Raw genomic sequence first — 144,179 nt, forward strand, 5'->3', positions numbered from 1 at the left:
TGTCCCAATAGAATTCCAGAGGACAAAAAGTAGGGTACATAGGAAACCATTGCATGAGGGAAGCAGTGGACAAAGGAGGCAATTTTGGCTAGAATTTTAAATTGTTTGAGTGAGTCAAGGGTAAATTAGCCAAACCCAGCAAGGAAGTGTGCATTAGTAAGTGCTAAATGCATCAGGGGATTTACAGGCATAACATTCTTCATCAGAAAACAACAATGAATATCAGCTTGTACCCTATAAAACTAAGAATGTTGAATTAATAAGATCAATGCACTCAGATACATTAATATAAATACAAAATAACAGTTACTCATGTCTGGGGCTCAGAAGTAAGACAGCACCATGTAAGAATGATGAAGAACATTTATATTTATTAGTAACAGAGGAGGATGCTGCATAAATTCAGATCAGTCCCCTAGGAGTAAGCATATTCAACTTGGCAGGCCAAGACCACTTGTACACAACTATTCTAAGAGACTTGGCTGAAGAGATCTCTGGCCTGCTGTGATGGTCTTGTATGTATCTTGGAAATGCAGGGGAACACTGAAAGACTAGAACAGTGTCAGTATGAAGTGAATGGGATGAATGGGAGAAGCTCTGCTGATGAGCCTGATATTCCTTCTGGGCAAGAAGAATGTGAAAGCCAGGAAGGGATCCCATTCATAAAATAACTGAAGAATAAGGGTATAAATAAAGCTACATCACATAATTCTATGGAACATAAATCTTGTTAAACAGGGTATGCTAAAGCAGGCAAATGCAAAGTTGTATATTTAGGAAAAAGAATGGGAGCCAAACCTACAAATTGATGCTTGTGTTCTGAACAGTGGTGTGTCTAAAAGGAGAGGTGTGGGTCACAGTGACAAGAAGCACCATCTGAACTCCCAGTGTAATGTTCTGGAAAAAAGCAAGTAGCTGTTTAAACTGGAAACTATTAAGTGGGATTTGAGGTAGCTTAAATCTAGATTTTCGAAGGTTTTGAAAGTAGCGGTACTACTACAGGAATACTCTATACAGTCCTTTGCATGTATTTTCTAAAGGATATTTAAATGTTCCATGGGATAGAGAAAAGAAGCAGCAAAATTCCTTCTAGTTCAGAGAAAAATGTGTCACAGAGAAAGACGAAAGGAGCTCTACCTGCTTTATATACCAAAGGAAGACAGGGTGAGTTTATTACAATGCAGGAATATGCTTACAATATAAAACATGAAATATAAGAGAATTCTTTAATTTCCTGGAGGAAGGAATGATGAGAACCAATGCAGGAAGGTGAAGCCCTTTTCTGAGGGAAAGGCAACATGTGTTCTCAGCAGTGGGGTTATATCTCCTGCTGCAAACTGTGCTGAGTGCTCTAGCTTCTGAACCTTTCATATAAAGCCTACATGCTTTTCTAGAAGATACTCTTTAGGCAAATAAATAGGTGACTGAGTAAGATGCTGCTATCTGTGATACACGAAAAGGTAAAGAGACAATTTAATGGTCTCTCTGGTCCTTAAAACTCCATACAGGTAAACTGCTGTTACGTATCATCATTAGAAGGTAGGCGGGTCTCCATGGATTTTCATCAAAGCAACTACGAATGTTGCTAGGGCCAAAGACCATTCCTTGCTTCGCACAAGGATGCCATAAAGCTACAGGTATCTCAGATTATTTCATTAAGAAGAAATAACTCTTGTACTCTTTGTGCTCATTGAACTTAGATTTTTTTGTATTGAAGCACTGAAAAATGAAGAGGCTGTTGGCTTTGGATAAAGTTGATGACTTCAAGAGGGCTTCACAGCCCATTTTCTGTGTAAGTCTTTGACCCCCTTAGTATTGAAAACAAAAAAAAATAGAAGTTCAACATGTGCATTTTCCCTAATAATGTATGCTAGCAAATATCGAAACAGTGAATATCACTTTGCATTGTAAAAGAAACATATAAGCTGTTAATGTATTGGTAGAAAACAGTAAAATACTATAGCTAATCAGCATAATACGAAGAAAATCCTACAAAGGCCACTAGGAGCCATCAGTAAGTTATTCAGTCTATGCTCCTTGTGGTCTGCAGCATATTCCTGCTGCTACTGGAAAAGGTTTGATCTGCAATGTATATAAGGTACTTGTGTTCATTTGTATTAAAAGTAAAAAGCCACTACTATGAAAGAATGTTGCTCAAGCTAGAAAGCCAAAAGGTCTCTCTGAGCTTCACTCTAAGGAGGATGCAGACATTGTAAGACTGACCAGTTTTCCTCCCTATTCAGCAACTCTAAGCTTCAAAACTAGCAGGATTTTGAATCATAAATAAAGATGAAAATATCCTGAGAGGTAAAGCAACTTCCCTTTCCTCTGATGAAGATGGACCAAAATCCATGAAGTCCTTCACCTTCTCCCATCACTGGCATGAATCCAGAGGATCTCTGTTGACAGAAGTATTACCAGGAGCACAAGTCTGCACCACCTTCCATAAAAAGAGCTCTCAAATAGATGGGTGTGACAGTAAATTTGCAGCAAAGATGGCAAGAGTAATGTTAACGTTTGCACTAGGTCCTGAATTAGGTTTCTTTGCTATTCACTGTTGCATCCCAGAGCATTTACTCTTCTAGCTTATCCTATACTCTCCTCTGTAGGCTCAGAAGGAAAGAACAGAGAGAGGTATTTTTCTGCTTGCACATTTGTCATGCTTTACATCTTGCAATGTTTATGGCTTTGATGTGACTTTTTAAGGAGAAGCTTTCACTGGGCTTTGCATGGGCAAATTTGCCACATTCTCCCGCTTCATGATTTCATCCAAACCATACTCCAGAAGCTCTGGTTTTAATATCCTAATGCATTTTTTTTAGTTCAGAATCACAGAGAAATCAATACACAGGAAAGCAACACCCTCAGACTATATAGAGTTCCCCTGTTAAATTACCATCTTCAAGCTCCCTTGATCAGGTCTGATTTCCTCTTTAAACTCCTTTAAAATCTCTTATGAGCCCTGGATATTACTGTAGAGCATATCCTGCTTTCAAACATGCTTTCACAACTGCTCCCAGTTTCAAGAGACTTAATAACAAGCAGCACTTCCCCCGTCTGGGCAGCAGAAATCTCTCTAGCGTGGCAGGGTGCCTTCCTTGCCTTGACTTTCAAAGAGAGAAAAAGCTCTGGGGACACCCAAAGCCTTCTGCATTGCCAAGTTACCCCGGATGGTGAGGCCCCCTCCATATGTATGAAATAAAGCTCCTCATGGACACCCTCCTCTTGGCAGCGGGTGCTCAATGTGCAGAGAAACCATCGTGAACAGGCAACGCTACCACTTGGGTTCAGGCAGTGTTTTAAACCCTGTCCTTTGATTTGGATGATGTGCCACAGATTCACAAACAGCTGCTTTTTTGTGTAGACTGACAGGCAAGGCCCGCAAAGGACCTATCTTGAAATACTGACACCCTCCCTTCCCTACTCTGTCAGCATGTCCATCTTGCAAGCACCTTCCACTTCAGTGGTCAGTACCTTCTTCTAATGAGTAATTTCTGGTCCCTCAAATTTGCAGTTGTGCTACAAAGGGCACAGGGCACAGCTGTGCTTTGGGACCCAGAAGGGCAGAAATTTGCTATTTAAGACAGGACAAATTCAGAATGGCTAAATTTAACTCAGTGTTAGGGCAGCTATATAGAATATAAAACACAGGAAGCAAGGAAGTAGAACAAATGTAGTAAGAAGCATGAAAAGCTATATCAAGATTTGACATCTCCTCTGCCAATAAAAGGGGGTACTTGATATTGCATCTTGCAGCATTGAATTGTGTATAAAGTTCCAGCTAAAAGGAATAGAGTAACAGCCCTTAAGTTTAAATGTTAGAAAATCAACAGCTGGAAAGCCAATAGAACAGATGAACCAATTCAAACGATGCCTTTAAATGTTAAATGATTGACCAGCTTAGGTCAACAAGTTTTATAAGTAATAAAAAATAAATAATAACATGACTCTACAATTACAAGAAGCTCCTTTGCAGACCAACAATGAAAGCTGCTTGAGGTGCAATATGAGAACGGACACCATACTGCTCTTCAGGCCATCAAAAGGAAAAGAGGTGGCAGTTTTATTAGTCAAATACCTCCTTTTCATCCTAAAAGCCTGGCGTTTGAAGATGGCAGATATATTCTGATCAAAGTCCTCTAAAAGGGTAACTTGAAAGAGTGTATACTCCATACTGCTCCATCCAGGGACAAGCCTCTTTCATTTCACCTTTTTTAAAATGAAAGTGATAATAATTTTTAATAAAATTTAGAACAAGAGAGATAATTATAGCCAGTTCATGAATCCAGTCCTTAATAGACCAAAGTGATCAGGATTTGCAGATAAGGTAACTTCAAGCTAGTAACCTTGTTAGATGCTGGTAATGTCCGAAAAGTAGTAAGCTCTTAATTCAGGGATGCTATTACTGTTGTCGTCCGTGTGATGTATATACAGATACTGATGTGTTCCCTGTCACTAGTAGCTTGTTAAATCCTGTTACTTTGATCTCTCTGGATGTAATCAGTCAGTATCCTCACTCCCCATGCCTAATTTTAAAAGGCTGCAATTTAAACCAAAGTATATTGATGGCAACTGGAGGGAACCCTGCTTATAACTGAGGGCAAAACAAGCATCTATAGCTCTTTCAGAGTTACCTGAATGAAAATAGTAAGCTCACTGAGATAAGAAAATTCCATGGGATGCTTATAAGGCAAGAATAAATGGTAAAGTTACCAGTAAAGTTTTACATCTTAAAAAACTGAGAAGAAAAAGTGAAGAAAAGGGCCTGATGGAACCCTTTTAGTCTGAGATAAGCAGAAAGGTACTAACAGGTTTTGTTTAAAATGCATAAATCCACAAGGAGTGGAAGGAGTGGATTTCCTGCAAATCTGTTAAACAGAACAGGTCTGAAAATGCATAAACTGAAACATTGTATAAGTAAAAGATGGTGGACATACTTAAAAAAAAACACAGTTAATATGGCAGTTTCTTCAAAAGGGACAGCAAGGGACATCTGGTAACATGTTAAGAAGAGATGCTGGGTAATCTGAAAAGGTTTTATTGATTGCAAGTCAACTCTCCAAAAGCCAACAACTTTTAAAGTGCTTTAAGGACTTCTTTCCCGCAGAACCACAAGAAAAATACAGAATTCTTGGGTAACCCACTTAAAAGGAGGAAGTGAGTACTGTCATTGAAAGTTTGAATGCAAACAAAGCAGCAGGAACAGATGTGTTTATGACCAAATCCAATGTCTTTGACCTATTTATTAAGATCATGCAAGGAAGAAGCAGTTTCTGGTTTGAAAGAAACAAATAGACTAAAATTTTAAACCCTGGGTAGTTGCAACACTTGAAAATTCTATAGCTTGGACTTCTTGTCTCTGGATGTAGAAATGTATTTGATTCAGTAACAGGGACTAGTCATGGCACTAAAAGTATGATTTTGATGATACACTGACAAACTTGCACTTATGCTCTCTAAAGATCCTATAGCTCATCTGTTAGTGGATTGAATGTCTTCAAGGGGAAGACAGTTGACAAGGCCCTGCTGACAGCTGATAGCTGTTCATTTTGGTCAAGAGGAATTAAGTGGAGTTCTCAAAATAAAGCAACTGGGGAACAGATCACAGACGGAACCTGTGATAACTCTGTGAAAGCTTCAGCACAGAATGCCTCATAAGCAGTGAAGTTCCAAACATGCAGATACAGCTCATCAAATGATAGTCAACATAGAAAGAAGGCCTGGATTTCTGCATTTCCCCCAAAAAAGGTCAGATACAAAACTAGATTCAATGAGATACATCTAGATTTCAGGTCTTTTAATATGTCACAGTGTATTCATCTGGTCCAAAATATGAAATTCATTAAAAAAATTAAAAAGGAACTTTAAGAAACTGAGTAAGAACAGAGACTTCTGAGATGCTAAAAGAAAAAAAAATAATAATGAAAACTTATAAACTCCCTCACATTCTTTTCCTTTTTCACAACTTATGTGTGTACCAGACAGCACTTTAAAGCCTTGAAAAGCTGTTGTCATGTATTTCACTTGGAAATAGGCAGAGCCAAAACCAAAGAGCTCTGTACTACGGAGGCCTCCCACCATGGGAAATCTTACAGGGCTGAAAGAGTGGCACACTATTCCAGAGCTCAGCTGGAATAAGGAACTTGGTTGAAGGATATTTTATACATGTAGGCAAAGCCATCTTTGTTGACTGATACAGAATGAGAATGGTGTGAGGAAATTTGTGAGGTGAGTGCTGCATAAGAGAGAGATTAAGAACAACAAAAAAATTAAGCCACCTCTTTACTTGTCCTTCCTCGATATACAAAGATAAATAGGGAAAAACCTCTTTTCCCTTCATCTTTTCCCATTTACCATCCTGGTTAAAAATCAAGAATTCTTCAATCAATCTAATGTGTAGCTTTGTTTGTATTATGACAGCTGTCACCCATTTAGATTAACTCTTTTTGAGGAAGGTATCAAATCTTCTGAAAAGATCTGTGATAATAAAGTAAGAATTCCTCCCTTCAATCAGCAATAGCAACCAGCAAGTATTGCATACGAGCTCTCTGCTGACCTTTCTAGCCTTTCGAGAAACTCACATAGATGAACTCAAGGAAAAATGGAATAATTTCTAAAATAGATGTAATTTTAATTGAGAAATAGATACATCAGCATAGGGAATGAGAGGGAGAACACAAGCTACTCATCTTCTAGGCACGTTTTGCTCAAAACCAGCTTTTAACAAAAGGTAGTTCTAACTATGTCTCTATCTCAGTAGCAATTCAATGTATATTCTGTGGCAGCGACTTTTCCCACTGGAGAACCTCTTGAGATGCAAATTCCTTTTCTGTCATCCTGGCTTGTGCAGGGACCCAAATATTCTGAGCAGACCTGACCAGAGCCCAAGCCCTTGTAGCAGAAAGCAATATTCCCTCAGAACTGCTGGGCTGCCTGCTCCTCTCATGTAGATCACTTGGTGCAGGAGGAAGAGAGGACATCCCTCTTGCTGTGAGATCCTAAGTGTTAAATGATTAAATGGGGAAGATGCCAACCCTCATCCTTGAAACTGCCCTCTCCTTTCTTCCCTAAAGAGAGAGCCTGCTAATTCTGGAATTCCTTGGTAACGGATGGAGAACCATCTCCAGAAGTTAGGCAGAAGAGGAAAAAGTGTTTTTAAATCCAGATTCTGTTCTTTACTTACACAAAAGGCAGAAATCCACCACATAGTAAGCCCAAGTCATTAGCCATATGTATTTTATGAATATTATTGATTCTTTACTTATTGCACATATATTATTCCCATACTACATTTCTTTATGTTTCTTAACAGGCGTAATTCTTCTGTTGTGTGAATTATATCACATTAATATTTTTGTGAATCTCGAATATTGTATTTTGCAATTCTTGAGTGTTCTATCTGTGTTTTGGTCTGGGGTTTTGTTTTTTTTTCTCTAAACAGAAAATTGTGTTTGTTTTCTTGTTGGGTTTCTTTTTCTTCTTTAATGGAAGGTAAATATCTCAGGAAGGACCTGGCCTGATGATCATGTGCCAGACAACATCTGGAGAAAATTATCAGCAGTAATGTTGCTGTAGGCAAGATGGTCTGAGAGTATGGACATGGTGAGTTTTCTAGGGAAAAGCAAAGAGGGTTCTGAAGCAAAAAGGGGAAGGAAACTGGACAGTTGGGGAAGAGATAATAAGAAACGAGCTGAACAGAGAGTGCCTTTAAAGTAGCCAGGAATAAGCAAGAAGGAGCAGGGTTGTTGTACCCAAATAAACTTTTCATGATGGATAATTCTTCCCTATGCAGGCAGGTACATCCTTGACAGAAAAGGTGTGTCTGGCCAGGAGCATTCTTCTGGGCATCTCATCCCAATTTGCTTCTCTGAGAAATCCCAGAGTGAGGAAGATTGATCCTACAGTGTCTTAATAAACCAAGGAAGTAAAAGGCACTAGATATGCAAGATCAAATTAAAGCCTCAAACCCATGTCTCTAGCTCTTGTGGATCACTGACAGGCAGTCATGGGCACACAGAAGAGGTGCAGCCCAGCCTGACCTCATCTGTACGGCTTGCCCTGTGCAATTCTTACTTTTATTGAACAAAGGAATTTATCTCAGATTACACAGATAATGCCTATCTCACTGCTATTCTGCTCACTTGGCTACTGTGTTTGTACTTCTGTCTTTCTGGGTCAGCCTCACATAGTAACAACAAGGGAAAATTCACTCAGGTCACTGGAACTGATTTATAGCCACAAGAATGTGGGTTTTGTCTTTGTTTTCCTTTATGCTACTTCCCCTTTTCTCTACAGTAATCTTTTAAAGATTTTTGCCCCTAACGTTCTTGACTTCATGTGCCTGATACAGCAAAGGCAGATACATCTAACTTCAAAGACCAGTCCAACTGCAGTCATGACTTGCATGGTATGGGTCTGGCCTGCTGAGCTCATGAAAGAAAAGTTTCATCTGTTTTGTGGATTGGGCTCTTGACCTGCCATAAAAATAAATGCTATCTTCTACAGTTACTAAATGGGAGACTGTTTCTTGTTACTGCTGTGGTATATGTGTCTCTTCCATATGCCTGTCATTAAAAATAATAAATTGGGTTCCCTTATCTTATGGAGATCTCTTCTTTTCCCCCTCCTGTTTTGGTCTCCTGGTCATTTCCACAGTCTTGCTGACAGACTTGCACAGTTCAGATGGAAACAAAATGCAGCAGCCCTTTTCCCCCTGACAGTAGAAATGCTAGCAGTTCCCACCTTCATCTGATGTTCCACTTAACCAACTGCACTCTCCGAATGTGTAAGGGCAGAAGGCAAAAATGCTGCACAAAGCAAGAGGAAATAAAGTTTCATACAAAGATGGTATTTCCTCTCCTCTTCACCTTTGTTAAAACATCAATTTATTGTTTAATAAGCTTCTATTTTGTGTGGCTCTTCTTTTGGTTAATGCTGTATGTATTCCTCCTAGGCCATGAAACAAAATATTTGGATTGTGTGATAGCTGCGCAAGATTTTAGAGTAGTTTAGTATTGAGCATTTTAGAGATTGAACACTACCAATTAACAATACTGCTGTTTGGAAATGCCATGTTATCAATTAGCACTAACATTTTCCAATCAGTCACTTCATTGATATGCAGCTGATGTTAATAGCAGTCTTGGTCCTCCAGACTTCATTTCTAATGGTTCCTCCAGTGAGCATTACACTTCACAGCGATTGCACCACAAGAAATAGAATTGGTTTTCTGCCTACCTGTTCACCAAACAGTTGCGTAAAAATCAGCAAATCTCCGTCTACTTTTATATGTAAACTGACTACAGTAAGTTTCTTTTTTGAAGGATGGGAATTCACAGGTTTTGTTGCACCAGAGAAGATGTCCTTTGCCCTATCCCACCCCAGGCACTCAAAACACCCCATTGATTTTTCACTGTTAACATCCTTTGTAAATGAATAAGAAATAGTCCAAAGGCACTTTCTGTCTTGAGGATTTGTCCTTTCTACCCTTTTGTTACGGTTAGCTTAGTTCCTCAGTCCTAAATTCTTCTTTTGTGAAAAAGGCAATTTTTAAAGCCCTTAGTTACTCTCTGCTCAAAAAAGCACATTATGCTGTATTTCGGATTGCCAGCATAAAGCCTTACACGATACTTTTTTATCAAAGCAGCATGAAAACATGAAAAGCAAAGCTTCTCATGATATATTATTGATCACTGTGATCATCTTTTTCTTTCATACTAGTCACCACAATCTTATTTACATATCAGGAATTAACCTGTCTCTGAAGTTCTGTCAGACACATGAAACTGTGATAAGAACTTGTGCAGCTGAATATGATGAGAATTCATTTGATGTGTGTATGTGCTGAAATGCTATCCAGAAACATTTTCCAACTTATTCTGTATCACTGGCCACCTAGATCTTTTGAAAAAAAGATTCATGGACCGTGTTGCCACAATGGTTTTCCCTTGCAAACAAAAACCTCCCGAATATTTAATGTGTATTTATTACTTTAATTTGCACGTTTTGTTTTCTTGCTCACAATTGTACTTGTGTTTTTAGGGTGTTTCACGCCTGACCCGTAAATTCAGTCCCACTGCTATTAGATATAAGGACTGTTCCCTTTAACTGTAATCCTGCTACCATCAAGTGTAATATATGTTGAAGCTGGCTCAATCACAATTACATGGAAGAGTCATTGGAAAAGTGTATATTATCTGTGGGTTTAGCTCTCTTTATATTGAATTCATCTGCTAAGTGTCTCTTTACATTGCCTTTATGGCATTTCCATGCATTGTTCCACTCTCTCCCCAGTGTTCAGCTAGAAGGACAATGGGGAAAAGTAGTTCCACATTTCCATCTATCTATACACAAATGCAGTATGCCCATGCATTCTTTTTTTTCTTCTCCTTTCTTTCCCCCCCACCAGAAAGCTCCCAGAGCACAAAAGGAATGCTGGATCAGAACTGTCCATAGTCATGTGTTCCCTAGCATCCCACAGAGGGATGTTGTTGCTATTATTTTAACAGCAGATCTCTGCTGTTGTTGCTATTTTAATGGAAGATTTTAAAGCTTCCGCTGACATTGGTACAGACCCTGAAGCTCAGCTAGAGAAACAGAGGTGGTGAGCAGATGGTGATACAAAGGAGGAATGTTGTATCTATAAATATTCTAGTGAAATTCATATCCAGTATTCCACACAAGCAGCAACAAACTATGCTAAACCCTTAATATGGGGTTTAAATTAGTCTTATGTGGTAAATGGGCTCTTAATCTGGGTTTCCCTGCCAGGGAGATTCTAACTATTCTGTCAATAATCCACCACAGATGTAACTATTTAATATCAAACCACTGAAAAAAACTATAAAAGGTTAATTCTGTATTAATTAGCATTGGAAAAATGTTAATATTTACCAAATAAGGGGAAACATTTCCTTCTGAGTTGTCAGGGCTTCTAGAACAGCCCAAGGGAAGAGGCAATGGGTAAGGCACAGCGGGCTCTGGGAAAATGCTCCTGAATGGTTTGTCAGAGTCAGCATTTAGGTAACGTTACAGTACATAGGTTGAATGTGGAACAACCCAAATCTCCTTCTGGAAAAATCAAGCAGGTAAAATGACATTCATAAAACCCTGAAGTGTTTTAATAATGCAGTTTAATACACTGAACTTCTCAAAACAAGAGTTAAAACTAAGCTTTGCATTCAAATGGTAATCTTTCACCATATTTTTGTGTACCTTAGATATCACATAATGGGTCTCACATACACATAGATTTATTTATCATTCATTGAACACTCAAATACCAGCTTAAACAAAATTACCAAAACTGATAAGGCCTAAGTCTGGTTTAAGGTCAAGCAGCAGGTAAGTAGCAGGACTTGAGGCCGAGCTCGGCTTCCAATTGTCCATACTCCTCTGCCTCTGCCCTCACTGTCAGGAAGCACTATATCCTTTAAACCAAGCTGCCAAGCAAGTCTGCAAAGCACCTTACCTTGGTCTCTAAAACAATAGGTTTGTCGTTCTTTTTTCTATCTTCCAATGCTAATTTGTCCACTAATTGCTAACAATTAGCATTTTGTAAGCTATCTCTCACCTTATCACATATTGTGGGAAAGGGAAGAAGCCTGTTTAAAAGACCTATGTCTTTTAAAAAGGTACAAATAATCAGTAACTTTTAGCAACATATGCATAAGCATTACACTGCTGCATTTGCTTCCTAAAGTGGCACTCAGATCTGACAGTTGAAGAATGAAGCTACACAAAGGAAAACCCTGTGTGAAAATGTGGGACATTTTTTCATCATTCTTTCATAAACACATTAAATAACTCCAGCCTACAGTATCCCCTTTGAACACTGAGATATAAAATGTAGGCAGATAGATTGTCCATATATCAAACATTTTAGCTATTTTTCTTAGGAAATAAGGATCACAGGAGGCCATCAGCTGATCAATTTTCCCTTTCCCTTTAATATTCTGGACCCACTGATCCGGATTGACTCACTGGCCAGCTTCAGCCAACTTTGACAGAGGGATAGGTATCTCAAATGAACTACATTTCTACAGATTCTGTGAAAATCAATTGGCTAAACCAATTGGCACCCTCAACTAAGAGGCTCTCTCAGCTACTTGCTCTATGTATTCATCCAGGCAGAATACCCTGAGGTAGGAGTCAGACGGAAAAAATGCTACCTTGTGCTTGGCTAGACTTACATTGGGATGCTATGGAATATTCAGGGAAAAGTATTGGTAAACAGCAGGATACAACCATTGGGGAAGGGGCAGGAGGAATTAATGTTTCTGTGATGAGAGCATAAGGACATAATGCAAGTCATTTGTCCAGCTGCTTGCAAGAAGCTTGTTTCTTTCACAGAAATACCCTTTAAAAGGAATCAAGAATTCAAGACCAAGAACAAAACCAGGCCTTTGGAGTGGGAAATGCTTACAAAATCTTTCTGAAGTGCAGTCATTCCTATTTCATTTTATGAGATCTAAATACTAACATCTTGCCTATGCTCTGCAACTGGCCCTCAGTAGGATAGCTGCACCAGTGTGCAAGAAGACAGAACAAGAAATACAGATGGCCTCTCTTCATAACTTTCCTACAACTGAAATCCAAAAGCAGTAATAGCTAGCAAAGCACCTTTTCCCAACTCCAACTGATTGATACCCAGAAAGAACAATGATTTGTCCCTTAACAGTCTGCTATCATTCCCAGTCTTCGTGTTGGGTCTGATAGAGCTTTGTGCAGTGTCTTTGCCTAGCTCTGTAAGATGACAGCAGGTTTGCAGTCTCTGTCAACCAGATCTAGCACCAGATAAAGGTGCTAGACTAGATTTTTTAATTATGGTCACGCATGCCAGTATCATGCTTTAAATCTTCATAACATCTTTCAATTTTAAATGCAGTTTAACCTTTTAGGTTCAAGTAAATGTCTAAATTGCATCCAATGCATTTTCCAGCTCCCAGTGAATTCGGTGAGATTATTTTTTCTGAATAAGGACAAATAAGGGGTCACAGTTTCATTTTGTTTAACATTCTGTCTTCTGTTACCACCATAAAAGGTGACTTAAAAAATACTGCAAATTCTGAATGGATTTATCTGAAGTTCCATCGTGAGAACTGCTAAATATGCAGAACAAGATCACGCACAGGGAAATAAAAGCAAAGTCCCACTGGAGTTCAATAGCAAGCAACAAAAGAGCTTGACAGTTTTACTCCGGATGGAAAATGCAGAATGAAAATGAAGAACCTGATTCCTCACCTCACAACTACAATAATTTCAATACATGCTATTTTAACGGCGCTTTTGCTTAAAACTATGTATTTATAACATGAAAAATCACATTCCTTTCTGAAATGTCTGTCCCTTACTAGAGTTACACACCATATCTGGTGTTTCTATAATTGAAGTATTAAAGAAATATATTTTACTCCATATTCTCTATTGTTTTCTTTGAGCTACGGACAGAACCCTGTGCAGTTTCCATTTCCCTACAATTAGGCACTGATCCTACAAACACACAAATGTGAGCTCACCTTTCCTGCTGGGAGGGATTTTGATGGGAGTCTCACCACAAGAAAGGACACTTATATATTTTGGCAGGATCAGGGCCTCAGATAGCAAGGAGGAAACTGGCTAACAGAAACCACCTTTGCAAACACAAAGAGGGAAAGACCCCAAGAATAAAAATTGAAGTTTTATACACTTTTTAGTGCCAGGCAGGGTATTTAAAGGGAGCTGCAGGACTTCAGAACTGAGGGTGGTGGGGGTGGGTATTTACTTTAAATCCAAGTTGAGAGTGTCCCTTTAAGGATTTATGGCATGGAATAGCCCAGGGCTTGCTTATTTTGGCTTATACTAAACTATTATTTTCTTTTGCTAAGAGATTCAGCAACTGAAAGTGCAGCTTTTTCTTATTCACAGCTGTTTGCTCCTGTACTATCACATATTTTCCCTCCAGCTTTTGCCCTTGCCTTGCTCGTGGGGTGTAAATGATGCAGGAATTTCAACTGCTCTGCTTCAGTTTAGTGGAGTGATAATCTTAGGCAAACGCTTGCAATCTGTCTTTCATTAAAAGAGTTTTTTGCACTTCTGTTTAACACAGGGAACTTTTTGAATTGCCCTTCTAAAAGAGGATTTCACCTCCACTTTTGCCTAGAGGGAAACCCTTGCTGCACGAATCTATTTCCTGGATAAATGGGAATGTTACTATTGGTGAGTGGTTCTCACCAAAGACAAGCAGACAGTTCAGCTTCTGAAAGTTAAGAACTTGCTGCAGACTTAATGGGATAAACTGATGCATAAACCAGTGCTTTTCTCATTTAGAAAGCAAAGCATTTTTTGCTGCCCTATACAAGAACAGGTGTTCCATTCTAAAATGACAGTAGCTATCATTACCAAATGCCTGAAACCTTTCAGTGAGCACGATTCTCTTATTTCTAGCCATCAAATGCAACACTAGTATCTAATACCCGTTGCCATAACAAACACTAAGTGCAAAATAAGAACAGAAAATATTGGTATTTCTAAAATAGTTTAAATATGTTTAAATTCAAGGGTCTATATTAGAATAAAGAAAAAAAGATTAGACTACAGTCTTATTTAAAAAAAAAAAAAAGAAAAAAAAACCTCTCCAAAATACTATTAGTATAATATATACATGTACATAGTGTAAATCTATATAGAAAGGCTTATACATACACGAAATGTGGAGAAAGTATACAGCAAGCAAAATGGCATTTGAACCCACATTCTCCGTTGCGCAGTATTAGACAGTCACTTTTCTTGAATTAGTAAAAGCACTGGAAATTTCTTCCCTGCAAAAACTCCCCAGTTCTTAAACAAAACAAATCATAGAACAAAAACAAAAATGAGGGAGAGCTACATTCACTAAAAATCGGGAGTATCAGATACTTGGTTGAAGTCATTGTCACAGTTAAGCTTTTGTCACTTACGCAGTGACAGGATGGGCTGGAGCCCTCAGCTGCTTGCTTGAGGGTAGCCTAAAGTCAATTTAAGAAAATGTAACTATTAGATCTCCAGTTTCTCAAATCTCTTCTGTAAGGGACTCAATCACTGACTGATTCCTGTGCTTTCCTTACTAAATCAGGATGCATTTTGAGCCAACAATTTGAGCTGGAAAGCCTGTTATTTCTAATTGCTCTGCAAACTCTGCAGACTAAGCTTTCAGATTGCTCTCTGCAGCCACAAACGAGTAATGAACGATTTCTGTTCCCTTGTTTATTTTTAAAGCATGCAAGAAGAAAGGGTTTTTCTCCCAGCATCTTAGAGAGAGGAAGAGGAAACATGTCTCAGGAATTTCTGATATTTTGTCACAAAATATTCCTTTCTAAAATGGAGATTTTACCAGTAATCCATCCTGCAGTGAAACAACACAAGACCTCTGTTCTACTTCAGAAAACTCTACTTCCTTGATTTCTTTATACTTCAATTAGGGCTTCCACTGTATTGAGATGTGTGTTCCTACTCAAATATCATCAAGCGGCCCTTTCAATTTATTATCAAACTATGTCAAACTCAGACCACAAGTGAAATAATGAAAAATCCTTGTTGAAGTCCCTGTTCTTTAATGAGAGAAATACCAGGGAAGAGTTAAGAGCATTTGACATGCTGTGCTCAAATGAGCAAAGTCTGGCATATGAAATGAAGAGCACATCTTAGTATGTACATTGGAAAAAATTTAGCCAACCACAGTGTAAAAGGTTGGTGCGAATGTTGTCTTATTAAAGGAAGGTGACTAACCAGCAACACCTTCAAACTATTATTCTTTGTACAAGTGTAATGTTCCGAAATCCTGGATGTGGACTGACACTTCACCGTATTGCTAAATGTAAGCAAAACTGATCATCAGGCTGTCACAAAGAGTCAACAGTCTAAGTATGTGCAGCAGCCCAAGTGCTAACAGTGAATCACCCCTTGCTTCAGAAAGAAAGCTAGATAAGCATCCTGATTTAAAGGAGAAGAGACATAACTCAGATGAGTCAAAATTACTACAACTGTGCATCTGGAATAAAGAAAAAAAGGATGCAGAAATAGGGAAAAAAGACTGAAAAAGAAACACGCTTATTTTTCCGGAAAAAAATACAAAATAATTATTATATACTTCATTAGATGACCATGAAAATAATAAGCTTTTTCTTCCCTTCCGCACAACAAACATCACCACTGTGTAAATGCAGTGTGTATCTCAGATGCAATTCATTATACTTTCATACAGGACCATAAAACAACTTCATGAATATTCTGCAACTGTCTGAATATTCATAAATAAAATGATCACAGGTCAGTTCACAAATAACTATTCTCATTCGAGTACAAATAATTGCAATAAGAAACTATTACTACCTTAATTCATTATTTCAATGAAGAATTCTTTATTTCACCCTGGCTAAGGGTGACATTTCCAATCAATTTTGCCGCTGTGCAGAAAAGCTGCCTCCCTTTTCCCTCCATCCCCAGGAAAAACACACAAATACACAAAATAATAAGTATACATTTTGAGCAGAAGGAGACGGCTGAATTAGCTCTAGTAGTTGATCATAAGTCATGTTTAATTACTTCCTTAACAATAAGAAGTGTGCTATGTATAATTTAATTAGCAATTTGAAATTGCCTCTAGGTATACCTACATAATAAATAACTACACTCATTGCAATAATGACTAATGCGTTCTCTCAGGCACATAAATAACCTTCTGTATACTGACAATTTCAATAGTAATAATATAAAGCACTGAAATAGCCGATTTTTATCTGCAATGGAAATCAGTAATGTACAGCCAATGCAGCTGCATAGTAAAATAGACTTAAAACTACTCCATCTGTTGATTGGGAAAAGGCTGAAGACCCAAATCAAAGTGGAAAAAGTAGCAAATAGGATTTTAAATATTAATTTCTAAAAATCACTGTAGAAGAAAATATTTCATCTTAAAGAACCCTTACTTTTCTTCTGAGATTCCTGAATTTTTCGTATTAAACCATAGAGAACAAAGACCATGGAAGAATCCTTGTTCCTTTTCACAAAATCATCTACTTATTTGAGAGTTTTTCCCATTTTTCCCTCAGGCCTCCTACTTATCTAAGCTACACAAAATGATTATGTTTGTCTGGTATAGTGTACTAAGCTGCCTTCAAAAACTATTTCAAACTGTATGTTTCATTTCTAGGAACTATGCGATTCATTACTTGGGGGTTGAGGGTGGAAAGGAGGGTACCCAGCTGCAGGGGAAAAGTCTGAAAATAGCTCCCAATTCCTCTTTGTGCCACGAGCAGCCGGTGGGTAGGAAATGAAACCCTGAACCGCTCCCTTTCCTGCCTCATTCTCTTCTTCCCTTCCCAACAGTGATCCCACTTTCTGCCTGTTTCTCTTCCTGATTTCACCATCACTTCATCCCCAGGAGGATAGTGCACACACACAGAGCTCAACATTAAAGTGAAGCTAACACAACAGTGACCCTGTCCATTCACTGGTGTGTTGTGTCCCTGCCCCTGCTAAGAGAGCCCCTCAGAGCAGCACAGGGGACCCAGTCCTCATCCAGCCTGAGCTACAGCACTCCTAGTTTTGACTTGTTACACTTCTACCATTTCTTAAACCATGGATAAGTCAGGACCTACAGAAGCACAGGAACATCCTAGACCATCGGGTGCCGAGAACACAACCAGGAGCAGGGCATCTCACATGGCAAAAAGACAGAGGCAACAAATGCCCTAGATGCTTTTCATCCCCTTTTGGGGCTGAACCGCTTTTCTGTTAAAGGCTGTAAGCAGACAGGATTATTTGCCTGTGTGCCCCAGATGTACTCAGTCAAGCCTCTCTCCATTTTTTCTAAACCAATTATTCCCAAATTACCCTGGATAAATGATGCTCAGCACCTTCATGTAACTCGAGCAATCAGTCTTGAAACACTTTTAATAAACAGCCACTTCACAATTGAATCTTTCATTCCAAGAAGCAGAACAAGGGGTTGTTTTTTTCCCCTGAAGCTGCATTATATTACTATATTTTCACAAAAGCTATTAATTATTGTCCATTTCTGTAATGGCACACTGCTAGGCACTTCCACAGCAGCCCTCCCTTTCCCCAGCCCAGGTGCAATTTCCTGAGTTATGGAGTAAACAGAATTACTATGTGCAGAATAAGCCGAGCAGTCTCTAACAGGGAAGTGTAGGCTTTCTGCTGCTCTGTCAGTGTTGCAGGGACCTGCAGAACAGAACTGTGATGTTACAGTCTTATGTGGGTAACACTCCCGAGCATTGAAATGAATAACGTGACTGCCTTGCCTCTAGGCAGATGGAGACTTTGCTAGAGTTGTTTGATGGTAAATTAAGAGCTTTTTTCATTTGCTCCAAGGAGCCTGGCACAGGAAACCCCCAAATCCTACAATAATAAATCTTCTGTTTATCTTTTAAATTCTGGAGCAAAATAAAAACTATTTGGCAGCCACGGCCATATGCTGTATTCTGTATTTTCCCAGCTTCCTACAACCTTCTGGCATTGAAAAGATTAAGCTTCCTAAAGTAAAAACCAACTTCTCTGTTTAAAATAACCACCTTGTTGCCTCGTACGGAGCACTGGTTTATTGTTTGACACAATAAAAAAGCAAGAGCACTTGGAAATCTCAAAGATGGGCATAATCCAGAAACCTGTGTGTAATCCAACCTGATCGTTTTCACACCATCAGACATTTACAGCAAAACCGAAGAGCAAAGGAAAACATGATCCTTCCATAGCATAAAAGTGATCATCCAGGCATTAACCTCACTGTCGTGATTATTTTACTCGTACAGACCGACACAGAATTCCAACAGACAAAAAAGAAATCCCTGTACATAAGTCAAAATTATCCCACTCCTGACAACTGTGCTAAGGGGGGAGGCTGCTTTCTGGCTATCAGTGTCTGGTTTAGGCATTTCAGAGCAGAAATCAAGCGAGAGGTCAAGATCTCTGTGGTGACTGCACCTTCTTAACACCACTGAAAATAGGGTCACAAAAGCTGTGCCCTTGAAAATCAGCACCATGAAGTTCTTTGAAATGCCTTTTTTTTTGCCCTGAGGAAACTGCTTAAAGCACAGTAAAACTACATTTGCATTTATCTGTGCAACGTGCACTCATATGCAAAGCTGAAAAAGGGATGAGAGGGCAGCACTGGGATAATATCTTAACCAAACTGAGTTATGCTTGTAGAAATGTTAACAATATCACTAAGAAACATTTAATAACTGTCCTCTGAAAAGGATCCTCTGAGCAGAACTGAGGACAACCCAGTGTGGCATGTAGCTGGAAAAAGAAGTCTATCTGTGAACCTCTCCATCTATTCCCAAGGTCCCTTCTTCCACAGCAAATTTAGACTTACAGAATTGATCCGCAAGCATTTCAGATATAAAACATTAAGAACTCAGTTTTGAAGACTCCCTAACATACACATTGTATGCACCATACATGTCTGAATGTTATGTTGTGTTCTACTTCAATTTTCCGTCCATAAACATCCACAGAGTTAGTCGGTACTTTTGGTATCTTATTTAGGGATACTACTATTGACTGATTCAGCTTCTTAAGGAATCTACAGTGCACAGTTCTTTACTCATTAAAAGCAAGACACTCTTCAGGTGTCTTCAGTTTTCTCCTTAGTTTTGGAGTAGATTTCTGATCAGAGAGTTCTCTATTTCCTGAAGCTCCTAAAAGCAGAGGCTGGGGTTTGTTAATTCATTGGTCATGGGAAAAATGTTAACGCAAGCCAAGAGTGCATCCAGTCCTTGAGTGAAGCCGAAGAACTGTAAGTCATTCATAATTATTCTGTGTGCTCTGGCCCGCTGATTTTAAAACCATTTTTGCTGCGGCTACATCCATATAAGTATGCCGATTATTAATATGCTTTCTGTCAGGTCTTTACCAGTTACTTAAGTACTCTTCAGAAACTGTAAATCGGTTCTTTTGAGGCGGTTGGCAATAATTTCTTCACAAGCTCCTTTCCAAGAGCTACACATGGGGACATTGCAGAAAATGGACATTTAACAATACTGGAAGATTTCCTTCCTCAAAGGCAAAGCCTTAAGAGGAATGAGCAGGTGTAGACACAGTGCATTGAAACCGTCTACTATGCAGGGACTGAATTCTTCCATTCAGGAGTTTAACTGAAATTCTTTATACATATGTATATAAAGGTGACTATATACATATTGACCATATATATATTTATATGGTGAATTGACCAAGAAAATACAGCCTTAGAGAAATAAAAATTAATTTATGAAATCCTGCCGAAATTGACAAATACCTTTGCTTGTTAGAAGGAAAACTGGGAAGCAGTTTTGAATATTACAGTGCTTGGTTTCATTATTATCTAAACCAAGAATGTCTCCTTTTGCAATTGCAAATTCATGTTGCAATATAGTTTTTAAATATTTTTTTAGATATTTAAACAAGGAGGTTTGGGGATCCATTTTTTTAAATAGTTGTGTAACGTAAAAAAGTTCAGTAGTTTGACGATGCAAAAATGAATATTCAAAGGCTGGGCAAAACCTGCGTTTTCCTGTTTCTCAATAAAGTAAAAAAAACTTTTAAAAGATAGCTTTTATTCAACCTAACTTAAATGCCTCCTCATGACCTTCACCTTTTTTCTGCTCAGTCCCAAAATTAAAACCCCTCCTCCGAATTTTCCTGTTGCTTCAAACCAACTGTTGCTGGCCTAAGACACTTGCTAGGTGGAGTCTTCCTCCGAGCAGCTGTAAATTAACATTTGCAAATATAGAGCAAACACTGGACAACCCACTGTCACGGGGGATGCCTTGGACAGTCCTTTCACCATCTTTACAACACTGCCATATCAGTAGTTGAACTGAGAAAATGTCATATGGAAATCTTGTTGTAAGTAGTATTGTAACGAGTGCTTTTGCCACTTCTTGGACGGATTTACTGATTCATTGTTTTCTGATCTTGCAAAATATGCAATTAGAAGGTGCCTCCAGCATGAATATTGTTGCTAGAACTGGAATTGGCACCACATTTCCTCTCAGAGTTTTAAGATTTCCTAATCTGCTTTCAAAAATATTTTCTATTTAATCTTACTATCATACCGTGTTATCTTTCCCTAGCCCTTCTCACCAAAGCACGCTACAGCTTTTACCACAAGAAGTGCAATGACATTTTATTTTGAGGCAGCAGATGCTTCGCGTGCAGAACATGCAGGATTCGTAACCTCTCTAAACCAGTATTGGAAATAAGCAGAAGAAAAGCTACAGCATTGTTTTTTCTCTGGAAATAAAACTGGCTCAGCATTGCTGCACAGTGTACTCTACCTGTGGAAACTCTAGTTTGAATAATAAGCCAGAAAAGCCAAATCCTTCAATGCCCTGCTATGAAAAGCTGCTCTGGGAAGGACGAGGCACTTGGAACACTGGGCAGCCCACATTCACCCACCTTTCCCTGTACACCCAGGTAGAAATGCTGCTCTTCCTAATGGAGCCACACAGCTTCTGGGCTGGCAGGTACTGACCGTTTGTGTGTATACCCACCCTGCTTTTGCTATCAGGATTTAAACATCACTTCCAACCTCATTACTGCAAAGCAATTGTATTGTTCAGGAGTATGTCAGAGAGTTAAGAGCTAGCATAAAGTCCTGGGATTCTATTAACAGGCACCAGCAAGCTCAACCTCTCCAGGAAACAATATTGATCTCTGAAATGTCAGTTTTAGAAGTCTTATGCTTCTTTAATTGGACTTGATTTTACATCACCAGCATAAACTATGGACCTCAATATGGACACCCGGAGTGATTTAAATCACACCCGAATAGATTTTACTTGCAACAAGAACTGGTGTAAATGCCATTTTGAGCCAGGTCTTAATATATTCAAATCTCTCGAGCGCTCTTGAACTGATTTTAGCGCATCTTTTAAACTAATGTATGCTTATTAAACTAGATCAGAAGGCAGGGGAAAAAGGGAAAGTTAAAAACAAACAAACAAACAAATAAACAAACTACTTAGCCTTTGAAGACATAATACCGTAAGCAAAGACTCATACAGGAATACAACTAATTAAATAGGAGCAGTGATCTGTATGAATAGAGGTGACTTAAGTGGCACCCACTGTGTTGTAAAACAATGCAAATTCTCTTTCCTGAATGTAGCTCTTGGAAGACATCTTTCAACTTTTACATCTGAAAAAAGGGCATCCGTTTTCCTTAGAGACAGATACAGATAAAGCAGGGCACTTCTGCCTGAGGAGAGGCTAGCTGGGCTGATATTTGATATAAGCGCTCAGTCCCAAGTGGGAGGAGGGAGAAGTGATTGATGGTTGGTAAGGAATTGCTTGACTTTTGCTTGTAACAGAAGCTTTGTGGATCCTCCCAAAGTTCTTGTCAAAGACAAGAAACGTCTTTTGAAATGGCAGCTTTGCCTTTCCCAGAAGATGGAATAATCCTGTGTAAAAAACGCTGCAGATTTAAAATACATATAAAAGAAAGGAAGAGGTTGTTTGACAAGCTGACCTTTTTCTAGCACTCTGCTGCTCTGTAAGGTTTGTCTCTATTATTCTGTTACCTGCCCCCTTAATACAGAGTGAGTAATTTACCTCTCTGCAGGAAGAGTTTCACAAACCCAGCAGCAGGAGTTCGCCCATTCAGGAAGACGCATATTACCGCAGAGACAAATCCTTCTCGCTCTCTGTCTCCTCCGGCTCCAAGGTCAGAGTTGCATGAACTTGACTAAGGCAACCCCTTCCCGAGCCCCCACCGGGCTCCCCTGGCTCTCATCTGGACAGCTCCATCTGCCTCCTCTGGGAAGGGCAAGAGCGCTAGCTCTGCGGCCAGAGTACGGGGGAGCTGAGGCATTATGAGGGTCAGATTTTCGCGTTTCCTCCCATCCTATACACAAGGGAGCAATGGATCTGAGCTCGGCAGCCCCTCTTTAGGAGGCAAACTGATGATCCAACAGGTGGAATGAATTCATGCAATCCCAGTCACACACACATTTGTTAGAAAGACATCGCACCAGTAAATCCCATTCCCAAGGACTTCTGCTACAGGCAAAGCTGATGCTGTCTGCCTTACATCTGGTTGTTATGGAGCGCTGCTCACCCGCAAATCCTTAGGACAGTGCAAAGGACGGTGTACACCAGTGCACCCTACCTCAGGAAAGAGACGAGGAAAAGTTTTCTGCCAGCTCTCGAAATCCTAGTCCCATCCACCGAGCACTCAAACAAAAACTGAAGTGAGAAACTATGTCTGGAACTAAATTAAATCACTCCTTATTCACGCCTTTAGCAGGCACTGCTCAAAGAGTGGGTCTTCACCAATATGAGCATTCAGAAGCAGTGATATTAACAAAAATCACGTATTACCAATCCCGTTTCTCCCGCTTTTACAACCAGTTCCGCCTGCGGCGGTGCAGGGTGGGGAGGAGGAGCAGGTACCCCGCTGCGGAGCGGGGTTGGGGTGGGCACTGCTGCACTCTCCCGGACCGGGCACGACAACAGCGGGCCGAGGTAAAAGAAATGGTTTTACTCTTCTTCAAGCCATCGGATCCTAATCTGAGAGATAAGCGTCTGTAATAAACACGATGTAAGTTTGAAAACGTATGAAGTGTTGTTTTCTCTCGTTGCAAAGCCTCGTAGCAGCTCGCTAATATAGCTTCAGAAAAACATACGGAACAAAAGACAATTCGTAACGCAATGTCTTCGTGGCTTGACAAAAACAAAACCCTCTCAACATGTCTTGTCTTTTGTTTTGGTTTGTTGTTTATTGCTTTGCTGTTGTGGGTTTTGTTGGGGTTGGGGGGGTTGTTTGTTTGTTCGTTCTAACGGATGCGTGCGTTTTTGATACATGCAATGAAAAATACCGGTGGGATGTGCGACACGAAGACTGCACAGGCGAAATTCGTTTACAAATTCCCCGGCGTGTTTCTTGGAGAGGAACGGGACCGCCCGAAAGCCGAGAAATCGCACGTTTTGAGCCGCACTGTTTCGCTCTGCCCACGAAGCGCTCATACAGAGCGTCTCACCGGGTACCGACCGCGGCCGCCCAAGGGGGCAGCCGTGTGGGGGGAACGCGTCCGCGGGGAGAAGTGTAGCAGAAAAAAACCGTCTGAAACTTTCGATGGGGAAAGGGCTCTGCTCGGCTCTGCCCCGGTCTGTCCCTGCACCCCTGGAGTGGCAGAGGAAAGGGCCGGCGAAAGCCACCTCTGTAAACGATGATAAATAATATATACATCAAGGGAGGCAACGCCTGGGCACCCCGTGACCTTTCCGCTACTCAGGTTTAATCTATAAATACCCAGAAGTCATCCGAGCCCATTGTTTTGCTGCCCTCTGAAACCAAACCCGCCAAGGGGACAGAGAGGCGACCGCCGTCGCCAGCGCCCAGCTACCCTCCTCCTCATCATCATCATCCTCCTTCTCGTTTGTATCTCAGGGACGGGAGAGCCGAGGGCCGGCAGAGAATACGGGGTGGCCGGGCCCGGCTGCAGGCAGCAGCATGGGGAGGCTCCAGCGAGCCCCGAGGCGGTCCCTGCCCCTCAGCCCGGCCGCGGCCCCAAGTGGACCGCGAAGGGAAGAGGAGCAGAACCGTTGTAATCTCTAATTCCTTTTCACAACTCCGTGATTAAAATCCGCAGGCGATTAAAATCCGGGTTTATTTCTCTCCCCCTCCTCCCCCCCCCCCCCCCATTTAAATGAGTCTCGTAAAACAGCACATTAACTCTGGCTGCAAGATTCATGGTTGAGACATAAATAACTTGGATGCTCGAGAGATGGTTTTTTACAAACCTGTTTGATTTATCCGCTCGCTTTTCTCACCTTTCCCAACGCTACCCCGCCCCGGGCCCGGCACCCCCCAGCCTGCCCACATCGCCTCAAACGGAAAGACGCGGTGGTGGGGGGGTGGGAATCTCTCTTGCCCTCGGAATCGCCAGTATCGTCACCAAAAGGTTTGGGCAAAGCTGGAAAACCTCACGCTAGGGGTGAGGGATTTCGCCAAAACGGGGCAACGAGGGACCGCTGCCTCCCACCCCACCCCAAGGCCGTGCTTTGTACATGCCCAGCACCGGCGGCGATAAGTCCCTAAGCCGGAGGGGAGCGGGGCCGCCCCACCTATACCCCGCAACCCTCCACGGGCCGCCGAGTGTCACTCGCGGTGCGGACGGAGAGGAAAATCCTACATGGGAAAGAGCCGCGAGAAGGAGAGCGGAGCCTTACTGTTCCCTTGGCGGCATTTGATTCCCAGCGACGAACGGTTTCCAGCCATTCAGACCCTCCTGAGCTGAAATTGAGGGGATTTACGCGAAAACATCGATAAATGGGGCTAAAACGATTTCCGACGCGAAAACATCGATAAATGGGGCTACAGCGATTTCCGTTATCACACGAAAACCAGCACCTAATTCCCCAGCGCCCCGTGTAACCTTTGGGCCTCTCCGTGAGCACACCCGCACCAGTAATGCCTCCGGCAGAAGGAAAAGCCCCGCGATCCTCGGGAGCAGCGACTTGGAGTTTTGAACCTTTGGGACGCTATAAAAACTCCCCTTTTTTTCTTCGCTAGATGGCTGGAGATTTGGCAAGTTCAAAATACTTTAGGTGTAAAGTTTGTTCTTAATTGGGTCTTGTAAAGCTGGAATTTGGTGGCCATTATAGAGCCGCTAATCAATTTTCACCCAGCAGCAAAGGTACACCGCGGAGGATTTAGCTTTAATGAAGTGACTGCGCAAATTACAGTGGCGGACTTTATTTAAAGTCTATCAACCTTCTAAAAATGATTTCTCAAACTGTTCTTGATTTCCTTTGCTTTATGAAAAACATCACGTTTGCTTTCTAAGGTTTCAGGCATCAGCAGCCATCCTCTCCCGCTCTCCCGTTTAGCGCAGGGGGGAGTTTTCCAGGTTTTTTTTTTCTTTCGAATTCGTAGAGAAGAGGGAAAATTAAATATATATCCTACTGTGGCTAAAAATTAAAGAGAGACGGTTCTTAAAAAAGACTGGTGCAAATATCTTCTCTATTACTGGAAAACAGATATATTTTTTTTTTTGTCGTTTCATTCGCGTATTTATCATTTTGAACAGGGAAGACTTGGAAGCCGCGAGCTGTAATTTTTAGTGCTGGCTCTTCTGACCGCTCCTGTCCGCTCTCCTTGGAGCCCTTTGAGAGGGAGGTCCCATGCACCAGATTTTACCTCCTTCTCCTTAGGCTCCGCACCGGGAACGGCTGCTGCTCTTAATAAGCAAATTTGAAATGCGGCTCCTTGAGAGCGGAGCGGGGCGAGGTCTCCACAGTTCCCAGTCCTTCCCTCCCTTCAAAAACACTCAGTAGATTTCTTTTTACACCTCAAAATCAATTCTTTCTCCATTTTTTTGTGGGCTTTTTGTTGTTGTTGTTGTTGTGTTTTGGGGTTTTTTAATTATGATTTTTTTTTTCTTTTGTTGCCTTTGTTTAGTTGTTGGGGTTTTTTTAGGGGGGGTTATGGTGCGCTTTGGGCAGTTGATGTTCATTGATAGCGCAGGGAACGTCACGGCAATAGAAAGAAATCAATTAAAATATTTAAAAGTCGTTTTCTTCTCCAAGTGCCTCGGACTGGAGTTGATGCGAGTGGGGGAAATCTCTGCCCTTTCTCTGTCTGGGTCGCGCACGGAAATGGCTTCACCTTTGCTCCCCACCCCTCCCAATATGAAAGAAAAAAAAGAAAGAAGTAAAGAGAAATTCTCTAAACTTCTCCTTCTCCGCAAGCTGTGACTGTGAGAGCGGGACCGCTCCCTCTGTCCCATTCCAACGCGCTGGAGAGCGGGGCGGGAGGCAGCGCGGGCGCGGAGGGCAGCGCTCTTTCACCCTTTGGGGTCACTACTTTTTCGGGACCGTCGTTTTAGGCCGGAGAGAAGCGGCCTACGGGGGACACAGGAGCGGCCCTGGGGTTTCGTTTGAGCCAAATAACGGCTCCAAGAGACCGGCTCCCTTTAAATAAAAACGAACAAACAGAAAAACGTTTAAAATTAAACACGCGAATACCACGAGGGGCGTCCCATGCTCTCTCTCTCCAAATACGACGCAGCCAAGCAAGGGCCAGGGGCCCGGCGCTGCTCCCTAGGCACCGGTTTCCGGCAAGACCCGGACGCCTCGGAGATCCCCTCGCCCGCTGTTCCCACTCCCTTTGCGGCCCTTTACCCCGTCGGGAGCAGTGTCCCTGTGATAGGGAGAGACCTCCCTCCCCGGGCCGCTCCCCGCGCCTGCACTGTTGCGGGCGCGGAGCGAGGCCGCTCCGCTGAGCCCCGGTGTGCCCTATCCCGGGGCAAGTATATGGCCCCCCAGCTACTCGCTGCCGGGCTGAGCCCGGTCCGTGGAGGTCTTGGGTGTGAGCTCGCCGCAGGGTGCGGGTATGTGTGCGGGAGCTGGCGGTCGCCTTAGAGTGAGGCTGATCTGGGTCGCCCGCCTCCTCCACCGAAACGCCCGGTTAGGGCGGCACGGTCCCCGCGGGGCAGACTCGAGGTGGTGGCCGGTGTGTCGGAAAGGCGCACCGAAGAGGAGAGTGTTGATCCCTCCCGCGGGTGGACGTGAGTGTCGTGTCCCACTCTTTTGCCCCCGAAGCAGACGGCTTCCGGGGAAGCTCCGGAGCAAGACGAAACGCGTGTCCCGGGACACCCGGGAAGGACAATCGCAACCGGCAGTCACAGATTGGGAGGAGAGAGGGAGAAGAAGGAAGCGAAGGGGACGCGCCGTTCCCTCCCGGGAGATCGTGGAGTTACGGAGGGGCGGGGGGGGGGGGGGGGGGGGGGGGGGAATTGGGAGCGTATGGGGGGAAGAATTAGTAGGAGAAAAGTTTTCGAGAACCGAAAAAGGGGAAAAAACTCAATCTAAGGTATCCCCGCAAAATCCGCCTCCCCTTTCCTTCTACCCGCAGCCCCGGATGTTTCCCCGGACTCGCTGTCCGCCCTGCCCGGTGCCGCCCTCCCGGCGGGCAGCTCCCGGCAGGGCTTCGCTGCAAACGGGGCTGGGGCAGGGGGGTTCCGAAGAGAAAGTTGTTGCACTAACCGGGGTTGAGGTCCAGGCACTGAGTCGGGTCTTCATTGTCCCCTAGCTGGCCACTGGGGCTGAGGCTTTCCATGGACAAATCCAGCCCCTTGTCCTCCCAGTCTCGCAGTTTCCTCTTTTTATTTGTCCCGATCAAGGCTTCCACCGAGAAAGCGTGCGCTCGGGAGCTGAGGGCCACCGCCGATCTTCGCCTCTCACTCATCTTATCCCCCAGCCCGGACCCTTGGGCGGACGAGCGACCAGTGGCTGGGAGCGCAGAGCTCGGGGACCAGACGTAGAGCCTCTCGCCTCTGTCTCCCCCCACCCGTCCCCAGCTGCACCCCTAGAAGAACCAGCCCTCAGTAGACTCCTGAAGGCACTACATGAGGCTGCGATACTCCGTCGGCGGAGCCGGGAGGGTGTGCTCAGCGCAGGTCCCCAGCACTTGCTCAGAGGGGCTGCAGGCTGGATTATTTTTTCCCTCCTTCTCCCCTTTCCTTCTGTCTCTCTCTGATTGATCCAAACTTCTGGGATTTTTTTTTTTTTTTAATTTTTTTTTCCCTGCAGGAGCCGGGCAGCCTGCGTGCGCCTGTCAAGGGGAAAAAAAAAAGAGAGAGGAAAAAAAAACCCTCTCCGTGGCCAATAGGAAGCAACGATCGGGAGAGACCCAAAAGCTGCGACCCAATGGGGAGGGGAGGGAGACTCGGGCTTAAGGGAGAGGAATTTTGGCCATCTGAGTCCTGGAGCACCGGCCGGGAGAATTAACTGTTTGAAGATCGGGGAGCCAGTAGGAAAGCCATAGTTCTAAATGCAGAGAGGTAACAACTCCCGCACTTCGCTCCCCGCACCCAGGGGCTGCAGGCACCTAATCCCCAAGCAAAGCAACCCCCAGGGGCTTTACCACGCGGGGGTGCGGGTGAGGGGCTGGTTTTCAAACGTCACTCATGCCATGTATTCCTTGAGCTTTCCGGCGGCATCGGTGTTTAGCCCCACAACAACAACGTGTTGGGGGGGGAACTGCACTTCAAAGCGATGTAGGCTGAGTGGGGCAGCGGGGCAGATGGACCGGACCCCTCCCGCCCCACCCCCCCACCCCCCCCCCCCCCCCCGGCAGGGACAGCGACTTCTCTTTGGGAAGGGAGGGTTATTTTTCATAAATACATGTATATTATTTCTTTCGCTTTCCCTGCTCACTCTACGCCGAAACCCTCCCGTCTGAGGACGGTCTGCAGCAGCTCCCACTCTCCTTGTGGGGGGCTCTCAAGAAAAAGGAACAAGGGCCGAGTCGGAGAAGGTGAAGGAAAGAATCATCATGTGTTTTCAGTAGCTGATGGGGCAGCCGAAAAATAGGTGAAGTCAAACGAAACACCGCCCAGGGAAAATACGGCAGAGAAAGCCGACGGGGCTAATCTGATCTAGAGGATCGAATACAGGTTCAAAATAAACAATAAATAATTATAAAGTAAGGGAGAGAACTACTATAAATCGAGCCACGGTGGAAAAGCGGGCGAGGATACACACCGACTGTCAGGAAGGGATTATTTTGGGCTGGTGTTTCTCCGATGCTCCCCGAAGGCGCAGAGCTGCTTCCAACAGCGCAGGGGAGATCGACGTTTTTCTTAGGCGAGGGGTTTTTTCGACGGGGCTGAAAAGAAGTGAAGGGGGCAGGGGATGGAACACAAATACTTCTTTTAGCTCCCAGAGTCATCCCTACGGTGCCCACATCTGCATGGCCAGGCGGAGCCCTTCAGCCCGCTATTCCGGCCTAAAGCACTGGCTCTAACCCGGGTGGCAGCAGCCCGCCGGCGTTGCAGACGCACGGACGGGGATTTGGGATGAAAAGCGAGAAAAAAGCCGCTTCTTCGGGAAATCCCAGGAAAGCTAAGCCCTGCTATCTAGGCCTAGAAACAGGTTTTGTGCGTCCCCGTCACTCGCTCTACACCCCCTCCCCGCTGATCCTTTCCCCTCCCCTCTTGTTCATTGCCTTTGACAGGTCACACGCCGAGGGCTCAGAGCCGGGCACAGCGGCGCTGCCACACGGGGTGTCGTGTGTGTGTGTCCTTGTCCCTTCCCGTCAGCAGCTGGAGGAAGCGAGTGGCAGAGGTGGGAGCCGGCGGCGGGACTGACGGAGGAGCGGGGACCCATAGCGGGCACAAGCGTTTCCAGCCGGTGCCCAGGCTGTGTGTCCTTGCCCCGGCGAAGGGATGTCTCACAAGCAAACAAACAAATTCCGTTTCCCTGTTTCTGAAAGCCTCGGGAACACTCCTCTGGAAGACAGGCAGCAAGGAAGGCTTTTGAAGAAGCTGGAGGAGATTTTAGAAAGAGAGCCCAAGAAAACAAAGGATTATCTATAGAATTTTAGCGAGAGGAAACGGTGTTGGAAAGGCAGGGCGATTTAAACGAAATTTGGGGGCTGATGTAAGAGCTCAGAAATACGTTTTCCAGCACGTTAAGCGCGGTTTTACGGGTCGACAGTTTAAAGCAGCACTCCCCGTCCCCCGACCCTTTTCAGGTCTCTTACCTAGGGGCTCTCCGCGCTGCTGCTCGGGGTCTGCGAGCGTGTCAGAGCCCTGGCAGTGGGACCCGGGCAGCCTCCCCGGCAGCAAGCTGGAGTTCCTGTGCCAACACGGCCCCTAATTGTCAGACCCCGGGGAGCAGGGACGGGAGAGCAGCTCCCCGCGGTGCCGGCAGCGGGGTCTGGGAACGCGGGGAGCCACAGCCGCCACCGGCCGCTCCGCTCCCTCCTGCCTGCCGCTGAGCCGATGCTCGGGAGAATTAGGGCAGCTCGTACTCCCTCTGCCCGTCCGCGCCCGGCAGTGCAAAGGCGATAAACACAAAGGCATCGCTGCTCCTCAGCCCGAGCGGAGGGAAAGGGCAACCCCCGCAGCTGCCTTGCGGCCCCGCCACACGGGGATGTGCCGGGGGAAGAGGGGAGGGATGGGGATGGGGGGAGGGAGCCCACGCTGGCCCCTCAAAGGGATCTCTGCCCCCTGCGCTGAGAGTACTCTCCTGGAGAAACCCGTACTCCTCAAGCCGCGGGATGGGGGGTTCCATCCAGCCTTTGCACCAACATCTCGCTGAACAAAATGCAGCCGCGCTGCGCCGCCGACACCCAGTCGGTTCCCGGGGCTCTTCGCAGCCGGAGAGGTGATAGGGACCGGGTCCCCGATCCCTGCGGCAAACGGTCTAAATCTGAAGCCGGCCTGGGCTTAATCTGGATTTAAATCCGATTCTGGCCCCCAGCCGCCAGAGATGAATGCTTCCCTTTGCCTGGTCTTTATTCCAGACCCTCACTCGCAGGGGTTGCTCCCATTAAATCCAGGAAACTGCTCCCTGGAATAAAGTGGCAGGAGCAAGGGTCGCAGGGCCAGGCCCCGGGGTTTATAAAGAAATCATTCACTCCCGCTTTCCAGTTGTTGTAGAGCGAGCCTGAAAATATTTGTTTAGATATGGAAATATTTGGGGGGGAAAAAGGGAAATAAGGGGAGCCGGCTGCGGAGCGGGAGTGCTGTCCAGATGTGCTGCTTGCAGGGGCTGAGCCCAGCCAGTTTCAAACTCTGCTCCACCGCAAGGAAAACGTTACCGAGGGTCCTTTAGCCAGACCTAGCCCAGGAATTTATTCTTTAATATTCTTTTTTCTTTTTCTTTATTTTGTAAGTTCGTAATTGAAAACAATGTTAAAACTAGTCAGGGGGTGGGGGCTGAAGGCTGCCCGATAACGCGAGCGCGTGATTTACTGGACTTTAATGCAACGTCGATTTGCTTTTAAAACGGACCAGAGGCTTTCGAGGCTGGTGAGTTTAAGGGGCGAGTTTCAAGCGAAGCCCGGTCGCCGCTTGGCAACTCGAGAGAGGTGACGTTCCCGAGCTGCGCGGGGTCAGTTATTGTGATTGCGGGGGGAAAAAAAGTACGCCTGCAATTTATTTTTATGGTCTGCACAAACGGTATTGTTGCGTATTATTAAGTAATTCATAATTATACCCCTATTATGCCCTCGATTCGTCGTCCCCCGTCCCTCTCCCTTTCCCCGGTTTTCTCAGGCTTTGAGAATTGAACCACCGCAAAATATTTACAGTCTCAAGTGTTTTTAAATGGGCTTTGTTTGTGTTTTACAGAATAAAAATCTCTATTAGTGTTTAAACAAACACCATGCCAGTCTCTTAAGCCTTCCAGATGTTTGCAATAAAATGTCAGGTTTTGCCTTTGGGACTCAAAATAAAATTTAACTACCTTCACCCTGTAATTATTCTCTTAGCTCTCCCTTCCTAAATTTATCTGCTTTCTATCAGGAGAGGGGGAAAAAAAAAATCCGATTACACACTTGGACTATAAAAACCAGCCACTACTTTCCCTCCATTTTACCAGGACTTCTCTCCCTCTTGTTTTGGCACCGCGGACCAAGGCGCACACATTATTTCTGTCACTCCTATTTTCAGGGTGGCAGAAGGAGACCAGGTAGAGCAAAGTTTTCTGGGCTTAAGGCCCCAAAACGCCCAGTGTCCCCAGGCCCGTATGCCCCTGCTCAGCCCCATCCTGGCCCCAGTGTTCCCGGGAGGGGGAAGGGGCGGGGGGGGGGGAGACGAATCGGGAACTTAAATTGTCCCTGAACTTCCTCCAGCTCCGGGCGTTGCTTTTTCGCAGGCACTAATCAGACCTGACTGCATTTCGGAGCCTCCCCGTGGAGCTGTTTGGAAATAAGCAATTATGATGAATAATTCAAACAAAGCAGGTTCCCCCCGCAAACAAAGACCAAAATCCCAGCTAGGGACCCTTCTGCCTTCCCAGCTAACTCACTCGGAGCGCCACAGGCAGGGTTAAAAGCCATGCATTTTGTATTTACCGCGCCAAACTTCACAACAACCCGGAACGATAAGCGGGGCTCTTTCTTCGTTTGCCGCTTACAAACCCACCTCGCCCGGCTGTCAGCAGGCTCGCAGATTCTCCTCAGCTTTCAGCTTTCGCTGCTTGCATGAACCTCACAGATACACACGGGCGCGCTTGCTCTGCTCCCGGCCCCCTGCGCGCTGCAGTCCCCGGGCACAGCCTGGGGGCGCGCCGGCCCGGACACCCCCCTTCATCCCCTCGCACACCTCGGGACACCCCGCTTAGTACCCACGGGCACATCGGGACACCCCGCCTCATACCCTTCAGCACCTCGGGACGCCCCGTTCGTACCCGGGAGTGTCTCGGAACGCCGCGGTGTATATCCACGGGCACCGCGGGCCCCACTCCTGGCCGCTCCTGCCGCATTTCTATACTGTATTTGCTTCCCCCCTTCCTCCTCCTGGAGAACTCTTCCTCCACAGACGTTGTCCTCGCCCTGTGCTGAGGTGTCCCCAGACAGGTGAATCCGCACGGCTGCAGCTCTCGGGTGGTGAGGGCCAGGAGGACGAAGCTGCTCTCCGCTCGGCTCCTTTAGACCTTTAGGTGTCTAAATCAGCCATGGCAGCCTGTCCACAGCTTGCCACCGGTCACGTTACCTTCCTGACAGCCGTATGTCTGTCTCCTCCTGCCCCCCGAGAAGAGATGGCAAAGCCGGACGAGGTCGCTGGTGCCAAAGGGAAGGGGGGCTCTCCCTGGGCTCAGCTGCCCCCTGCGCTCCCCCCTGGCCCCATCTGCAGTGGGTCGATGGGGTTTCCTCGGGCCCTCCTTTTCCATGTCTCTGGCCCCGTTTACAGGTGGACTCGGAGTGTGATGTTGGCCAGAGAGAAGGAATTGAGAGAAGTCTCAAAGCGGTTCTTGTGTCTGGTGTGTTTTGGGGTTGCTTTGATCTAGTTTAGTTTGTTGGGTTTATTTTTTTTTTCCCCCAAGACATAAACCATCCTTACGGGATTTCGGAGGACATCCAGGGGGTTAGGGGACCTTGGAAACAGCGCGGAGAAGCCAGAAGCCGGGCTCTATCTAGCAATCTCTAGGACAGGAGCTTTGGCCAGATTCTCTGTGTCATAGCCAGGGCGCATCGGGAATGTTGCCCACCAGGCGACAAGCACCTCCCGGAGGCCGAGGGACTTAGCCACGGTGCTCTTGGGCTCAGCGCCGCTGCTGCTACGAGTCCGGGCCAGGCCGCGGCTGCCTTCTCCAGGGCCTCACGGAGCGGCCGGAGGGACGCGAAAAGCACCGGGAAAGACGGGCCAGGGCCAGGCAGCGAGTGGGGCAGAGAGTCGTGGCCGGGAGATTTCAGGCTGAAAAGGTGGCTGTTCTCAGCCGGGCGTTAATTTTCAGTCAGCTCCACACTCATAACGAACAGCATTTACACTGCGGCGCGTTGAAGAGGTACTTCAGGTTATTGCCGCTGTTACAATTTGGGGTAGATTGAAGATGTTTGAGGTTTTGTAGTTTAAGGAGACCTTTTGTTGATCTGCACCTAAGCCCCAGTGTAATTCTTGACTCCCAAACCCGCAGGATTGAATGTGACGAGGGGGGAGATGTGGGGCTTCCCCGGCTCACGGGGCCCCCAGTACATTGCTGCCGGAGCTGCCGGGCTGGGAGGAGGATCGGGAGCTGCCACCTCCTCCGGTACAGGCCAGACCCACCTGGCAGCCACGGTCCCCCCTAATTCCCCCTCCTTGTCCCCACACCTCGCACGGCCGAAAAAGCGGCGTCCCCCAGAAAACGCTGCAGGTCTCGCACACAATGGTTCTCGTATGGGGCGCTGCAGGCGGACAACCGGCCCCTTGTTACCGAAACGGAATCCCAAGCCCGCTTTTTCAGGGAAGAAAGCCGAGCTGCGCAGAACATTTCAATGTGTGTTCAGTCAAATAAATAAATATAAGGGGATTTTTTTCCTCCCCTCTTCAAGGCACAGCTCTTTGAACCAAGAGAGGTCTGTGTGCTCTCCTACCTCATACATGATGTGTTATACTGTAAACAATCCCGGTTAGGGCCGACCCTAAAACGCACCAGACTTTAATGTGACTATTCAAGAGCGGTGACTCTGGGATGTGCTTATCCTGCTATCGCCAACTGGGATTTACCCTGCCAGTCACCACGCAGCAGCAGGACAACGATCCCGGGCAATGTACAGCCCCCTGAACTTCCAATTCGGCTTATTTCTCCCCACGTGAAGCTCGGCTGCGGTGTAAAGCTGGAGTGCCAGAACTTGGCTCCCGTCCCCACAAACCGGCCACGATCCGCCGGGCTCCGACCTGTGCTCCCTTTCCGCCCTGCAAGCCTCACTGCTTTTTGCTCCACGCCCGGATTTTACCCAGATTTAGTATTACGCGAGCTTTTATTAGTTTCTAATGCTGCTTTTATTAGTTTCTAGTAACGAAAAAGCTGTCGGGGACTGAGCTATCCCAGGTCGAAATTTCGGGCTGTTGCGGGAGGATTTGCTCCTGGTTTCTCGTTTGCCGTGCGCCCTGCCCACCTCTCAGGGATTTTTCCCTACTGGAAGATAGAAACCTTGGAAGCGAACGGATGCGTGTCATACGGGGCCACCTCCCTCGGCACAGCCTTGGAGTCTATAGCCCACCCCGGTCATTGCCAGCAAAGGCGCGGAAACCTGCAAAGATCCCCCCGCTCCCTCCTCGCTGCTGGCCGGTTTCCTGTCGGGGTCACTTTCTGTCACGATATTGGTACTAGGAGTGAATTTATCTCTTCCCTTCATGCCGCGGAGGAGACGTGGCCACACGATCCCTCGACTCCGCAGCGTGTGCGGTGCTCCCCACGCCGCAAGGCCTCTCCCTGCCCCCGTGCCCTCCCCCTGAGCGTCCCTGCCGGGAGGGGGGCAAGGAGTCTCCCAGGGTCAAGCGAGTGGCGTGTGGCATTCCCGGAGGAGGAGCCCGAGGGCCGAGAGCACAGCCCACCCCCGGGGAGCAGGGAGCCCACTCCCCAGCGCTTTCGGGGCTGGGGCTGCGAGGCCGGGCACTGGCTTGGCAGCCGCGGTGAAGCCAGACCGGGATAGGGGGCCGGCGGGGGGCCAGAGCTGCAGGGCCGGCCACGCCAGGGCCTCCCCCCTTGGCCTCTTCTGCAGTGCCGCCTCTCCCAGAGCAATGTTTTGCGGGCGGTGGTGATGCAGCAGCCAGCTCCTGCCCGCAAGGGCCGAATGTCGGGGACATCCCTGCGGCTGGGGGGAGCGGAGCCCCCCGGCCCGTGTGTAGCCAGGCAGCCCGGCAGCGCTTCCCGAGGCTGCTCGGGATGGGCGCAGCAACCGGGAAGTTTCGTTTGAAACCGGTCTGGCTTTGGGAAAAGCAGCGGCGGCTTCATCTCCTCAGGGTGCGCAGCCAGCGAGGGCGGAGGGGAAGGACGAGGGAAGGAGTGAGACCCGCTGCAGGGCTCGGACCTGCCGCCCGTGCAGGGGATGTTCAGCCGCCGGCATCCAGCGGTCCCTCCGTGCCTGAGGGGCTCAGCTGGTTCTCTTCCTGACCTGGGGTTTCGGTCAGGCGGGACCGGCGTGACGAGCGCGGCCGCAACAGCAACCAGACAGAGCCAGCGTGTGCCACACTGCAGCCGCGCTCAGGGAATAGGGGCTCTGCCTCTGGAAAACAAAAACACAATGGCAATTAAGAGCTCATCTGAGCGTGACTGCTTGTTTGGCACAGGCTGACCGGAACCTGGAGGCTTTCCCCTCGCCAGCAAACACATATTTGCCCCCGTTTCCCTCCTTCCCCGTCGGTGCGGAGACCGGGACGAGCCTCAGGCTGTGGGTGCCCTCAAATCCCATCCCCCCTCTCGGGGGGGGGGGGGAGGGGGGGGAGGAAGGGCAATGCACAAAAGGGACAAGTGTGGCCTCTTTTAAAAGAGCAAGGCCGAGCAATAGCCTGAGTCAAAAATGCCCCCGTAGCAATCCCGACTGGAAGTTTTCTTCTTCACAGATATCTCGTTGCAGATCAGTCCGTTTGTTAAAATCCCCCTGTGCCTCGATAATCCTGCCCTGCCGCATTTGCTGGCTCTGCGCTTATGTGGTTTCTCCTCTTGCCCTTCAGGATTATAAAAATCTCTTCCTCTCCCTTCCTCTCTTTTCCCTCTAAAGCCGGGTTTCAGAGGAATGTTGGCTAAACCTCCTCATCTGCTGCTTTCTTTCCCCTGTGATGGCAAATTCGGCGTCATTTGTGGACTTGCCCAATGCAAACATTGCATTAAGAAGTATTTCAAGGCATATTATTGTTGCTCTGCAGTCCTTTGGTGTGGTCTATAGGCACCAATTGTTGATGTCTCCCTGCGACTCCCCAGTGTCAGCATCCCATTTCTGTCGCTCTTTCTCCCCCCTCTCCCGGCCATTTCTCCCCTTTTAAAAACAGGGGTTTGGAACGGTCGCGGCAGACCCGCCGCCTCACCCGCGGGTCACTGCGGTCCCATTTCCCAGGGGAAGGCCGCTTTCAGGGGCACCGATCTGCCCCCTCCCCTAGAGACCACAGATTTCCCCTACCGCAGCTCCCGAGGCTGCGGTGAGAGGCGGCCGTGTGCTAGCCCGTGCTGCGGGGGGGTGTCTGCCCTGCGCTGCCTGGGAGCTTTCGCCAGCCACGGGAGCCAGGTTTTCGTGGTGCCAATGGCTCGCGTGGGTCCAGGCGGCCCCACACCGAAATGCTGTCCACGGACGGGTTTGTCCCAGCAGCGCAGAGACAGAAGTGCGCATCCTCCGCATCCAGGCACGGCAGAAGCAGGGTCAGGGCCAGGCATCCCTCCAGATCGGACACCCAGGAGGGACAGGCTCTGGAAACATCCCCAGGGTAGCACGACGGGCTCCCCTTCACGCTGGGATGTAGGGACAGAGGGTTGACCCGAGGGTCTACCTTGGAGATGGAAAAGCCATGCAGCAGCGGTGATTGCTTGGTAAGAAAATGACCCGCATTCAAAGCCGGGTTCAACACAACCCACGCTGGACAAACGGCGCTGTTTGTTTTTCAGTGGGAGATTGATGGGGTCCGTGTCTCTCGAATCCGCCCCTCTCTTCCCTTGCTTTTGACTCCGACCTGCGCACGGGAGGATCTCTCCCAGAGTCGAGCCCTTGGGCAGGTGGTTGTGCCTCGGTCAGGCAGGGGGCAGCCCGAGAAACGCCCCGGGCTCCCCGAGTGGAGGGTAGCTGGCCTCCTGCTGCTCCCGTCCGCGCACTCTGCGGTTCCACAGGGCCCGGCGGCCGCCGCGGCCGAGACCGTAGGGGCCAGGATGCCGGTTCATTTGCCTCGGGGCAGGAGGGATCAGACAGGAGAGAACTTCTCCCACCCCAGCGGCTCAGGCACCGGGTCGGGTTGGCTTTGGTAACGCCGCCCCACGCATCCCTGCTCAGGCAGCTTTGTAAGAGGGGTTTTGTCTGGGGCTCTCATTTTTGAGGAAGGCTCAAAGAGGGTTGATCACGCACCAGCGAAAGCAGAGTACTACCCCACATCTCCCGGCTGCTCTGACGAAGGTCGGGACCCTTTGCTACTCCAGGTCCCGGCCCTTGCTATGTCCCCAGACGCGTTTTTAACAGCCCCTGGGCCCCCCGCAACCCGTCCCTGTGTGCACGCCTCTCCGTGGCATTGTTCCCCTCCGCCAGGAAAGGTCCCCCGCAAGCTCTGTGCGCTGGCAGAGGCTTTTCCCTTGTGAAGGAGCAGGGACGTAAAATTAGCGTCGTGCAGATGTTCCGGCAAGCCGGCCCGTTTGGCGAGCAAGCCCCGTCCTTCCCCGTCGCCTCATGCCTGCTCTGGCGGCCCTGGCTCCCTGCTCCGGACTGCCCGGTGACCCCATTGCCGGCGTGTTTGCCATTACGCTCCGAGTTACTCAACCAGTATTTTAAAAAAGGGGGGAAAAATTAAATATAAATTGCTGCTTTGTGAGATCAAAGTAACGATTTCTGGTGCATCTGGAAACTGGAGAAAAAAATTGGAGCAGCAACAGTTGCACAACTTCAAAGTGGTTTTTAACAATGATTTTTCTCCTTCCTCTCCTCCCCAATCTTTCAAGCATCAGATAAGGACAATGGGCTCCGTGGCTGTTTTCCAAAGAAATAACCTGCCTAAAGGTCCGCACAAACTCTCGAGTAGACAGGAAACACCTTACACGGCTTTCTTTTTCCGATCAAATAGAAATAATACGAGACTCATCTTTCTACTGGCCCTAATGCTGTCGCTACTAAACGGCGTCTGCGGACTGTGTTATAACGTGTAGGGAAACGAGTTTCAGGCTCGGGCTGCCATTAAGTCTTTATTCTTTTATAGAGGCTTCTAACAACCCAGCACATGCCCCTTATAACACAGCAGCCGAGTGTAACCCAATAACTTCTATTGAAGGAGGGTAGGGCGGCGGCGAGCAAAGATTTCACCAGCAGATGCCTTCGGGCTGACAGGGGATGCAGGGGACAGAGAGAGGCAGGTCCCGGGAGCGGCAGAGAAATGTTTGTTCCGTTTATTGGGAGGGATATGCTTTCCTCACTATCCTTAAGATCCGTCCCAACAAGGGAGAAGAGAACGGGTGGGGAAACCGTGCTCTCCTCTAGCCCCGCTCCCTGACAGGGTCACCGCTTCGGGAGCTCGGTGGTCCTCAGTGCCAGCTCTTCATCAGAGAAATACCGTGCCATTTCCCTCCCGCCGTGCCCCTCAAGCTCTTGAATCCTAAGGACGGGGCAATGCCCGCAGGGACACGAAGAGGCCGAAAAGGGCGATCCCGCAGAGGCGGCGGCTCTGATGGTTTCGCCCTGCACTCCTGACCCCGTGCCCCCCGCACTTCTCCCTTTTGCCCCCTTAACGACTTCAGGACCGTGCCTTTGAACTTGGAGCAGAAGAGAAGAAACCCCCAAGAGCTGGGCGGTTTCCTGCGGGAGGCAAAAAGCCGATCACGACTCTTCAGTGTGAAGAGAACAGAAAACCTTCGCAAAGTTTTTAAAGTCAATGGTCAAGCGTATGAAAGCAGAGAGCGAGAATCACCAGAGAGCAGAGGAGGAGAAACAGCAGCGCTTAGCGAACAAGAGCAGCCCCTAGCCTCGGCTCCAGTACAGAAAATGGCCCAGCTGGGTCACTAGGAGCGAGCAAGAAGCTCACAGCCCTGCAGGGGCTCTGGGCCTTTAGCTGCAGCTCTGCCCCCAAGGCGACCCTTTCCCTTCCCAGCTCTTCTCGCACGGGCGATGGAGCTGCGCGACCCTCAGCCCCGCTTCGTGGCCGTGGCCTCGCCCGTCACCACCCCTGCCGGCCCGGGGGCCCCAGCGAGGGCCCCACGCCTGGGTCACACCTTCCTCCCTCCGCCCCGACACCGGCGGGCAGGCCTGCGCTGTGCGGGTTTGACGTGACCCGCGGTTATTGTACCCCATCTTCTCTGGTTTTGGCATCGGGGTTTCCCCTCAGTTTTGATTTCTAAACCCACGGCTCGGGCTGCCGCCGTCTAGGCGTTGTTATGTGATTAATCCTCTTTGCTGCCTCAAACATTTCCAGACTCCTCATCCCCTCTTTAGGTTTCACGACCGATCCCCGGCGACTTGGTTTCCAGGTTTGCGCGGCACGTCTCATATGAGGTATTTCAAAGGCCGCCTTTTCGTTCTAACCTCGGCTTTGGGAGCCAGCTCGGCAAACACCCACCCCGTCCCAAGAGCCCAACACGGCTCACAAGCCCCGAAGCCTGGCTGGGGAGAAGACACTTCTGTTGCACGCCACGAAGCGTGGAGACCCGGCATTCCACCGGGTCCCGGGGTTGCTCACGGCTTTACAGCACAGTCCCCAACGGGTCCCGCCCGTGAACACGAGCAAAGCTTCGATAAGAGCTTGTCCCTCACTCAGTACAAATCGTCATCGTAAAGAGCTACAGAGCAAATGTTTCGGGGTCTGGATTTCCGCAGCTGCAGAGCTTCCCGGTTCCACGGCTTCACGGCTAAACGCCGTGCGGGCTCGCCCTTTCAGAGAGCACCTTCCCGTCAGCCTGTTGGCATTTCCCAAACTCTGGCTAGAAACAGAGCTGGGGTGGCGGCATTAACTTCCCGTCCTCTAGCGCTGACCCGAGATCTCGAAATCGATCATTTTCTCCTTGCTGCATCACGGAAAAGGAGAAATGCCGGGGGGGGGGGGGGGACGGGGGGACGGGGACGGGACACGACACGGGACACGACACAGACGGCTATTTCAGAAATCAGCTCATGCTTATTTCTGGAGAAAAAAAAACCCACAACAACAAACCAACGATAAACCGGTAACCTATTTCAAATGCCCCTACCAGAAGACGAATGTTATTTCTTTCTCGCACAATAGAGAGGTTGACACCTCGTTTACACGCTGGCGCGGCTCGGCAGCTTTTTACGGGTCTGTGTTCGTGTGTATAAATATAAATAAATACATTTCTTTCAAAAGACGCCTTCTGAATGTTGACTGCTGTGACTGGGTTTCGGGTTGAGGGCTTTAGCTGCTCAGGAAGGAGACGGGACTTTCTTTGTCTCATTACTCAAATAAGAACGAATTCGGGACGGCTGGTGGGGAAAACAAACTGGGACAGGATTGGACATATACTTGAGCACTCACTGGTTTGACCTAGGTTGCCTTTCCTAGAAAGCCCACCCCAAAGGTAGATAGACAGACGAATGGACAGACCGGCGAGCAGGACACGGGCAGATTTTGCACGTTAGAAAAGGAGCTTGAGTTCAGCCTGGAAGGAGGTGGCCCATTTCAGAGAGCGGAGTTCACCCGGATTTATTGATTTGAATGGAAGCACATACCACTTTTGCAGGCACGAAATAAACCCGCACTGACACTTCTGTACCAAACTCAGAGGCAGAAGGAGAACGCGGAATAAACTTTTCCTTGAGCAGCTGAACACAAATATCACACTCCAGACAAGATGGCCTGGCAGCTCAGGCACAGCACAAAGAAGGGTCACAACCAAGGGCTGCATCACTCATACTCACCCCTCTGCCTTGCCAGCGGGTCGTGTGGAGACCAGAGACAACACTTGTAGATGCCTTCAAACAGAAACCAGGCACGGACACGGCAGCATACACACACACACACACACACAGAGGACGTTCCTCCACACACACTCACACAGCGACACATGCGGTTGAGAGGCAGGCGAGCCCCTGGGTGCAGGCTCCGAGCTAGGATGAGTTTCGGGAGCCCTCGCAGCCCCCCTGATCTCCCAGCGTGATTTTGTGTCTGTTGCGCTGTTCCCCGGCGAGAAGCCCCCGGTTCTACCAGGAAAGGCAGTGGGGACCGGACTGCTGGCTCCGGTGTGGCTCTACCTGAGCGCGGCCAGGGGCTGGACACCCCACACCTTTCCCCCGCTTGCCCCTGCCTTCACCCCGCCGCGTTACCGACCCTGCCTGCACCCATTCCCCGCAGCTCCCCCGGCTTCGCACAGACCCTCTCCTGTAAGCGGCTTCACACGGACCTTCCGTCGGTCTCTCTTACTTTTTTTCCCATTCTCGATCTATTTGCTATGACAATTTGCTCCTCAGCATATTTTCAGCAACAGCAGTAACCATTTTCCAGAGCATTTTTAGCTCTGTCTTAAGGTTAGAGCCGTTTCCTCAGAATTTGCTTTAAAGTGCATCCGGCCCACCCTTAGTTTAATCTCTTTGCCCAAACCATCCTATACCACTGCAGCGCCTTAGAATGTGAAAGGAGACAAATATGTATAAATATGCCTTTCCTGGCTGAAAGCTGCTCAGCTCACAAGAATTAAGGGGGGAAAAAAACTAAACCATATGTGTACAACGCCACATTCAGTATTGCACTATAAGATAAAGAGCTTTGCAGCATTGATTCAATGGAAGTCATTAAAAAGAAAGCCCGGGAAGGTTATATTTGGGAATCAAACGCTGTTTAAAACGTTTCGGACACGGCCAGGCTCAGTGGAGGTTAGTGAGGCACAACGCAAATAGCTGGTGCAGGCACCGCAGCCTCCTGAAGTAAAAGAGGCAGAAAAGACACTCGGCGGGGCTGACCCCCGCAATCCCAGGAGAAGCTGGGACCGGGAACCTCCCGTTCGGCGTGAGCACCGGCTAGGGGGGGACAAGACGGGAGAGAACGGCTGCTCCGAGTGATGTGATGCTCTGCGGCTTCACCACCCGTAGCCTCTGCTGAACGCACAGGGCGATCGGCGGTACCCGCCTGGCTTTGCCGAGAGAAGAGTGGAAACGATCAGCGGGGTTTAGCCAAGGCTGCACCCCGCACTGAACGGTGCCGGCCGCTCAAGGCTTCATTTCTCGAAACGTACCAGCTCACTAATTGTTTTCTGGTTTCTTTTCTCTCCTAAATTGGTTTTCGTCGTAGGGAAGTTGCTGCAATTTTCCCCACTGAGATGCTTGAGAAGAAAGAGCACTGCAATCCTTTCCTGTCCCCCGCACGGCGTGTCCGGGCTATTTTCATGTGAACCTGGAGTTTAACCTCTCGCTCATCCGAAAGGGCGCAAAACTGCGGGGAATGTGACATGACGGAGTGCTCGACAGCTCCGAGATTTATTCCCTGACTCAGCACAACACGCTCGCTTTAGCCGAAATCGGGCGAGGGCAATCATTGCCTTACTCTAAGCCTCCCCCGAAAGCGCCTGGATGGGGAGGCAGGAGCGCTCAGTTCTGCGCACCCGAGTGCGGGGCCCGAGAAGGCGGCCGAGGAGAAGGGCCACGCACCAAGCCCCTCTTCCCCGTCGCTTCTGCTGGGCTCGGAGACTTGCAACGCTCCGACCCGGTGGAGGCGAGGAAGTAGGTGCAGGGCCACACGTGCCTCTTGCACGTCTGAAAGAGGCTCAGGGTTGGGACACATGGCCAGGGTCGGACTTGCTTTTCCAAACCCCGCGTCTCTGCTTTTGTTTCGAAGGGATATTTAGCTAAGCCCCAGCAAGAAGCAGCAGGAAAAGAATAAAGCCGAGAGGAGAAAAATAAAAAGGTCGTGTCTCGGAGCTCGTCCTGCAACTACAGAAAACGGGCGTCTTTATCTGATGATGGATTCATCCTGTCCTCTCTGCATTTAGCATGATCAGGTGTACTTAGTCCTGCCCGGTCTCGAAAACAAAGTGTAGCACGCTTCTCCCTCGTTCCGCACGTTACAGAGGAGACGGCTCGGGGCCAGTCTTTGGCTCGCCTCGTATTTTTCATGTTTAGCGAAGCTGGGAGGGCTTAGCAAATAACTCGCTATAAACAGATCTGATCGCTGCCCTCCCGTATGATTTCAAGCCACTGAAATCATCCCCAGCCTCGTGCTCACATTAAGGAAAGCGCTGGAGGGATAATCGTCGGGAGAGGGAAAGGCCGAGAATCACCCTCGTCTCCCCCGCAGAGCTTCAGTACCCCGAAGGAGGAGCAGGGTCTGCTCCGTTTCCTGCTCTCAAGTTTAAGGGAAGGCGAGGAAAGAGCCCTTCAGGATGCCGAGCTCTGGGGATGGCTTTGAGTGCTGGGCTCTGCACCATGCAGTGAGCAAGCATCGTCACGGGGAAAGAAGGGAGGGACGGAGAGGACGCGGGACTCGGAGAGGCGAAGAGTCAAGGCGCCTCCTGTTCGGTTTCTGCGGCTGGGAGGGCTCGGTGAGTGCCTAGTGTCCACGGGAACACAGCCCACCGCAGAGCTGACGGGAGACCTCCTGTATGGACCCCGCAAAGAGGGGCCAAGCAGGGCTCCCTCCCCGTGGAGAATCTCGGTGCGCCCGGGGCCCTCGGAGCCCTTCGGAGCAGCGGTACACGCAGAGCGGAGCTCCCCCCGCCCAGGGCCCGCGGCTGCCCCCTAGCGCCCACCGCAGCACACTGCGCTCTCCGCCCTCCGGGCAGCGGCTCCCTCCTCGGAGGACAAGCGCTTTCCCCTTCGGGGAGCGTGAGCCGCGCTCGCCGCTGCTTCTGAGCTCCGTTGAGCTTCCCGTCAAACCTGTATGCTCCGCTGGCTGCTGTGCGCGACGTGGTGAGGGGGGAGAGGAGCATCCATCCTAGAGACACCAGCCGGCAGAGAGAAGGTCAGAAGAGGAAGGGGACCAGCTCCTTATAAAGCTCCACCAAACCAAACCAAACCAAACCAAACCGCTTGCTATCCAGGAAACTGGACAGTATTTCCCCCCTCACTGCAGTGGCATTACCCTTCTTTTGACATTAGACCCTTGCCTTTAATTTGCAGGGAGGAGGCAAAGATTCAGGAGCTGCAGTAGGACCGCAGCAGAAGTTTGTTTTGGGACACTTTCAGGCATTTTTTTTTCCAGCAGAACAAAAAGTATTGAGTTATTAAGCAATAGCCTACAGGTTTCTGCGGAGCAGACAGCTTTGATGTTTTCACTGGATCCATTATTTATTACTCTGGATTGAACCATCTGCCCTCAAGCACATTTCACTCTGTTTATTTATGCCACAAGCACCACTAATGGAGCATCTCAGGAAGAAATACTGTAACTCAGCACGGAGTGAGGGTATCTTCAACTTGAAGGCTCAAAATGCATAGCAAATATTAGTTTAGCCTCCCAACACGTGTGCAATGTAGTCTCCTATGTCTTGTTTCATAGCAAAGGAAACTGAGGCAAAGCAGAGTTCTGCAACTTGCTGAAAGGTGTCAAAGAAACAGAAAGTAAAAAACGTTTTTAGATTTCCTTTGATTAACCAACGAGCAAAACTCTTCCTGCAGGAACAATACCAAAGGAACAGACAATAATGACTCAAACCAGATGAAAAATGGACCAAAATGGCCTTGCTGATGCATACTTTGTTGTTTTCTATGAAGCTGTAGCAAAACAGTCCAGGAAATAGGAAATCCTCTCTATTTGTTTTAATTCTCAGCTGCAGACACATTGCACTTGATTATTTTTTTTAACTAAAGAGAACTAAAACACCTTCTGCCCCCCCAACCTTCCAGCGTCCATTAAACCTCCCCAGGCCACCCAGAGATCTCCCTTGACAACCCACTCATCATCTACCGCAACGTCCTCATAAACCACAAAGATGACATTCACACTTCAGCTAATCCATCTCCCCCCAAGGCAAGCAGAGAGTAGAGTGAAGCCCTTTGAGTCAGGACTTTGCCGGTTTAAAGAAGGAAAAAAAGCAGTTTCTCTTCCTGCCAGCATGTGATGCTGGTAAGCAAAATCATTAAACCAATGGTGATGCTCACCACCTCAATTGTGCTGTTACTCTATGGACATATATTTTAACCCTGAAGTCCAGTTTAACCACACTGTTTCTCTGTAGGAATTAAGCCCCATAGAAATAAGCCCCTGCAAAAGCATGTATCACCTTTAGTGGAGTCAGAACAACTGGCTCCCACACAGAAGTCAGCAACACACCTGCATCCAAGATCTTCAGAAATCCAGCACATCCCTGAGCCACTTCTGCAACAGTTATTAAACACCAAAATGATGCTTTCCCAACACCAATAATATGCAACCTGCAGCCTTCATGCAGCCCATACAGTAAATTCAGCCACTTCACTTTTCCTTCTAGCAGGGTTCATGTTGCTGAACACAAACCAGGAGTGCCACAGCTTGGATCGGTTGTCTCAACAGCAGCAGTAATCCTTTCCCAACCAACGTTTTCCCAGAGCCCTTCTGCCTTGCATGCCAACATGCAGGAATGCACTAACTCCGAGAGAGAGATGGGTTTAGTTGTTCACATCCAGTGCATACATAGACAGTAACCCCTGAGCTTCTTGAGAAATGTTCTTGGTATGATGGGGAGGAGCTTTCTGTGCATCAAAACTAGAGTTAAACCATGGCCCTTTGAGGTGCCTTGTCCACGTGGATTCCACATATGCCCCAGGAATGTATGACTGGATTCTTTGAAGAGACAAAGCCATTGAAGCTCAGCATTAACTTTTGCATACCTTCCTTCCTGTTGCAAGAAAAAAGTATAACCTATATTTAAGAGCAGTAATATCAGGACTAACTTCCTGATCAGAACAGATGGAAGGCAGGACACACAGCACATATGGATAACAAGTCCTGAAGAACCACAGCTACTATAAGGTAAATACCCACCTTCCCCCCCCCCCCGATATCCACACAAGTTCAGTTTGGGGGTTTGCAAGCACTTATGTCAGTGACAGAAAGCTGATGAAGGTTGCCTAAAAAGAATGGATTCCATACTGCCACTCATCATTTACATTTGGCCCAAAACCCTAAGACAAAATTGCTCCTTCCCACCCCCCCATTCTTGCTGTAGGAACATCTGCCAGGCAGGCAGTGAAGAAATAAGTGTGGGCAGAGCATAAGTGTGGGCAGAGCATAAGTGTGGGCAGAGCAAGCCCCAGCCCACTCAGAAACATCTTTCTTGGCTTGAGCTCTCAAGAGGCACTTAGTGAGATATTTATTATCCAGCAAACCCCATGAAGAGTCTTGAAATGCATTTGAACAACTGTTTCCAGTCACAATAAAAACTCAGTCTCACAGCATTCAACATACAAGATATGGACTACTGGAGTACTGCGTCCAGCTCTGGGGCCCCCAACAGAAGAAGGATGTGGACCTGTTGGAGCAAGTCCAGAGGGGGCCATGAAGATGATTCATAGGAGAGGTCTGGAGCAGCTCTGCTCTGGAGTTGGGCTGAGAGAGCTGGGCTTATCCAGCCTGCAGAAGAGAAGGCTCTGGGGAGACCTTATTGAGGCCTTTCTAAACCTTAAGGCTGTCTACAGGAGAGCTGCTGAGGGACTTTTTAGAAGAGCCTGTAGGGACAGGACAAGGAGGAATGGCTTTAACCTGCCAGAGGGGAGATGTAGATCGGATATAAGAAGCTCTTCCCTGTGAGGGTGCTGAGGCGCTGGCACAGGTTGGCCAGAGAAGATGTGGCTGCCCCATCCTCGGCAGTGTTCAAGGCCAGGCTGAATGGCACTTGGAGCAACTTGCTCTAGTGGAAGGTGTCCCTGCCCATGGCAGGAGGTTGAAACTGGATGAGCTTTAAGGTCCCTTCCAACCCAAACCATTCTATGAGTCTAAGATTTTACTTTACTCAGAGAGGGATGTGGTTTAGGGAAGGAAACATGAAGGTGATTGAAGCCAGAAAGCACCTACACCAGAAATGCTGGGTAATGCCAGAGAGTAGCCTAATTTTGGTAAGTTTTGTCTGTACTAAGCTTAACAATATGTTTCTATAAATCCTGGGGCATCAGGAAAGAAGTTTTGACCAAAGGTAGTAGAGAACATACATTCAATGTTTTTAACAGAAGTTTCATTATTTCACATCAATGGATGACAATGAAGACACACAACAATGAAGACATGCCTCAGAAATCAGACCCATCAGAGAGTCATAAATCCAACAGCATGTGGGATGAGTTACACTGTCCATGCAGGATCCTGCCTACGCTTTGTATGACCTGAAGTCTCTTCCTGAACTGCAAGCATCTGCTTTCAGAATGGTTTAAAACCAAGAGAGATCTGGTACCACCTTGCTCTGCCCACAAGCTGTTGCTTCCCACCTATAAGGGTTGACCCATTATCCCTTCAGATTAGGCTCATACTATCTTTCCATTTGTTGTATTGAGGCTTACTTAGGTGAGATGGCTCGCTTAGCTCCACCATCACATATATTATTCTTGCAGCTATTACTGACAAGTTTATGGAAATTAGACAGTCCAGTATAGTTTTCCTGGCAAGAACAGACATCATCTTTCCTGAACAGAAAACCTTTTCCACTAGACTCTCTGTGCCAGCTTGATAGACTATTTCTCTCTGCAAAGCAATCAATCAGTCGTAAGCAAACAGGTAGGCAGCATCTCATTTGAGTGAACTCAAATGCAGAGATATTAGTAAAGGTGAAAGGCCCATCTGTTGTTTTGAACCTACCTGGACTACTGAAAGAGCATGCTCATTAGATTCAAGACTCAGACCCACATGGGTCCATACTGTTGCTATTACCAGAACCACACACAGGCCCTTTCTGAGCTTTGTCATGATCCTTGAGCCATACGAAATAGAATGTGCATTACAGCAGTAATGAAAAAAATAAATGAGTCATTCAGAATGGATCTCTGCCTCTTACTGATCCTTACTTCTTTTACAGCAGCTACTGAAATTGGTGGTGTAGTGAATCAAAATAAGGTGGTTTGGGAAATGCCCATTTTGGAAAAAACATCCAAAGGCTTTGGATCTGAGGATTCGGTTTGGCTTTGGCTAATGGTTTTTAGACAGATTTCTGCTGACACAAACACCTAGCAAACTGTAGAGACCAGAAAAGTTAGACTCCTGTTTTAGTACAGTCATAGAATCACAGAATGGTTTGGATTGGAAAAGACCTTAAGATATCCAGTTCCAACCCCCTGCCATGGGCAGGGACATCTCACACTAGACCATGTCGCCCAAGGCTTTGTCCAACCTGGCCTTGCCAGGGGTGGAGCGTTTACCAGTTTTCTGGGCAACCTGTGACAGCACCTCACTGCCCTCACAGTCAAGAACTTCTTTCTTACATCTAATCTGAACTTCCCCTGCTTAAGTTTGAACCCTCACCCGTTTTACAATCACAACAGTTCCTGATGAAAAGTCCCTCTCCAGCATCCTTGTAGACCCCATTCAGCTACTGGAAGCTGCTATGAGGTCTCCACACAGTTTCTCTTCTCCAGGCTGAACAGCCCCAACTTTCTCAGCCTATGTCCATACAGGAGGTGCTCCAGCCCCTGATCAGCCTCGTGGCCTCTCTGGACTTGCTCCAACAGCTCCATGTTCTTCTTATGTTGAGGACACCAGAACTGCACACAGTGCTGCAAGTGGATCTCATGAGAGCAGCGCAGATGGGCAGGATAACCTCCTTCGACCTGCTGGTCATGCTTCTTTTGATGCAATCTAGGATATGGTTGTCATCAACAAATCTGATACAGAGTTCCTACAGAAGCTGACATAAAGGCTTTTGCCAGCAGTATTTACTGCTGTACTGTTGTCAGGATCATGAGGACCCCCACCAAGGATAAGAAAATATTTGCTTTGATAACCTATAGTCCCATTTCAGACAGTCCCCAAGGGCTCCATTTCACTGTCCTTCCTTAGATTTTCAGCTCACCCACATGAACTCCCTTAACCTTGAATGGAGATAACCATAATCCTGCCAAGGAGTTTTGCTCAAACTCTTTGTAGATAAACACACACTGAATCAGAAGTATGCACAAGGCCTTCTGGAGACTCTAAGAGCCCAGATCATCATGTTTGAAAACTAAGGATACTTAAACCACACCTTTAAAAGTTACGAATTCCATTATAATGTACAACATACACTCCAGTTACTTGAGGTAGGGATGTATGCTGGAGCAGTGCCAGAGTTAATTTATAATGTCAATTATCATCTCTGCTGAAGAAAACATTGTTCCTGTATCTAAAATTCGTAGTAAATTCTGTACTCTAAAGAGGGAGCACAGAAGTGAGACTATCGCCATCTTCCAGTAAGTGATGACTTCCTACAAACCATGAGCCACTAAGATAAATGTCTCAAGTGTATACATGTTCTAGTGAGATCTTAAAAAGTCATTCATTGCAGAGCTGACGTTTATCTCTCGAGGTAAGTGGATCTCTTCAGTTACCTGGAGATGCTAGATCTGATACTGCAGATCCCAATGACTGTATATGTACTTCAGATGCATGAAACATACAAGAATGGGAAAAGGAAGAGATTTCAAGACTAAGACACAAATTACTGCACATATTCAAGGAAAAGTATCACTGAAGAAAAGGAACCTGAGACAAGAGAGCAACGCATCAAGGGGTAAGGTTACCTTCCCAGCTTCCAATGCTTCTTTCGTCAACTCAGAAAGATGTGATTGGATCTGTTTCCCACCCAGTCCTTCAAGAACACTTTACAATGACTTCCACAGCGCCACAGGGCATGTCTGCACTAGCATTGCCACTGGGATCAGGAGTGTGCTTTTGCAGAAACTTCCCACCGTCCCCACTAACTGCGTTTCAGCAGGCCTCACACGTTGCATCATTCAGCAATGGAACATGAACATGCATTTCAGAAGTGCACCTACTTCACTCCAAATGTAAACAAACAGTAAATCACTAGCACACTGGACTAGAATTAGTGTGAAACAAATCCTTCTGAGATACACAGCATCAAGCCTTCTCAACAACTGTTCTCTAATGATCATGGTTGTTAGCAGAATAGGACTATTTTACCGGGCAGATGCAGCTTTCATTTTGAGAATTCCTCTGCAAGAGCTACTAAAATAAAAAGCTATGTCAACAGTCAGTAGGTGAATATATTCATTTTTCACACGTTTAACTGTCCTGAGAAGGAAAACCAGGAATGTTTCCTTACTTGAAGGAAACAGGTTAGGCAAGTAAGAGCTGTTTGACTGACAGGGGAAAGGGAAACCCCTACTGTATTACTGAATTTAAAAGAGATAAATTAGTAAATTTGGCTGAAACACTGATCAATATGCAATGTATGAAACGCCTACCTTAAAAAAGGGCTTTTTTGAAGTTTTTCTTCCTGCTTCACCTACATGATTCCCTGGAAAAATCTAACAGTTTTGAAAAGTCTGCTCAGAACAGTTTGGGTAACAAGTCAGAAATACCTGTTGATGTCATCCTCCCCTCCTTCCTTTTATAAAATATTGTACTGAAGACACACAAATACTCCTATTCCATTTTTACTGCAAAGAAGGTGTTGAACATCAACCCTGTGCATTAGGTGGGAGTATCAGAAGTATAAAGACACCTTGAAAGTATGATTTGTCTTTTGAGTATATGCTCCTATCTTTTTCACTAACAAAGAAGAACAGGTAGAAATTGGATACTCATGTTAAAGATTTGCAGTACCTCCATGAGCACCATGTTAGCTTCTCTTAAGGAACCTATTGTGAGACCTTTGCAGAAATCAATCCATGTTAAAGAAAGAATGTCACAGCAAACCCTTTATGCCAAGTCAGTAAGCAGCAGTAACCACGTGCCTGAAGTTTTGTCGTAGTTTCCATGCAGACTATTACAGCTGTTAAAACAGTGACAAAAGTGTTGTAAAACTACCTAAATATGCAGTTACAACTGTGTCGTTTCCTAATCTGCTGCAGTTAATGTGAACCCAGGGCCTGTTCTTGAATATACTTATTCTTTCTAAAGGATATTACTTTGGGCTTGCCTATACCAAGTTTGGTTTCCCATCATTCTGTCTCCACCCATTCTGCTCCTCTAGTCTTTAACTTTAAAAACTGCGTCATCAGCAAGTTCTTGCATGGCAATTGTCTCCTTCAGAGAGAACTAACAAATAAATACAGGGTCTCAGTACAGACCTGCAGACACTCAGCCCACAACTTCTTGTTTTGCAACATTAAGTAGTTCTGTCTGAATCACCTCACAATGATAAGTGACTTTTAAGTGAATTTTAAAACTACATAGCTTATCTGTTTTTTAAACAAACAACTGCATTACACAGACACATCCTCCCACCCCCAGTTTTACTGAGTCATATAAGACTGAAATCCTTCATGACAAACGTCATAGGCATACAATGGTTATGAGATGCCAGAGTACAGGATTAGCTCAATTTACACTACAGTACAGCAATTTCAGACACAGCACCATTAAGAACAATGACACACTTAAATATGCTGGCACAGGACCAGTAGGACTTTAGTTACCTTTTAACATGTACTACTACCCCCTCTTTGGAAGAGGCTGTCTCCTTTTGACAATTTCCCTTTGCCACATATTCCCCAACAAATGCCATGATCCGTGGGTCCTGGTCTTACCTCTTGTGAGGCTTAAGAGCAGTGCAGTCTAACACCATTCTCCTATCACTGAGTTTTCTTGAGGCTCAGTAGTGAAAGTTCATAAAGACATATTTACTCCCATTCAGGCTCTGACAGCACAACTTTCTAAATAAATAATTTTATATGTTTTACAGAAAGGTCTCTGACTTTGCAACCTAAGATTTCTTTCACACAGAATTACATCCTTTCCCCCTGTACCTGTTCTAAAGGATGCTGAACTGCAAATCCTGGTGCTCCCTGCTAAACTAAACACCAGGTGAAACAGCAGCAGCTGAAGCACATGTCCTTTCTCACTAAGTACCTTAGACCTGATCAGCAGGACGGCACAGGTGGCAGAAGTGAAATTTAAGTCCACTCTCTGTGTTCTTTGGAGTAACTATCAAAGGGAGCATCTAGTACAGTAGTTACAGTGAGGTTTCGAGTATGGAAATCTGTGTAACACACTTCATACCATCTAGATGCAGATACAAAATCACACTGAGTTTGAAGACGAAACAGGGAGAAGCAGTAAGTTCTCTCTTCATCACCTGGGCTTTTATTCTGGTTATCCAAGAACACATTCCACCACCATATCAAAGCTGCGTAACTACCAATGGGATGAGCTGTGTGTTTCTAATGAGCTCACATGCACAGGTAAGGATATTTTTCAGAAGATGACAGATCTTCCTGCTAGATTCTTATCACCTCACCTGTACTTCAGCTTCTTGCAGCTGCCAATGGAAAAATGAAAACCCTATTTGGGCAACCTTATATTTTGGTTTTGCATGATTTCTCCATGAATTGTGATTCCTCCTGCCCTCCCTCTTTGACTATCCAGACAAGCTTAATGCTGGTCCCATTGGAAATGTGGTTTTGTGCACATTTTTTAATGCAAACACCTTCAATGTTCTACTTGGATTTTCCAGGGGAAAAAAGCTTTTGTTTCAAACCAAAATTATTAAGAAGATACAAATATCAAAATGCGTGTCCCAGGAAACAAAAGTCCTTGTGATTACTCATCAGAGTCTACTGAAATCCCACCAGTCTTCTTATTTCTTGATAGATGGGGGCAGCCAGTTCTTTGGCTTTCACTGCTCCATCCTCTAAAACCTTCATCAGATGAGATTTGTCTTCCTGGAGTTTCTTGATTTCATTCCTGATAGGTGCAAATTTTTGAATCACTGACTCTGCTACTACCATTTTGTAGTGAGCAGTGTCCAGACCAACAGATTGGTGCAGTACCTCTTCAATGCTAAGCCCCGTCACTGCAGCATGGATGGACACCAAGTTGGAGACACCAGGGCGAGTGGCTGGATCGTAGGTCACCTCCGAGGTGAAGTCAGTCACGGCTTTGCGGAATTTCAGCACTATGTCGTCAGGGCTGTCTGCTATGTTCACAGTGGCCAACTTCTGCGGGTCTGACTTGGACATCTTCACTGCTGGGTCTCTGAGGGATTTTATTTTCTTTGTTGAACCTTAAGAAAAAAGAAAAAGGAATAATTACGAACAATTCTGAACACACCAAGACAATGTTTTCCGATGACAACTGCTAAAAGAACACTTTGCAGCAGCATGATCACAGAATCAACTGTGTTGGAAAAGACCTTTAAGATCATCAAGTCCATCCCTTCCCCAGCACTGCCAAGGCCACAACTAACCCATGCCACTGAGGGCCTCGTCTATACATTTTGTGAACACTTCCAGGTATGGTGACTCCAGCACTGCCCTGGGCAGCCTGTTCCAATGCCTGACCAGCACCCCATGGGCAAGCCCTCCTTGCTTAAAAATGAGTTGTGAGCACAATCACATATATTCCTATTTAGTCCATATGCCCTCTCTGTCCTCCTAAGCTACCTTTCTCCTCCCATAAACTAAATGTAAACCTAGATGCATTTCTCCCCTCTTGGTAAGCAGAAACTCTGCTGGGACAGCTCCTAATATTTTCTGTGGCTACATAGTGATTTTCCTCAAAAACTGTCTCCTCCCTTGTATTTCTGGCTTTGGGACAAGCTACTTAGACAGCATGGACTGCACATTATTGAAGGGCTCTCTAACAGTGGAGAAACAGGTTAAATCCAGTGGTAAAAAAGAATCCCAGAACAGTTAATCTCCTTACTTGAGGAAGTTCTTTCACCCAAAATCTCTTGGTAATTCTCCTAAATTTAAATAAAGGCAGTTATTAAAAGTTCCCTAACTAAACACTAATCAGCTCTGTTAGAAGGAAAACTCTGTTCAGCTTAGAAAGGTGTGGGTATTGTACAATCTACTGAGATGTATGTGTGTACACAAAATAGCAGTATTAAGGGAATACTGCAAAGTATTTTCTGAGCATCAAACCAAACTGTTTCAGTCTTTTACCAAGAAACATAATTCATGGAGTACATGAGGTATCACTCATCTAGAAAGTACTCACATCAGTTTTTTAGACACCTAATATAGCCAACTAAGTTACTCACTCCTCATAGCCTTATGTACTCAGCGAAAGAGTAAATGCACTTCCAGGGTCCATTCAGACTGCCCCAGGAAGTGCTCTGTTCTGAATCACCTTTTGGAAGAGGCTTTCTCTTTTCTGTAAATTTGAAGGAGTCCATGTAGTCTAACTGCCTGCAGCTAGTGAGTCTGAATAGGTCCCTAACTTCACTCATCAAGGAGATTTCCATTGCTTTGCATATACTTGTGAACCTATGCAGGTATGCTTTTCATAGCGAAAGTGAAAAGTTCTTTTTTTTAAATCTTTTTCTTCAAATTGAGCTTTTTATTTCCTGGGTAACAGTTTCACCTGCACCATAAGCTACACTCAGCTCCTCACTCCAGTGCTTAGTATTGAACTGCTTATTAGAAACTGCACAGCTTGCAATACTGAGTATTCTCTGAGCTCCATTCTGAGTCTAACACCATTGTTGTCACTGAGGCTTGAAAAGTGAGAAAGGTTTATTACTGCCTGTCTTTTCTAAGGTGAGAGCTCCTTGCCCTTTTGGGGTGAAGGTCTCTGCTGTGCATTCCTCTACATTACTTACAACAAAGATGCAATGCTTCTTCCTTGACCAGTTCTTCACGTTTCTTAACAAACATGCCATTTGTGCCATCTGACTCCTCCTCACCCCCCGGCCTATGACCTAATGGCTGAGAAGATTTTCCTTGTAAATCTCTCTGAATCCAAGATCAAAACCCAAAAGTCTAAGCTCTGTAAGAGACTCTTACTGAAATATGCAAGTATATATTAAATACTTCAAAGATTTTTAGTACCTCCAAGCTGTTTAGCTGCTTAATGTAAACATCTACCACTCAGATCTTGAAGAATTCTGCTTGCTAGAGGTCTCGTCTTGTTGCTTACATGTCTGCTGAAGTAGCAACATGGAGCAGAGACCCTCCTCTTAAAAGGTTCAGTACTTGAAGAGCAAGGCTGATAGGCAGCAGCAGAGTGCATATGCCCCCCGCCCCGCCCAGGGACTAGAATATCAGACATCACATACATTCCTCTACTGGGGATTTGTAATGCCTTATGTCTATCCTGGGAGTTTAGTTTCACAGCCTCTAGTGTCTTCTTCTCAGTTTTTAATTTTCCACTCTCTTAGCATCAGTTTGCTCCCTCTTCTTGGTCCCTGAAACTATTTCTACAGTATTTAAATCCATCTTCAACCCTGAAGTTCTGTTAAGGGGTAAGGAAAAAAAAATAACCAAGACCAGCTCACTTAAAATGGCTTTGGGCACAGGAAAGAATTCTCCATATTTCTTGTTGAAATGTTGTGCTATATCTTGGGCTAGTTCCAGGTGCAGGACTTGATCTTCTCCAACGGGAACATGTGTTGACCTTTTAATAAAAGACAGATACAGGAAACTCAGCAAAGCTTTCTGGTTCTGCTAAAATGTCACTCAAGACTGTCACAGCTTCTGCCATGACTGAGGGCCAGACTGAGCCACGCAGTCCAAGTCAGATATAGGTGATGTGGCAACAAGATCCCAAACTGACTGTATCCCAGGATGAGCCTGCTTTTTGTGCTGAACAGAAGCACATCTCCAAGGGCAAAAACAGCCTTTTGTGAAAACATATACAGTGAAGATAGCAATAAGAGCAAATAATTAAATTCAGCTCAAAGAAAGGTTTTTGTATTATCTCCTGCTGTCTCTTTAGAGATCAAAGAGCATGTGTTACAGCCTGCAAACAAAGAAAGATCTGCAAAGCATAAAACACAAGCACCTTGCCTTGTTTTCTCAGGTTGAGATGTTAGTACTGTGGATTTATCAAGGGAAGGAAAGAAGAGAGCAGTTCTTCCTCATGGGTCACCACTGTGTAAGTATCATGTGGGCCAGTGCCTCTATTGCCACAAGTGTTATCATTCATAGATGAGAACTGTTAGGATCAAAGGATCAATTGATCTTCTGCATTGAACTCAATAGCTTGAATGCAGGTCTGGAGGAAAACACAATCTGCATCAGAGGACATCAGGAGGTGAAGAATCCATTACTTCCCCTGGTGATTCTTTCCCACAGTTAATCATGCTCACTAAAAATGTCTGTTTCTTTGAGATGAGGCAGACTTGAAGTCTTGCCAGCTTCTGATTACTCTCCCTTCCCCAGCTGATTTTTAACTAAGGCTTGTGGGGTATTAAGCTCTGAATCCTGGATCTGTTCCAGTGTAAGAAAGTTCACTGCACATCTTTTAAATTCCCAGAAAATTTCAGTTCAACACGGTACTCCTTCCTTCCGATCCTGAATTACTGGGCTGACATCCAGGAATCAATTTGTCCACCTTTATCCCCCACCAAACAATTAGCAAGACAACCTAAAAACAGTTACAGTAGCCAATAGGAAATCCCAGTGGCCTACAACTAACCGAAAGAAAATCAGTTACCATTATCAATATACTTTAAGCAGGTCAAAAGAAATGTTTCCATATGCCAAAATGGTTCCATATTCACAAAGTTGGCCACTAAACAGAAAACATATTATCTTTATAAATGCTTCTGCATGATTCTTTGCCTTTTTCCTTGCTGCTTTTATATATACATACATACATGTATTCCTGTCCTAGGGCTATTTTTATTCCTTTCTGCCATATATTTACCTTCTGTCCATTTTCCTGTCTCTTTAATTCTTGGTTCATCTGAATCAGTACTGTTTTGCCCACCCTCCAGTTCTTAACTCTTCTTCATGACTGCCATGCTCTTCCCGTGTTTCCATTTCTTCCTGATTCTTGTTCCCTATATTATGTTTTCATATTAAAACATTTTTTATTAGAGATATTATGCAAATTTCTTCAAAGAGATAATGTTTCTCTTTCACTGCCTTGTTTTTTGCTCTGCCTGGACAGCCTGCTGTTAATACACATGGTAGCAAACAAATCACAGGCTTCACTAAGGAATCACACGATCTTATTAGAGATAACATAGGTGGTCGATCTCAACGAAAACAAGGTGATTTCTGATAAAGTTGTCTAAATTTCATTCTTAAATACTGCTTGACAATCAAATGGGAGTCACTGATTCGAAGAGAATTTTAATGTTCAAATTCATTCTGACTTTTGCTTGCTTCCCACTAGTTTAAATTAAAAATCAAGCGAATCAGAAATACCATCTACTGGTCTTCTGACATTACTGTTTTTCCCTGCTAATGATCACTTCAGATTAAATTTCTCTAGCTGCATTTTTCTGGGTTAACAACTGGCTAATCTTGGTTACTCTGCCCTCCTAAAGTCCCTAAAGTCTTTGTAGTTTTGTATGACTTCTCTGTCCCAACAAATACTCACAACTTCAGAACAATTTCAGAAAGTACATATGCTTGGAACATAAAGATCATTAATACATAGTGCACTGTCTCTAACATTTACTTAGTGAGGCAATTTAAAATAATGCACTACAAGTTCTATCAGCTAGGCTACAAACTTTGGTATACTGAGTCACCTGTCCCTAACCAGGGTATACTTCCACCCACATGGGACACCACAAAAGAAATTGAACTAGCTCAGGTACCACAAGATGCAGTAAATTATTCACCAGTATCAACAGGCCTACATAGAATGACACACTAATATGTGTATGCTATATACAGTCAGTTTAAGTATCTCTGCAGTATACTACATAAGGCATAACTACTTAAAAAAAGGTATATGTATGTCTGTGAGCATGTAATATATATAATTAAGCATCAATGGGTTGTAATTCCCTAATAATTATTCTGAAGCTATCAGCTTTTTCTCTTTATAGCGCTGTCATTTGCTTTCAAACCAGGCTAGATTTGAACCAGCCACTTGAGAGGTAAAAAGCTGTCATCCATTTCCCATCTTCTGATCTAATCACACCCAGCTACCCCACTTCAGAAGTTAGCATGTTGACCTGACAGACATTCATTCCAATGCAGCCGAACAGACATTGCCCACGGGCTCACATTCTGCCTCTTACTTGTACAGCAAAATATCTGCTGCTTGAAGCACAGGGTAGGTCAACAACCCAACAGTTCCTTCATTATTCTGGCTGGCACGCTTCATCTGTTTGCAAAAGAAAAACAGCAGAATCATGCTTTTGGCTAATGGTATCACAGGCTGTGATTTTAATTAATTCATATCCATATCATTTTAGAAATTAATTAGAAATTAGAAATTAATTTAATTTAGAAATCAAATAGAAATTAATTCAAATCCACATTGTTTTAGGATATGTATCATTTAATTCAAGGTAGTCAGGCTACTGTTTCTAATTCTGTTCTAGTAATGGCGTATCTACTTTTTGCTTTTAACAAATAGCAGTTAAATATACTAAGCCCCTCAAAATCTTCATTTCATCATTACTATTCAAATATCTTTAGGTTTTTCTCACCCTCTGTCTTCTGTCCACATAGCGAAGTGCCTAAGGTTCAGGGGACCTAATTTGCAAAGCCTAGCACCTGTAACACCTATCTGTGGGCTTGGAAAGTCAATCCAGTTAAAGTTAGATTTAAAAGCTTAACTTTAGAACCTCAGGTTTGAAAAGGTTGGCTTTAATCTATGCCCTGCATTAACGCTGGTTGCTGTATTTAAGTTTTACTGTTTTTATTTAATTAAGAAGAAAAACAGTAAGAAAGCAAACATCTGGAGGTATTTAAGACTCCTCTGAAGTCTGCAAGCCAAACTGCTCTTAATATAGGGTTTTTTTTCTTCCTTTTTTGATACTTCTCTCTTCTGCCTTTTGGTTTTTCTGCTTACAAAATGCCAAAATAAAATACAAGGAAATTAAATGCAAGAACTCCATTGATATAGTCCTGCTGCTGATGTCCTAAGACTAAAAAGACAAACATTTGAAATTTGTAAAGGCAAACATTTAAGGTGCATTAACTTTATCACTCAGCACGTTTTTAATGTTTTTAATTTCTATAATCCTCTTCCAACATATGCTTCTTTTGCACCCTCTCCCATAAGAAGTACAGAGCCACCACTCTTCATGGTAGGAAAAGAAAAGCTGTTTATGGAACTCCTTCATCAGCAAGGCTCATGGTTTCCACTGCAATATCTTGTTGTTTTGCATTATTAAAGAAGCATTGAAATAACTCCAAGGATCTAGCAAAATCACTTTAACTAGACTGAACAAACCTCCTATTTATTACAGTTTGTGCAAGTCTCTTCAAAAAAATATTATGCTGTAGCTTCCAGAAGGAAAATGTCTACTGATAGCAGCAGACCTGGAAAGACACATATTCCTTTTTCTGCCATAGGACATAAACCTAAAGCAAGGGTAACCAAGATACAGCTGGTACTTCACAGGTAACAAGTATTTTAAGGACAGCAGTTCTACTGAATTCCCATATAATTCCACTGAACTTATGAAACTGTCCATACCTTCCACTGGGGCAAGCGTAGCAGACGTGGCACATTAGTTAAGCACCCAAGAATCCAGGCAAGTTCTGCATGCTCAGGAACCTGGAAGTACAAAGTCAGGATTGATTTTAGTCTTCTGCATTTATATGTCTATTTTCTCAAAATCAATAGAGATAAATAGTATTAGAGATCAGAAAACCATTTATTTTTGTCTTATTTTTTCAGTAAGTTGAAGTGACAGGCTAATGGAAAGTTCTGGACACTGCATGGATTGAATGCACTACAGTCAAGCAGCATACAAAGGCTCTTGATCCTATCCACTCTTTTTCTAAAAAAGAAAGAAAATGCTTTAGTAACAACAGAGTTGAACACACATGTAAACTAGCCAACTGCTGGCCACTATGCCACAACTTTTGAGATATCCCCACACTTTGAGATAACACATTAGTAGTTACAAAACCTCTTTGCCTTTCTCATTTCCAGTGCCAGTAAGTTACTCAGGCTTCATTTCTTCTGCATCAGGGCCCTGAATGCACTCATTTCCCTTAATTGTCCCTATCAGCTTCACCTGACCCCTCCACCCATATTCTCTGCCCAAGACCCCAGAAGCCCCAAGACCCATTTAAGATCAGGCCAGACTGCTCCTAATCCTTGCCTGAGCTCCACTGCACCACAAGATGTCTGCTGGTATAATTGCAGGTCCTCCACAGAAGCTTGAGCTAATGGGTCAGGGGACAAGAAGAGCTGGGCTGCTCCACGAGGCTCTGGCTGCAGACAGCCCAAAGCCAGGCAAAACCAGCGACCTCCCTGAGCAGGACAATGTCCTGCAGTATTTAATCAGGACAGGGGTGGTGACAGTGAGAGTCTGGTGAGCATTGGACATAGCAAGGTCAACCCAGGAAGCCCAGTGAGCAAATTGGAGCAGCAAGAACAGGACAGCAAGCACAGGCACATGCTGAGGTAGCTCGGATGAAGACAGGGGACAAGAGCCTAATCAGAGCACTGGGGGCACTGGGCAGAAGATGCCCGAGTGGAGGGTCTGGGTGAAGCTTGTCAGGGCTTTGGGTGAGCCAATAGGTCTGAATGACCCTGACCTGTCTGCAAAAGAGGAACAGCTGAAGCCAAACTACACTACAGCCTGAACTGAGGCTTAATTTGTCCATTTGTCCCTCAGTTCTGCAATCCTATCAAAGCTAATACTGATCTGCAGGTGAAAGAGAAGGATTGGATGTCCATATACCTGTTAGCTTCTTGATAGACACTCTTCAGCTTTGGCATTTCAAATACTCATTTTAGGACTAGTAAAAGAGGCAAGCATTGCTAATGCATATGCAGTTCTTTCACTTCTTTTGTGCCATTTTGTCTATTGTTAGTTAGCTATACATATGATGACTCATATTGTGCTCTTTGCTTACATGTTTGATTCATTCTTCTCAGTATTGGCAGATTTGGGTCTTTAAGAGCATCTTAAAAACCCAACTCCAAGATGTTCAAAACTTCATGCTTGCAACAATATATAGCAACCCAGATGGAAGGCAGTAGAAAGTGTTTACAAACAAGTAAGAATTACTAGCACTGTTAATGGTAATTCCTTTGTTGTCAGATTTGAAGTGTAGTAATTTCCTAGCTAACAGACATCAGACTATTTCCGCTGTCAATGTTGTATAGGGGTATCTGACTTCAAGGCAGCAGCTCAGTGGATGAAGATAAGAAATATTCCAGGCTGATTCTCTTTCCCTTCTTTCTGCCTTTCCTGCAGTCTTTTTTTTCTTTTAATTTCCTCATGCTGATTTTCTCTGTCACAACAAAGCGCAACAAAATGCACCAAATGTACCTTCTGCAAGACAAAAACAGTAAACTGAACTTTATAGAAAATACTAAGCTCAAGACCCCTATTTCATTTAGAAGACATCTCCATCTGGTTCAAAGTGGTTTCTCATTCCTTTCTTTCAGTCACGGACAGAGAGGAGATGGTGCTCTGTTGCACTTGTGTTGACAAGGAGTCCCTTAAAAAGCTACGCACTTACTGATCCAGCTACGTCAGACATTGCTTCCACAGCCAACACTGCATGTGTGCTTCACTGCATCAGGGTCTTTGAGATTACATCAGTTACCAAACCACCAAATTATCTGAACAGCATTTGTAGACTTGAATCTGCAGTTCTGGGTTCTAGCAAATTACATTCACTGTTAATTCTCTAACACACACAGTCCTTTGCTAGACTGCTGAATATCACGAAGAAAAATGGGGGAGAAAATACACAGAAGGGCAGATGTTTGAGTTGGGAAAAAAAATCAGAACTGGAGCCTAACGAGTTAACATTCATCACCCAAATTGCAGTAACTGACTGTATGTTAGCATGTGAATCAGGAGGCACTAGGCTTAAACTACAAATCATTTATCAGACTTAATCATGGTTTAAACTACTTGGTAAGAGGGGCAGGTAATTGCTGCATCTGGTTGGTCACCATGCATCAGCTCAAATGTGGGTTACTCATTAAGATACAATACTCCATCACTTTGATTGCATAACTTCAGATACAAAGAAACTGGAAGAAGTGAAGATATATACGATACCAGTAAAATAAAGGCCTATTCTACGCTTCCTTTCTGGCATGTATGTGTGCTACATGTTACTATACACTGGTGTAACGAATCATTGTGTTCTGTCCTCAGAGCAGACTTTTAGTATCTGAAGGGAGCCTACAAGGATGCCAGACAGGGACTCTTCATCCGGGACCACAGAGGTAGGACAAGTGGTAATGGATTCAAAGTGAAACAGGGAAGATTTAGGTTAGATACAAGGAACCTCACCCTCTTTACTGTCAGGGTGGTGAGGCAATGGAACAGGCTGCCCAGAGGAGTGGTAAATGCTCCACCCATGGCAGTGTTCAAGGCCAGGCTGGAAGGGCCTTGGGTGACATGGTCTAGTGTGAGGTGTCCCTGCTGATGGCAGGGGCTTGGAACTAGATGATCCTTAGGTCCTTTCCAACCCTAATTATTCTATGATTCTATGACTTTCCTATTCAAAACCTGATTTTGAAGACTTTCAAAAGAAGACTCCATTCAAGAATACTAGAAAATTCTTTCAGGACTGAAATTATTTAAAATCAGTGTGACCACTTTTATTTAGACTTTTTTTCCTCCATTTGTAAGAATATCCTCAAAGAGGACACAAACTACTGTGCTTAATTCATCTACATCTTAGCCTCCCCTTCCTCATGCATTTTATTGAACTAAATATTAATCTTTGAATCTTTTGGATTCCAATTGGAAATGTATTTAACTGGAAAAGGCCTCCTTCCCAAAAGATGCCTTTTTTAACCAAAAGAATCAAATGCTTGATGTAGCATTATTTAGCGTAAGGCATCATCTCACTTAACATCTCTTGATTACTGTTATCATCTTGATGTGTGGGTCAATAACAATCCCAGTAACGCATTTTCTCTTGGATTCAATCCCACAAGGACTTTTATTTTCCCACAGTACTACAGAGAGAGGCAATCCCTCTAGGAAATAGAAATGAAACAGAAAAGACATCTCATCTTTGTATCAATCTGTCAACTGATTTGCAGTTGCTTTCTGTTGCGTTAGGTTGCATTTATTGTGCCACCACAAGGAAGACCTTTGTCAAAGGTCTCTATTTAACACAGTTTTCATTTAAAAAAATAGGAGCTCTTCTGCCTTTTCATTTTTAAATGAGTTCACTCAGAATCAAACCATGTATCTAGGAAATAAAATATACCCGGTTCCAATCCATTCGGTTTATTTGGTGTATACTTGAACCAGTAAAGAATTTAGTTTGCATCTGACAAGAGTAGTACCCTCTGGAGCTATGATGTACTTCAGGAATGCCCCAGCTTCCTGAAAGAGAACAGCTAATAGGCAGCTTAGCTCTTTTCCAATGGAGACAGCAGTTTCTCAGCAGTGCCATCTCCTCCAAATCCTCCAGGATAAAAATCCTACAAAACTTAGAAAACCGTAATTCTATGTCCAACAAACAGAACTCGCAGCCAGTGACGGTTCCTGAACTGTATGTCCAACCAACCTCCAAGATTGCCACAATCACTTCTAATTCTGAAAACCAGCTATCTAATCCATGAAACACTTTGTGTCAATTCCAGCTACTTTTGTGTACTGAAAGAATATAACAGCTTATTTTCAATAAAAACATTATTTTCTCAAGGAATATTTCTTGCAGTTTGGCTGAAAATCCCTGGAAGACTAACAGTCTTATAAGTCCTGTGTTTATTGTTTCCTGTACAAAGCCAACTACTTCCCATTAACAGTTTTTACAAACAAGTTTAACCAGATCCATATAGTAACCCCAAATCATACCCTTTGCTGAGTGAATACATCAAATCATTAACTTTTTCTTGTCCTGTGCTCTTGCCCACTCTAACAGTTTTCTTTCCTAATTTGTTCCAAGTCTGTAAAACCCATCAATACTTCTCAAAGGGTCGAGATGGTCATCTCTCTGCTATTCCCAGTACCACATTTCCTCCTTAATTTCCATTGCATTAAGCATCCCCCACAACCTGGCTTACTAAACACTAATCAAAGAGTTACTTCCAGAACAAACTACTTACATCCATTTCTTGTGGCCCAACAAGACCAAGGCTGCCCAGTCAGATTCCTTTTGTTGTTAAAGCACACTTATTTAGCAGAGGTAGCCACTTCCAAGTGACAAGGAGCAGTTGTCTAGAAGGCACAACCATTTCTGCTTCTTCAGCTGGCTGAGTGCCCTGACCCTCCCTTTTTACAGACAAAGAGCTTCTCAATTGTTCACTCCTGCGGCCATTTGACATTACTAAACTCAGATCACAAGTTAAACTTGGATCACCTCTAAGATGTTATATGCTGAAGTACAACCTCAGGGTTTCTCCCTGCAGATCCATTACTTTGTCCTTGATCTTAGCTATTCACTACCAAGTTACTGCTGCTACTCCCTGGCCACAGCCACAGCTGATGATATACATGGACAACCAATACCTACTTTTAGTGCAAATAATTCTTGCTGACTTTCCATGCTGAGACATACAGCTCAGGAGGACAGGAAGCAATGAGGTTCAAGTACATGGATACTTTGAGCAGATCTGAAAGCTGGCAAACCAGCTTTCTGAGGCTTAGGTACATAGCTGTGTGTCAGCAGCTGAAGCGGCAATCAACCTCCAAGAAGAGATGAAGTACTCCATTTTCAAGATGGACTTCCTTAAGTTGCAACCTACAGCCCTTCTCTGTAAACAATTGCACATTTGCTGTGTATCTGTTATGTGGAGCCAGCTTCCCCTCAGCAGTGTATCCTCATAAAGGGCTACATTTTAAATGGGCAATAAATGTCAAAGACTTGATTTTGACAGTGTAGAGGACAAACAGGCCTGAAGAGGTAATTTGGATAGTCGCATGTGAAAAGAAATCTGACCAGAGGAAGGAAAGCATCCTAAAGAAAGAAACAAAGTGAAATCTTATTCGTTAGGATTTTTGTCTCTTCCAGAAGTACCAGTTAGTGCTCCCAAAAGGCCTTTTAAAAGAAGGTGCTGCTCACATTTATTTTTCTTGAATAAGAGGTAGGATTTTATTAATGCCTAAGGCTGCAAGCTGTATGTCCAGGACACTTGGTAATGCATCTCTGTATCATACAGCTAAAGAGAATAAGAAGGCCATAAACAAAACAAAATAGACTGCTCTTGAATCAAATGCACACAGAAACTGAATACCCAGTAAGGTATTTTCATGACAGAAAATTTGACGTGGTATCCCAAATTCCTGTTCAAAGAAATAATTCAGGTGTAGGTGGAGTAAGTTCACGGTTACAAAGGCAACATCTGATTTACAGAACACATTAAGCAATGAGCTGAATTGGGGGGGTGGTTATCTATCAGGATTTATACCTTTCACTGTTACCTTTGAACATGTTCACAGCTTATCTTCATGTATATTTAGTTAAAACTTATAGAATAAGACCCTGACCAAGAATACCCCTACTGGAATCAGGTGACTTGGTTATAAACCCAGATGGAACACAGTGTTTTGGCCAAGGAACCCTTTTTCCTCCCTTTATTAATTCTGAAATTAAATTATTTGCAGAAACAAGCTCCTAGTCTAACTGACAATACTGTTTGAGGAAGTCGTTTGGTGTGGCCAGAAGACTGGTGGGGAGAGGAACACCCAACAGCTACATAACAGCATAAGATAAACCAAGTAAATTAATGAAGAAGGAAGGGAAAAAAAGAACCATGACTTTTCTTCCCACTAAGCTCCAATTACGTCTAGCCCAGTCCTATGGGGGAGAAAACAGAGGGATGAGAGAAGCAGAATCATTTTCTAAATTAAACAGTTACATACTTCCTCTTCTGACAGGAAGTTTTCAATAGACCATGCTAAATTATGGACTTTATTGAATTTATAAGCTATGATGCAATGGAAGCTTTTCAGCCCCTCTGAAAATTGGACAAGAAGTAGCATGAATGTATTCCAACTCTGCCCACAAAACAAAACAGCTGGATACTTCTGGAAAATAATAGCAGGGAAAGAGTGTTCACATTGAAATTATCGTAGTTTGGCTTTTCAAGGCTAAGACAAATTGGCAAATTCCCACCTCCCAGAGTTACTTCTTCAATTTGCTTGCATACTGCAAGGATACTGCAGCTGATTATACTCGGGAAATAAATCACCCCCTCCAGAAGGCTGAAAACTGCAATTTTCTACCCAGAAACAGAATGTTACATTGCCCAGAAACTCACAATGCTCCTCACAGTAGTGTGAGTAGAGCAGACCAGGCCCTGCTGCTAGATCAACTCTGAGGGAATTTTAGTTTCTCGTGGCACATTCTGCATATGTCTACTACAACAGATAGGTGGACAGGAAGGACAGCGTGAGACCACATAAAAGCAACTGCAGTTTCAGCCGTTGTTTTTACTGTGAAGCAGATGAGATACAAGATGGTTATGGGTAAGCACTGAAATGTGTATTGTACCCACCAGGAATCAGAGAAAATCGGTTATACCATATAACCTTCCCATGTGTGCAGATTGCTTACTGTCTTCCTTATTTCTGCCCTGTAGTCCTTTTTGGTTTTCATAAAACAGTCTAAGTTTTATGAAAGACAACTGGTACAGCTTTTATCAGTTATGGTACAACTCAAAGAATATATTTGCTCTTTCTTCTAGGATTTTCAGGATATATTGGATATGTCATTATTCTGTTGCTTCTCTTTTATGCCTGATAAGCAAAGGCAGGCAGTTAAAGCATATCTCGACGTTATTTTCTCTGAGAGCAAATTGGGGTTTGCACATCTCGCAGCCGTACTCCAAAGAAAAAGGCATCATCTTGAAATCTGCATTTATTTGTATTGTTTTAGAAATTGTCCCTCTTCTATGACTTGTCTTGCAAGCTGACTTGTCTTCCTACTTCAGAAAATAGGATTGAACAAGTTGTAACAGAAGAGCTGCTCCCACCAGGAGACCACACCGGTGTCCAACATGTTCCACAACTGGGTTTTCCTAGATACTCTAATAAAACGCGCTTGTTTGTAACCCTTCGCAGACAATGCAGTTCCGAACACTCCCCTAAATATTCAGCATCATCCTTCTTGCTTCTAAATATTTTGAAGGTATCATCACTTGTTCTTTGTAGCCACTACTCTCCTAAGCTGGAGTTCAAGTTTATACATATTAATGTAAGTGTGGGAGGCATTTGGTGAACTGCTATGTATGGACACAAAATACACAGCCAGCTATTAACTTCCTGTTTATATATATTATAAAACCCTGTAATTTATAAATGGTAGATTCTGAAGCATACAGAACTGATTTTCATAAAACTAGCACTTTAACAGTAATTTAAGTGTATACCTGATACATCAGAAACAGCCCTTCATCTCTTGATTGTATTGGAAAGGATGGTAAAATGTGGAAAAAGTCTGGAGCTCTGGATTACAGATTCAATCTGCACAAATGCTGCTGTAAATAACAGCCTACTGGCAGTGAAACCCTTACCAAATGCACAAGCATTTTGGGAAAAAAAAGAGATCAATATTCTTTTTCACATATTACAAACCTTCCAGAGAAGCAACAGAAGGGGCAACAGAAAGCAGGTACAGAAAGAGTAAGCCAAACAAACCAACACATCCCGCTCTTCAGTAACTGTAGACCTTTCTTGACCAGGTTAATCCAGAGAAAGGTAAGAGGCCACAGCAGCATTCAGTGGCTGCCTGAGCAATTCCTTTCATGGGGCTTACCATTACCAGCATCCTTTTGCAACGCAGGTATTGAATTCTGCTGTTACTGTTCCAGAATCAGGGTACTACCAGCCATCAGTTGTAGTGTTAATCAGAAGAAACTGCAGTAGCACTTCTATGAGCTACAGTTCTCCTAAGTCTCAAGATAGAACTCAAAATACATTAATAATTGTAGAGTTAATCTACTGAGAAATCTCTCATTTATGAGTCTGATCTGGTATTGAAGAGAGACATTTACTTTGCCCATAAGCAAGTACCTAAAGCAGTTCTTTATTCGCAGCTGGATTTTCATTGCTTTCCTGAGGACCTCTGGAAATACAACCAATTTCAGGATACAAATGGGTTTCCTCACTTTGCTTTACACCTCAGCCAGATGTTTGTAAACAAAATAGTGGGGTTTCAGACCACCCTTGGAGAGTGCTGCAGTGGCTGGAAAGGGGAGGCCAGCTCCTTCTTTGGAAAATTGAGCAGTTACCAAGCCAAAATCAAGCCATAAACTTTCCTGATTAGCAATAGCTGCAATACATTTCACACCCTTGTTTTTAGGAACAATCATCTCGATATTATGACATTCCATACTATACTATTTCATTATCATACTAAAACAATAATCACATTAGCAAGGTTCCTGTCTCCTTTCCTCGCATCAAGCACTACACACAGATATTCCTTTTAATTGCTTCCAGAGAAACATCTGGTCCTGCCAATGCAGTTGTAACAGACCATAGTGCATCTCTGGGTGTACCTGACCACTACATACAGCTTGAATAGACTTGTTCTGGGGTAGGCAACACACCACTTCAGCCTGAACCACTTCAGAAACAGTCTGGATTCACAAACAATTGTAAAAGACCTTCTCTGGTACTAGAAAAAGGACCTTCAGGTCCAGAGAAGGGCAATGGAGCTGGTGTAACGTATGGAGCACAAGTCTGACGAAGAACGACTGAAGGACCTGGTGGGGTTTAGTCTGGAGAAGGCTCAGGGAGGACCTTATCACGCTCTACAACTACCTGACAGGAGGTCATAGTGAGGTGGGATCAGTCTCTTCTCCTAGGTAACAAGAAACAGAACAAGAAGAAACAGCCTCAAGCTGTGCCAGGGGAGATTTAGGTTGGCTATTAGGAACAATGATAGCCAACTTTTTTTCTCTGTTAGTCTCTTTAACAGAGGCCCGCCTAACCACCATAACAGAAATCAGATTAATTTTTGGTGTTGGAAACTTTTGTTTGCTAAAGCTGAACATTTTTCAAGCCTAGCTAGCTAAAATTTCACTGGCTGTTGACTGCACTGGTTCTGTAGAAGCATCAGCTACAGTTCTGTCCTCCCATCATTTCTGAGTTTGATACTTTCTCTTTAGGGACTCAAAGACTCAATCTCCGCATTATTATATTCTGAAAGATACAGCATGCTTTCTGTGGTTGCTCAGCCTGCAAAAGAGAAGGCTCTGGGGAGACCTTATTGAGGCCTTTCAATACCTTAAAGGTGTCTACAAAAGAGCTGCTGAGGGAGGTTTTTCAAGGTCCTGTAGGGACAGGACAAGGGGAAATGGCTTTAACCTTCCAGGGGGAAGACTGAGACTGGATATAAGGAAGAAGTTCTTCCACGTGAGGGTGGTGAGGCGCTGGCACAGGTTGCCCAAAGAGGCTGTGGCTGCCCTATCCTTGGCAGCATTCAAGGACAGGTTGGATGGGGCCTGAAGCAACCTGGTCTAGTGGATGGGTTGCTTGGAGCAACCTGGTCCATGGCAGGTGGTTGGAGCTGGATGAGCTTTAAGGTCCCTTCCAACCTAAATTAATCTGGGATTCTAATGACTGTAATGTAAGAGCCTCACTGATAATCTGCTGGCTTCAAGGGAAGTCTGTGTGCTGGCTTTAGCAAGACCTGGAATAGTAGTAGTTTAGCTTTTGGACATGTAAGAATGTAAGAAAAACAACACTGGAACAGCTCAAATATTCATCTCCAAGAGCAACCATCAGAAAAGAGCCTAAGTACAAAACAGCATCCCAACTGTGGTTGCAGCACTACCTGCAGAAGTGGTACCTCAGGTATAGAACAGTCCCCGGCAGATATTTCAGATGAATTCGGCGAGTCCTTTCCTGCATTCATACATATTTCAGCATGCACTGTATCTTCTGCCAAGGAGTTTTGTAGCCTAATTGTGGATTTCATGAAATTCAGCTCATACTGAATCTACCAGGCTCTAATTTATTTTGACACACGATTTTGATTCATGTTCTTCAATGGATAAACCACAAGTTCTCTATCTATTTTCTCCATTTTACTTGCTGTTTTATAAACCTTTACTTTATTCTTCTCTAACCATAACCTTCTTCATCTCCTAGGCTGAAGAATCCTGTCTGTGTATCTAGTCTGTGTTGTAACCAGCTGAATCATTCAGCTGCTTGAAAGGAATTAAAAACAAAACTCCAGGTTGTTTTTTACTGCATCGTTGGCTTTCCAGTTTGTGTAGCCTCAATATGAATGAATTTAAGTCAGAGTAGAGACAAAATAAAACCCAAGCTGGTACTTCTTAAAAAGAATAAACAGATTTGAACAAAGGATAAATGAATTTAAACATTTCTCCACTAGAAGTCTTAGCTAATCTATTTAGATTAATTTTTTTAATACAAAGGAAAAATGAAGCAGGAAGTGTATCTGTGTTCATCATATCAATATCCACCAGGGATATGGAACTATGATTGTCATTTGCAGTTTGACGACCACAGGAAACTCTGCCTGTAAAGAACCATGTTCAAAGGAGGAATTTAATATCACAGTTTCATCTTGCATTGATACAATTCAGGCTCTATGCATATCAACTTTGCAGTTGCTGCAAGTCAGACATCCATTAAATATGTCTTCAGAAGAGCAGGAGCTATGACACATCTGTCTCTGTTGGAAATCATATAAGTTTGCCAGTTTAGTCAATAACAGGAAGTTAATGAAGCAAGAAACTAAATTGTGTTCCAGGAAAATGCAGCATGTGATAGACTAAGCTGACATATGCCAAGTAGGAAGGTAAGTCCAGTACCCCTTGGGGTGGTCAAGAGTAGAAACAAATATCTCACATATGAATTACCAGATCAGGTGGAAAAAGGTACATATGTAAAGCAGGTTATAGCAAAGGGGAAAAAAAAAGTTCCAGAGAAGACATTAACTCCCTGGTGATGGAACCTACACAAAACTTACCATGCCAACTACCTGCTGGAGATAATTGTGCAGCTGGCAGACTAATTGCTAAGTGCTGATATGAAACCACAGAAATGTGTTTTACTTGCCTTTACTGGCTTTATGGTTGCACAGACTACATTTATGCACTAACTAACTAAACTAACAGTCTCCTAACAGGCTTTTTCTGTGTTTTACTCATAACCTGCGTTAACTCCTAGCTCTGCCTGGGAAATTTCAAGTATACTTATCCCTAAACGGACTTCTCAAACATGGTTTCAGCCACTTCGAAACAGCAGCAAGGCCTAAGTTTGCAATGCAACATTGCTAATATTTTCTACACTGACACAAAGCTGATCAATGCTATACTCAGTCATTAACATGTGTGGAAAGCCACTTACTGAGAAACAAACCTAATGTAACAGGAGCACTAACCAGTGACTGTCGGAACAGGAAACACTTCTTTGGGTCAATACCACAGGCAAGGATGGCAGCAGTGGTGTCCAGTATGTTCTGGCGCAGGACAGCTGGTTCCTTGGGCATGGTGAGAGAGTGCATGTCCATAATGCTATATAGCACTGAGCTGCACTCTTCCTGCAGATTCACCCAGTTCTGAATGGCTCCAAGGTAGTTACCCAGATGAGGCGTCCCAGTTGGCTGGATACCAGAGAAAATCCGATCCACGACCATATTCTGTCAGCAAACAATTGGTAAAATTAACAAGTGAATTTTTGGGACAGACTCTTTCACATTTGATAGTCATTAATAAAGCCTCACTTACGCCAGTCTCTACTCCTATCAGTGTATTCATTTATAAATTACCTCAGGATTAACTAAAAGTAATTGCAGTAAGTCAGTCCTAATACTCCATCATACTGCAGAGAGACTGACAACCAGTGTTGATTTTAAGCTGTCAGACTGCGTATACAAACTGACATAGCTGTAAATATGGTCAGTGAAAACTAGATCTCAAAAAACAAGTCATAGATTCTTTCATCCTTTTTTGATCCTTTTGATCCTCATCTTTAATCCTTCTATGATTCTATGATTTGGAACCAAAGCTGTATGTTTCTCTTTAGCGCATTATCCACTCTGATACAGAAACTCAGGATCATAGCCTAGAGAAATGCAAACATTTTTGTGGTAAACATATGCAATATCCCAGTAGACTGCCAGCTTAACTCCCACCTACACTCAAGTCTTATTTTTCTAGCTGCAAAGACCATTTTGAGCAGTTCCTGAAAGAAACCGAGTCCTTGTCCCAGAGGTCAAAGCATAATGAAGAGATTATCAAAATTCTGAAACTACCCATCTTGGCAGCAGTAGAGTTTCTGAAAGGGCTCTACAAAGAAATACTGCTATAGCTCAAGGTCACACCTGGAAGACTGTAGATGCACCAGTACCGGTAAAATGTCAACATCTGATGAGATTTCACAGAGAAGCAGCAAAAAATGTCATGAAGAAGCTAAGGCTGGGAGTAAAGGTTTAAAAACTTGAAAAATGTATAGCTTGGCTAAGTGACAGTTACCATCTAGGAAAGTTTGTTTTCCTGCATCCCAGCCCTCCATTTGACCATTTTCTCAGAGCCCCAAGCTGTCAGCATATGATCGATTACCTCCCCGACCTTCCCAAAGAATTCCACTATATCCAGAAGTAACTCAGCAATGTTCCATGTGAAAATGCTTGCTACATGCCAAGCTGTAAGAGCATGTAAGACTTACAAATGAGGGTCCCACCAACCTCAGCATGGATCTCTAGTCACAAAGCTGCTCAATACAAACCCTCAGTCTCTTGTACAGCAGGAACATCAACTTCACTATGCCTCTGGCTTCATGATCATTTTCCTGCTATATTTTATAAGCCACATTGATATCAAAGTAGAGCGACTAATGTAGTCTGTTTTCACTGCTGTGAATCTCTTACATACTACTACAAAACCACAAAAAATGGCAGCAGAAGTCAAAGCCAAGTACCACATCTTTAACTATTAAAAAAACCCCAACAACCCAAAACTTCAAATTGACTTAATTTTAACTCAGACTCCAGAAAAAATGAGTAAGAATTTCCAAGTAGATAGGACTTTGTGTTTTTAAACATGATCTACAATTCAGCCATTTCCTTCAAAATATGCCGGATAATTCTCATTGCTTTCAAATTAAGCCTGGTTTTCAGCTAAGCCAATTTTCTTATCCAATGTTGAAGTGTTTGTGCTGACAGGTAAGAGCAGGTTTGGGCTAGCAGCGATGCTGGCTTTTCCTGCTCACATAAATACCTACACATTTCAGTGCAGGCGGTAACCCCCCCTCACCTCATCCTAAGTATCTTGACTTCTAGTATATTGTTGAGTCATTTTCTAAGATCTTTTCTAGAACATCCAGCACAGGAACTGCAAACTAGTCACTGCAATGAAAAGCACACAATTTCCTCCAACAGCAATTCTAACTTCAAGTGGTTGTGCCCCAGTCCTTGATCATCTGTGCCTTTTTTTCTGCGTTACACAAACATGGAATTATGCTACTCCATTATTTATTTATTTATTTATTTAGCCATTTCATCTCCTGTTTTCCTAGGAAATTACAGCAAAGCATTTGTAACCACTCGCAGAACCCACTCACCTCCCACTAGGCTACTACCTGGCCCAAGGGCTGCCATCAGCTTCTTGTTGGCACTGAGAAGGGTCTCAATGTCCACAAATCAGATGAAGTCCTGTAGAAACTCAGGGACTTTGGATGCACTGGGCTTCAGAGCTGTACGTCTGTTACTAAGGGCATAGATCACTTGCTAGGCAATGCAATAAGTACTTTACAGGCATAACATTTGTCTTTTGCTTCCCATGTTCCTGTTCTTCACCAAGAGAATAAGAACTCAAGAAGAAAACAAGGCTATAAACAGATGATGACTACAATGGTGTTCTGCCCTACAGGGATCCCAGAACAGCTGGTTAGTGGTCAGAGCACATTTCCTCCTCTCATCTGTCTTCTATCACTCAGTTCAAATCGCGATACTCCTTCACACAATTCTAATTCTCCCCAGTGCTGCCTACTTTGCAGCACCCATTTAGATGTCTAATCACATTCTGCCACACAACCTATAAGTTCTTACAGCATTAATCTCCATTTTCTTATCAGTTTCATCCCTCCTGTGTTCATGTATTCTTTCCTTCCCCCACTTGCGCTTTTCATCCCCTGCTTTCCAGAAGAACTCTTGCATGGAATATCAAGACAGTAAGGAGGCACAGAGAATGCCATATAAGGAAGCTATTGTTACCGTTACTCCAGTGACTTTACGCAAAATGTTTCCTACCTGCACTGTCAGAACAGCATAGAAACTTCCTAATCTTCTAGAAATCCACTATGGATGTGCATTAAATAAAGTGTGTTGGGATGACTATGCTAAAAGCATGGTGCAGAAACTTGTACATCTTTCAACTGCAGTCCAGACAAGGACAGCATCACCTGAAATGTCTTCTGATGTTACTGCTTCTTTTCCCTGGAACACTGAAGCTAACACTACTTCAGCGCAGAAGCAGCTCTACCCCCTGGGGTAAATGCATGTTATAACACTCTGCAGTCAGCACAGATCAGCTCATGTGCCAATACCCTGACCCAAAAAGAGCTGGCATCCTGAGCCTGTGGACTCCACAAAACTTGTCAATCCCCAAGTCACAAAGACTCCATTCCCTTGCAGCCACAGTCCCCGCTTCATATGCTTCCTGTGCCACGTTCCTTCTCTGCCTTTTCCCCTGCCCAGATCACTGCTCAGTTTGGAGATTATGTCACTATGAATATACTGGATGTACTGGCAAAATTATGTTCCCTAATTTGAGTATAATGTACTCAAATATCGGTACAGATGCAATAGTGACATTTAAATAGGCAGTTTGAGAATGTTTTTCACCAAGAAAATACAAGACATCAGAATTTCAACATAAACTGTACATTCAAATTCTGTACTAACTCCAAAGATATGAAAGGTAACAATAAGCAGATTAAACAGATTAAAGATAGGTTTATTGTAATACTACGTAAATTAGCATCTGGTGCCACACTACATGTTGGAAAGAAAACACCCAAGTACAACGTAAAATGGACAGTTTCATATAAAGAGAGAATAAAGTTCCCTGTCTATTAAGTAAGGAGAATACCTGTGAAAGCAAGCATGGCATCTTTAATGTGCTTGTATGTTCAACTGGTAAACAACTACTTAGAAAAGGTTTGTTCAGTATATGGGCAATAAGTAACAAGTTAAACATGAGCAACAAACAGTAGCAGTATTATACTGAGTCTAAACTCAGCAATTACTTAACCTGAAGTCTGGAATTTGCCGAAACAAGAAAATCCAGTAATGAAAACTGAGATAGGCTGGACCTGGATAAAGCATAGCAAATAAGTTACAAAGAACAAACCCTCACTGGCTCCCAGCTGAGGGACCAGTTGACTACAAGTCTTTCATCTTTAACTCCTTTGATTCCATTTAACAACATAAAGCACAAGATGTGACAGCAAATGGGGTGGTATGAAATATTCCATTGTGTTAGCAGAAGTCTATATTAAAAAAAGCCCCCACGAAAAAAAACACAACACCCTTAAATGAATCTTGGACTTCTAGTACTAAAAATATACAGAGAACATTGCTCCTTTGGAGAGAGTTTATGTTCCCTGTTTGTTCACTCCGTGAGAAGCAGCGGGTGGCATAGCAGCATGGCAGGGGAGTTTTGCTGGTACCATGAAATCATGGGGCTGGAATGCACTTCAATGGAGCTCTTAGGTCAGGGGATGGGAGCTGTGTGCTCTCAAGTACTAGAGTTGGAAAAGGATAAAAACAAAAGGAGTGAAGGCTTCCCAGTGGAGCAGAGTGAAAGCCACAAGACATGCAGCTCCAGCCCACAGGCACTCACTCATTCAGACATCTGTAGTAAGCACAGTGTGAGCCTGTTGTTAGTGTGTTTAACTCTGTGTGGTGTGTGCACCTACACCAGTAGTGCTGCATGTTAATCTTCACTCCTGGTAAGAGCATAGTATCTGACAGATGTTTTGACATCTATTATTTTCCTCTCAATGAGACTTCTGCAAGGCAATTCCAGACACCACAGTGCATTTCACATCAGCATTTTTAAATGAAGCTTGGCTCAAACCCCATTAAGATTCAGGTGTTCTCTTCCCTAAACTCCTTTTTCATGATGAGATAAACTTCTGCTCTTTATAATGAAAAACGGTTAATACCCAAATTCTCTCAAATGATGAGGAATAAGCATTACATTCTTGTCCCAGAGTAGGATGGCTAAAGATACCCTGAAGTATGGGCACATTCATTTTCAATGCAAAACAGTATACTAAAAAAAACAACCAGAGCTTCCAAAATCCAATGCTGCTCTCTTGGACCAAAGCAGAACTCTTCTCAGTATGTCATGCTTGTAGTAAGGAGACCTCTAACTGTTAAGTCCTCAATTCAGCAGTGAAAGCCACGCTCATTCTCTGCTCATGAGACAAATGTGCCAGAACTGGAGAACACATCAAACTTGCTAGAGTTAAGGAAAAGATCCATGCATATCATTTCATGTCACTTGTTAATTCTTAGTATCCTGACTATACCTTTCATGTTTAGCTTTATGAATTCTATGAGGACTGAATACAATGATTTACCTGTTGAATACACATATTTGCCTTGAATTTCAATAGTAAACTGCTTCTCAATTTTGTAGTAATATCAGTCATAATATAGTTTTTCTACTTCACAAAGGAGTTAAAAAAAATCAAGTGAAAGCATTCACAGGATCTGTTTTCAAAGCCTCTCTTCTTCATAACTCTGTAGAAATATTGCCATCCTACACTTAATGACAGCAGGCAACCATGACTATAAAGAAACCTTCTGCCTACATTTTTATCACTTTGTGGGTTTTACACACAAAAAAAAGCTAACACCCATTCAAGGAGGTATGACAAAGCTGCAATGTCACGATTCTCAGGATTGCTTTCTCCTTTTAGTTTGGTATAGGAAAATAATGACACAATTACATAAAAGTATACCTCAAAATTTGGCTGGTCAGAGTCCATTTAGACCTATTGTTAAACACAACAGACCATAAGGTGATGACATTAATCTTGCCCTAGAAGTACAGAGGCACTACATCTCAGCTTCCCAATCTATTCAAGTGATGGAGTCTTGCATTTTCAAGACTACAACTAGCGAGATATATAGACAGAAAAATCCAAATCCCAAAGAGTCTTTTGCCAATTGTACCACGTGAGTAACTGAAGGGAAGGGCAGAACTTCAGGCTAATTAATTTCTTTGGACTTTGTTCATAAATCTATCCCAGCAAGCAAACTGTTGGGAGACAGGGTTATACCTCTAGCTATAATGTATCTAATCAACATTTTCATCTATGAATTAAAATAGAGACTTGCTCAGAAGCTCACCTTTGGGCTGAAACACAAGCAGGAGATACCAAACTGCACTCAGTGAACATTATGACAGTGTTACAAGAGCAGCCGCACCAGGACACACCCCCCCCCCCAACCCACAGTGGTGGTTATTCTTCACATGTTATAGCATTTAGCCGCTCTGCTTTACATTAACAGCTATTTAGTTGGGGCAGAACAGGTGAAAAGCCAAGTGAGATCCAGCAGCATCAGAGCTAATTCTAAACACAGGTGGTGGGCACAATGGAGAGAGCAGGAAGTCGACAGGAGAATCACTGCTGACATCCAGGACAAGGAAGATTGATGGCTTCCCTCTCTAGTTTTCCCCACTGTGTAGGCACGCAGGGGGTGGGGGAAAGGGACGGAGAAGCTGCTGTGCTGGCGACATACCACACCACCCAGCCTCCACAGCACCAGCGCTGATTAATGACACTGGAACGACTCAGGAAACAGCAAAGGATCATTCACAGACTCTGCTGCTCTTGTCAGACTTTTATCCGTGGCGGTTCATTTCGCCCCAGTTGTTCCAAACTGAAGCGAGTTCAGATTTGCCAGAGGAAAAGCAAATGGCAAAGTGAAAGGGAAGAAAGAGCAGCACTAAGCAAACAGAGAGATGAGTAAAGCACACAAATGAGAAAAGTTGACATTTGAAATGTGAAGATCCAACAAGAATCAAAAAGGGAAAACCCCGCCAAACCCCAAACCTGTGCCTCAACCTGAGAGACAAAAGAATGTCTTTGGTTGGCAAAAGTCCCCAACTACTGCATCTTTAGCATCTGTCTACGAGGCTTTTTATTTCCCTCATTAATACTTTGCAACTTCAAAGCTCTTGTTGCTAAAATGATATGCTCATCTGTTAACATTGGCTTAGCAAAACCTGTCTTAAGACAGTTATTAAACAGCAAAGTGAAGGGAAACCAGAGGAGACCAATTTTACTAGCTAAAGCATAAATTTTAAAGCCTAATTTGGGCAATTTAAGTGTTAATGTTATTAGAAAAAAACGAAAGAAGAGGGAAACATAGAAGCAGTCTATGTACTACAGACTTTGCTTCAGTTATTGCTTTTTAAGTTATTTCTTGTCCACCAACTTGCTGTGGAAACCTTTAAAACATGTTTACCTTCATCTGGTAATTCAATACATCAAATTCAGCTCATACAAGTGCTATTTCATCAGGCTTAATTCTTAAAATTAGGGATTAAAGATCTTATATTAAATTAGAAAGAAACATATTTAGACCAGAACAGGTTTTTCAGACAGCTTGTGAGAGAGGATTAACTCAGTGCCCAGAAACTGAACTAAATTAAGATTCAAACAGCAGTGCCTGGTGCCCCTTTCTTGAATGTCAAATGCACTTATATTTAAACCAATGTAAGATTTTAATATTTATATTTAAAATGAGAAACACATTTAAAGGAGGTACATTTACAGTGCATACTAACCCCACCTTATAAATTTAACTCTGCCCTCTAGGGCTAGAAAAAGAACACTGTATTCGGGTTAGGCTGCCCTCTCATGCTGCCTTGTTAAAGATGACTAAGCAAATGGAACCTTTAATGTGGTATGCTGCGTCCCACAAATGGATTCTCTCATTTGCCTTTATGAGCTCCATGTGCCACTCAGTGTGGCAGCAACAGCTGTACTGACAGACACAAGGATCATCTGCAGCAGTTCACACCGCCAAGTAATACAAGGTACCTCTGGACCCAAGGCAAGCGCAGACCCTTCCCTCACCGCCGTGTGAAATGGGTTATACAAACGCTGGCTAAAGGACTCTGATGCAGACAGCAGTCTACAGAACATAAAAGCTGGCTCAATCACTCTGCAGAGGTCTCAGGACAAGAAGTGATGATAACATTTGACAGAGCAGGCCAGGTTTGTGCAGGGACAGTGAAGGAATCAAGCACCGGGTCTGCATGCAGCCCAGCAGCTGTCACCAATCTTATTCTACACCACAATGTCTTCCTTATCAAGGACACAACCTGACAGGCTCTCTCTTTTTGTGCTGGGCTCCCTACACTTCTCCATATCAACTGGAAGGACAGCACGTGACGGCTCTTTTTCAGAGCTCAGCCATTCCACAAAGAGGCTCAGCTACAGAGCAGGTCCAATGCATGCTGACACATGCATTACTTCTGCACCTCCTGAGTTTCAAAGACTATATGTATATATACAGCTGCAATTAATGGTCTCAGATGGTCCAAGACAGGCAACAGCCTATTAGCTTTACCCTTGCATTAATTATTCTCAAACCATTCACTGGTATTTCTTAAGCTAAGGCACTAAAGCTTCTCCAATCAAACTACCTAAGCACTGCCACTGAGTGCAGGCCTTAGCAGCCCATTTCACCCAGACTCAGTGAAAGGGCAAAGGATTTAATAACACTGTGTTCTTGCAGCTACCACACAAGTAAGGTGTGAAGAGAAACTAAATCAGTGCCTCAGTGACAGGAGGTTGCAGCAGGAGCTAAGTGTCCTGAACAATCAGCAGGAACATCCGGCCCAGCCAGACAAGGCATGAAGGTCACGCCAGTTCAGTATGTGCTGCCTCCAAGTCCATTAGATGATGCACACAGTGCTTGAAACTGAGTATTTGACAGTTACAGTACTGTAGTCATTGCTTGGAGAAGGCAGCACAAGCAAAGAGGAAGCAGCAAGCAAACATTTCAAATCTGAGGGCACAAATGCCTTCTGGAAACAGTTATGTCCAGGTCTAACAACCGCTGATCCAGCTGCAGTCCTGGCACAGCAGCAGCAGGGCTGGGGAGGGAGCAGAGACACTCCTGAGGGAACTCACCTAAGGGAAGTTACTCTGTACCAGTTAGCTCAACTCTAACTCCTGGGAAAATAGAGCGAGTTTTGAAGGAATTAGAACTCTTAACAGCAGCCAGATGTATTTCTCAAGAACTAGTGATACCAGATCACTGTGATGCCCTTCTATAGCACAAGGAGAAGCAGTACTAAAGGTTCTATCCTGATTTTCATTAAGTTCCAATATTATCTGTTTCCACCAAGATAGAGAAATAGCACCTAGAACATGGTATTATATGCTGGAGGTGCAACTGGAGAGAAAAAGACCCCAAACCAAAACAGAACTTACTGATGGCTTACAATGATTGTGGCAAGATATACAAATACAGTTTTGCAGTGTTCTGTCCTGGGTCCAGTATTATTTCATGTCTTAATATCTTCATTAGTAAACTGGATAATGAAATAAGGAGCATTCATTAAATCTGCAGCTGATTCCACAAAGATGGAAGTATGATAAGGCCTCAAAATGATCTTGACAAAGCAAAGAAATGGTCTGAGAAAACAGGATGCTATTTGCCAGGCAAAAATTACATGGATCTATACAGAAAGGACAACTCAAGTGCACAAACACAGTAAGGAATAGAGCTGTTCAGGCAACAACTGCACAAGGGGATCTGGGGTTTGTAACTTTTTAGAAGGTGAGCACAAATCAAGACAATATTGCTGCAAACCCACCACATTTATAAATTACACCAAAAAAAGGAACAGGAATATAAGAATAGCATTAAAATCCAGAAGACACAAACCAGTTTGCTCATCTTCCTCGGTATGAGGATGGCCTCAAGGATGGGGATGGCCTCAACTGGGACAGGTTTTAGGTGCTGGATTTCAAAACAGTCCTAGAAAAAGGCCATAGAAGTACAGCCAAGTCCAATGAGAAGCCTCAGAGATATGACTCCAGGGGAAAGCCTGAAAGAACTGAGGTTTAGTCCACTGGACAGCACACTGGGGAGAAACAAGGTTTTTAACACGCCTTAAATACACAGTCTTCCACATAGGGCTTTGGGGATCATGGTTAACAGAGTAAGAAACAATGAGTTTAAGCTGCAGTAAGAAAGATTCAGATCAGAGGTAAAGAAAAGTTTCCAACAGTAAGAAAAACATTTCAGAAGAGTGCTTAGAGAGGCTCTTTGTTAAATACATATATGTGTGTGTGTGTGTGTATACACACACACACACACACACACACACACACACACACACGAGATGTGATAAAGATGTAGGGGCATTTTGTTTTTACTTGGGGCCAAGGAAAGCACCAGAACACCTCCACCTGGCTCTCTTCTAGTCCCCTGAGCCTGTGATCATATGCTCAAAGTGAGATGACCAAAGAGGATGGAAGAGAAGTCAGAATTTTATTTAGATAGGCTACATCTAATGCCATGTCAGGATTCAAGCTTTTCTACCTGCATTTAATTGAATTTCATAGTTGAGGCCTTTTCACAGCTGAACACTGACATTCCATGCTGTTGAGAGATGCAAAATACAGGTTAACATTTAATACTGGTAAACTGGGACATACCCACATTTAGAAATATACACTGCTTCAGTAGGATAAAAACACGTGAAGAATTAGCATTTTGCCACAAGATACAGGTGTCACTGTCAAAATGTAAAGGAAAGAATACTGTGTTTCTAAATGATAAGTAATTTCAGATATGAAATGTTGATGTGATTTTAGATTAACAGAAGAAACCATTTTAAGTAGCAAAACCATCACAATCCTAAAGCAAAACAAAAGCTAAAGAATGCCCCCCATAACTAAACACTTCCAGAGAAATCAGAGAAGTTTTATGGTTTTGATCCCAGTAGTATCCAGATCTCTCAAGAACGTCTCTTTCCTCTTGCTCCTTCTCTGACCTCTAGCTGAAAGGGAGTTTACTGTATTTTTTCATGGCTTTGTTCAAATGAGGAGTCTGCCTGCTACCAGGATTGCCCGATGGGATACAAAGACTATCAACTTACAGTGAGAAAGATGTTCTTTAAAACATTTTTGTTTGGAATTACTACATTTCTTCAGAATCTTGTCCTAGAAACTCAAAGAAGAGTTGACTTCCTCTCTATTATTTTATTTGGCAATTTCCTGTAGCAAGGAAAAAGTTGGCTTCATTTCACATGGGGCCAAAATTAACATAGCTGCTCAAAAACCTTCACCCTGTGGTCACTGCCTGGAATTCATCTCAGGTGAAAAGTCAAGTCATAAACCACCTGATGGCTGTTGACAGGCCTGAGGATGTGGCAATAAGTTCCCTCCTGGTGCACACATGCACAAAAAGACAATGCTACAGCTGGTCCTCTTTATCCATGTTGAAGAGAATTCTATCATAGAATCATACAACAGTTTGGGATAAAAGAGACCTTCGAAGGTCATCTAGTCTAACCCCCCTACAATGAGCAGGGACATCTTCAACTAGATCAGGTTGCCCAGAACCACATCCAGCCTGGCCTTGAACGTCTCCAGGGATAGGGCATCCACCACCTCTTTGGGCAACTTGTGCAGTGTTTTACCACCCTCATTGTAAAGAATTTTTTTCCTCACATCCAGCCTGAAGCTCCCCTCATTTAGTTTAAAACCACTACCCCATATCCTGTCACAACAGGCCCTACTAAAAAGTCTCTCCCCATCTGTCTTACTTCTTACCCTTTTAAGAACTGATAAGTTCTCACAGGATTCTCACAGGAGAGCTACTCCAGCCTCTGGTCACTTTTGTGGCTTCCTCTGGACCCTCTCCAACAGGTCCATGTCTTTCCTGTACAGGACCCTTGAGCTGGACACAGTGCTACAAGTGGGTTGTCACCAAAGTAGAGGGGCAGAATCACCTCCCTTGACCTGCTGGCCATGTTCCTCTGGATGCAGCCCAGGATACGCTGGGCTGTAAGTGTACACTGCAAGCTCATGTCCAGCTCTTCATCCACCAGTACCCCCAAGACCTTTTCCTCAGGGCTGCTCTCAATCCCTTCATCCCCCAGCCTGTATTGATACCAGGAGTCGCCCTGACTCACGTGCAGTACCCTGCACTTGGCCCAGCTGAACCTCATGAGGTTCGCATAAGCCACCTCTCAAGCCTCTACAAGTCCCTCTGGATGGCATCCTGTCCCTCGGCAGTGTCAACTGCACCACTCAGCTTGGTGTCATCTGCAAACTTGCTGACAGCACACTCAAGCAATTTAAATATTTTAGACCTAAGAATCATACTTGTATCAGGGACTTCTAGAGAATTTTACAAATGTTTTCTCAAGGCAGACAGTACTCACAGACTATATTTAAACTGGTTTTATCAGTGCAAGTTGGTTCTGAAATCACCAGACTCTGCTATTTCCACACAAAGGACAAACAACAGCTGAAGAATAGATGAGGGGCACAGAGGTGTTCATTTGTGCTGACGTCCTGCCCTCAAAGAGAATGTAGCCAAGACATGTTCCTGTGTCCAGGAGCACAGAAGCTCATCTGGATGCCCTAGTTTAGATAAAAGCACTGACCCCCAAAAGTCAATACAAGCTATATTCTCTCCCTAAGGAATTTAATCTGAGGTTGAGCTAAAACCAGGATCAGTATAGTGTCTGTATTGCCATTGTACAAGCAGACTGAATTTATAACTGATGAAGTTTTCTATATACAGAGCAGATTCTTTGCTTATATAAGAGAAAGTTCTTGTAGGACTGATATCTAACATGCATCTTCAGGCACTAGTACAATAAACCCCTGCTTAAACAAGTCTGTCCCTCGGTCACTAATGTCTAAGGAATGTAAACCAAAAAGCAGTACAGAGGAGGATTTATAGCAGTACAGTTAATGCTTATCATGTTTGAGACCTAAATCATGTAGACGCTTATAGCATATTACCTGTACTAGAATGGGCACTGCACATGCCAGCCAAGTCACAGCAACTGCTTCTTACACACCTTGAGTCCAGAAATGGCAAATGAGACCTCCCTAGTTGGTGTGTGAGGGTCGCTGCTCTCTTACAAAGATGAGATCTCTCTTGCTAACTTACCTGTATTACTCAGACTGGCCCACAGCAAACCAGGCAAATGACTAACTCCCAGTTTGGATGCACCCTTTGGAGTATGTCAGTGTAAAAGAAGCTGTTCATACTGCAGCTATCCCAGAGATGTGCAATACTCTGAGTACTGGTGAGTATTTTACTTGAGACTTACAATCAATGTTGCATGGCCAACTGTAACGTCTCTCTGAAGGGACTGACTGAACCTTTGGCTGTTCTGACCTGGCTTAATGCTTGATGAACATGCACGGTTCTAACATTACTTCCATTCTGCAATGATGTTAAATGTGGACATCTTCCAGAAAAGAAAAAACCCCAAAACAACAAATCAGAACAAAATGAAACAAAAAAAAAAAACCCCAAAACATGACCCCCAAAACCTTAGTGGAAATGTATGAAGAGCAGAATGTGCACTCAGTCCTGCTGACAGAAATTGCACAGGCTAATCTGTTGCCAGCAGAGATGCAAAATGAGATTCAATCAGGAATTCAGCGTGCTGGACCCTTCCTTCCCCTTACATAAGCAACAAAGAGGCTTTGAAATGTTCGAAATGGTTTTGTTCTTCCATGCAAACGGAAAGCACCCTATGGATTCCTATTAGGTAAAGTCTTCCCACATCTTGGCAAGTATGCAATTTCAAGAAAAATATTTGCAAATGGATAACTCAATTCAAGTAGAAGTCAAAGACCACCTTTGAAAGAAACTTTGATGTGGCTATAAGAATGCGGCTATATCTCTCTAGGAATGATAGCAGAAAGCAGCTCTGTCATCAAAAGTTTGTACCTCCCCATATTTCTTTGTGGCTGTTAATGTAAAAAAGCAATGCTAGTGAGCAGGGAAGTGAATGCCCATGAGACCTAGGATTAAGGCAGAATTCCTGAAAAGATCTGCTCTTGCTGTTGGATAAGCTTAAAACATGCCATTTAACAATCTCACTGCTAAAGGACAGGGTTATTAGAGCATCTCCAAGTGTGAAAGAAAGTGACAGAAGTAGTTGCCATGTGAATCTTTGGCATTGGGAAGCCTGGAGTCTTTTGTTGACATAGAATTGTTGCTCGGTCTTTTCCAAAGCACAGCTAATGTGGTGGATTCCAGTAAGAGCCATGCACTTGGCGAAGGAAAGAAGATGGTGAGCCTAGGGAGCTGTGAAGAAATTGGCAACTTAATGATTTTGAATACTGGCCAATGACCTTCCAACTAAGATTAGTAGCTCAGCATCCAGATTGTGAAGAAGACACTATGAAGACCAAGGTACAGTATTTGATTGTCACTGAGTCTATGTGACCAGAAACAACAGTGGTGGGATTCAAAGCCACATATACATGAACAACCGGCTGATGCACTGGTAAAGAAGATCACTACTGGTGCTGCCAGGAAAAAGTGGTGGGTCATAGTAGTAGGGGACTCTACTTTGTAAGGCACAGAGGCATCCATCTGTCGGCCTGACCTAGTCTCAAGGGAGGTGTGTTGCCTACCAGGGGCTCGGATCAGGGATGTTTCAGAGAGGCTGCTTAGTCTAATAAGTCCCACTGACATTACCCGCTTTTAGTCATCCATGTGGGTGCTAGTGATATAAATAGCAGTAGCCCGGAAAACATTAAGAAGGACTACAGAGACCTGGGAGAGGTGGTTAGGGGCTCTGGAGCTCTGTCTTTTCATCAATTCTCCAGGATAAAGCAGAAGACCTTAAAAAGGCTAGGCAGATCTTCCAGGTTAATAAATGGTTAGAACAGTGGTGTCATAGTCAGGGGTTTGGGTATTTAGAACATTGGAAGGCCAGGTCTAATGGAGGCTGGTGGAGCTGGTCTGACAAGGGGAAGAGTGGTTTTGGTAGGAGGCTTGCCAGGCTGGTCAAGAAAGCTTTAAACTAGATGTGTTGAGGGAGGGGGGCATCATTCCATCCCAACACTCCCAGTCAGGTGCCAGCACCTATAATAAATGCTTGGAGCAGTGTAGAGATATTTCAGTTGCTCCAGCCAATGAGCTGGCTTCATTTGGAGCTTGGCTCGGATGCTTCTATACAAACACCTGTAGTATGGGGAACAAACAAGAGGAATTAGAGATGTGTGCATGTCTACGGGGATATGATATAATAGGTATGTCGTGGTTTAAACCCAGCCGCGCAGCTAGTTGTCTCACTCCCCCCCTTCTTTCCCTCCCTCTACTCCCAGAGGGACGGAGAGAATCGAAAAGAATGCAACTCCCACGGGTTGAGATAAGAACAGTTTAGCAACTAAGGTATAACACTACTGCTACCACCAGTAACAACAATGATAAAGGAAGTAACAAGGTGAAAGAATACAACACCTCAACACCAGCTGACCAATAACTTGCCCCACTCCCCCCAGCTGGGAACCGAAAGATACCTTGTCCAACCCTGCAGTCCCTAGCCCTTTCGGGTAACTCTCCGTTTCATCCTGGGCATGATGTGCTGTGGTATGGAATACCTCTTTGGCTAGTTTGGGTCAGGTGTCCTGTCTCTGCTTCCTCCCGGCTTTCCCTCCTCCCCAGCAGAGCATGAGGCTCAGAAAGCCCTTGGCCGGACCAAACATTTGAGCAGCAACTAAAAACATCGGCGTTATCAACACTGTTCCCAGGCCAAAAATCAAAAACACAGCATTGCACCAGCCACTAAGAATGAAAAGAATTACTGCTACTGCTAAACTCAGGAAAAGGTATCACAGAAACATAGTGGGACGGCTCCTATGACCGGAGTGGAAGGTTACAGGCTCTTCAGAGAAGACGGGCTTGGCAGGCAGGTAGGGGGAGTTGCTATTTATGTTAGGGATAGGCTGGAGAGTATGGAACTCTGTCTGGGGACAGGTGAGCAGTTAACAGAGTTTGTGGGTCAGGGTTAAAGGGAAAACAGCAATGGGGGACATTACTGGGGGTATCTGTTACAGACCGCCTGATCAAGAGGACTCTGTGGATGAAGTGCTCTATAGACAGATAGGAACAGCCTCATGCTCACAGGCCCTTGTCCTCATGGGGGACTTCAACCACTCTGATATCTGTTGAAGGGACGGTATGGCCAGGCACAATCAATCCAGGAGGTTCCTCGATTGTGTGGAAGACAACTTCCTTCTGCAAGTAATAGAGGAGCCAACAAGGAGAGATGCCATGCTTGACCTTGTGCTCACCAACAGGGAAGGGCTCGTTGGAAATGTGATGCTCCAGGGCAGCCTTGGTTGTAGCAATCATGAGATGGTCAAGTTCAAGATCCTCAGGACAGTGAGAAGAGCGTGCAGCAAGCTCGCTGCCCTGGACTTCAAGGGAGCAGACTTTGGCCTCTTCAGGAGCCTGCTTAGTAAGGTTCCATGGGATATAGCCCTAGAGGGCAGGGGGGCCCAAGACTGTTGGCTGGTATTCAAGGATCACCTGCTACAAGCTCAGGAGTGTTGCATCCCAACCAGAAGGAAGTGCAGCAGGAGGGCCAGGAGACCTCCATGGATGGATAAGGAGCTGCTGAGGAAACTTAGAGGGGAAAAAAAAAAGAGGCTTATAAAAGGTGGAAGTGAGGACAGGCAGCCTAGGAAGAATACAGTGATGTCGTCCAGGAAACTAGGGACCAGGCTAGGAAAGCTAAGGCCCAGTTAGAATTAAACTTGGTTTGGGATGTGAAAGACAACAGGAAGGGTTTCTGTAGCTACACTGCAAATGAAAGACACACTAGGGACAATGTTAGCCCTCTCTGGAAGCTATCAGGAGAACTGGCTACCCTGGTTTTGGAGAAGGCTGAGGTTCTTAATGACTTCTTTGCCTTAGTCTTCACTGGCAAAGGCTCTGACCACACCACCCAAGTCTTGGAAGGCAGACACAGGGACTGTGAGAACGAAGACCCTAGGCCCACTGTAGGAGCGGATAACGTTCGAGACCACCTTAAGAATCTGAACGTGCACAAGTCCATGGGACCTGATGAAATCCATCTGCAGGTCCCGAAGGAGCTGGCAAATGAAGTTGCTAAGCCACTGGCCATCGTATTTGAAAAAATATGGCAGTCAGGTGAAGCTCCCAACAACTGGAAAAAGGGAAATATAACCCCCATTTTCAAGAAAGGGAAAATAGATGACCCAGGGAACTACAGACCAGTCAGTTTCACCTCCGTGCCTGGCAAAATATTGGAGCAGATTCTTCTGGAAGGCATGCTAAGGCACATGAAAAACAACAAGGTGCTTGGTGACAGCCAGCATGGCTTCACTAAAGGGAAATCCTGCCTGACCAATTTGGTGGCCTTCATTATGGCTACAGAACTGATGGACGGGGCAGAGCAGTTGACATCATCGACCTGGACTTGTGCAAAGCATTCAACACTGTCGCACACGACATCCTTGTCTCTAAATTGGAGAGACATCAATTTGATAGATGGACCCCTCAGTGGATAAAGAACTGGCTGGATGGCCGCACACAAAGAGTTGGGGTCAATGGCTCAATGTCCGTCTGGAGACCAGTAACGAGTGGTGTCCCTCAGGGATCGGTGTTGGGACCGGTCTTGTTCAACATCTTTGTTGCTGACATGGACAGTGGGATTGTGTGTGCCATCAGCAAGTCTGCTGATGACACCAAGCTGTGTGGTCCGGTTGATACGCTGGAGGGAAGGAATGCCATCCAGAGGGACCTTGACACGCTTGTAAGGTGGGCTGATGCCAACCTTACGAAGTTCAACCATGACAAGTGCAAGGTCCTACACCTGGGTCATAGCAATCCCAGGCACAGCTACAGGTTGGGCAGAGAAGAGATTCAGAGCTGCCCTGCAGAGAAGGACTTGGGGCTGTTGCTCGATGAGAAACTTAACATGAGCCAGTAGTGTGCCCTTGCAGCCCAGAAAGCCAACCGTATCCTGGGCTGCATCAAAAGGAGTGTGACCAGCAGGTTGAAGGAGGTGATCCTGCCCCTCTACTCTGCTCTTGTGAGACTCACTTGGAGTATTGTGTGCAGTTCTGGTGTCCTCAACATAAAAAGGACACGGAACTGTTTGAACAAGTCCAGAGGAGGGCCACGAGGATGATCAGGGGACTGGAGCACCTCCTGTATGAAGATAGGCTGAGAAAGTTGGGGCTGCTCAGCCTGGAGAAGAGAAGGCTGCGTGGAGACCTCATAGCAGACTTACAGTACCTGAAGGAGGGCTATAGGGATGCTGGGGAGGGACTATTTGTTAGGGACTGTAGTGACAGGACAAGGGGTAATGGGGTAAAACTTAAACAGGGGAAGTTTAGATTGGCTATAAGGAGGAAGTTCTTTACTGTAAGGGTGGTGAGGCACAGGAATGGGTTGCCCAAGGATTTGAGAATGCTCCATCCCTGGTGGTGCTCAAGACCAGGTTGGACAGAGCCTTGGATGACATGGTCTAGTGTGAGGTGTCCCTGCCCATGGCAGGGGGATTTGCAACTAGATGATCTTAAGGTCCTTTCCAACCTTAACTATTCTATGATTCTATGATACTCTACCTGTCAGAGTGGAAGTACATATAGAATTTCCTATTACTTCCACTTCTGAATACTTCTGGGAATTAGAAGTTATACAGGAGCTCTGAGCCTCAAAAATAGAAACTCAGCATTACCCAACCCTGAGATCTGTCTGCACAGAAACATAAATAGTGACACCCACCTAAGTAGGTAAACTAGACAGGCTTACCCCACTTTGAATACCAACAAGCAGCACATAATCCATGTTGTAATGTGCATGTTAAGGCTGCAAACCCCTTATTTATAAACAAGTTAATTTAAACAAAAGAAAAGTTCCTCGTCTATATGGTTCTGAAAGTGCCATCTAAATACAAATGAAGCATAGTAGGGGGTTATCTGCCTGTTTATGAAGATAACATCAGCATCCTGCTAACAACTCATAACAGGGATTCATAGAGTGCTTTGGGTTGGAAAGGACCTTAAGATCATCCGGTTCCAACCCCAATGCCATGGGCGGAAATGTCTCACACTATACCATTTCGCCCAAGGCTCTATCCAGCCTGGCTTTGAACACCACCAGGGATGGAGCATTCACCACTTCTTTGGGCACCCTGTGTCAGCGCTTCACCACCCTAACAGTAAAAAACTTTTTCCTTATATCTAACCTGAACTGCCCCTGTTTAAGGTTAAACCCATCATCCCTTGTCCTATCACTACAGTCCCTGATGAAGAATCCCTCTCCAGCATCCTTGTAGCCCCCTTCAGATACTGGAAGGCTGCTCTGAGGTTTCCACGCAGCCTTCTCTTCTCCAGGCTGAACAGCCCCAACTTTCTCAGCCTGTCTTCATACGGGAGGTGCTCCAGTCCCCTGCTCACCCTTTTGGCCTCCTGTGGACTTGCTCCAACAGCTCCACGTCCTTCTTACGTTGAGGACACCAGAACTGTACACAGTGCTTGATCTATGTGCAACATCATGAAAACAGAAAACCCCTAGTAGTGCTCCCTCCACACAACACTCATTCTTCAGTCAGATATCATGCAGATATTACCTAAGCAATGGGGTAATCTTCACCTTTCCATGAGTTCTGCCAGGTCCAAGAAGCTTAATTCAAAGAACTCCAAGTTAACAGTAAAAGCAGACATTTGTTTTCTGGTAGCAATCATCACATATCATCAGAAGAATGAAGGAAATGAAAAGTATATATACCTCATTGTTCATATGTATATCTACATATGTATATATGTATCTATTTCCTTTCCCTGGTGGTGAGAACTTCATCCTGCTGTCAAGGTGGCTATCTCCATGAGCAAAAACGTGTTTAATCTGCCCAGTGGATACACAGATTTGCCTGATACAACAGAAAGTATCAAATCTCTGTGAGTTGTCTGAGCTGGGGACTCCCAAGAATGCCATTGTTACAGACACGACTCAAATAACCAAAAGGAAAACAATTTCAATTCACTACTTACAAACTCAGCAGAACTCAAACAGATCTGTGCTCTAATCTATGACTTAACTAACTTCATGGTAAGGGGGTTTCTTCACTTCAGCTTCTGATCCTCCTGTAATTTGAGTCAACTCCACAAAGTGTTTGTTCATCTAACCTAGAGTCCCAGCAAAACCACAATTTGTGTCATGGAAAAAGGAACTGTTAATGTCTAGAACAGCACTTGCTGTACTGGTAAATGGAAATTCTAGCTGCCAATGAAACAGTGTGAAACAAGACCCTCAGTCTGCAGTGTAGAGACAGAGATGATCCACTACGGACTCTGTAATTCACAATATGTTTGCCCAGCATACATACTGGAGAGATTTACACAGACCTTCAACATTCAGAACTGCCAGAGTTGCATCTTTCACTAAACTCACTGTACAAAAGTAAGTTAATAAAACCAGAAGTCTCTCAAGAGAAAAAACAGGCTCAGCCAAGAGACTGAAAGCAAGGGCCAGAGGCGGAAAGAATGGTGGGACTCTACCCAAGGCCTGCCAAGATGCCAGAAGAAGGGGCTGTTTCCTGCTAAAACTATCTACATTTGGCAGACTTTATTGTTAGAAGTCCATTAAGGAAATGAATAGGACCCATTCGCACCTCAAAGATCCTTCATTTCTGTCTACAGTGGGTGCTCTCTCCTGTGCAGCTATAGTAGTGTCCAGAATCCACCACAGACAAGGCATTAAGCAAGGCAGATGAGTAGTTTCTCTACCAGCTGAAGGTCTAATAAATCTGTGTGGAAAGCTGATTTCTCTCAAACCCAGTGAAGACCCAAGAAACATATTCAAAGTGCATACTAACTTCCCCTTAGCTCTGAAAATAATACACAACTAACAGATTCATTCTGGCCTACAGAACTTTTGAATGCTTTACTGAAAGATCAGAACTAGTTTCCCTAGAGGATTAAACATAAAACAATTAGTGATTAAAATAATAACAAATGACTGATTAGGAAAGAATCAGAGAATCATAGACTTGCATTCCAACCTGGATAGGAGACACAAGAGCTTTAATCCAAAGGCTGGAACTCTTTCTAACTGCAGCCGGTTTTGAGAGAGGTTGGGTAACTAAATGACTTTTAGTATTTGTGCCCAACAACAATAGTAGCAAAAAAAGTTATAATTCAGGAAAACAGGAAATAAAAATCTAAAAAAGCTACCAATTTTTACACATGAATCCACAACAGAAGCCACTTGCATTTGGAAAGCACTTCTCAAGTCACTTAGATCTTTCCTAAAGGTCCTGTAGTTTACAACATGGTGAACCACTCCATACTGCGCACCAGGAAACAGCCATCTAATGGGTTATTTGCATTTCCAGCTTTTTTCCTCAGTCAAAAGCACTTTATGCTGACTAGAAAAAAAAAAAAAAAAAAAAGATGCTACAATGGGGACAGTCACAAAGCCAAATCCAAGGCAGGCACTGCAAAACCTGTCTGCTCATCCATCAATCTCAGTACACAACTTCCTGGACCTGCTGCAGTAACCAGTGTATATGTGCAGCTTGTTACAGGCTTCTGGGGACTCATTTCATTACTGGGTTAGCAAAAGTGACACCAACAAGTACAAGATGGGAACACTTTTAAATTTTTTGCATTTCATTCATAACACATCTGAATGATGATAAAAACTGAGCTTTCCCTCCCACTGGAGTTTTACTTCCAATCTTTGAAATTGTAGGTAAGGATTAGGGCCTGGTAATTTCAGTTTTTTTCCTTTCTCCAGAACTCATATGGTAACTATAGCTCAAAATTATCAAGATTAAATTTGCATTCTGGGAAGAAAACCCCACTTTAATGGTCTCCTCCAAAACAATCCTTCTGTCTTTCTCACAGTCAGCGTCATTAAAACATATGAAACATGGCCAGTCATTAATATGAGCAGCACAATAACAACGTGAGTGACTAGGTGCTCGAATACAGAAAGAACAAGACTTCCACAAAAAATGAATCAAATTTCATCTGAAGATCTCTTCTTAAAGTACTGACAATACTGACCAGGATCAGGGAGGTTCACTGAGGCCCAGCAAAGGATCAGAAGACCAAAAAAGGACAAATGCCATTCCTGTCTCCAAAAACACAGGAAAAGAGAAGCAGAAGGGTGGTAGTCTGCTTAGTATCAATTCTCAGTGAACAAAAATCATCTTCTGCAATTCCCTAGAAGATAACCAGAGGAAAAAAAAAAAAACAGCAAACAGAGTTGTTAAGAGCAAAAGATGCCAGATTAGTCTAAATTTGGCCTTGAGATCCATTAGGCTGTCACAGGAGAGGAAGATGTAGTAAAGGCATCTTGATGCTAGCGCTATCTTTGGTCACAAACCATAAGACAAGCTAGAAAAACTACGTGCAGGGATCTGTTCTGTGGCAGTTTTCCAGGTATTAACTCAGGTAAAGAAACAGGAGCATTTCTAAACAAGCTGATAAGATTACCATCAGATTACAATGCTGGCTAAGATTCCTTGGATTTGAAAGTCTTGTGCTCAAAGTGGTCATGACTAAACATTCACCAGAGCTGTTTTCTGTGCCACACTGATCAACAGGTAGAAGCAGCATCCTTGGGACTGTGGGACTCAAACCAATCTTCTCTTTGTACGACCTGAATGGTGCCTTCTAGAGTTACTGTCCCGAGTTCCATTACACCAAATCCGACTCTGACACCAAACTCTAGCACCAGTTCCATTACACCAAATCCGACTCTGACACCAAACTCTAGCACCAAAGAGGAAAGTATTTTGTGTTTAAAAAATGCCAAGTCTCATGGCTGGAAGATGCAGTTCTGTATTACATGAAGCTGAAAGAGAACCCACTTCCAGATGTATCACTCCTGTGAAAGGTGACAAAAGATGAAGCTTGTAGGGCAGCAAAACATATAGCTTAGCAACAACAATAGAGCCATGTGTGAAGGTCAGGGAAGGCCTTACCTACCACAGAACAGAGGTCAGAGTAGAAGAAAAGGCAGCAAAATGGTTTTGTTTTAAAAGATGTTTGCCAGAAGAAAAGCAATATAGGTATTAGAGCATTCTTACAATAACTGTAATACTGATAACTACTTTGCTACTAGGAAAGAAAAATGGTGCCAAAACCTCCTGACTTTTCCTTGAAGGAAGCCTGGAAAGCCATCTAGTAATGCATGAGACTCCGTAATCAAAAGCAAGAATTCATCATTTTTCTACTTCACAAGGGTAACACTGAAGGTAGTAAACTACCTTCTGCTATGTCTCAAGCATGCTGTGTAGCAGGAGCTACACAGATCAGAGTCCGAAGGGGTGTGTGCAATGCTGACTAGGCTCTCTCTGAACAAATCTGAAGTCCATTATAGGATAGAGAGAAGAAAAAGGGATACCCTGTCCAACAGCTTGAGTTCACAACAGTAGAGAAATACTCCACAGTTTAGTCACTGGCATTGGTAGTACTGCCGATAGGTAAGATTTTCTTCTGTAACCACCTAAGCACAAACGGTTCCTATCTTTACTTCATTCACTTAGGATTTTGCTGTTAACATCAGCAGATGTGATAGTAATTAAAGTCTGAACTGAAGAAAAGAAAGTCTACACAGGCTAGGATTTGACTACTAGCCACTTCTGATCTTAAATTATTTGGCTTTGCAACAGTAAGACTCCAGAGAGATGATCAATTGAAGATACTGATGTAATTCACTGGCTGACACAATGTGAGGCCTGATTTAGTAAGATTTAGCTGAGTAGTAAATTCTAGAGCTTTGTTGACAGGACTAAATCTAATTCCTATTTTATCAGGTCACACACCAACTGAAACACCTTGGATTGAATTTTCCTACTGACAGGTTATGCCATAGTTGTATTTCTCAGCATGTTATCAGTAATTTCCTGGAGTACCTGTTAGTTGCCATCTTTAAGAGTGCCTTATCAGAGAAACAGACTTGACAAAATGACTTCGTATAACCCTAGTTTAGAGACCACTTAAGAAGAGTAAATCAAAGAGTTTGAAAATAAGCTCTTAAAAGTCAAGATGCCCATAATATAATTAATCTCTCCAACAAAATGTTACTTTTTTCTTAATCATACATATTATGCCTACATATTTTAGTTGTGTACTAGAGATACATACAACAAAAAGTATAGAGGAATTTTTCCACAGCATGATAAAGCCAGCATAAGGATGAACGGTGCACTACAATGAAACAAAGCTGAAACCACAGAAATTACTCCTTAAAATAGCTGTCTGCATTAACAAAATCTTAAACATTAAAACTATAAGGGTGCCAGTAACTATATACTGCTGAAGCTTGAAGACAAACATATTTCCAGCTTGAAATCTAAATATTCCTCATTAGCACAAAGCAAATACATGATCTATTCCAAACTGTCTGCCACAATAGTAAAAATACTCTGAAGTCCAGTCTGGCAACAGAAACAGCATAAATTAGGACGCAAGGTTGTTTGTGGGTTTTTTTTTTTTTCCAATTCTTTTGAAGAAGCACTGAAGTACCACTTCAATTCCAGTGCAATTCTTTCAAGACATAAGAAAGCACTTGAAGTGAGAGAGAAAAGCAATAAAAGCCCACAGCATATTGGACTTGCAAATTTACAGAGAAGCCAACTCAGATCATTGCTGTTATCTGAGGGCAGGCAGTATGAAGTCACATCGCCAACACTAACTTTGGACTTCTTGGGTTTTAAATGAAAACATTTGAAGAATAGCAGGAAGCAAGTCCATTCTCAGACCTATCACATCTAAAGGACATCAGGTAACAGTAACCATGTGACAAAGCACCTGAGAAATAAACTTGATCTGATGAGTGACTCAGAGGTGACAAAGAAGTTCATATCAGAGCAAACATTAAGTTGTAACAGAGTCAAGTTCTCTCAGAGCAGATTTTTCTAACATGTAAGATAAACTGGAACCCTTTGCTAAAAGAATGAAGGCCACCTGCTAGGATACTGAATGGATCTCAAAGAGCCACCATGAGTAACTGGAAAGATAAGCATACACAAGCTCTTTCAATATTTTTCAAGGCATTCTGTAGTTCTTGTCTAAAACTAAAGACTTGTTTGAGGTATCTTTGCAACAGCTGCATTTTGTTTGATTTGGAAAACAAAATATAGGGACAGTGTAACTGTTCAAATGTTAAGTGTTAAAAACCTAGGAAGATTTACGTGAAATGAAATCAAAACACCTAAAAGAACGGGAACACCCAAAACCTGATTGAGTTTGCCATAGTAAGACTGTTTAGGCCTTCTATATAGTTAAAATTCAAAGCGGTCTTACACACAACCGAATTCTGAAGCAAAAAAATATAAGTGGAAACCTTACCTCTGCCTCATAATAACATCTAGCAGGAAGCATATAGTTACTAAGTAAAATACTGGTTAGGAAAGCTTCATATGGGATAACAGGTTCTTCCTCTTTTCCTCTCTACCTCCTCAATAGAAAGAGCTGAATCAAGGTCATTTGCATACTATTAGCTCTCTTGAGAAGTAACTGAAATATGCTTTAGTTTCTTATGTTTAACCTTAAAAATCCTAGTTCTGAAGTAACTCAAGCATTTCCAGAACTTGTAGTTTACGCACCACAATACACACCAACCTTTTGTGTGAGTGCTGCGCTTTAACTTGAAATTCTCAGAGTAACAGCCCCCTGGTTAACAGAATTCAGCTGCTGGAAGGTTACACTTAGCAGGGATTACAGCAAGAAACCAAAAGCCGCTTTTGACCTTATTCTGTTTCCCCTTACAAGCAACACAAGACGCATTTATCCTGACCCCCATTCTGGACAGCCTTCCATTATAGAAACATAGTATACCATTCAGGATCTGGATGATACATGAATGTAAGCACAATGTTAATGACAAAGAACTGCCCAGCTAAGATAAACAAACATTCACTAAAATGACTCAACATGTATTATTGTCATCAGCTTAATAATTCTTTGACTAATTTTAAAAGCAAGACTACAAGCTACATAAAAACTCAGACTGGTAAGGCAAATCATTCACAGATAGAAAAGTTTCTACGAAGATGGCTGCCTATAAACACACACTCACTGAATATATTCCTACCCAAACCGGCTGACTCAGGGTATCTCCCCATACAGAAGTATTACGCCAAATATGACCAATGCAATAATTTGCTCCTCTATTTCAAATTTGTCATGGAATGGGGGAAGACAGGCAAGCTCCTGCTCCTTACAATGCAAACTCCATATGCGTTAATTAAGTTTAACTACTACTACACCCCATCAAAGATGTGCAAGTAGCAAGGTGTAGGGTTGACATACACGCTCTAATGTTCAGACACCCATGCTGCTGGAGAAGACGGTGGTTGTGGCCTGTAGGTACATTTAAAGCCGGAAAATGATGCTCTAAGAAAAAACTACAGCCCAAGGCTGAAACTCAAATAACGTCCCGCGGTACCTCAGCGCCTGAACTACCCCGAGGGCACGGACCAGGCGAGCCCCCACACTCACTGGCTCAGGCCTCTCTCTCTCCCTCCCTCCCTCATTCCCGTGCCCCACGCTCCGTGTGCCCCGCAGAGCAGCAGCCCATACGGCTGAGAATCGCCAGAGACAACCGTCTGGAAAGCAGAAAGGAGAGGGCCGAGTGAAGGACAGCGTTAAGGCGCACAGAGGAGCAAACCCCCGCCTTGCCCGACACAACACCAACGCCCCGGCCTCCTCACCGCGCATGCGCGGAGCCACCCCGCTACACAGGGGGCGGGTTGATGGCGGGGCCGAGCGCGCCTGGAGCGCGGGGCTCAGCCGAAGCCGGGGGGCCCGGGAAGGGACCCCACGGGACGTGCCTGACGCCCCAGGCCGGTTACCTGGCCGAGGGTCCCGCGGTGCAGGGCCCGGATCAGGCCACTCGGTGTCGCCATGGCAAAGGCGAGAAAGGTTGGGGGGGGGGGGGGGGGGTAAAGAAGGAAACAGGGCAGGAGGCCGGAAGGCTGCGCGCATGCGCTACTCAGGGGGCGCACCGCTGGCTGTAATGCGAGTGCGCATGCGCAGAGGTGGCAGCGGAAGGGGAGAGGTCGGGTGGCAGCCGGACGGTGGTTAGCGCAGGCGCGGTAGTTGCAGGGGCGGCCGCGAGCGGGGTGGTGATGGTGTGCGTTGCTCTGGGCGTCTCGCGTGTCTCCGTATGGGTCCTGCCTCATTGCCCTTGGAACTGCCCTTATCAGCAGTTTGTCCTCTCCGACCCTGTATAACCTCTGAGATCTCAGCCACCCGTGCTCCCCTCGGGCATCCGAAGTCTGCCCGCGGCAGCGTTTTCACCAAGAGGTCTGCAGTCTGGCCCTTTCATGGAGATGCCCACCTCTGCGGGCCTCACTCGTCCTCAATCAGCAAACTAGCTAAAGTTAGTACCCACAGAAAGCCCTGAAATCTCCGCTTTGGATCTACCCTGCTTTGCCCCAAACACCAAGAGCAGCTCTCTTCATCTTTCACCCCTGACATGGCATGTCCCCAGATGCAGCCTTTGTGCTCACACTGCTTCCAGTGCATCGTAGAATCACTGAATGGTTTGGGTTGGAAAGGACCTTAAGATCATCCAGTTCCAACCGTCCTGCCATAGGCAGTGACACCTCACGCTAGACCATGTGACCCAAGGCTCTGTCCAACCTGGCCTTGAACACTGCCAGGGGTGGAGCATTTACCACTTCTCTGGGCAACTTGTGGCAGCGATTCACCACCCTCACTGTAAAGAACTCCTGTATATCTAACCTAAATCTCCCCTGTTTAAGCTTGAATGCATCATCCCTTGTCCTATTGCTGCAGTCCGTGATGAAGAGTCCCTCTCCAGCATTGTAGCCCCCTTCAGACACTGGAAGCTGCTCTGAGGTCTCCATGCAGCTTCTTCTCCAGGCTGAACAGCCCCAACTTTCTCAGCCTATCTTCATACGGGAGGTGCTCCAGTCCGTGATCATCCTTGTGGCCTCCTCTGGACTTGCTCCAACAGCTCCATGTCCTTATGTTGGTGACACAGATAACAGAACCAAAACAAACGAGTAACACTGAAGCTATAAATGAGGTGTAACATGCTCCTGAAGACTCTTGCACATCAACTCTTGGTGATGGCTCTTTTGGGAAGAGTGACAGGTTTCTTCCTGGTTAATTTCTACCCAGTTCAATTCCCACACAAAATGCTTGTTAGCCATGTTCAGGTGATGGGGAAACAAACCAGCAATCTGGAAAGAAGGTACACTTGTAGGTCTGTTGGCAGCGGCACTGTGCATCATCTGGGTGATTATTTCCAGTAGCCAACTCGGTACTGAGCAAGATTAGTCCAAACCCTGTCACTGAGGATATTACCACAGAATGTTCCTAACTGTAAATTCCTGAAGTAATTTTAATAGCTGAAAGTGCTGTCAGTTTACATAACTATTTATTTTCACTTTGATACATTAGTTACAACATTTATAAAATGTTAAAAGTCTGTCTGTACCGTGCTTTGTACAGTGGAGACTAGTCTTCATTTAGTTCCCCAGACACTACTATAATATAAAGTGTAAAAATTCTACTTCGCGTAGTCAGTAATAACTTTATTTTGAAGTCAGAAATTGTACGTGCAATTTTTTCATCATTTGCATCATTGCTATAGATATTGCTTATAATTTGAGGTAAAAACTTCAGTGTGCAGTGTTCGTCTTTGCCTGATGTTTTTACTCAGTGTTACGTTTCAGCAAAAATGTCAGCCAGTTTTGGGAACATAACTAGGCAAAAATCATGTGGAGCTGGTGGAATTGTAGGAAACATCAGGGGAGAAGATGAAAAATGGAAAAATCCAGGTGATATTTTTTGTGATTTTCTAGTCCTAAGGCTGCAAGATACTAGGCAAGAGCCTGTGTCTGCTCCACTAAGCTAAGACTGAAGACATTCTTTGAGTGGTCCATCAGGCAACAGCCCTGATGGTGGGAGGGATGCACAGAAGCTTAACCTCTGCCTCACAGCTGTAACTGTTCTCTGCTGGAGACTAATTAGAGCAGGTAGAGCTGTCTTTAACACAGTGAAGAGGAAATGCTGGAGAGACAAATGGAATATAAACTGAAGCTTCCAAAAGTTGTAAAGAAAATTGAGATAATGTAATGATTAAATGTTAAGACAATATTTCAGTTGTAAAGAATTTAAAACCAAACTCTTTTCCAGTATGTAAGTACCCAGGGGAAAACTTTGACATCTACTGACAAATATATATATACTGACAAATAAAAATATAACGTTATAAATTAGTAAGCCAGACATTGGTTTGAGACAAAAATGATGAAGAAAAAAAAGCTATGTGGGATTCAGTGGTAAAAGACTAAGGAATTAAGGTATAATTAATACTAGTTTAACAGTATTAGTGTTAATTTTCAAGGTTATTAGAATTTGAGTTAGTAAATGGAACAATAAAAGATGATGCTTCTTAGACTTTTCTAATACCTTTGGCTTAGTACCGCAGAGCATTCTGATTAACCACACCAAAGAAGCACACATTAAGTGCCGAAGGGCTGATTAGCTGACAGCTCTCCGAAAGTACTTGCTAAATTTGAATGAGGAGACATTTAGTAGAGTTCTGTGGTGACTCGAGCTTTGCCCTTATCAGTATTCTTACCAGTAATATGGAAATAGATCCTGAATAATTTATGTTGAAATACGCTCTTGACACAAATATTGTCAGACTTGTAAATAACACTAAACACATGGTGATCACTCAGACTGTTCTGATAATAGGAATGTTTTAAAACAGAGCATGTTTTAAAATCAAACTGAAACCAAAATAAAAACTTTAATTCAAGTTGGTTTTCTTTTTTTAAACCAGAACTGAGCCTGAGTTATTACTTTGAAGTCTTTGTTGAACCCAAACTCAAGCTGAACAACAACAACAAGAAGAATTCAATGCAATATTCACAATAGCTCTTTAACACAAGAAGGGCCCACTACTATGACAGAAATCTAGCTGGAGCAGAAGGATAAGCAGGGGATATTCTTGGTGCAGGCAGAGAGGGAGAGTGGTGTCAATGTACAAGGTAGGTGAGAAGAGGAAGAAGTTGGCTTAAAATCATGGATAAGAAAATACTGCTTGCGTCCTGAGAGATGGCCTTGTGAGATGAGGAGGAAGATTCACTGCTCATACTTACTGGCTTCTAAAATCTGCTGCTGCCAAAACTCTTCTGACTTTTCTCATGTATGATTCCTAAACACTTCCCCTACCCATATTACCCCAATGCACATTGTGAACCTGTGCAAGACTGGTTAGATATGCAGAATCTCTACTGAGCCCTCAAATTAGGAAAATACCAGTAAAAGATGAGCATGAATTAGAACTCAGTCAAAATATCACTGTGCAATTCTTGTTTTTAATACAGCCAAACTGACTTGATTTAGAGACAAGAGTTCTAGACCGTATCTTTCAGGTGAGTGTGTCCCCCCTGGAACACAGTGATTCTGCAAAGATCTAGAGTTTGTGTTGGGCAAGCAGCTCTATTTGCTAGTGCAGTGCTGTAGCTGAAATGGTCATTTAAGTGATTTTTAGTACTGGGGTACCAGTCAGTAAATACAAAGTCCACTTTGGGTTTCCATGCTTCAAAATATAGAAAAGATTTATTGAAAGATCAAGGAAAAAAATACTGAAAGGAAAAAATACTGAAAAATCAAGGAAAAAACTACAGGCGATAGCCATAAATGTATTGAAGAGAAAACTTAGACATCTGCTCAAATAAGTGATTAGTGAAAAGGAGCAGAACAGAAAGTCTGTGATACTGTTTTTTTTTCCTCTGGATAGAAAAAACCTCTATAGCTGAGCTATGGTCCCCAGAACGTTTTGAAGGTTTGAAGAGGCAGTGCTTTACACAAGACCCAGCCTTGGGGTCCTGGGAATTAGTTAGGGATGAGTAGAGAGATTTTATGTATAATTTCCTTGTCTTACTTAATGTAGAAATCAGAAGTCATTTGGTTGTTGGCAGCAGATTGTGAAAAGGAAGAATGGTTAAAGAAGATGACTAAATTTTGAAAACCTGGCTTTATCCCTTGCCACTGTCAAAAATCATGGGCACTAAATCAGTTTTTTTTCCTGTCCTGAAAAATGAGCAGAAATTCTGTGCACTCCTAGATAAAAACTAATGTTTTGCTGCTGTACTTCTAATATGCCACATGCTAAAACCATAAAACAGCCTAAAATATTAGAACCTCTGTTAATTTAACACACAATTTTTGTGTTGAATGCTTCATATATTTGTGCTTTAGCTCCCATCTTCAAAACTGAGTAACAGCTATTCAAGTCAGCATTGTCAAAATGATTTCACTAATACTATTGAATAATCCACGTTCTCTAATAAAAGTAACAAAGAATAATGTAGAAGAAATGAATACATTTCTGCTTAATGGAAGGATTGTGACAGAAAATCCTATGGTATGAAAATTTTAGGACACCATTTGGAATAAAAAATATTTAAAAACCTGAACAAAAGTAAATGAAACAAGAGCCTTGCAGAAAAAAAAAATAGTGTGCTATCATATAGCTAGAGACAGAAAGCTAATACATATAGAGAAGAGTGAGAAATGAATTAAAGTCACATCACAGAGTTGATGCTGCCATTTCTCAATTTCTGAATGCTTGATCATATTTTTTAATGTAGCTCAGGGGAGGGGTAATTATGTCTTTATTTGCTACAGTATTGCTCAGGTACTGTTTAAAATAGGATCCCTTTGTGCTACTCGTTGCTCAAGCATACACCAGGTGACATTCCTGGCTCCAAAGAGCTCATAGTCTAAATGTGCAAAATGGGCACAGACCAGTGTGTGACACACAGTGAGATAAATGAATTTGCCATGGAAATATTGTAACTCCTGTTGTTTTTTAAATGAAGGATGTCATTAGCAAGGTACTACCTGAATGAAAGAACAAGGAAAGGCAATTTAGGTAAACTGCAGTTGATAGAGAAGGGAGATTAGATAGGGTGAGGGCTAAAGAAGAGAATAGGAGAAGTTGGAGCAGGCAACTAAAAAGCACAGGGAAGAGTCCAGTCAAACCCTTCACATTGTCATACATACAAGTACTTCACTTGAGACATGGAGACTGACATAGTTTAAAAGCACAGCTTTGAAATTCTCAGGAGCCTAGGGGTTAGTAGCAAGACTGGCTGAAGAGGGTGAATCAATTACTCTTACCTGTTTCATTTTACATTTTACACATGCTATGGAAGAATCTTTAACCCATTTTATACATCTGTCTGTTTAGTGAAGCTTTGGTGGGGTAGTATTGAAATCACTGAAGATCTGGCAGAAAGCATGAAGAAGTGTTGTGTTATCTTTTGTACGCTGAAACTGTTGATAGTATCATAGCATTGCAGAGAGCTATATCCTGTGAAGTTCATGGAAAAACATTCTACTGGTAGCCACTGAGAAAGAAAAACACCTAGAATCTTCTGAAATCTGTAAACCTTTTCTCCCTGTAATGTACTGTGGAAAAAAGAAATCTTTCCTAGATGTTCTTTTGTATTATCATCAGTTATGGTGGCTGTGTTCTTTACATTCATTTTGAATCTGTGTTTCCTGTCATGAGCAGATTAAAAACAGAAGAGAGTGGAGTGAAAGTTTTCTATTGCAAACATCTGTGTCTCAAAAAGGATTGTATTTCCATCTCCTGGAACATCAAGGGAAAAGCTTGCCCTCCCCAGACACACACCTTTGGTTTGCAGCAATAAGGAGTTTATAGACAAGGTTGCTTTACTACAGTAAATAGAAAACCCAATTCTGCTATTATTTCCGGTGCTTAATCCAGCCTGGGTGTCTGAGGAGACCTTCGATCATTGTTCGCAGCAGAGAGCTATCTTATTCTAGATCTCAAAAATGCTTCACATATTTTTGGGTGTAACCTAAGCAGTGCTTTTAATGACTCCTGTCTTTTGTAACTGAAGCTCAGTTTTATATGCAAATACTGCTGTCTAGATAAGTGTTCTTAGAGACTGCCAGTAGAAGTGGTGAATGGACATACTTACCCTCTGTGAGTTAAATTAAATCCACCAGCAGAAAAAATGGCTAAGTCAATGGACTTCACAAAGAAAAAAGTAGTGCTGGCCTGTCATCCATATCTGTCTGGAAAAGGGGAGAAAAGATTGTATAAGAAGCACTGGGGGCCAGATACACTACTTTCTTATATTTTCTGGTATTCTTACAGGAATTTATCTCTAGAAAGAAGGAAATTTATTGGTTTAGGTGCTACCCTGAGACCTTTGTATCTGCTACATAAATGCCTTCCTTTTAAAATTTCAACATAACTAATATGCATTAAAGCAAATACCACCCAAAATACAAAATACATTTAACTAGATTCATATAGTTGCTCACTCCATTGTACCCAAAAATCTGTTTAAGTTTTATGCAAAACTAGGAACAAATCTGGGAAATTGTTTATAAAATCATCATCTGAACTGGTTCTTGGGCATTAAGGAGACTTTTGTTGGTGTGCAATACTGATTTTTCCTTTCTGAAGTGGAAGCACATTTTCAAGTAATAGTCCATGGAATATAGTTTTACGTTGGGAAACATTGTTAGTGAGGATGGTCTTCTCTCTCCTAGCCATTTCCCCCATCTGCCAAACCTTCTTCAGGTATACCCAGCTGATGGTGAATAGGAATTCACACAGTCTGAACCTCTGCTTTGTAATTCTGGTGGTTCAGTTTAGTAAGAGAATCTCACAGCTGCCTTTTTACAATGACATCTCTCTTTCTCTAGAGGATATATTACAGTGTGAACATTTGCCTGTGACTTACTTGTCTATCCAAGGTGCTCAGAAGAGATTCTGCAAGGAATAATGAAGTGTATCCCTCAACTTGCATATTGGAATAAGGATTTTAAAGATGTGAGAGTAAGGTACAGAAATATCTTCCTGCCTATTTTGCATTTAGATCAGGGGTCATTACACAGCAGACACTTTTGATGGTTTGTTTTTATATGTTGTTCCAGTTCCTAAAAATATGCCCTATTTATGATCTAAATTAAGTCTTACTTCACTTTCCAACTTTCCAATATCCTTATTACCTTTTAAGCTAAGCAAATTTTTGCTTCTCCTCTTGTTATCAGAGTGGGTTGTGTTTTGTTGTTGTGGTGGTGATTTTTTTTTTTTCATTCTCTTTAAGAAATGTCATGGTCTGATACTTTTCAAAACCATCATGAAACAGGCTTTACACATTTGAAATTACAGTTGTGGCTCCTTCATCTTTTCAGTTTTTCAAGCTCTTCTGATGAGGGTAAGCAGCAAAATGTGCCGCATACTATTGCAGTTCTCAGTGCAATTTGTCTGCTTCTACTCAACAAAAGGCGTGTTGCTAAGAAAGCTTGCAGGTGATGCACAGATCGATAGAACAGTAAATAACCTTTATATGGCTGCGAAGGGTGAGCTGCAGTACTGCACTGAGAGTTCGCGTTCCTTCTATTTGATCTCTGTCTCTAAATTTCCAACTGTTGGTTTCCACAGTCCCCCAACTTGTAAGAGTGACACAGGGTTTTTATTTCGAGGTGTGTGACCTTCCCTAGGTACTTGTATTCAGACACATTGATTGAATGAGTTCCCCTCCTACCAAACAACTCTGCTGTTTAGAACTGGCTCTTACTCAATCCTGTTTATCATTCCACCAAGCTGCCATCGTCTGCAGAGTTACTAGCAGTGCTTTCATGTTTTCTTCCATTTATCTTTTAAATACTAATTGCTAAAATGGGATCAGGAGCTTAACACCTCTTGATTCAACATCCATTGAATGCATAATTCAATATTCACATCACTGATTATTTCACTCTTCATTCAAAAAAATAAGACTGGCAGGAAGTACCAAAATCAACACTTTACAGTAATGCAGATCTGGCACAGCTGAGTGTGTTTCTAGATACCAGGAAGACTAAAGTACATAAAATGCAGATCTGCACTTTAGAGATAATTATCTCTAAAAAAGTCATTTCCATGTGTTAATGTAATATCGAATGACACTCCCAGAGAAAGAGTTTCGATGTTTTTTTTTCTTTTACCATTTGTGCGCACGTTCATGGTATGAATATGCTCTGACTATTGTGTTTCCATCTGGGGAACACAGAACACCTCTGGTTTATGGGATACTTTAACTGGAGTTGCAGCTGCTTAGTTTCACCAGAGCAATGAAAAGCTGCTCAGACTCTAGCACCCTTTGCTTTCTGCATCCTTTGCCTTCTGCACTCCAAATGCCAATGCCTGCTGATTTGTCACCTCCTTCCACTAGTTATTCTTTATACACAGCCTCCTTGTTTGCATTCCCTTAGTCTGGCTTCATCACGTGAATGTATGAAATCCCCCAAGCTGAGAGCATCAGGTTGGTTGGGGGTGACAGCTCTGACACCTGCTTTTCTTATGCTACCATCTCAGAGAGCCAAACTCTTACCAAACAGCATCTCTCCATGTTTTCAACTCTTATGGCCTCTTGATGATGGTGACAGCAACTGATCAGCTCTTCACAACTTTACCCTGAGCCCTCTGCCTCAGCTCCTTGCCTTTTCTTCATCTCATGGCAGATGTGACTCTGTCTCTTTGAGCAGCAAAAAATAGTTTGCTTAAAAGCCTGGGGCCAAACATCTACATGTGTCTACTTCCCTCTCCATCACTTCTGCAGGGAGGGTGCTTCTGGTTTCCTCTTCAGTGCAAAAAATGAACACGCTGTCTTCCACCTCCCTCTCAGCTTGTCTGTGAAGAGGATCTGGCACAATAGGTGCTTTCCTCCCAGATGCTTCCTATGAATGGCCATACTTGCTGGGCTTTTATTTTTTAACTAAAAGTTGTTTTGTTGTTGTTGTTTTTCCCCCATGCAGAATTGTTCCCTTTTGGACTGGCCACCATCATCCATTGTTCTCCATGAAACAGAAACTGCCGTTGCCCTCAGGGGAGATGGTGGCTGCCTATACTGTGAGGCATCATAAAATGCAGACCCCGTTGGGAACAATGGGGAAAAGCCTTCTCAACGTGGCCACCAGCTGAGGCTTGCCACCACTCTTGGCCCATCCAGAGCACAGCCATGTTGAGGGGAGGTGGTGGTCTACTGAGCAGCCTCTGGGCTCTGCCTGAGGGAAAAACACGATTCCATGCAATAGGAAAAATACCCAGACAAAACCAGCTTAATTACAAGAAGCAAGTGAAGTAAAGTCTTTATGCAAGGTTACAATGAGTTCCACTTATGTGGGAGTTAGCAGAGCTTTTAGCCATGTTTGTAGGGGAGACTGAAGTAATTTTTTACTGCTCTCTCCCACTGATGTCTTGACTCCCCCTTAAGTACTAAGAGAACAAAAATCTTATTTGACAGTTTTAATAGGAAATTATTTTTGTCACAGAATAATAAGCATTTCATCTATGAAGATGTAATATTTTTCCACCCTCCCTTTTCACTGGGCAGCCTCCTGCCTCATATACTCTTGGGTCACTGCAAACTGTATTCTTTTTACCAAGACAGGAGACAGAGAGGTCTAATAATGGGTGGTCTGTGTTTTAAAATGGCTGATTTTTAATCTCTAAGCAAATTAATATATTCAAATACATCTTTGAAACTACCAGAAGATGTCTGGTAATCAAATCATATGTATTGTGTTTTTGAAGAGGGTGCACTGTAAAGAGAGTTAAGAATAATCTATACAGCATGCCTGAGTTTGAAAATTCTAACTCAAGAGTCTTCAGTTGCCTCTAAAACATGCATTCAGTGATAGAAAATATTTCAAAGATGATGAAATTTGAGGGCATACATCATAATTTTGCACAAGTCATGGTGTAAGAGAGTTGTGATTACTTTCCAAAGTGAGCATTGGGATTCAAGGAAATAAATGGAAAATAAATAAATGGGGAAAAAAAAAAAGAAATAAAGATCTTACTTAATAGGATTCAAACTGTTCAAGCAATTAAAATCACAATTAGCATGTTCACCCAAGTCAAACTGTAATCTGTTAAACTCCCATGTACATAAGTCTTCAGAGCTGCATATTTTCACATTTACAGTTCTATAGAATGAGCTGTGATTTGCTGCTGTTATTCTTCCTAGCAGAAAATCCCCTCAGGAACAGAAGCCTTAACCCTGCCACCATAGAATCATAGAATGGTTTGGTTTGGAAAGGACCTTTAAGATCATTTAGTTCCAACCCCCCTGCCATGAGCAGGGACACCTCCCACTAAACCATGTCACCCAAGGCTCTGTCCAAAATGGCCTTGAACACCGCCAGGGATGGAGCATTCACAGATTCCCTGGGCAACCCAAACCCCATATAATTATGCCTATAGCCATTTCAGTGGCTTTGTATTTAAATTGATAAAGCTGATCTTTAAAGATTCAGTATGTGCTGTTTCTTCTCCAAAGTACCTACTTCAGAAGTAGCGGATCATCTAGAGTGATGAAGCTGCATTCTCAACTGTGAAACTGAGCTACTGGCATTACGCTCCTACTAATGTCTGGGAGCTGAGAGGCAGCTTTTTGGGTTTCTTATAATCCATAAATGCCACTCGGGGTACTAGGTGTGCTTGCTGCCTTCCATGCTGCCAAAAGAAGGAACGCCCCATGTTTAGTAATAACAGAAACAATGGAGGCTACAGCCCAAAGTAAACACTGCATGCAGGGTTAGAGGATCGATTAGAGTGAACAAAACAGTGGAAAGCAGGATGAAATAGGCAGGGAGCAAACCCAAAAATCATGGTTCAAGAAATGAAGTGAATACACAATGGCCTTGAAAGCAAGCCAAGGGAATGAGCTTTTTGAGCAGAGCCTTGACTGCACGCAGAACTGGGATCCTGAGCAAAGCAATGGGTTCTTGTTCAATCTCACTGTATTTCAAGAAGCGGGACTTTGTTTTGTAGTAAAACAGGATTACTTCAAAGGAATACCTGGCTCTTGTAATCAATTTCTCATTCTAATGGAAACAGCCTGTGATGTCGTGCATATGGGCTGACTGCTTAGTCCACGATGGGGTTAGACACTGCAGAGAGAGCAAACAATGAGGAAAAACAATGAGGGAGGGGGACAGAGGGAGGTTTTAGGAAAAGACATGGTAAAATGGAAGAAGAATTCCAACTTACAGGGAATTAATCTAAGGCACAGAGAGTTAAAAGAATGTAGTCAGGCTATATTCTTCCGCATGATAGTCAGCTGGGAGATGCTGGTGGCTCTAGCAAAGAACAATCGCTAATGTGTACTCATGTTTGAATTGCTAATAACGAAGAAGGCCCTATCCCTCCTGCCCCATTGCTGTTTCAGAAAAGCAGCCCTCTTTGACTGGCAAGCAGGCACCACGATGGAGGGTTAAAACACACGAGGCTGCTGCCCATTTGGAACACACTCCGTCTCCTTTCACATCTGCAGAGCATTTAGCTGCTTGCATCTGGTTGTGTTTGCGCAAATATAATTCCATATTCACTAATAATTCCCGAGGCTAAAGGCCCCTCTCCTGTAACCTTGTTAATATTCTCACAAGGCCTGGTGTGAACGCCTCACAGCACTTGGATTAGAATTCAGTCTGGTGGGTTTTTCTCCCCCACCCCGTCTCTTACTCTTTCTCTCTCTCGTACTTTTCTGGCCTCCAGTTTCCTGGCCACCCACATGACGAGACACTCTCCCTCCCGCTCTCTCCCCATTCTCAGTTTCAAGGAATTTCCTTTTGTCAAAGGCAAAGTGTGATTGACATATTTTCCCCCTCTTAAGTGCAGTCTTCTTAATACTTGATTTAACTATGTCCTTATGGGGCTCGTATAATCATTACCTAGGTGAGAAAGAGACCCCCTGCTCTCTCTCTACCATCCAGTCTTGGGCTTCAAGTGCCAAACTGCTGACTACTTAGTGCTTTTTACATGGTTTTGTTCCCTTCTTAAAAACGTTTTTATTAATTTGGTGGTGATGAGGGCTTCCAGATTTATAGCACTGGAAGCTGAAGTCATTTGTTTGCCCACAAAACAGGTACCACTGAAGCAGCAGAACTGCTGGCTCCCCTATCAATGTGCCTTGGGATCCCCTTTCAAAGCACCTCACCCCGGCCAGAAGGTCCTCTGGCCTTTCTGGGGAGAAGGCAATTCAATTTTGCTAAGTGCTAAGGCTGATAAAAAACTGAAGCAGAGCTCACCCTGACCAGCAGTTGTCACAGGAGCTGGGCATGTAAGAATTTTGCTCATTCACTTCTGCTCACTCCTTTCTTTAGCACAAGGAATGGTGTTTTCCTGTTGTTCTGCAGCATATTTTCCATGCGACCTGCATAGCATGGGCCCTGGCCAGCTGCCCACCCCAGGTAGAGACCAAGGTGTGCATGGTGGTGGGAGCAAGAGGCTGAAGGAGAGTGGCTGTGAGGACTGGGAAGGTGGATGGGCTGCTGCAAGGAAAACGAGAGGAAGGCAAGTCCCCAAGCTGATAGCCTGAAGTCTTTAATGACCCCTGGTTAATTTGCATTGGGCACCCTGCTGTACTACTCTAGCTTTATCCACATCATGTATATTGGGCCAGGAAAGTAAAACTCTACATTATGACGGCTGTGGGTTGGCTGTAGGAATTCAGCTGAAGAGGTTGGTCAGACTGAGCCAAACGTTTTCAACACAAGGATTATTAACAAGATTTTGACTAAATATTTGCAACATCTAAACACACCTTTTAATCAATGAGAGTAAACCAGAGTTTCATTTTCCATTTAACAGAAAGTCCTGGAAACTGTTATAGCCAACAGTATAGCCAGCAATATAGCTAACAATACTATAACTGATTGTTGTAGCCAACAATATAGCCAACAACCTAAGGAAATGTTTATGATTAAGTACATTCAAAATTTAGGCCATGTTATTATAATGCCTTATTTTCAGTTGTGTATGAACTTCGCTGCATCTGAAATAGCTAAGGTGAAATCTGCCATGGCAGGGATTAATCTCTCTACCTTGCATCCTTCTTTTCCCCTTTCTTTGAAAAAGGGGGGGGGGGAAATAATTGAGTTTTCAGAAAAAGAAAGTTTGGGAGACTTTATTCTAATGTATACGCTAAAAACCGGTAATAAAATATGGTTAGAATTAATATGGTAAGAATTAATATTCCCTACCTAATTTGGATGAAAGACTTGTCTTTTGATCAGCAGTTGGGGCGGAGGATCCCTCTGATGTCAGAAATTTATAACTTGCCTATTTCCATGCAAATTTTCTGACATTTACTCAAGTTCTGAGCCTCAGAAAGTCCCACTTTGCACCGAGACATTAGAAATGTCTGTTCTCTGAAGGATTTCTGCCTGTTCGCAGACCCAGTAGTGGATGGCAACCTTCTCTCCCACTGCAGCAGTGGGGTGCATGGTGTGGCTTGTTTCAGAGCACAGGAGATGAACAGTGATACTGCCTCCCCTGTGGTTTCAGTGTTTGACTGACAGAGCATGGGAGAGAAGAAGGAACCTTGCTGACAAGAGAAGACTGCAGAAGGTAGGGAGCTAGGACCAAAGTACTAGGAACAAAGACACTCGGACAAAGAGCTACTGGGCTCAATATTCTGAGGTTTTGGGTAAGGGTGGGGGGCTTACAGGTAGGACTGGAAACATGACAGGAGAGAGGCATGGACCTCAGTTGTTTGTCTCAGGAAACTGAACAGGAATTTTCACCTATTTGAACTACAAAAATTAAATAGAAACGCCCCCTCTCTCCCTCTGAAAATGAACGATTCAGGCTTTAGGGCAGAGTTTGGATGATGTGCAGTAGATACGACATGAATCACTTACTGAACAGTGAGTATAAAAGAAGACCTCAAATGTACAGATTCTTCTCCAGAGATTCAGTGGGAAACTGTTATGTATTTATGTAATTAAAGACAGTGATATGGCTCATAGATAGGGCTGAATTGCTGAGGATCCTTAACATCCAAATGTTTGACTTAGCAACATTAATAGTTTCTTAACATAGCATTATTTATACAGCAATACCTGGGATAGCATATAGGCCAGGACCCGTACTGCTCTGAAGTGAGTTACATTCTGTATCTCATCAATGCCTCAAATTAAATTAACACTCTTTACCTTAGCTCTGGCTCCAAGGCACAAGGATTCAAAAGAAGGCTTTGCAAAGCCAGCTCCTGTGTATTGTGAAATGAAGTGGGAGCAAATGGTAATGATATAAAAGAAATCCATTCATTTTTGTCTTCCTTTCTTCACACAAACATGTGCAGCTGTGCCCCATATCTGCTGAAAATAGTCATCAACACAATATGGCAATGAATATTTTCAACCATTCTTTTAAGAAAGCTTTTATCTTTTTTTGGCCTCACAATGTCTCCAGGCAATCTATCTCCATTGTCAGGGCCTTGCTTAGTGAAGTATTGTTTCAAGAAGCACAGCCCAGAACTCTTTCTCTGGTATGTGCCAGGGAAGGAGTTAACTTGTAGACGGCTTCAGCAGCTTGTCAGATCCCAGTCCTCAGCCTGTCCATTGACATCAAGTACCTGTGAAGCCCATGGTGAAGGATGCCTCACCTCCTTGAGTGGCCAGAACAAATATGAAATGGCAGTTTACTAGCAAATTGATAAACAAAAAGTTTTGTCCCTTCATCCCCCCAAGCAAATAGCAAACATGAGGGGTGCTGGGCCTTTTGTTATTAAATCAGCAGTTGAACAACTACACTGTGAACATTGACTGATAGCAAGGACAAACAGCTCTATTAAGATGTGAAATAAGGCAGCAAAAGAATCCCAAACCAAAACACTTTCACCTAGGGACAGGGGAAAACTGGGATATGGCAACTGGTGTTTCTGTTCAGACACAAGTGATTCTTTACTATGAGGGTGGCACAGGTTTCCTAGAGAAGCTGTGGCTACCCCATCCCTGGCAATATTCAAGGCCAGGCTGAACAAGGCTTGGAGCAACCTGGTCTAGTGGAAGGTGTCCTTGCCAGTGACAAGGATTTGGAACTGGATGAGCTTTAAGGTCCCTTCCAACTAAACCATTCTCTGATTCTATGAGGACTTCCCTTCTGCATCCAATTTTGAGCTGCCTGCAGACATGTAAGGTGCTGCTTTGGGCTGAGATGTCAGACCAAGAGCCTCCTTTAGGCTTTCCAGAGGCAGCTCCTGTTCCCATGGATGATTTGGACAGAGAATAGCATTGTTCTGGGAGCTGCAGTTGCGCTGAGAGAATTTATACACAGTGACAAATCCCTCCTGTCCTGACCCTTCCTGACTCCTGGACATCTGTAAGGGAACACCCCTGAGAGGGTATCTGTAAAGAACCATTTATTCTGCAGTGAAGGGGTAATCTCATAATAACCAGGGAGTTCCTTCAAGTTCCTGGGAGTACCGGGTGAATGTTGCCAGTGTTGCTGGCTGAAACGCTGCAAACATAAGTACAATGGAGGCTCTGAAGAAGGCAGAGCAGCTCAGCACCCACAGTCCATGTTTATTTTCTCCAGAGATGAAGGGGGGACTGCAGGTCAGCAGGAATTGTGCATTCTGACTGGTATTTATTGACTCAGAAGTCCTTGCTGACAGACAGACAGACAGACAGACAGGCAGGGAAGGGTTCCATTACAGTGACGTCGTTTCTTTCCCTCTTCACCCCTGAGGCTTTTGCTGCTGACACTCTTCACACATTGCTGTGGCTTCTCCAGCTGGTGCTGGGGCAAATGGCAGCTGCCTTTCACCTCGCTGATGCTGGAAGCCTGGGTGTCCCTAGGGAACACGACTGTCAGGCTTTCAGCGACATGCTGCAGCACATCTATCAGAGATGTAGCAACAACAGAGAGCTTCGTGTTAAGCCTTCCCTCTGAGACCTGGGTTAAGACTGGAGGTCTGGGTCAGATGCTGAAGGTGAACTCTGTGTGGCTACTGGGGGTCAGTGTACAGGGTCTGTGTGAAAAAGAAATGTATCCATGCACTGTGCTCAGCCCTGTTTCTACCTTCTATTCCCTGATGCAGTCACTGCTAATTAGTCTTTGATTTCCCTACTCAAATATTGTGCTTTAGGGGAGATTTGAGTCCTTTCTGTGTGTGATGCTATGACACTCGGAGCAGCCTCTGTTCGAGCCAGGGCTCATGACTTCAATACTTTTGATTCCTAGTATGGTTCTGTTTGGATTTAGAATCACAGAATCATGGAATGATTTGGGTTAGAAGGGAACATAAAGGTTATCCAGTTCCAACCCCCTGCCGGCAGTAGAGACACCTTCCACTAGACCAGGTTGCTCAAGGCTGGATGCTTAGGTCTGTTGCGGGCTGTACGGTCACCTATGCTTTTAGCCACACAGGGTAGCCTTTTTTAATGAGCCCTCACTGGCAATGCAAGATACTGGATTTTTATCCTTTGTCAGAACAGAGAAGCAAAATGTCCATGTTTAAATAGGATAAAGTCTTTCTCTTGTCCCCACACCTCTCCACTGTTTTTTAAGATGAATTATCTCACTTTGAGTCCAGTAAACCAAAGGTGGCAGTTTCTAAAGGGTGCAGCAGCCTGGGGTACAGGATATCTGGAATTTGTTTGCAGCAAAGCAGTATCGGATCAGATCATAGGTTCTTTACTCACTTTAAAAACATCATGTTTGCAGCATGGGTAAATGAATCGCCTGGTGAAAGTTAACATTAGGGATGATAAGAAGTGCAATATGAGGGTGACCTTTTAGATTCAGTCTTTATGAATATGCCATCTCTGCAAATACAAATGTATATGAATGAGAACCCAAGCATCAGATAATTCAGTGCACTTCTTGATTGCCAGTGCAAGATTCCATGCAGCAGTGCATGTTTTATTTTAACAGTCTTAAATGATGAGGTATCTTCCACATTTGGATTCAGGCTGTTTTTTTAGTAATGTGATTCATGCAGCAATGCGTGGCTGCAACACTTTCTGTTCTGCGACAGAATGCTTCTTACATCACCTATCATATATGGAATTCTTTTCAGGCTCTCCCTCATTAAAAACGGATGCTTAGATCTCCTGCCTCTCTAATGTACAGGGGCAGATCTAGGCATATTTTCACTTTGAAAAGATTTCCTCTCCTTTTCATTAATGACAGCTGTACAGTTGCCTAAGGACTGAGGAGATTTCCCTCTACACTGCTGGATGTTTACTGTCTTGGTCATCTCTTTGTGGAGAGCACAATCATTTTGTTCCCCCAGTGAAGGTCCTTTAAGCATAACCTATTTTCCCTAATGTGGCCTTCCCAGTAAATAGGAGTAAAGAGGGTGAGGGGTTCAGTATGTGTGCAGATGCCAATGATAGGATGGTATTACAAGGAAGGGAGTAACTTAACCATTGAGTCTTTCCTGAGGGCTGACTTACACAGATGGGATTCCCCAAGCTAATTCCTGTTACAATAAGAGCACATACATAGAAACAAAGCAAACCTTAATTTAAAAGTAAACATGATGCTTACCAGTCTGTTACATGACTGGCTCACTGGAGCTTTCTTTTCTGAATCTTTAATCCACTACTTTTCTCATCTTTTCCCATGTGGTCCATTGTCCTTATGTCAGTGGATGCACAGTACAAGGGGTGTTTTTATTACATTGGAATAGATTCCCTACTACTGAAATATACTGTGCACGGGCCAGATTCCTGTGTGAGAACATCTTGGACATGATACTCCTGCACAGGGAAGATGGTGACATCAAAGAGTGAAGGTTACCTGTTTAACAGGAGCAGGCACAGATGCAAACATGTCCTGGATTTCGAGGTGAAAACTTTTTGATCCTGTGCAAATGTCTTTAAATCAGTTATGTTTGATCTCTAACTCAGACCCTATTTAATCCCTTTGAAGGACACTCCATTGTGTTTTCTTTCTTCTATCCTGACTCTTGGTCAAAGTGCCACCATAGCTCATTCAGCCACCATGTCAACCTTTGATCCGAATTTTGCTCAGTGCTTCTTCAGAGCCTGTGATTGTGTCTGTTTGTGCTAGCTGTACTAGAAACAGCTGCTTTTGCTGTTTATGCATCCTTACCTGTAGCTAGATCTTAATTTCTCCTTTCAAACCTCAGTAAACTGCACTCAGCTTAGCTATCTCTGTTGCTGCAGGAGAAACAGACTTTGTACTTTTGCCTTCTACCAGTGAATCCTCACCAATGAAGGATGCTGACCACACAGACAACCTACCCATGTGATTTTCTGCAGTCACTATGAGACAACAATATGAAGTATTACGATATGTATACAATGTGATGCACCTAACTGGTTCTCCACATAAATATATACTCACAATTTTGTAGTTTTATAAGTTTAGATACCTTAACTGATGCTGGATATCCACAGATACTGGATGCTATGTATGTACAGAAAGAAACTAAGGTTTAGTTATAACTGGAAACTAAGTAAATTTTCCCTGATGGGATCGAGTTTGTCTTTCAATGATACTAGAGCACCCTAGTGTATATTAACACACATTAGCTAAGCATATTAGCTATATTTCAACAAACTGAAGTGGAACCAGACAATAGCTGTTTTCCCTTGGGCTTGCACATACTTATTGTGTATTTAGCTACTACTCTGGACAAACAGGGCTCAGTGCAGTAACATATATCTTTCTGCTAGCTTTGTACTTCACCTGATGGATTCTGGAGGACCGTGAGCTTCCTTTCTTTAAGACATTTCAAGAATGGCCAAACCATCGCTTACAAAATAAATATTTCCTGACACATGGTTAGTCCAGTCCATTTCTTGCCAAACTCTTCTGAAGGTCCTCAAGGCATGCATGTGGAGATTATAGGCTTTGTGGGTTCTCATGGACAGTGCCACCAAGCAATCTGTGTAGTCCCGATTACCAAAGAGACGTGTAAGTGACATGATGGAATGTGATAGGACACATCAGGACATGATGCATGTCTGGGAACTTAACACAAAGACTCAAACTGAAGAGAACAACCCAAAAATGTCCCCATAGGAGGCTCTAGGGCCCACCTCAGCAGAAAGGAGTGAGTCAGTGCTTTCCCAGGGCATAATGCACTCCAGCCATACCTTGTGCCTCCTTCAGCACATTGCCCATGCCCTTGTGCCAGATTCTTCAAGCAGGCAGGATGGCCCACGTGCCATGGAAACTCCTCTGAGTCATAGGGATTTCTGGGTCGTTAGTTCTGCCACTCTTCCAGTGCTGGTACAGAGGCCACAGTGCAACACAGACTTTGTTTTTGTACATGGATCTCCCCCACTTTAAGCTATGCTGGTTCAGCACAATCAGAAAGAAAAAATTAGTAGGAGTTAAAAGATACTTTTCTGAGTAAAGGAAAAAAATCCTCAATCCTTAAGAGATGCACCTGGGTTGAAGATTGAGATACAGATATGAAGAATGAAGACGTAATGTTGCAGCCTGGTCATTTTATTGAGCATTAGTGCATTTTGACATACACGAGAATAGGAAAAAAAAATGTTAATTAAATCTTGTTATCTAAAGTAAGCAAGGTTGCACCCACCTAATGCTGGACAGAAATGCAGTTTTTGTCACAGGATCTTGAGCATACATGTTTAAATTGGAAAAACTAAAGCTTTTGGGCTCCGGTTTTGCAACATAGTTCAGTTGCATTATAAATTGGGAATGATGAAATCTGAAGTGGCAGATGATTGTTATTGATGCTTTTCTTTAAAGGCTTTACTGTGTACCCTTTATTCTAGCTTTCCTTTTGTGTGTATCTTGTGTGTCCCTACTTTGTGTGTCCCTACTTTATGTCTGTCATCTGAACCTAACATGCCTGCTATTAACATGCAGTGTTAATACTATAGACTCAATTTTCAGCAGGGCAGGACAAAACCAAAAGCAGATGCCTTTGTCTTCCACTGGAATTCAGCACCTCTGAAAATCAGGCACTCATGTTTTTCAGTTGGAGGAGCAGATCTCCTTCTAGAAAATAATGCTTTGCATTTACAATTGAAAGAACATCCAATCTCGGTAGGTTTTCAAGCACCGTGTGTGCTGCGCGGTGTTTGCACAGCAATCTGGCAGCCATTGCTAGGGAGCATTAAGCAACAAGATCTTGTAGTGAACAGTGGAATGATTTTTTATTTAGAGATTACATAACTCTAACAAAATGGAAACCAGCCCCTGCGCTTCACTGCAGCCCAGAACTTTCTCTTCCCAGATGGAGGATGACCTTTAATTGTGTCAGTTCCACCCCACATCCTCAGAAAACAAGGGCAGCTGCTTCACACATGAAGGGAAGCAGAGACTGAAGCAGCCATGTTGATCAAGGATAGATCATGATTGAGGTAACTTTACAATAGCTGCATGAATGAGACCCCATCCATCAGTCACCTTTGTGAGAGTCTCCAGGCAAAAATAATCAATCTTAAATGTCACAAACGGACCAGCTCCCACCTGCCTCTGTCGCTTTAGTGGCCACTCTGGTAGCAATGGTGACACATACGGAAAAGCTACCTTGGGTCATGGTTAACCCATGGGCGATCACTCGGGGTGCGATGCTAGCAGTGCAAAGAGGGACACTGCACTGGAGATGCTCACTTAGCAGCAGTGGTGTGGCAGGATTGGTGGGGAGCTGATGGTGCCCATGGGCTCAGTCTGCTGAAGGAGGAATTGCCATGTGGACTTCTTGCAACTGGGACTCCTGGCAAAGACAGAGAGAATAGAAACCCACTGATACTTCTGCCACAAATTAATCAGTACTCCCATACATGTTTTATTGATAATTGTCCTAAAAACTCCAACACCACTTGTGATCCTCTTTCACTCCTTTTGTTCCAGCCACTCTCCTAAATCTGCAGGTTTTTGATTCTCTTTCCCTGTTCCTTTAATGTCTTCATGGTGCTGAGGGGGTGGGTAGGCAGGAGGTGCTGGGACCCCTTCTGTGGAGCAGCTGTGGTTGCTTCCTGAGGATGTGTGAGAGTTGGGAGAGGTTGCGAAGCATGACTTTTTGCTGTATGCTGAAAGGCTTTCTCCATCAACCTGAAGAAGGACCTGAGAAGTGGTGAAAAGGTATAGAGTTGTCATCCCCAAAATAAAAGCGATTGCACAGTTGGGAATTAACTGGGCAGTGTCTGGGTCCTCTGATGAACTGAGACAATTCCATTACGCACAACTTGCCATAAATCAGCAAGTCCTCTGCTCTGAAATAGGCATTCAGTGTTTGCGCTGCTATTCCTTAAAGTTCGCTGCTCTCGATCAGAGAAATTACCTCAGTGGTTGCAGTGGTTGGCATGGAGTCACAGCAGTAAAGACTTTATCAATTCTCTTGACAAAGTTGTCACTGAACGCAGTCACATGCTAAAATACAGTTTGAAAATAGGAATTCACTTTGTTTATGTTAACTTTCTGTGAACAGTCAAGCGGTTTACTTTTATTGACAAGAAAATCTGTAAAAAGTCAATGTCAGAGGTACATATGTGTGCATTTAAGTAAACTAGTTTTAAGTTCTCATGCATAGGCATTCAGTTTTGAAGTGCTTACACATTCCCCCAGCCAAAGGAATGGAAACAATACAATGTGATTTATCTGACCAATCAAACCTAACCCAGACAGCTGCAGCACAGGCTCTCCTGCTGGCTGCTGTTTCCTTGTGGCAGAAGAAGAGAGCAGACGCCTCGGATGACTGTATTTCTGTTGTGAGCTGGTCACTTGGCTCCTCTTGCTGATGACTCAGAAGCTAGCAAAAGCACAACCTGCCTCGAAGGGTCCGATGTGAAAAGCGCAGGAGGCCACTAAACCTGGAGCTCACTGAGCAGCTGCCTGTTGGTGGTATTCACCAAATAGGCCTTTTGTTTCTGTGTTTAAATGTGAATAGGTTGATAGGGAGCAACATGCATGTTGTACTGAATATGAAATCCCCACCCCCCCCCCCCCCAATTGATTCAAAATCATTAAGAGAACTGTTGACAAGTTTTAGGCAGCAAGTAGCATATTAGGACAAAATGGTGCAAAATCTGCCAACACTTGGTGTCACGGTGTTGTTCTCATGTAACACGGGGATGCATGACGGCCTCACTGAAATAACAGCTTCAAGCTATACCTGGGTAACGCTCCTTTGTGAAGATTCCTGTGAGAATTCAGAAACGAAACACGAAGGCCTCATTAAAAAGACAAAAACCACCACTAAGAGCCAACACCTAGATCACACAACCATATGCCAAAATGGCAGCAAAGCCGCTGCCAAGCCTGAAGATGTCTAAATTCCCCATAGGGCTATACCCTTGCCAGAAAAGCTCTGTGTGTTCTTGAAGGTCTGCTGCCGAGTGCTTAAATCTTGACTGTATTAGATAGCACAGCATGTAACCTGGAAAACTTCAAGAAGAAAATCAGTGTGGTGTGAGTGGGAATTCCCTCGCGCACCCTTCAGGTTTCTGTGACACCAGGAAAATCCATGGCTGGAATTCAGGCAGCTTGTCCTGTCACCTCCTGTGCTGGTGACCCCATCTGGCAGCACGGGTTAGTTCGCAGCTCCCTTGCCACTTCTTACTTGTCTTTCATAGAATCACAGAATGGTTTGGGTTGGAAGGGACACCTTCCACTAGAGCAGGTTGCTCCAAGCCCAGTCCAGCCTGGCCTTGAACACTGCCAGGGATGGGGCAGCCACAGCTTCTCTGGGCAACCTGTGCAAGCGCCTCACTGCCCTCACAGGGAAGAACTGTATCTCATCCTTATATCTAATCTAAATCTTCCTTCTGTCAGTTTAAAGCCATTTCTCCTTGTCCTGTCACTAAATGCCCTTGTAAAAAGTCCCTCTCCAGATTTCTTGTAGGCCATGGATGTTTCCTTCATCTTGCCGTATTTCAGGGAGTGTCTGCAGAGAATTCAGGAGAAAAGGTAACCTGAGAATAGATCCTCAGTATTTTCAAGGGGTACATTCTGACCCAGGTGTGGATTTGGAACAAAATTGGTCCTCAGGTCTTATACTTAATAAGCTCTGGTAGCGTGACCTGCTTGCTGTCTAAAGTGTCTTTTCGAACAAAGATCTACCTTTAAAGACAAACAAACAATTTTGAAAATGGTAAAAAGTGTGTTTTTCCCTCTTTAAACCAGAAATCAGCCCCAGATCACCATGAATACAATGATTTTCGTTCTGTCACTCCACCCCCCTCCGGTTTCAGGCAAAACCCGAGTCCAGCCCGACGAGCCCGTTGTGGGGAAGAGACCATTCGCCGTGGGGGGGGGGGGGAGCGGTGTGTGTAAGCTGCCGCACCATGATCTGGTCCCGTTTGCTCCCGGCCGCCCCCTGGTGGCGCGGTGCGGCCCGGCCCTGTCGCGGCAGTGGTTGCGGACGGGCTGTGTCTTCATGGGGAGCTTCTGGTGGCAGCGTGTGCTGCACACGTTTGATTTATATCTTGCTCGGGACGGCCGTGTGAGCGGCACGGTGAATCCCACACGTTTTCTTAATCTGGACCCCAAGCAGGTAGGATTGACAGCTGGAGAAAACCATCTACTCCAAGCGCTAAATAGGTTATCCACCATCCGTAAGAAAGAAAAGCAGTGAGCTTTAGAACCGTGCCTCCCAGCCATGCCCTTGGTTTTGACTTTGCCACTGGCAAGGCTGAGTGCCTGACCCCTGCTAACGTGCGGTGCCTTTAATAAGGAGAGGGAGGGAAGTAATTTTATACTCAGCGTGTGAGTGATTCATGTTCTCAGAGGGGATAAAAATGTTATTAGAAAATTCTCCTGCCAAATGTGTGGCAAACGAAACCAATTTATTAATGCTGTGGAGGCAATGTGTGAAATTGGAATAAGAGGTGAGGTGTGGTCTCACCCCTGTGCTTACCGTGGCAGAATGTGCTGCGAGACAAAAGGGCTCCTGTCCTGAGGGGATGCTGCTGTTGTGACCGTAAGCGCTAGCAGCAAGCAAAACGTTTCAGCTCAGATGCACTTCAAAGTGTTGTTGGGGTGAGAGATACAGAGTCTGAAAGAGCAGACCTTGATCATGAGCCATCGAACTGCTGTTTGAAACCTGTAAAACATTGTCACGGCACCTCTGAAAATGCTTTTATTCTTTCCTTAGTTCAAGGTTTCCTCTTCATTTAGGGTTATTATTTACTCTATTATGTGTTAAGCAGTCTCAGTGTGCTCTGTGTTGAGCAAGACACAAAACAAAACCAGTCCCAGACCCCAGAATACTCCCAGTTTGAAACAAGGTCCATGCAAGTAAAGCATGGTTTTGGAGCCAAACAAGAGGCCCAGACATGGCCCATGCTTTCATACTAATGTATTTTACATGAGATAGTGGTGAAGGTGACCATATGTTCCTGAAGTACCTACAAAGCAGGTGCTGTCCTACTGAGAAAAGCAAGGTGAAAGAAGTTTATATTGAAGTGACTCCTGAAAGGTCAAGAGCCATTTGCCTGGTGCCCTTAAACCGAAGAAGTCTGTGATCCTTTCTCCATCCCCCTAATTTTTGCTTTCCTGATAATGCTGTGTTTGCTGCAACTGAGTAAGACTCAGTTGGAGCATGAAACAGCATGAATGGAGAATTAAGCAGGATGAGCAAGTCTCAGCTCTGTATCTTTAAACCTCATATGCAAATAGCATCATCTGCTTGTTTTCAGCACCTGGAAGACATCAGCATCCGGGCAAAAAACAGTCAGACAGAGCATGTCAGGATAAAGGAAATCTGAGGGGGAATTTCCGCCTTGAAAATCTCATCCTCTCCAGAACAGGATGTGCGCTTCATCGAATGGTATCTGACTTCAAATTATCATGTAAGTAGACATGCTCAGTTCTGTATTCCTTTCTCTTCCTGAACAGCCTCCAAAACACAGACACTAATAACTCCGTTTCTTAGTTGCAGGTATCTAGAAACATGAGCCTTATTCAATCAGACCTTGATTTCACTGTAGCAATCATCATCTCCAAGGTGTTTTGTTGCCTTATTCTATACTCAGAAACAAGGCTGAGGATTGTTCTGATAAATTTCTGGGGAGCTATAACCCTGCCATTAGCTCAGTTGGCCCATCCAAGTCCAATCTTTCCACTCACCTTTCATTCAAGAAAGCACTTCTCATATTATCCCCAGACTCTGGCAGTAGGGCGGAAGAGGTGAAGTCAAGCTTCGAACAAAGAAGAGAAATGTATTCACAATGTTCCCAAACAAGAAATTTGAAAACTGTCTCTTGTTCTTTCATGAGGAATTATAGAATCATAGAATGGTTTGGGTTGGAAAGGGCTAGGGATCATTTTAAGATCATCCAGTTCCACACTTTGCCATGGGCAGGGATGCCTCACACTAGACCATGTCACCCAAGGGTCCAACCTGGCCTTGAATGCTGCCAGGGATGGAGCATTCACCACTTCCTTGGGCAAACTGTGCCAGTGTTGATGAAAGATTATAAGGAATACTATTTAGCTACTATAGTCAAGCACGCACACAGTATGAATGAATGCATATCTTTTTCATTAACTTCGTGGACTTAATGCACTTGTCATCTAAGTAAAGTTGTGTAGATTTATCTGGTCTCAAAACTATGGTGTATTTTTTCTTTTAATTATGGTTGGGTTTTGTTGTTGCAGTTTTTTATTTTTTATTTTTTTTCGGTCTAGTTTCTATTAATGAACATGGTACTGGTAATTTTATTCAGATATGGGATATTTTCAAGCTTCCCTCACCTGCCATTGTACCACTTTCCACCTGCCATTGAACCAGCAAACTAATTCCACCAGATCTTAACATTATTTGTATTTTGTCTATAGCAGGGATAAATGAATTAGTTTCTAACATAATAATTTTATGTTAGAGTAAGTCACAGAGCACAGCAGCTCAGCTACAGCTGAGTGATCCAGAAGCTGAATTAATTGTTGGGGTTAGTAGAAAGTGCCCACAGTCATCTGTCAGGCAGGTTTCTCCTTCTAGCTGTGTTTATGCTTGGAATCAAAAGGTGAAGTCTGCACAATCAGCATCCCAGTCCCTGTGCTCCAGATTGTCAGATTACAGCATTTACCTTTCTTGCCATTACACACAAATCCTTTGAAGAGTGAGGTAACCGTAGCTGATTGTCAGGATGTAGTATTCTTAAGTAGAGTCCAAGGTACCTAACACATAAAAACCCATAAATAAATAAAGGCTACCACTGATTAACAGAAAAAAGCTGTTCAAACTCTCTCTATATATGTCAGAGTTCCCAGCTTCATGAGAGTCATGTGTCATACTCCTAATCCAAGCGCCAACGTGTTTTTGCCTTCACAAGATGATCATTGTTGTTGCAAGCTCCTGGTTCCCATGTCTCTGAACTTTGTGGATGAGCTTCTACATACTCTACATTTTAAGAACAGCTTTGAGAGTCAAAGCTGAGTTCCAGCATTTGTCCACCCTCTTTATGGCAGTGACCTTAGAAATACCTGGCTGTGGGCTCATTCAGGTGTTACGGCCAAGGAAAACTCTTAGGCACTTATTACACTTTGAAATACATCCAAGTATATGCTTGCCTGGACAATGGATGTACTTAGTATTTTCTGACTGATCAGCCATTTCTGTATATTCTTTGAGTCCTTCAACAACATAAAGAACCCAGTACATTCAATCCATGAACTTTCTCGAAGGGTCTTCAGAGCAGGTAGAATCTGTAGACAACCTAGGCAAAGGATACTGGTTCCTAGGGTAAGGCAAGATGGACGCATGAAACTGCATCTCAGAAGAGATGAACAGGCTGCTCAAACCATTCTCCAACAGCCTATTAGCCATATACCCACCATATTTTTTCTGCTCTCTTACTAACATGAAAGCCATCAAGAAAGCCAGGAAATTTTCCCTGTTGGTAGAGGAAGAGAAGTCTTTGTGGCATCCCTGGAAAGCACTGTGTTACTTCTCATGAGATCTAAGAATTTACAGTCTGTTGCTAGTTCTGGAAATGCATTCCCTCAATAGAATCACAGAATTAAAATGGTTTGGGTTGGAAAGGACCTTAAGATCATCCAGTTCCAACCCCCTGCCATGGGCAGGGACACCTCACACTAGACCATGTCAGCCAAGGCTCTGTCCAGCCTGGCCTTGAACACTGCCAGGGATGGAGCATTTACCACTTCTCTGGGCAACCTGTGCCAGTCCCTCACCACCCTCACAATAACGATCTTCTAACTTATATCTAACCTGAACTTCCCCTATTTGGTTTAAACCCATTACCCCTTGTCCTTTTACTACAGGCCCTTGACGAAGAGTCCCTCTCTGGCATCCCTGTAGGCAGCCTTCAAGTACTGGAAGAATAAAAGCTGTTGTTTCCTCAGTTCCAGTTTGCAGACCTATTATATGAATTGGCTAACTCGCTGCTAAAGTCTATCATGAGTGAATGATTACAGAAGACTATAGTCTGAATAGGAGTAAAGACAATAGAAGACAAATAATGAATTCTGCAATTAAGGGAACGTGATTGGTGTCTTGTAGTAGTTTAATTGTGGTGTCTAATAATGACACCAAAAAACTGTGTCTCTTCCACTAACATGCTTCAAAAATGGCTTCTTGAATGGATTCTCTGGGGTTACTGAAGAGCTTAAGCTTACCTTGCCATCTCCCCATCAGCAAGGAAACACTGGTAAGGGGTGTCCTCAAGAGTAAGTGATTGTTGTGATGAGTATCTGGAGTTAATATCTCTGAAATATTGTCACTTGTGTCAGATCTAGGTGAAACTGGCTAACCTGTTCAAGCAACATTGTAAGAAGGAAAAGAATAGAAAGGAAATTATAAGCAAGCTAACATCACAATCTTCCATCTTCCTCTGCAACAGCCCACTTGTCCTTGTAAGCCTTGCTTCCTCAGGCAGCAGTTTTAGTTTACCCTCTGAGCAGCAAAAGCACCCAATAGTCTTTTCTGGCACAGTTTGATAATTTACTGATGAAAAGGACAAATAACCAGTTTCTGATGTCACCTGTGCTGGTGTGGCAATCCTCTGGAGCGCTGCTGAAGTCACTGGAGTTACTCTGCATTTGCACTGGGATGAGCAGATCAAGACATAGCCTCATTTGAAACTTCTTTTTTTTAGGGAAGCATAAGAATTTCCATTTAGTATTACAATACTGAATTGGGAGTTTATTATTATACTGTTATTATCCTATGGCCTGTGTTAGTGGGAAGAGTCATTTCTCAGTGTAATTTTGTATTTCCTGGATCTTTGGATGTCTCAGCCACAGTACTTTAGCTAGTAACAGTGCAGATGTGACTGAGCTGTAACAACCTGATGGTATTGCTTTACCACATAAACTGTGATTTTCAGTTGTGTAGCATATCATTTGCATTTGTTGTTGTTTGCAGCTGTGTGACAGCAGAGCTCTTCACAGTGTGCCAGAACTGTTTTCATCCTGGATGTTAACATTTTCACAACAGGACTGGGTGATTTTGGCTGGAGCTAGTTTGCTTTTGTAGGTACATACATTCATATACATAACCTATTGTGCCTTCTCCACTGTTCTGCAAGTCCATTTAATGCTGATCTTTGAATCACAGAATAGCTTGGGTTGGAAGGGATCTCCAAAGGTCACCTAGTGATCACCTAGCATTGTGTTTTGAGAGAACCTGAAGTAATTATGAAGATAGGCTGAGAAAGTTGGGGCTGTTCAGCCTGGAGAAGAGAAGGCTGCGTGGAAACCTCAGAGCAGCTTCCAGTATCTGAAGAGGGCCTATAAGGATGCTGGGGAGGGACTCTTCATTATGGACTGTAGTGATAGGACAAGGGGTAACGGGGTAAAACTTAAACAGGGGAGGTTTAGATTGGCTATGAGGAGGAAGTTCTTTACTGTAAGGGCACTGGAATGGGCTGCCCAAGGATTTGTGAATGCTCCATCCCTGGCGGTGTTCAAGGCCAGGTAGGACAGAGCCTTGGGTGAGATGGTTTAGTGTGAGGTGTCCCTGCCCATGGCAGGGAGGTTGGAACTAGATGCTCTTAAGGTCCTTTCCAACCCTAACTATTCTATGATTCTATGATTCTATAATTAGGCTTTACATGGGTAAAACTGAAACTAACGATTCTGATCAGGGAAATGTGTCTGCAACAAAGAGTCCTTTGCACTTTTAGATTAATATAAATACAACTCTTAGTGACTGTCATCTCTCCTAGCACTGGACTGGGTGATGTTGGAGTTGATATGCTACAACTGAGTGGAAGGAAAGAATGCAAGATAATAGGAATAACATGTTGCTGTCTTGATAGGATGCTGAGCATTGTAAATCAGTGTGGACTTCAGCCAGAAACAGTCTTCAGCCCCTGCTGAGAGTGTCAGCAGCACAGAGTTCCCCAAGTTTATGTCCCTTTGCACAAAAGTTGTGCAAATTTGAGCCCCTCCTCTCTGGTTCAATAAATTCTGAAATAGAGAAATCTTGGTTCTCCATTTCTGGAACTGCTGATTTAAATCTCTAGGGATTTGGTTGGGGTTTGGGGTGGTGTTTTTTTTTGGTGTTTTTTTTTTTTCCTGTGTATTTTTTCTCTTAAAATGTCTTCAGTTGGATGAAATAAAATTCTTTTTCTGCACTGTATTGGCAGAAACAGTAGAACATCAGTCATAGAATCCCAATGTATTTTCAGCCAGCGCTAAAAGCATGTTCAGATACGCTGAGAATGGCCAGTAAGGGCTGATGCTGGCCTTAACAACAGCTAGTAATGCACTGTCTTCAGACGAAATGCATCACCCTACACTAAGGTTAAATAAGGTATTTGGAAGGCAGTTTCTTTATGCTTTTGCTTCTGTTTTGAAAGAGTATGCCCTTTGTGGTGAGCTCTTTGGGTGAAATTCCACAGTCCTCATCTGGAGTGTCAATAGAAGTGGAAATCCTTTGGGGGTGAAAAGTGCTGTATCTGTAGTTGGCCAAAAGTCAGGTGAATAAACATCATTTCCATGACAAACATAACCCATAGTCAATGAATATCATAACTGAATAGAATGTGGTCAATTTATGTGTTACCATACTGGGATCTCTGCTAGACTCCTCCTTACCTGTTGGGTTTCTTCCTTTTAGGTTCATGTCCAGTTTCCCTCTCTTTCAGGATGTAAATGTTACAGCCTGCAGAATCCTTGTTGTGCTGTCACACAAAGGATGTTCCTGAGATTGTAGGAGATGCAACTTAAATATATGGTCTGAAAAGGAACTGGCTTGATCTGTTAAATCCCACAGTTAGTGAGCTGTCAAAGTGTTCTTATTGTGCAGTTCTGCATGAGGCTGACACAGCATACCTACCCCTACCCTGCTGGAATAAAGTAGGGTTTTTTCCCTATTTTGAATTAATAGAATCCTATGCACTAGTAGGACAAAGAAAGAGTGTAACCCTGGTGTGATGAAGTCTCTCAGTTGGGAAGCAGTAACTCAGAAAGGAAAGTCCAGCTTGTGCTGAATGACTGTGTACGACCTTTTGGTGCAGTGCTATGGCTGGGTGACCCCAGTGAGTGATGGCTGGGTAATCACTGAGTGTATAAACAGACAACACTGAATAAAGAGATCAGATTTCCTCTGCAAACAGCACTGGTGATATGTATCTGACACTAGATGTGTGCCCAGTTCTGCTGTCTACACTTCAAAAAGGTGATGAAAAAATGACGAGGGTTTAGAAACAATTACAAATATGACCGCAGAGGGAGTCTTCATAATGAGAGCGCAGCTCAACTGGAAGTTAGATGAAAGCTCAATGGTGGTGGTAGGTAACTGTATGGACAGGAGATTTTGATCAAACAGCTTGGGCAAAGGCAGAAATGACAAAGAGGCTGAGAGTTTACATATTGAGAGATAGACAAATCCACACTGAAAATGAAGTTCAGACAGTTATCACAGGGCCAAAGAGTTGCCTGAAAAAACTCATCAGCAAATGCAGCGTATTTTTCCTTACTAGAAGTGACTGGGTAAATTTACATTATGGCTGTCTGTGTGCCCAGGGCATGTTCTCCAGCTTAGCAAGAGGTTTTCAGGTTTTATAGAAGATTTCCGTGCCTCTTACTGCACTGGAAGTCAAGATAACCTCACCGTTTTTTCCTGTAGCGATAAAACCTATGTGCCTACCTGCTTATCTGCTTGTTTAGCATGTGGGATTGCTTATTTGGGTGGGGGGAGTTGAGCACAATCCTAAAAGCTGAGACATTTTCTACTAAGAATCTACAGAAGAGTGAATTAAAGTTACTGGGCTCACTCTTCAGCTTCTTGCCATAAACAAAGAAGCTTGCCTATGCTGATTTCAGTTTTGTTCTTGCCTGAAAACGGCACATTTGGCAAATAACTGGGATCTTGCTGCTGCTGCTGCTTGTGTCTTCACCTCACTCCTCAGTTTCTTCAGGCCAACTGCAGCTGTTGTGTGGGTGCTGAGCAGCTTGGAAAATAATGATTTGGAACTCAACAGCATATTGTGTGTGAGCAATGAATTTATTGCCAAGAATATGTATAAAATAAATTACTGCCATGAGCTGTTCAGAAATCCTTACTCTTTTTTTTAGCTATGGCATCTCCTTGTGCAGCTTGGCCACTGCTGGCAGCCTGGAGCTCTGTCAGGGACTGGATGTACCTGGGCAGGAGACCATGACTTGGAATATGACAGCAGGAGGCTGAAAGAGGGAATCAAAGGGGCTGGCTGAAAGGCAGAAGCCAGGTTTTGCTCTGGCGTGGTGTGGGGCCAAGGTAATTTGTGTGAGGCAGGCAGCTGTGAGCAGCTGGATGAGGAGAGAAGGACCAAGGTGAGAAAGAAGCAGGACAGAGACACATAGTAGGATGGGTTAAAAGAGCGAAATTGGAAGGAAGAGTTTTCATTCCTTTACAGGCTCTGGGCTGAAAACTAAGAATCATGAATTCCTTCTTTAATCACTTACCTGCAAATAACAGTGTGAGAGGGCTTAATCTCTATCAGGTATTTGACAACACGTCTTAGAGAGTGTTGGTTGAATCTCTTACTCCTGTTAATGAAGCATACATGTGTCACTAGTGTGCCATGCTTTTGTGGTTCTAGTTTTAAAGTGTGAAGGTGAAACTTTGAAAGAAAAGATGTCATATGGTTGTGTAATTAATGGTAGAACCATAGTGTGCATCCACACTATGTAGGCAGCATGAAAAAAGGCACACTAATTATTTCTGATTTCACATTATCTGTCATTGCAATGGCTACTTGTGTTTTAGTAGTGTTTTTATAACAACGCCTTTCAGTTTGTTGACTAGTATGGTTCAGCCTGGCAGGTAACCTGTGTCTCTAATCTAGTAGGTGGTGACTGCTTTCTGCAAGGCTTCTGCCTGAGCATACTGGTGTTGCAACTCAGCCTCTGCTGAAATCCTCAGTCTGCCTTCATTTTCTCATACTCTTATCATTCTCTTTCTATGGCTTCCCTGGATCCCATCTGTCCAAACCAACACATGCCAAATTCTGCTGCCCATCTGTTCGCCTACACAGAGAAGCGTGACCACATCCCCACAGCCTCAACCAATTTCATTCACTTCCTGCTGTATTTGGATTCCAGATAAAGCTTTTTTTTTAAGAAACCTTCCCCTAATCTGTCCACTTACTGATACTGATGTGTGTGCTTTTATTTAGAAAGAGGCTTTATCACAATTGGCTGTGTTGCCCTCCTAAAAATGACTGTGTAAGTAAGTTTGTGAATTGAGACCATGCGAAGGGCATGCATTTCTTTGTGTCTGTTCCCATTATGCGTTCAGTCCTGGTGTCTCCACATTTCAGCTGTCACCTGGTTTCATCAGGAAGTTCTTGCATCAAGAATTTGCATTTGTCCATTTCTGTGTTAGCAGTAGCATCAAATGCCCCACTCATCAATATGTCCCTGTTATGCTTGATGTTATATGAACACGTGAAAATACAGCCTCTTCCCCTGATTGCTTGCAATGTGCTAGCACCACGTACCTCATATCTCTGCAGCAAGCAGTTCTCATTTTATTCCCTGATATAGATGCCTGCAAAATCAACATAATCTGGAGGCAATGGATGATTTTACCTAGGCCTCCAAACCTGTGTTTGTTGCTGATAATTTTGGTTCACTATTCAAGCATACCCAGGCAAAATGGTCTGGATTCAGAAGCCTTTGTATCCCAGCTCTTACTTTTCTCTACATGTTATTCTGTAACATAAGTCCCTGATCTATGGACATTTGTTTTATAGCCCTATGTAAAGTACCATATGTTTTACAGAACAGAACAATAGTGACAGCCACATATTCATCCAATGTTGTTTGGGATTTGGATGTCTTTCCTCCTTCTCTCTGTCTCTCTTCTTTAGGTCACTGTATTGTTTTCAGAACTGGCACATCTCAGCAAGTTACATGTAATTGGTCTCTGCTTTACCTGGGAGCTCCTGGAGACCTGTGCCAAGAGTTTGTCACAAATTTAAGACATGCAGTTTATAGAAAAGATAATCCCAGCAAAGTGGTAAAATTTAGCTTCTTTTTTGCAGTCATGACATCCAAGCAATGAGTAAACCCACCAGAATACCTGTCTGGCAGCATACTCCACTGTTGTGCTGGTCTGTAAGCCAAAGCACTTCAAGTGATATCCAGTGAAAGCAGGACACCATTGCCTGGGAAACCAAATAAATAGAAGCACACAGCCATCCATCACTGCCATCTGGAAAAGATTGGGCTGAACGTCTTCCTGTCAGGATCTGCTACAGTATTTATTTGTATAGCTGAGCTTTGACTTTGGGGATTTCAGCAAAATATTCCTGTCAGCAGTGATCCGAAGGGAAGATTTGGGCCTGATTGTCAGGCTGGTGTTAATTCCTCTGGTCAATTTTGCAAAATTATAATTGTAACTAATAGTTGCATTTCTTTTTTTTCACATGTAGGGACTTCACATGTGTGGAAACAACATGCAAGAGATGATCTCATTTTGGCATTATGTGCACGTGTTACCAAAGCACCGTGAATGATCATGAGCTGGTGACATGTACAGGTGTAAATGATTCATGATGGATGAGTTTGCTCCTCCAGTGTATGTCTAAACCTGATAAGAAGAACCAAGTTTTTGCTTAGCGTGAATAGTTTACTGAGTTCTCCTAAAATCAGAAGATAAATAAAAGCTGAAAGATGAAGTTATTTTAAACATTCAAAATAAGAACACCTGAATGTACTAATGTGCAAGGAGCTTGTGAATCAGATAAGTAGTTCTGAGGTTAAGGCTGAGCTAATGGATGTATATTGCAATGCAGCAAACAAACCTTGAAATTTAATAAAGAGGTACTTCAAACTGAAGGACAGCATGAGGCGTACATGATACACAGAGCAGAAGAGGGTAAAGAAGCAGTTTTTGGTTACAACACTGCAATGAAAAGTGCATTCATGTATTTAAGCGGGGACACAGAATAGGGAACAATGTAAACGTGCATTTGCTGCTAACCACCAAGGCAGAAGAGTGTAAGAATAAAATGTTCTCAAACCAGCAAATGCCACAAAATGCCAAGTTTAGGGAGGAGCATAGACTTTATGCGTACTGATAACTGTCAGAAATTCCCTTTAGTCAAAGAAGGACTAAACAGTTTCCTAAACTGAATGGGGAAAATAACCTTATTGTTCAGAAGGGAGGGTGTCTAGTTAGTGAAGACACTGTCTGGTATCTGTTTTGCCATCTGAGAGAGCTGGAGAGGATGGGAGAGGCAGAGAGTAGTTTGGCACCAGGATCCAGGAGGTTCTGCTGAGAGAGGACATGGAGCAAATTACTGAATTCACTAACGGAGTGAAGAAGTAAAAGAAAGTTGAAAAAAAAAAAAGTCACGAAAAAATAGAGGGGATAAAAGAAGTTTAGGATATATAGGACCAAACCCTCAATCCAATGTTCATTGGATTTAATTTACTGAAGTTAGCTCCATTTGACTCCCATGGGAATTTATAGGAATAAAACCACAGTAAAGCAGAATTGGGGCATTGCAATTTTGATTCTAACAGATGAAAGAACAAGCACTGAAAAAAACTGGGTTCCTCAGTGGAAGAGTAATGGCAGCCATGTGCATTCGTATTGTCCTTTTCTGAATGGACGTAGTGAGCCTGACAATAAATTAGTTCTTCCCATCAGTGTCTTCAATTTTACACCCTCGTGCTAGTGTTAAATGTGTGGGAGCAGGGAAATCCAGAGCTTTTACGCAGATGGCCTTGCCTTCAGTATATCCCTGAGGATTCCTGTGCTCTGGGAGGGGAACCATTTTCCTTCCTGGGACAGCTGTGTCCTTCTCATAGCCCTCCTAAGAAGAACCATGAAGACATCCTCACAGCGTTTGCCTTTCCCCTGAGCCTTCTCTTGCAGACCCATTGTAATTCCATCACAAAGAGCTAGCATTCCTTTATGCGAAAAACTTTTTTGGCGAACAAAAAGCAGGCAGCATATGTAATGAGGGGCTGTTCTGAGACGGGAGGTTTGAAACACAACTGATCTGTAAAGGAAAATATTGCAATAAAGAACGTCAAATCAAGACCTGATAATGTTGGGATAAAGACGGTCAAACGGAGAGGAGAAGATAGGCAAAGGAAGAAGAAATGCCTAACCTAGGTTCTTTAATTTTTTAAATGAACAGGAAGGAAGAAGGACAAACCACTCAGGGAACATTAGTTGTTGAACTAGGTCTCAGAAAGTATAGCCCTTGGAAGGGTGGCTGCCCAGGAATATAGATGATTTCAGGTAATGGGTAACTTTTAATGTAATTTTTTATTTCTTGCATTATGGATGGCATTTTCTAGACGGGAAATGAAAACACAATGTGCTTATTCTGTGGGATGAAAGGCAGAGATTTAATTAGCACATTCAGAGAAAGAACCAGTAAGAGCCAAGAACAGAATTCAGGAGTCAACACTCTTTAGTGGGCAAAGCTGAAGTGAACATATCTGAGAGTAAGAGCCACTATTAAGGTAAAAAAACCTCTTGCTGCAGAAGACCTTAGTCTGGCCAAAACAAAGTGCTGATGATTTGCAGGAAACTGATTTGTAACAGACTTGGTCCAGAGTACATGCAGACAAGGATTTTCCTAACCTTCCAGCTCTGTGCTAAAACTGTCATTCTTTCCAGTTGAGTGACAGTATGTGCTGCCACATAGTTTGCAAGAGCAATGATACATAGATGAAGAAATGAATTAAGTAATAAAGAAAGGTGGAATTACATGCTTCCAGGCGTGAAAGGCATATAATTTCTATATTATTTTACAGGAATTGTTCTGAAATCATCAGACTTAAAAACAATGGCATGAGAGCAGTAGATGAAATTTCCCCAGTGACTGGCTTGCTTTCCAGTGGAGATAGGACCTTGGCATTCTATGAATAAAATGTAGAAACTCTTGTCTTTACTGAAGCTTAACAGAACAACAACAAATGAAAGCAAGTAGGAGAATGGAAAATGAGAAGAAATAACATTAAAAATTCCCACAGCTGCTGGACTGTGGCTTTATGTTGTTGGGTTAATAACTCTGGGACTTTTATCTATTGTGGTGATACATGTGCTACCAATGCTTAGATATTTAGATGGATGGATGTTACAGAAATGCTAAAAACATCACACCTGCTTTCTATATACACTGTCTTTCTTACTGGGAGGACTCACTCTAGAGATGTCAGACAGCATTGCATCTGCATTCCTTGGATATACTCCATTGGAGGAGGCAGCAGGTTTATTTCTCCTTAGCTCTCTGGAGATATCATGATGCATGGTTATAACTTTGTGGTTGTATTGTTAGCATGTTCCTCCTCGCTTCAGCTCTTGTATATTCCTGGGCAATGATGCCTTCTTTGGCTGTTTTATTGGCATGTAGTAGCTAGCTCACAGTGTCCTGCAACACAGAATGCATCATCAGGTCTTAGGGTGCAGATGTCTTTTTATTTTTGTTACATTATATTCTGTCTCAGATTTGGAAAAGGGGAGCATTGGGATTGTCCTAAAATCAGACTGAACTCCCACTGTGCCTTTTCACCTCATTTCATGCTGCTAATTCATAATATTTACCAGTGTGTCTTGTGATAGATAATAGTTTATTCGCTTTGCAGAAGGGATTGTGTATCTCATCCTTTGTCCATAAAAGCAGAGTGTTTTAATATTTACAAGTCTATAGAAAGACCATAAGAATACTAAAATCTATTATTTTTAAGTATATTTCATGACTTTTAAGTGAGTCACATAATTTTCTTGCATTTGAGTTTCTGAACTCTATGTTTGGCAATGCTTTAGTGTGAAACTAAAGGGTAAATTTTGCTGTTGGCTTCCAGAGGTGCAAAACTACACCACTATGTAGGGCTCAGATCAGTTGACTTAATCTCTGCTAGCAAACATCGTTTTATTTTATTTCTCTAAGCTGCCTCCAAATACGCTGTATGCATTGGTTCGACGAGGGAGGGATTTCTGTCATTTTAGAAGAAAGATACACAGGAAGTCTCTGGTGAAAAGCAAGGGGAAAAAAAAAAAGAAAGTTGCCTGCTTGAACACAGGCTAGATTTTGCTTTGATGAAGCCGCAAAGAATTTGAGCACATATGAAGAACGTCTTATGGAAGGTTTTAGAACCCAAGTAAGATGTGCTTCACCCCTTCAAGCATTAACGCAGAGCAAGCCTTCATGTCCCATTTGGTACATTAGTGCATCAAGCACCTTCAGTTTATGACTCTGATATGTCTCAGATACCTTCTGTTCAATTATCTCCTTCAAACTAGGCGGCTGTCCTTATTCTAGGACATCTTCAAATACAGGAAGATGAGAAAGGCAGAAGACAAAAACTACAGCTTATATCGTTCTACTGACAATGATTTTAAAGTGATAGAATCGAAAGGGGAAGCAGGAGGCTGAGTGAAAGCAAATGTAGAGCCCATCATCAAAAAGAGGAGCAAGATTGATGCTAGTGAATGCTGTGGCTGTCTCAGATGGCATGCAGGCTACCAGCTGGACTCTTAGCTGTGGTATACATACTTTGGCTGTTTTAAAACAAATATTTATGATAACTTCTTGCAAACATTTTTCCCGTTTCTTGAGTCACACTCCATGAACTGGGGCTTCTTGGCCAGGAATTGTTTAAGAGTCAGGAGTAGAGCCGGTAGATATTTTTTACCTGAAAACAATTTTTTGGATGAAAAATTGCCTCTTTTGTGAAACCCTCTGTATTTAATGAAAAACAGAAAGCAAGTATGTTCTTTGACTCAAAGTTAAGAGTAAATATCATCCCAAGGCAGTGTGAGCTCCACATGAAGGGGGAAATCAAAGAGAATGAAAGCACACACACTCCCTAGAGCTTCTTTCACTCAGAACCTGTCATTTCCTCCATAGGGGTGCTTAATTTAAGCTGGTGCAGGATGTGAATCTTGAATACAGAGGGCAGAAACAGTTACAGGATGAAGACCAGAGCTGTTGAATGCCTTATCGGAGAACATCAGCTAAGGGCTGAACATAGTTGTCTTCAGATCTAGAGAACATGGCCTACCTGTTTGAATGACTTGCCCCTCCAATGATACCTTCTAGGTACTTTTTGTCTCAGTGTTTTTCATAGTCTTCCAGTGATTCTGGAATGTTTATGGTCTGACATGGGTTCCCAAACACAGTGAGCTGTGACTGAAGCATTTTGCTATATATATATAATATAAAAATATAATAAATAATAATATAATATAATAAATATAATTGCCTTCAAGTTGTCATAGTTTCCTGATGTGCTTAGTCTCTATTTAGATCTAGTAGTAAACTATATTCCTCTCTATCATTTAAATGTTTTGTGTAGTAAATAGTTTTGGAGTCATACGTCATTGAACCTCTCTGTGTGTAAGCATATGTGAGCTCTCCATGACTAAATTTAATCCCCAATATCATGCTGTGTAGGGGGTGTCAGCCTTGCATTGTACAAAGGAGTTTGTTTATTTACTAGCTTGGTGCTTCATTCCTAAAAACATAGTATAAGAGAGACTAATACTGTGACTGATTGCATTTCACTGATGTACTCTTATAAGCTGATGTCTTAATTACATTACTTGTCAAGGTGAAGCATTTCAGACACCCCAGAGGCACAGATACACTGAACAGGACCTCTGGTGACTTTGGAGTTTTCTTAGGGGAAGCTTATCCTAGAAGAGGTCCCTTTTCAGAGGAGCAATGAACTGAGGCCATGGATCACCTAGGAATTTAGCTGGCAGCTCTGACAGCTGTGAAATTGTCCTATCAGCAGTGTCATCGAAGGGAGTGCCACACAGAACCTGAAAGGGAGCTAAATGACCAGGTGTTCCCTATTAATTTCCTCATACTTGTTCCTGAACTGAGTCATTTCTTCCTTAATGGTGCATCATGTTGGAATAAACTTTGTACTTTTCCCTTAAAATGTGGTCAGACATCACTGGGAGCTCTGCATGAAGGAGAAGTTAATGTAAGGAGCATGCGTTCCCTTAGAGGCTGCCCTACACCCGCTGCAGGTGTAGGACTCCTCACTATTCTGCTGGACTGTTCTCCACTGAATTGCAAGGAAAAAGGCATGCTGTGTTTGGGAAGGGAAGTCTCCCTTGCTGAGCAGTATCCACAGCTCCTTGACAAGCAATAGCAGTCTTAGAAAGGGTTAGTGACTTGCCACTAACTTAATTTTCACTTGACTTCTAGTCTAATTGCACCTCTGATGTCCAAGGTTGTTTCACCTGCATCAAGGTGATTGTTAGATAGCCAGTGGATGCATAGGGCTTTATAACGGATATGCTAAGACACATCTCTGCTTGTGCTTCATGGTAAGTTTAGTTCAACATGGATTGAAGGTCACACTCTTTGTTTTTAATTTCTTTCTATTTATGCTGACATTTTGGAAAAAAATGCATTTTGTTGATTTATAATTTTTTTTGGAAGAGAGATTCTTATACAGTGTAATTTCTGGTAAATGCAAATAAAAAGGAGCATACACAGAATTGTGGGGTTTCATATTTTTGACCATCATTCCTTAGCAGTTCTTTTTTTGTAACATTTTCTTCCACTTCTTTTAGACTGTGAGATATTGACCTCGTACTCCCAGATCTGAGGAAAGACATTCTGAGTTTTAGGGCTCTACCAAGAATCAGTGGAACCCTGAGGAGTCAAGGATGCTGCTGAGCCTCAGCCTGTCTGAAGAGTGGATATGCCGTCAATCTCAGATGGAAGAAGGAACAGTTGCAACTAAATGACAGAGCTTACTGATAGCAGCCAAATGGGAATGGTTGTTAAAGCTGGAGCTGCAGATTGATTTTGTTTTCAGTTCAAAGCCTCTCCGATTTGCCCATCACCGTCAGAAATTCTCACCTGTGGGACTCACATTTTCCGGTCTGACCACTGGCCAGGTGTTTTAAGATGTGTGAGCAAAAGGGAGGTAGTAATTCCTCAGCATGAGGAGCATGCAAAGCCCATGCTTGCTGACTCTAGAAAGAGTGATGGAACTGCTCTAGTGATCATACAGCTGCAGACAGAGACTTCCAGTTAGCAGAGAAAACTTCTTGCCCAAAGGCAAAAGTTTGTGAGTGTCCTGATGAAAATTGGTTTGCTTTTGTCTGAGTAACCAGCACTCAGAAATCGCACTTGGTTTGGGCTCAGCTCATTTTAAAGAGCTCTTGTGGTACTTCTAATAGCAAACGCCCACTGGAGCCTTTACTGTGTTCATTGTGTTTCCTGTATATAAATTATTTTCATGAACTGTTTGGCATATGCGGTAGTGGAGGGCACTGTGCATGTGTATTTGAAGTAGGGGAAATAATATGGCAGAAGTAGGCAGATTTCATTGGTGCTGTAGCATTATAAGCACTGTTATAATAATTGCTTTGGCATTCTTGTGGATCAAAATGCCATGGAAATACAAGTTATAATGTAGTTATATAAAATTAGAGCAGCAGTAAAATGAGAGTGGGCTAGCGGCAGGAGAGGATACATGAGAAAACAATTCCTAAAGCGAAACATGGATTAAAGGTTCATTTAAGCAGGTTGCTATGTAACTCTGGACTGACCACAAGCATGTTAAGGCAGCATTCAGCTCCTCTGTAAAACATTTGCTGGTCCACAGGAAGAGTTTGTTGCATTAAGTAATTTATGGGGTGCTAAGAAGTTCCTTAAGCTATTATTAAAAACATACAAAATCTTCCCTGGTTAGGACTCTAGTAACTCAGACTTCTAACTAAGCAGAACTGATAGGGCAGGCCTTTTGATGTTTAATGAGTTCTGAAGCAGATGTGAGATGTGATAGACAGGGGAGCTGGAGTGATTTAGTGCTCATGGAACAAAATGATGAGATCCCCTCCTGAAAAAGAAAATGTAGCTAAAAAGGACAGGGTTTTTTTCTTACACCCCCCCCAACCCTTCCTTCTTGGTGCATGTGTTTCTGATTTCCTCACCCCGTGCCTCTCAGTGCTGGCTCGTTTCCATTTAAACACACACAGAACACTGAAAACTAATTAGCCCTGGATGCAGCCACAGGAAGTTCGCCTGCCAAGTCCCCTTTCCCCCACAATTCCTCAACTTTCTCAGCTTGCCTCAGGCCAAGGGCCTTGCACTGGGCCTCTCTGTGTAGGTTGCCAGGTCTAATTTTACAATTTCCCTTCACCTTATCAAGTGTGCCCCAGGCCCAACAAGGGGGAAAGGATCAGAGCCAATGTTGTGTTGTGGGCCTTTCTCCCCCACACCCAGTCCCCACCCACCTCTTTTCTTTTCTGCATCAATTTTGGGAGTCTTGGTTGTATCTAGTTTCAGTGTTGACTTGTTAATCTGACCTTTGCTAATGCTTTTTAAAGGAACCAAAGAGAACTTCACCATCTTGTAAAACTTGAAAGTCCCTCCTCTCCAAGACTTTGCTTCAAGGTTAACAAATTTTCCCGAGAGCCAGAGGACTACAGGTGTCAACCATTTTCAGGCATCTCATTTCAAAGCAGAGCCCACCACAATCCCAATGCGAGAAGCCAGAGACTGATTAGAAGAAAGCAGCAGGCTGGATGCCAGCCTACAGTGGGTAGAGCCATGATACGTGCAGTTTGAACTAGAAAATACCAGCATGGCTGCAAAGTTATGGAGGTCTAGAAGCATACTGGGCTTTTCCTCTTGACTGTTGCGCTCAGTTGCTGTGTGACACTTAGCAAAAGTCACTTCAGCTCTTTTGACATCCCTTTCTAGGCCTGCTGACACAGCACATACCCCTACAGAGAGTATTTTGAGCTTTGTCATTAAAGTACATGACAGCTGCTATCAAATCTCAGCAGAAAGGGGTGAAGAAGGAAAAACATCAGGCAACTGAACTCCACTCTTCCTTCTGTGGTAGAGATAAGTGGGAACTGATGGCATTGTTGGGCTGTTGCCCATCCAGTCCAGTGTCCAGATCCCACGTGATCTAGAACAAAGTTGTTAGAAGATCTGAAGAGGCTTGAGGATCCAGTGGTACAGTGGGTGAGAAAAGGGAAGAGGCTTAATTTGCCCTTATTGTCCAGTGACATTGAGATTTCCAGGAGTTCAGCAGTGCCATAAGCCCTCAAATACGAAATGTTTGCTATTGTTGCCTGTGACAACTGTGAACGTTCTTGAAAACCACATTAAATATCCGGTCCTTTTTTATTGCTGTTAGGTTTTGGGCTGTGCCAGTTTCCCGGAGGAATGAGTTCCACGGTGTAATTGCATGCTGTGTGAACAACGGCCTTTTTCCATGGCTGTGCTCAGCGCAATCTGGAGAAGCTCATGCTGCATCTGGTGGTGCCGCACCTGCCCTATAGACAGAGAACTCCAGCCTGGTTTGCTGGGAAAAGGGGGTCATCTGGGAACCAGCTCTACATTAACTCAGAGTTTGGAAATAACCTGAAGGACAATATTAAATACAGTGCTGGGAAGGGCTGCTGTAGGAAAGGAATAAGATCCCGTTTTTGTTTCATTCTCCCGTGATGCAAGACCTGAGACAGGTTTTGTTTGAGTTTTGTAGTGAAGTTACATTTTAAACACATTTACCATCTTACCTTTGATTTTTACTGTGACACTTTAACAAGCAATATTATTTTTATTTATTTGCTTTTCATATAGCAGCCTAAATATTTCCCTCTCACTAGTTCCCATCCGCCTTATTCTGCCCCATGCAATGTTTGTTTGTGACTGATAATCACCAGAAATGTACCGAGTATTCATCTGCTTAAAATGCCACTGGATAACAGATATCAGAACCATTAGCCCTTTTCAAAACATATTGAATATAACTTCAGTGTCATGTCTCCTAAGTCCTTTGCCACAAAGCTGCCTATAGGATATCTTTGCCTTATAGTGCTCCAAACAGAGGGCAGATTGATCAGAAAAGCTGACTAAGCAGCCTTGTAGTCAGTACTGCCGAGCAGTACCAACAGCATTAATGATGTTTCTATTGAGAAATCTTAGCTTGCATCTACGAAGAGCTGTTTGGGTAACTCATGTCACTATGCCTCTCTAGTAGGATGTCCCAAGTAACTTCTTCATGCTCTGCCACAATGGTGCACCAGGAAAGACTGATGGTGAGAGAGATGCTGTGGGAGACAAAAGTGATGACTAGGGAGAAGAGAGGCATCAAGTGAACTGTGTAAATGAGTACATTTACCTTGCAAATCTTCATTTCTGGGGGCATGCTGATTTTTTTCTGAAAGAATCCGAATTCCCTGGGAAAATGCCCAAATAAAGCAAAATTAAACACTTCTTGACCAGCTCTAGTGTATAAACAAAATGAGAGGGTGAAAAAATGAACATACATCAAACTACAGTAATTTGAAAGTGGTTTATGCTCATTATTACCTCATTTGCTTCGTCCTCTTTGGGAGACTTGATCTGTTTGGGGAATATGAATTTTGCCTTTTCCTGTATTAGAAGAGTAGGGTATATATGAAACAGAATGCAGATCAAAGCCTGAGGACACTTAGAGGAGAGATGATAGCACAGAAATGGAGTGGAGGAAAGGAATGGGATAAGGAATACAGAGTCAAAGTTGAGAAGGCTGCTAGTTATAAATGCCAAAATCATACTCAGCAACTACAATCCAAGGGTTATAGCCTGAAGACATCACCAAAGGTGATGGAGAGAGCACTGGGGATCACAGGCTAACTTGGCTGTCTTTCTCCTGCCCCATTTATCTTCAAGATATGACAGCAGCAGGTGAGGGTGTTGCATCAGGCTTGGAGTCCTGATCTAGAACATTCCCACGTACTGTTTTTTCATGGCAAAGTATAACAGAAATTTCATTCTGCTAAGTCTCTATGTATATAATGCACAAATGCATTTTCCTAAGAAAGGGCTTCACAAATAATCCTCTTCTGTTTTAAATAAGGTGGATCCTGAAGAAAGATCATTAAGATCTTGTGTATTCAGGCCTGTTTAACAGGAGGGAGATTACTGCTGATCACAAATTCAGTGGTGAGAGACCACCTCCTCACACAGTTTAAAATGTGATCCTTCTGTCACAACACTCAGATATAACAATCCTGCCTTCTCAAACCCAATCATGTACACTCACTTGTAGCTGTGCACTATGCTCAGGCATCATCAGTGGCTCCACTTGTGTCACAAGTGGACAGAGACTTTCACAAGAATAACTTTAGAAATGTGAAAATTTCTAAAAGAGAAACTTGATGGGAGAAAGCAAAATTAAGCATTTCAGCATGTCAGAGAAGCCTCACATAAGACCCTCTTTGAAATGAATATAAATTCATCAAAAGGGATGACTAATAGCAGAAGGTTAATTGTCACAAAATGTTCTTGCTGTAGTTATTTGTTATTAAACCTTGATTTTGAACAGGATCTTACAAATTCTGCTCTATTTGTTCCCTTCTCCAGCAAAGACTATGCCACACTTAGAACTGGGATTAGGCTAGTTTCTTAAGGGTATAATTGGTTATTTAAGGAGCAAATGCAGAAAACAAAGGTGTTCTTCTTATCGAAGCAGGCTTCAGAGACCCAAGGATTAGCAAAGCGAAGACCGAGATACGTGCATGTCCAATTGTACCCTCTTACTAGGCAGAGAGGTGCCAGAATAACATTCTGTACTCTTCCAGGTGTCTGGATATAAGCCAGTATCTGTAGGTAAAGAAAGACAAGCCACATTTCACAGATTTGAGCTTACCCCACCATGCTGCTGAGGCTTTAAGTAACGAGGTAGCAACAGACGCATCCGATGACTTGGAGTTTGAAGTCGGGACTGCTGCTGTCTTAGCCCTGCCTCATTAAGTCTGTGCTGGGAGCGCATAATATTTCTAACATCTCCTTTTTAAAAGCCTAGAACTGAGAAAAAAGAAAAACAAAAGAAAAACAAGCACACACATTTTTGACCAATTGACAAAGCTGACAAATCATTGCCCCAAAGGACCCAAATAGCACTCTAACATTCGGGGTTTAGGTTTTAAGACGAACATGGGAACATCTTAAAACTCTCCTTTTGTTTTCTTGTAAAGTGAAGTTTGGATGGAATTTGTTTTAGCTAGCTCTACTTGCAATCACATACATGTCATAGGTCTAAGACCAGACACATTGGCTCATAGGACTCTAGTAAAACAGCATCTCTTCTTTGACTTCACAGGAATGAAAAGAAGACAACTTCTTATGTTAGACTTTCGTTTTCCTCCTTTTGCTCTTCGGGACAAGTGGAGAGCTCTGAGAACTGGGCTGAATTA

The 144,179-nt window shown here is 43.7% G+C and overlaps 1 protein-coding gene and 1 long non-coding RNA gene across 12 annotated transcripts in view; both read right to left on the bottom strand.

The window, feature by feature from the left end:
• Window positions 1-53,043: 53,043 nt before the first annotated feature.
• On the bottom strand, window positions 53,044-98,706 carry WARS2 (tryptophanyl tRNA synthetase 2, mitochondrial). Of its 10 annotated transcripts, none has more exons than XM_065676182.1 (7): window positions 78,122-78,206; window positions 72,340-72,397; window positions 72,140-72,238; window positions 60,318-60,398; window positions 58,909-58,994; window positions 56,203-56,321; window positions 53,044-53,985 (listed from the first exon to the last, which is right to left on the bottom strand). In XM_065676182.1, the coding sequence occupies exons 1-7, from the start codon at window positions 78,169-78,171 to the stop codon at window positions 53,537-53,539; spliced, it is 942 nt and encodes a 313-aa protein (XP_065532254.1). In that variant the 5' UTR covers window positions 78,172-78,206; the 3' UTR covers window positions 53,044-53,536. The 10 variants fall into 10 exon arrangements, with proteins under 10 accessions (XP_065532254.1, XP_065532249.1, XP_065532246.1 ...); XM_065676177.1 differs by lacking the exon at window positions 78,122-78,206 and adding exons at window positions 73,082-73,175; window positions 74,320-75,609 and having other exon boundaries at window positions 72,140-72,397; XM_065676174.1 differs by lacking the exon at window positions 78,122-78,206 and adding an exon at window positions 98,628-98,706 and having other exon boundaries at window positions 72,140-72,397.
• A 36,279-nt stretch (window positions 98,707-134,985) lies between these two features.
• The window catches only part of LOC136012545 (uncharacterized), a 20,164-nt gene continuing 10,970 nt past the window's right edge, over window positions 134,986-144,179 (bottom strand). For both annotated transcript variants that reach the window (XR_010611804.1, XR_010611803.1), the window contains exons 2-4: window positions 143,633-143,790; window positions 142,121-142,178; window positions 134,986-135,384 (exon numbers count right to left, since the gene is read on the bottom strand). This is a non-coding gene — a long non-coding RNA (uncharacterized LOC136012545). The remainder of the gene's footprint in view (window positions 135,385-142,120; window positions 142,179-143,632; window positions 143,791-144,179) is intronic.

This window comes from Lathamus discolor, chromosome 4 (genome assembly GCF_037157495.1).
Source record: "Lathamus discolor isolate bLatDis1 chromosome 4, bLatDis1.hap1, whole genome shotgun sequence".
Lineage (NCBI taxonomy): Eukaryota > Metazoa > Chordata > Aves > Psittaciformes > Psittacidae > Lathamus > Lathamus discolor.

Bases quoted from the DNA above. Each gene is read 5' to 3' on its own strand.
- WARS2 (XM_065676174.1), bottom strand. From the start codon at position 98,681: ATGGCGACACCGAGTGGCCTGATCCGGGCCCTGCACCGCGGGACCCTC. The intron at 72,398-98,627 runs GTAACCGGCCTG...GTTTGCTGACAG, and splicing joins ACCGCGGGACCCTCGGCCAG to AATATGGTCGTGGATCGGAT. The intron at 60,399-72,139 runs GTTAGTGCTCCT...TTGTACTTCCAG, and splicing joins TCCTGTTCCGACAGTCACTG to GTTCCTGAGCATGCAGAACT.